The following is a 141,853-nucleotide window of genomic DNA, read 5'->3' as shown; positions in this document are numbered from 1 at the left end:
CCTTTTTTTTTTTTCCTATTGGCTGGGTTCAGTTACATTTGATGGAAGACTAGAAATATCAAAGAGAATTTAGTTCTTCTATTTTTTTCAAAGAGACCAACATCTGGGTAGAACAAGGAGCCAAGTAACCTGACTGAAAGTAGGCTGCCCTGGAGCTTAGGCTTATTAGATTGCAGAGAATTCATATAGAAGACAGACATTTCAACTGGCTTAAGTGTAGAAAATTTTACATCATAATTTACAAAAAATCATGAGACAAATCTATTGGAAATGAAGCTTTGTTATTACTAGGTTGAATGGATGCAAATCATTGTGCATGCTTAGATTCTCTTTTGCCTTCTAATTTGCCTCAGCAGACAAAATTAAAGGAGCTGTTTCTAGGTTCCCTAGTTACATGTAAATTCTTAAATATTGATAGAATATTAATGAGCTTTCTTAAATTAGTTATTTATTCTAAATGTCTTTCATCACACTGTCTCTCCTAGCATCTCGGGATCTGGGCTATGACTTTCACAGGCAGATCCTGACTAGACTAACTAAGCATCTTTCTTACATGAGTAAGATCACTTTCTTGTCCTTTCTCATGACAAATTGATGTGTTGGCATCTTTTTGTATTGTTCCAATACACAGTTTTAGACAGAACGCAATTTGTGGTTTTTTTTTTTTTTTAAAGAAGCCCCCCAAAACAACAACAAGAAAAATTCAAAAGAACAGACTTCCTTTAAATTCTGCCATTATTAATCTCAAAGATACTTTGTAGCAAAGTTGAATGAAGTTATCGTATAAAGGATAGATGTGCATCTAAACAAGAGTTTTCAGAAAAAAAAAATCTGTGACAGTTTAAAGACACTTTATAATAGTAATTTCTTTCTGCATGTATATACACAACCTCACCTGCTCCAGAAAACTATGGTTAGATTGGATTACAACTCATTTGAAAATATGTCTGTATACTTTTCTAATAGGAGGTTTTTAATATGATCATTTTGGTAAATTACAGTGATAGTAATTAACGCTTCGTTAATTTTGGAATATATGGTATATATAGCTTATGCAAGAATAGAGTACTCCTTTTCATTTCTAATTCTCTTATTTTGTGTAGTAAAGTGATGGTTTTATATTTTGTGCAGTGTTGCTTATATATGAGGACAACTCTGTACAAATATTTATGTGGTTGCATTATACATTTGGACTGTTGTGGATATTGTGCAAAAAACCCCCCTAAGAATGCTGAAATTCATAGGAAAATTATCAGATTTGTAAGCATTAACTAGGTGGATTCTTCTATATTTTTTCCAAGAAATTAACGGAACTGCTTTTGAAATAAAATTTTTAAACTAGGATTTTTTTTTTTTTGCCAAGTTCCATTCTGGAATTAATTTTCTCTTATTGCTTGGAAAATGGGGGTTTTGGTAATGGGTATGTAGACATATACAGGGCTGTAATACAGAAAATGGAACTGTACAATATTTTATAGAACACTTCAGACAAAAGATTATTCGTAATGAAAGGTCTGATTTCTGTTCTTGCAGTTTCATGTCAAGACATGGTGACAACTTGTGCTTTTTTAAAATCACACAACAATGAATAGGTGAAGGAAAAATTCTGCAAGTAAATGTTCCTCTAGAAAGTAAGTACTGAAGGCTGTCGTGCAGTGACTTGGGTTGCAAAAGCTGGACAATAAATGAAGGGTACCTAATGAAAAACAGCTATAAGAGTTATCTGTGTACATATATTTTTGTCTGGAATCCTTATAATAACAAAAACATGGCCTGAAGCATATGCTGGACATAACTCTTTTACCTGAATCACCATTAATATAAAATAATATAAACCACTTATATCGTTAATGAAACATGAAAATTTGGCTTCTTAAAGATGACTTTTAGATTTTTTTTTTTTAAATTTAGTGTGACTTTTCAGAGAAATCAATCAAAATGACTAATAACAATACTCTCTAAAACATCTTGAATGAGGTAAAAAATACTGCATAAATAAAGATGAGCAAATATATTATGTTAATACATGATTGCTAAAAGAAATTGTCAATGACTTCCCACTATTCTCCTAAATTTTCATTGCATAATATTGCTTTATGCAGACTGGCTAAAAGGTTGTTAGAAAGAGAACAAGGGACAGAATGTAGTTAAAATGCGTGTGGAAAACATTTTGGAATATTTTGAAAGCGCATAACTTGCCACTTATGTTATTTGTGCATTATAAAAGCTACATTAACATGGGTTTCTTCTATGCTAGACTGGGAATCATTCCCAGCTTCAGATACAGGTGGGTGCTATGGCCACATTCTTGGGAGGCCTGGGGATACGGGCTGCGATCTATGACGTCCCTTGCGCCCCATGGAGCACACCTGCCCGACAATATATATTAAGCATGATATCTGTTACATAGACTAATGCAGCTCAATGAAAAAGTGATTGATACTGCTGAGACAACGAATTTAGGGTATCTCACTCAGCGTGAAAAATGAAGTTGCTTTGCTGTCTTTTGCAGTGCACATTTCACTCTGAAATTTTCACTGTAACATCCATAATAATATAGAAGATCCAGCAGAATCCATTTTTTATGGTCAAAGAAATCATTTTAAAATCCTTTCTAGAAACTTTGATAAAGAAAAATAAGCATGACCATATTTCTATCTTTGTGGTGTTTCTTTTGTTGCTCATGAATGTTTGTAAAAATAGAATTTCAAGTAAGGAGATATGTTTTGTTTTTACAAGTTTGTGTACACCACGAATAGAAGCTACTTTTAGCCTAATGAGAAAGCTGCAACTTAAACCTAGTTGCAGGTAGCAGTTCCACCTAGTTGCTTAGCTTATGTGTTTTTAATAGTACAGTTTCATTTGTGTTAATGCCAAAGATATTATTTTTTAAGTTTTAAGAAAAATACTTTTCTTTATTTTCTTGTATACTTTATTTTAAGCAGATATCACAGAATCACACAGAATCATTGAAGTTGGACACAAATTTTTTTAGCTGACATACCATCTTTTGATAAAAGATTTTTGCAATTGCTAGTTGAAGACACTTGCCAAATGGATTATATCTGCTCTTTCATGAAGTAACAGATGATAAGGTGGACATCAAGAAAAATGTCTTTTAAGATGTGGGCTTAAACAATTGATAGAATACATGAAAACAAAATTTTCATGGGGGCCTCTGTGTTTGGCGGGGGGGGAAGACAACAAAAAACCTAACACTTGACCTCTAGGAATAATTTGTTCCTAGTACTTGGACATTCACAAGGAAATATGTCTGTGATAAGAAGAGGGTTTGGTTACTGATGTGCTATGTTTGAGCTCACAAAAATACCATTTTAAAAAACGTGAATATACTTTTGACTACCTAGTATATACTGATTTGCTCTGTAGCAACTGTCAGATGGAACTGTTCTTCTAGGGTGAGAGAGAGAGAGGGAGAGATTTACAGTGCTGTATGAAATTGAACTTTTTTTATATGATGGAATAGTTTTGATCATGCAAAATTAACTAGGTGTAATTGGCCTATATTTTGAATAAATCAAATATTTTTTACAGAGTTGGTGATACTCTCCCTGGCCCCCTAAGTCCCAATCCACGAACTAACCAAATAACTGCATACTTGGCAGGTAAATGAAACAAAGGCCAAAACTGAGATGAAATCAACTGACTTTTATAATGCTCTCAGCTGCTAAGAGGAAGTTAATAGATTCTAAAGGTACCTGTTTCCATGTAAAATTTTCCATCTGTGTAATTTGGTTTTGCCAAGCTGCTGTTGAGTATGGGATTAAGATCTTTGTTAAACAAGGCTATGTGAATAAGCTAACATAATAGTTGCCCCCCAGACATGAGCCTGCATCTATTTCTTTAATGATTCTTTTAGAGGTGGAGTGAGATGTCAAGCAATGGTTTTTTAGAGAAGCAGTATCAGTTTTCCTACCATTATTCTTCATCTTTTCAAAATCTATGTGTTATTCATATTCAGCACGTAACCCCTGAACCCTTTTCTGAAGAAGTGCTAGTTAGCCAGTTGTTCTCCGTGCTTACTTTTCTCAAACTGTTTCTCCAGTAGCACATCCTTGTAAAACTTCATCCTCTTTTCTTCAAGTCACTTCTCCATTTTTTTGAGACGTTTTTGAATTCTAATCTTGTCTCTTGATGTGCTTGCTGTCCATCTCAGTTTCATATAGTATGAAAATTTGGTAAGAATTTTCTCCGACCCATCATCCAGATAGTTGATGAAATCATTTTAAAGAACTGGACCAAGACCAGGTTCCACTTTGGAATCTGCCCTTCCTGGCCTTCTTCAGCATGTTGTTGCTTTCTGACAGTGCTAAGTACCCCATTTGGGTCTAATGACCCAATGAGTTTTGTCTCTGTTTTAAGACCATTTCAGATAAGTAATGTCAAATTTGCTTCTAAGAATGTATGTCAAACAATATTCGAAGACATGCCAAAGTTAAAATACATTGCTTCTGCTGCTTCCCCTTTAACTCTACAGCTCCCATTGTCCTATCAGAGAAGTTAGATTTGGCTTGCAATAAGTTAGATTTGGTTTGCAATAATTTGTTCTTACCATATTTATATTGTTTGCCATCTAACTCCTATCTGTCTTCCAGGTTCATATAAGTAATCTGATAATTAAGAGCCAGTATTTTTAGGATGAAAGTTTAGCTGACCAGTCCGTAATTCCCTGATTCCTCTCTTTTCCCCTGATTTTTATATCTGATGGTTTTTCATTAAGTCCTACCTTACTGCATTTATCCGTGAGTGTTCAAATGTAGTTGCCAAGGGTACTGAAATCACTTTGAATTGTTTTATAAAATGCTAGATTAAGTTCTTCAGAGTCATCCTTTTTTGAAAACATCTACTTTGCATGAGTACTCTAATTTCTTATTCTCCGGCCTGGGCTAGTCATCTTTGTCCTGGCGATGTCTTTAATAAAGCTTGATGAAGAAATCTAGCCTTTTTGATATCACTGATCTCTCCACAGAGTAGCAGGCAAACTTTCCTTATATGTCTAAGACTACACAACTGTAGACAAATTATTACTTCCTATTGCTGATACTTTTTACTAATGCAGTCTGTTGTGCCTTTTTTTTTATCTGACCTTAAATCTTTATAGTGTTGTTTTGTACTCAACCTTCTTAATTAAACTAAATTTCCACTTTCTGAATGTCGTCTTTTTATGTTTGAAGTCAATCAAAACCACATGATTTGCCTAGTTCAGTCTTTTAGTACTTACTGTTTTTTCTTCAGCCTGTTTAATTTTTTAATGGAACCGCAGATTTGGGTTCCTCCTTGGACTTTTCTCTGAGGTTATTGAGGACTGCAAGGCCATGGCTTTCATTTTATTCTTCTCATTTGTATCTTTTCTGAGGAATGTGAACTCTCTCATGCTGTAGTTGCTCTTTGTCAAAGTGCTTTTCACCTTCTCATTCTCGGTCATTTCCTTTGTATTGGTTGTAGCCAGAATTTGAAGAGCCTTTTACTACTTTCTTCACCATCTAATAATGTGTACCAATGCATTCCAAGAACTTGAGGGACAATCTGGTGCCTTAGTGACTAGTAAAATGCAAAGAGAAAGGAACGAGCATTTATTTGTGCAGTCTGTTACAGGTCTAGGAGCATATGTTCACATTGTGTATTTATCATCTGTGGGAAATTTGCACCAGGTGTTGGTCCTAGGTGTGTACCACATGTCTGTGAGTAATGCAAAGCAGACTTCTCTACAAATTTCTGTGTGTGCACAAGGAGCATACTGCTTGGGGAGCTTGGAGAAGATACACTTTCTTTCTGGTATAGTAGGTACCTTCTGTCTGTCTTGCATGTGCAGTGTCCTGTGCACAACTTCAACTTTGGTTCCACGGGAGGGGAAAAACTTCTGAATGCACCAGTGATGTGCTTCACTGTGTGCTGAGTAACTCCAAGAATGGATGCAGAGCACATTTGCAGCTGAAAGAATCCCTTCAGGAGACCAAGCCACTAACCTAGATGTGTCTCTGTGTCCTGCTGTACTTTTCTCAAGTCCCTAAGAAATTAAAGTTCTGTGCTTTGAATTAGTCTGCTGGCTATTTAGAAAACTGATACAGCTCATTTTTAAGAGTTGTACGAGCCATTTCACCAGCTAATTAAGTCTTAATTATGCATTAGAACATCCATGTCCTCTGGTTTTATCTCCATACTTTGTGTGTTAAGTTGTTTTTTGTGAGGTCTCCAAGTTGTTTTCCTCCTGTAATGTTCCTCTGTGTAGCCATCTCTATCTTATTTCATACAAAGCGTGTTTTGTACATGTTTCAGTGTTTAATCTTTACTGTGGACTTTAGTCACTACTTCCTCTTTTTTTTTTTTTAACAACAGAAATGAGCCAACAATGTGCCCCTGCCACAAAGAAGGTGAATGGTATCCTGAGCTGCATTAGGCAGGGCATTGCCAGCAGGTCAAGGGAGGTGATCCTTCCTCTCAGCACTGATGAGGCCACACCTGGAGTGCTGTCTCCAGTTCTGGGCTCCCCAGTACAAGAGAATAGAATCGTAGAACCATTAAGGTTGGAAAAGACCTCTAAGATCATGGAGTCCAACCATCAACTCAACACCACCATGCCCACTAAACCATGTCCCGAAGCACCTAATCTACACGTCTTTTAAATACTTCCAGGGATGGTGACTCAGCCACTTCCCTGGGCACTTTCTCTGGTTTCCAGAGAAACATGGAGCTACTGGAGAGAGTCCAGTGAAGGGCCACTAAGATGATTAAGGGACTGGAGCATCTCTCCTATGAGGAAAGGCTGAGAGAGCTGAGACTGTTCAGCCTAGAGAAGAGAAGGCTCAGGGGGATTTATCAAAGTATAAATACCTGAAGGGAGGGTGTAAAGAAGTCAGAGCCAGGCTGTTTTCAGTGGTGCCCAGTGCCAGGACCAGAGGCAATGGGCACAAACTGAAACACAGGAGGGTCCATCTGAATATCAGGAAACACTTTTTTATTGTGAGGGTGACCGAGCATTGGCACAGGTTGCCCAGAGGGGTTGTGGACTCTCCCCCCTTGGAGATACTCAAAAGCTGTCTGGACATGATCCTGGGCAGCTGGCTCTAGGTGGCCTGGTGGCCTGGCTTGAGCAGGGGGTTTGGACCAGATGACCTCCAGAGGTTCCTTCCAACCTCAACCATTCTGTGATTTTGTGAAATAAGGTAACAAACAGGAATAGAAAACTATGGCTGCTGCCATTCTAGTGGACTGTGTCAACTGTTGAAGTACAGTCAGACTCCTGGAAATTCAACCATTTTGCCTGGACTCCTGTCCTGAGAATTTCTGGAGTGTTTCAGTGAGTGATTTGTGGCAGGTGTCCACAAGTTTAATGGACTAATTTGATTTATTATCATGGGATCAAAAATGTTTGGACTGGTACTTCCTTGTCTGCTTTGTACTGTGATTTATGCAAAGCTTACAACCTTTTTCTAAATCCTGTCAAAGAGAATTGTCCAAAAAAGAATTCTGGGCCACAATACAGAGAGAGCATGCTGCTATTGTACCCAACACTGCATATTTAGTCAGCTTGCAGAGGACTGGCTCTGTGAATAGTACACTGATACATGGATGAAAAATAACTTCTTCCAGTTTTCAATAGAGTTTTTGAGCTTTCTTGTGATACATGCAATATTTGAAAGTATAATTCTGAAATTATTTTATACCAATTGGAGGTATAGAAAGAATAGTTTATCAAAACAATAAGCTATCTAAAAATAAACTAATACAGTAAATATTCAGCATGTAGTCTTGACTCTCAGTAACTTTAGCAGTTCACCAAAATAAACGTAGCTGAAGGCAATGCCTTTTCTTCTACCTGTGGCTGCACTTCAGTAAACATTTTTAAGTGTTTCTAATGGTTGTATCAGGAAAGTTCTACTTTCTATTAGAAAATTGATTTTACTTATTTATGTTTGCAGATACAATTTTGAATTTTATTAACAGTGTTTCCGGATACATACCTGGGGAAATGATTCACTAAAGACCTAATTTAGTGATTCACTAAAGATCTAATATGCAAGGAAGAATAACAGAGAGGCACAAAAACCATTAAATGTCAGTTACAAAAATATAAACAATCTACTTGTGCATGTTAAGTTGTATCAACATTAAGGAAAGCATTCTCTTCTACAGTTAAAGTTGTGTAATTTCTTTGAATTTAGTCCACGTTAAGGTCGCAGAAATGTAGGTGTCCATTTCCTGAAAAATGAAAAAGGATTTTAAGTTCTGTTCCTCACTTGACATTCCTTCTCTGGTCTCTTGTCCTTTTGTAAATATTCTAGGCAACATTCTCAGTTGTTACAGTCTTACTTTTAGATTCTTTTTCCCCTGCTAGTGTATTTGATATCTATAGTCTGATGTTCACTAAGTTTTGATTGTTTGAGGTTATGTGTGATGTCAAGGATTCCTGAATGGTCAAGTACTAGCCAGGGCTGGGGCTTCCAAGTGCAAATGAGGTCTGGTGCATTCAGCCCAGGAAGGCTCTGGGCAGCAGTTGCATGGAGGAAGATAAATGGTCATTGAAGACTTCCCTGACTAGCTGTGTTACTAAAAGTGAACAGCATATTGGCAACTGTTGTCCATGTTTTTAGGTAATGATGAACTAATAATGTTTGTTAAATACAAGAGGGAAACAAAAAGCCATGAATACATTTATGGAAATAAACCTTCAAGGTTTTTTGGATTTCTTGGTTGAATTTTGGTTAAAAAAAAAAAGTGTGACACATTTGTGGTGATTTTTGTCCCAAGGAAAAAAAAAATATATATATATATATTTGCTCTATGTCTTCAATTATGCGCCAGTTCGTAGTACAGCCAGGTAAGTGAGCCACTATTGCCACAAAGACTAATTTTAGCTAGAAGCTATAGAAACAAGAACATGATTTGGAAGGGGTTATTTGTCTTGGTGGATATTTGTTCTCTTCTGCCAGGGAAAAAAGTAAAAAAGAAAATATCTCTTTCCACCACTTTACCTGTATTTATTGTCACGTTTCTGGTTTTTTGTGTGCAGACTTGCTTATGTCCAGAGTTTCAGACTCCCTTTATCTTCCACCCACTGCTTTCTGAAACTACGTTAATGTGCCTCAGCTGTCTTGGCTTCTGTCAAATCCATAACTAATGACAAAATGGTTCTTTAAAAATTAATCAGACTGTTTCTGGGGGAAAGAAAGAGTGATCTCCATATAATCACTTTATCCAGAGAGGAGAAAAATATTCAAACATGTAAATTCATAGCATGTAAAAAAGCATAAAGCTTAGAAATGTGTACACTGCTATATTTTGTTAAAAGTTCCTATAGCTCCTCAGTTCATTCTCTAACCCATTTTTAAAATGGATTGCGACAACTGAATCAAATGTGACTCATAAGTCTGAAGGCATCTTGGGTGTAGTTACGTTAGAGTATTCAAAAATGTCTTTACATTCATAAAGTTATGTAGCATCATGACTTTCAAAATGAAATTTTCTCATTTTCCATTTCTTTTGGTCCCACTTAAAGATTTGAAAATTGCATATATATTTTCCTTTCTTACCAGCAGGCACCAGCTTGCTACTGGTAGGAAATGAATGAGTAGTTTATCTTGCATTATTTTTACTACTGAATATATGTTACAATTTTTTAAACTGTCACAATGGCCTTGCTGATCCTTTTTCTTAAGAAAAATAAAAAAGCTATATTTCAACCCTAGCTGACCAAGAAGAGAGTCTAAAAAAGTTTAAGAAAAGATGAAGATGATGAATTTTATATTTATGCACCTGAGTTTCCATTACTTGGTTTTACATTATGGATTTGAGTGAAGTTATGGATCATCTGAAACAGTAGGTCATCTTGTCTGGATTATGTGGAAATCAGTTGTGATTCCCTGAAGGATGTCTGTACCTACCTTACCTTAGTGCTTTTTTCACTAAGCTTTGGCAGAATTTTTTGTATATTAACCAAACATGAAAATATGCTATTTTTGCAATGGTGATTTGTACAAACTCTATAAAGAGGTCTTTTTTTAATAGATGAAGGTAATTAGGACTTATCAACAGAAATCCATCCATATATATATATATGTATATAAAAATAAATAAAATTAAAAGGTGATCCTTTCTCCCCAAAATCAAAAAGTGTAAATCAGTTTTACGAACCTGTCAATTTCAGGATTACATGAAGACATTTGAGTGACAACTTTTAATCCATCAATAATATTCTCTGTAGGAACTATGAAGTAAACAGGATGGTTGTGGAACAATGCCTACTCAGGCAACTTGACAACTGCATCCTAAAATTGTCAAATGTGTCTCTTGGTGATTCTAAGTGGTCTCCTTTTTCCTATCAGACAAGATTCAGAAAAGTGCAGCCATGATTTTTGCTTAACTATTTATGAAGTCTCCAAGATGAATAAGGCTTGTTGGCTTAGGTTTAGCAGTAAAGTAGCAGGCGCAGAAATACTGCACATTGGAAGAGATACTGTATTTCAGTTGAAAACTAAGAATTAAATTTTCAGTATTTGTGAGGTTGCTTGTTCAAAGGTTGGAAAATCATTCTCGTTGAAAGCAACAAACTGGAGTGGAATCAGTATCTTCTGATCTAAACTGATTGGCATGTCTAAACATGTGCAGAAAATTGCCATGCTTTAATAGGACAAATTGGTTCATGTTTCAGTATATTGGACACCTTGCGATATAGCAGTAGAATGTAAATTTAAGACTCTGTCATGTTATTTGTGCTTATAATGGTAAGTCTTTTGAACAAAAAACAGATACTCTGAAGTTGTCCTCAACTCTAGCATTTTGTTTTTATGATATTAGTATGCGTGAATGCCTGTGAAAAAGAGCTGCAGCTGAAGGGGTGTGCTTTTGCTCATCATACACTAAACCTAATTTGGTCTTTCTTTTGTCTCGTGAAATGTGGAGGGAATCTGAACTAGGGTTTTAATCATTCCTGATTGCACCCATTTTTTTTCTCTCTCCGATTAAAAAAAGAATTACAATTTGCGTGACCTTCTTGGGGTAATAGTGAAGCAGAAGCTGTGTTGTCATGAAAGAAGAAATCAGTCAGTTGAGTAAGCAGTGACCGATAAAATTGGAACAGGTAACTTAGACGAAAAAGTAGGGATCTGAATGAGGAAAAAAGTAGCTGGGGATGTATTTATGTTTTGGGAATATTTATTTTTACAACTGAGAACAAGGGCAATTTTTTTAACTACAGAAATACAGGTCTAGTTTAGATGTAGAGTTTTGGAGCACATCGGTTTGTCTACATTGTAGTCTTTTTGAAGAAGGGACTGTAGAAGAAAAATTCTGCAACAAGATTAAAGATTCAACTGATTTAATCGGCTTAGGTCAAGAAACCTTTAAAACTCAAGGGGCCTAAAGAAAGGATATCAGTTACATTTTTATTTACAACTCTTTTTGTTAAGAGGATGTAATTTACTCCCATAGACAAGTGTAAATATTAAGTTTTATGGAATGTACAAGATATAATTAAGAGTTAGTATGCTAAAAATGTGCAAGAAAATGCTGCACAGTTTTAGTTCAGAATGTATGTTGTGTTTTAATCTTGACTGCATTTTTCCATAGAGAACAAATTTGGTTTAAGCTGATTTAGAAAATGCTGCACTTCTTCTTTGGTTAGAGTTTGAAGCTAAAAAACTTTTCTGTGGTTTGACTGTAAGCCTTAAGAATATCATTATTTTTAGAACAATTCTTTTACAGATTATAAACAAGCTAACCAACTTCCTTAGTGCCCTTTGTGACTGGCACAGATTTTCTACGTTTCTGTCAGGGGGAGAAGTGGGGAGAGTCTCCTGCATTCCTTAAAATAAGTAACAATAAAATAAATACTTGAGGCCAGATGGAAGTGGTCATTTAGATCAGATCTCCAAGCCTGGAGAAATAGTTGTCTGTGAACTTTTTAATTTGCCACACACTTCCAATGTTAGGCTATTCTGTGTTTGTTTTTCCATCAACTGTATGCTGTGTTTGCACATGCATGCTTCTTGCATAGCTCCCTGAATGTCAGCCAGCACTTGAGGGCACTTCAGATTGTGTCTCCACAAAAGGAATCTGTTCCCTGGGGAACCTGGTGGTTTTGCTTCTTTTACCTTTAGGATTCTTTTCAGGGAAGCCAATAGTTCTTTCAGAGCTGTAGAAATACTTAGACAATCAGTTTTAGGAGACACAATGTGAGTAATGTGAGAGTAAATTTTTACTGGTCAGTGCATGTGCTAGTGTAGCTGCAAGAGACAACCATTGGAAGAAACAAATTTTCAGAGAGCTTGGCTCCATTGCTAATGAAACCTCACCTCTCCTCAGCATTTGATGAGTGACTAGGATTTTTTGAGGGAAACCTAGGGAACAAGAACATAGTGGAATTTACTGACTGAAATCAAGCATGAAGAAGTGTAGGCAAGCCCCCCCCTTTTTTTTATTTTTATAAAAATATCGATTTAATTTTTTTTAACCTGAGGATGAGATGCTCTATAAAATGTACAAACTGAGATTGACCTTTACAAAAGTAGAAAACACAATTAGGGTGGAGCTGTAAAACTGTCAACATCTGGTTCTCTATGCAACCTGTGTATCTGGAACCACTTACATGCTACATCCTAACTTACTTGCAGTAGTAGAGCAGGAAATCATGTTTGTACAGCTCACTGCAGAAATACCTTGAAGTAGTGAAGATCTAGTAGATCTAAAGCGATAGGTCCATGCCAGCTGTTCTGCTGGTAAAGAAAGCATTTCCCATGTCTTTTTTTCTAATGAACAGAAGATGAGCAGAAATGTGTCCAGAAGAAGAGGAATATCACATACCTCCACACTAAACTAAAACAAAACTGGGAATGCACCCAGAGGAATACATGTGTGTTTGAACTTTTGGGCTATAGCTCTGGCATTGAACTGGGACTGAATAGTGACGGAAGCTATTGCCAACATGGAATCATTTTCATTTGTTGCAAATTTTGAAGTGTATGTGGTGAATGAGACGGGGAAAAAAGTGAAAAAGAGAAGGGATAATGGCATAGTTTATAAAGTTGGATGCCATTTTGGGGGATTGTATTTATCCCCATACCTGCTGCTAAATTCCTTTGTGGAGCAAGTCGAGTAACTTTTCACTAATACTGCATCATCATTTTCTGTGTATCTGATCTCAAACCGTGAGACCTGGCTTGCAGAAGCGTAGGAGCTTGCAGCTGTGACCACATGAAGTTCTGAATGAACTGAACACCATGTTAACAAACACAGATTTAGGGAAGGCGCAAAAGGGAGGAAACTCTTGTGGCTTTATCTGTTCGATTACCCTTTATCACTTATAACTCGCAGTGCTGTGAAAAGCCTTTTCTCCCATTGTTCCTGCCATGGCTCCAACCACAGCCCTTCTTTATATTTTGCGACACAGCTGATGTGTCACCTTCATTTCTGAGTTTGCATTATACATATCAGCCACATGTAATGGGAAGTACTTTGGAAAAAAAAAACACCCAGATGCATTTAAGATCAAACTGGGCACAGACAATTACTTTCAGCTTACTCTTCGCTTGACTAAGTTCCTGATAATTCAAACAGACCTAGTCATATTTCTTATTTCACGACTGTTGTCACAGTAATATTTTTGGAAAGATTAAGAGACTATAGCAATGAGTATAATACATAAGTAATTGAGAAAGTTTATTGAACCATTATTTAAAAAAAAATTATCAACATCTTAAAAGAAGTCGCTCCATACTGTATCTGAATAGCAAGGAGAAAACAAACTGTTTAGTCGCAGGCACGGAGTGATGGAGCGGTCAAAAGTAGTATGATTACAGGTGTAACGACTGCCACTATTATGGTCCTGCAAAGCATATGAAGCTTTCATAGACAACCTTAGTATTGGCACTTCTGAGTTTAAAATGTCTGGCTTTGCAAACTTAAAAATATTTTTGTGTATATTCAGGTGTATAATGTACTAGTTCAAAAACACACAAAGGGAGTGGAAATTATCTGTACTGATGTCTGTGTGCTTTATCATTAGGCTTGGAAACCTTAAACCCTTCTTACAGTTCTGCCAATTGACCTAATAAACTAGACAAACATTTTAATGTTTCTGTTTTCATCCTGCAGCTTGTGATCTTATCGCATTCAGTGATGAAAAATTGTATGTTTACATAATATCTGTAAACACTTCACATTTAGAGAAATTCTCAGATAGTAATAATCATATATTTTTGACAAACTGGTTTTGGATAAGTTAGTTCAGGTCATCAAAGTTTCTGTTTCTGTTTTCCTGGGTCATTTGTTGAACAGTATAGCAGAAGAAAATCACTGCCAGGACAAAGACTTTGCTATTAAGTCATATGGTTCTTATAAATTATACTCTTTTTACATTAATCAGATTCATATTCATAAACGGTTCTAATTTGTATTCAGATCCTCTAATTAAAAAATACATTGTATGCATAAGGTTTAAGAGCACTAATATCTTAAATGAATGCACTTTATATATGGGAGCAAGTTATGTATGGTAACTAATGCTAATGAGCAGCCTAGTAAATTGAATTCAACCCCATAATCTCACATCAAGTCCATTCGTCACTCTTCCAATCCAATGATCTGGAACTTCATGGTGCAATTAACTTTACTTCTTCTAGGCAACTAAATGTGTTGTCCCTTCTGCAAATACGTGCAGGACTTGGAAGTGTCTTTTATTTGGATCCCCTGAGGCAAGTACTTTCTGTACAAGGCAGAAAGTTTGAAAAATCACCTGCCTCATGAAGGACATAAATTGTGCATGCATTACTGACATTCTTCTACTTAAAACAAAACACCTGCAGTAGAAATTCTATTTCCTTTCTCCTCAGTTGCCACCACTTGTTTTTGCTTAAGGGAGGAAACGTAGGAAATGGATTGAAATGGCCATAGCATTTGTAGCCCTGGTGGTGAACAATTAAAAGGTTTGGTTTGTTTGTTAAAATTTTGTAACGTGATACTTTATTTTTCTTCTGGTCTCCATACTGCACCAATCTGTGTCTTGGATATAAGGACTTCAGCGCATCAAAAATCTCATAAGCCAGACCAGTTGTTTGTCTAGCCAAGTACTCCTGTCTCCAGCAGTAGTAGTAGGGGAAGCTCTTTAAGGAGGCCTCTCAAGCCTGGCCCCTCTTGTGAGCTTATTTCCCACACCGCCCCCCAACTCCAAAGCGTTGATTAGGGATTTTAGAGGGCACTTCCATTCTTATTTTGGAGTTGTGGTCCATTTATTTGTCTAATGCCTTTTTGATCCTGTTGATGCTTCTGATTTGACAAGATCCCTATATGCGATTTAAAAAAGAGCTTACAAATTTTGTGTGAGTCTGCGTACTCTGTGCCTGAGGGACCTGAGGCAGTTCTTTAGCTAGAGTGCTACTTCCAGTTACAGGGAAAGGGTTTTCTGTACTTGTCAGTTGGAGCATGCTAAGAGCTGTGTGTGTAAATCTCGTTCTGTCATCAGAGATAGTTTTCTCATATCTTCTGGTCACCTTGAGTCTTTTATACTGTATTCTGAGAATACACCAAAAGGTTTTTGAACTATGTGCCTGAATAAAGTGAGTGGTGAATGCGGCCAAGTAAATTGTTCTGGTACATTGTAACTCTGCCTTGCACCCTCTTTCATGAGATCCTTGCAGCTATTGAACTGTCACATGTACAGTTTTCATGTGAGGAAAAATGCAGTCATCCTCTGCCTCGTGATGGACGCTACTGGTGGGATAAGATGATGGTCATATGTATCTGAGTATTAGATACCGCTTACTTTAAGTCTGCTTAGGTTGATTTAGTGTGAGCTAGCTGGAGCGTGGACAGATAATGAAGCATGGTTAAATTATCTCAATCACACTTGATGCTGTAACGATCCTTCAGTGTATTTTTAGTCCATCCCAATTGTAAAGTAAAACATAATGTAAACATCAATCATTTGGTTATCCATCAATCAAAATTCATCATGACTTGGGTTCTTTGGGCCCGAATTGAATATTGCAAGAATAATAGATTTTTCAGAGTTTTTTTCACGAAGCTTGAAAAACTCAATACTTGGAATGCCTCACTGTGATAATGTATATAAAAGCCTCTTGTATATTTACTGCATTTGCTGCTTCTGAACAGAATATGAAAAGCCTCCTCACATTTTTGGCTAACTGGGAGTATCTGTCATAAGGAAAACAACAATTTCCAATTCACTATGTGTAATGACTTTTTTCTGAGATTATTTTAATATATTGAACTCAGTAATAGGTTCTTACTTTCACTTTGTATTTCCTCTGGCTGATTAATAGAAAATGAAATGTTTCTCTAAATTTTGGAGTTTTATTCTGTGTCTCTTGAGCCATCCTAATTCAGAAGAAGAGGAAGAAATAGGTACACCTGAACATAAACGCTAGCAAACATTCTTGCTTTAAAATTATGTTTATTAGTATATGTAAAGAATAGAGACTAAATTGTTCAGGGAAAAAAGTTTCAGGATGCAACAACAATTTGCAGAATTTTTTATATCCTACTATAGTTCAAGTTTGCATCATTTTTCCAACCCAGTTCATCAGCTATCAAAAACAGAGAGTGACTTGGAGAATTGCAGCTGTTTCAGATGAGGAAATAAAGGGAATGTCTACTCTGCAGTAATGTAGGGTTTTGCCTTCTGAAGGCCAGTGAGGATATTGTCTGCTCACAAGGTGGTAGGATGACTGTCCCTGTGGAGTACTTCACTCAAAATGGAACTAGGCAGGCTTTTAGGAAGAGGATTTTTATGCATTTCTCTGTCCCCACCCCCAAAAAAACCACTGATAATCATTGCATCTGTCTGATCAGACTGAATGCTCAGTGACATGTGCTTTACAAATATGGATCCACAGCTGAAAAAGACAATCTGGCAGGTTTTTTTGGTTTTCAGCTGTTTAACTAATTGCTATGTATGTAAAAACCAGTAAGAGGAAATAGAAATAGACCATATGAATTTTCATTATCATGAAATACAAACCCCTACTTAAACCTTGCTTTTAAAAAAGATACTAATGGCTTTATCTACAGATAGAGAGTGGTATTTGTTTTTTCATTGCGTAGATTACATTCTTAGTATATTTTATGTAGAATTAGTGTCATATGATGACCTTTCAACTTTTGAATCGCTGTTTGCTTGAAAAGTAATTGTTCTTAGAAGAAGTTTGGCTATGTAGCAATAAGGCTTTATAATAGGAAGTTATTGTATCCTTTCTTTTGGCTGTTACAGGTTATTAGATAAAAATATATACTATTTTATATTGAATATTTAAAAAATGTTTTGGTTTCTGACTTTTATTTTTTCTCTGCTTAGTATATAAAATAAATATTTTTTTCCAATGTTTTAGGAAACTGCTTAGGAAATTTCCTCAATTGTTTTCTAAAGATTTCATTTTAATGAAGAAGGGAATGTACACACACTTGTTCTATGTGTGTGAGGATAATGTGTTTAAAAGTGTGTAAAACCTGTAAAAATTTTAAACCATAAGCCATTCTCCCATAAGTCTTTGATCTCTGTGTTTTGACACATTGCTGTAGATAGAACTGAACTTATATATGGACTGTGGTGTGAAATGTGGTATGAAAGTGCTGACATTAATTTACTATTACTTTCAATATTTTGTCTCTGTTGTGAAAGTTTTACTCTTTGACACTTTCATGTAAGTGATTGAGTCATTACATCACTCTGTGCCTTTATTTTTTCACCTTTAAAAAGGACAAGTATATTTCACTCTTTCTACAGTTATGTGCTTTGAGATCAGTGGGCCTACGGAACTGTTACTGGTAATAGTAGTAGGATATAACTATTTTAAAACTTTATTTCTATTCAGAGTAAAAATAGGTGACTAATAAAGTACGTAGAAAAAACTAGTGCTATGAGGGCAAAGCTTGTTTGTGGGAAATGCATGTTTTAAAGATGTATTTAATCCTTGTTATAGGAATACAATTAATTTCTTTTATTATGGTGCTTATCAGGAAAAGAAAATTATTTTGAATTTTAGTTCATATCAGTTCCCAAATCATAAAAGGGAAAGACTGCTGCTTTGAACATTTCTATACTATAAAGAAGTAGTGACATTTCTGTTTAGATTTTAGAATGCTAACACGTATCTGTGTGGTACTGTGTCTATTGTCGTTATAGGTTATATACCTGACACTTTGCATTCACACCTCTTTCAGTGACGCACATTTAGTGTTTATGTAAATTCAACTGGGGGCCAATGTCACCATTTCTGCTAGTTTCATATGGTGTATTGCTAAGCAACGTGTACGAACGACAGTGTTTGCTTTCATTTTATCTCTTTCCCGTCCCCCTCCAGCCCCCCTCTTCCCTAAAAAGTGACACAAGTTTGAAAGGTGAGTATTAGCTTGTCAGGCAAAACAGTATTTTTAGTTCATAGCCTATGAACGATGGAAGATGCAGTAGGTAGTGAGGATTTTTGATGTTCTTCAGTTTCATTACTTAAATATTGATAACATTCCCAACAGTTTTTTTTTTCTTGCAAATGCTATTTTTTTTTCTTTTGGAAGCAATGATTCATTAGTATTTTTTTACACTTCCTGGGCCATATTCACCTTGGAAAATAGTTTTGGAATACTGTTTTTCTCATGTACACACCTACTATATTGTACCTATATAATGTATGGGTAAATTATAGATCTGAGTATCCATTTCAGGTATTGCTGAAGACCTGTCATTGGCTATCTAGATTCCTGAAGTGTAAAAGTACAATGATAGAATATTATACAAATGTAAATACATATATATAGAGAGAGAAAGACAGACACAGGATTTCCTGTAACTGGAGTTCATAAAGTGTGTTTTTTACATTCATATACAGCAAGCCAAATTCTGGTGTAAATTCTGGGGAGAAATAGGAAAAGGATAAGGGACCAAGTTCCTTAGAGTCCTGGAGTCCTAGTCTCTTAATGAACTTAAGCAAAGGAATTACTGTGTCAGTACAAGAACTTGTCTGTTGACTTTCTTAAGCTTATACACATGAAATAAATACGACCTTGTCATTTTTATGTCTGGTCGACATGGATCATCCTAGTTCAATGAAGGTGTAGGAACAGCAGGTCTGTTTTTGGGAGGTACATTAATGGGCACACCAAACCTTGAAGAGAACCTCAGTAGTCAACCGAGTTTGTGTGGAAAAATGGAAGTAAAAGGCACGTTTTCTTGCCTGAACTACCACTAATGCCAAAACTCAGGAAGGAGGTATGTATCTATGTTCGAAGACATTTTATCAATTTCAGTTTTATTTTTCAGATAACAGACTTTGGTTTTCAATATTAATTTTACTTGTACAGTGCAAACTTTCCTCTCTATGAAGAGATTTTCCAAGTTGTTTCACTGTTTTTTTTTTTTATGTTGTGGGGACTTCCCAAATCCTGCTTACGTTTTGCTAGTTTTATGTGGTGGTGTGTTGTGGATACCTTGTCTTGTCTTTTCTACTTTTCTAGAAGGAATAGTTTGAGAGATTCAGGATATGAGCGATAATTGCTTGTCCTGCTAGGTCTGGACTAGGAGCAGTTGAGTATACCGTTTACTGATAGGTTGCTTTGTAAATAATACTGCATTTTACATCTGTTATTCAAAATCTGAACTGCTTTCTCAGATTTTACCATAAAAATTAAAGGTATTTTACAGAACTCAAATTTTGTACCTGTTTTATATCATCTGCAAATAACATATAGCTAAAGGTAATCAGTAGTCAATCTATTTCATTTTCTTTTTTTACTTAAATTGGCAGAGTGATGGTAGCCTTATTCCTATGTTGCCTTTCCTTTTTTCCATTTTTGAGGAGAAAAAGAATGTCTTTCCCAGAGTGTTTGATTATGCAAAGGTGAACTCCATTATTTTTCTCGTTTGATATTCATCAATTTGCATATTAATGTTTTCAATGGAAACTAAATATGCTAATTTCACAGCTTCTTAGCAGATACCTCAATCATGAGGATATTTGTATGTTTAAAAAGAAATGAGGTAAACTGCAGCATTGGTTCATAAGATTATACTACAGGTCAACCTGAAAATCACGTCTGTTTCAGGGGCCTCATCTCCATAGCGAATATAACCAGCTGCCACTGAAGTTGAAGTTAACCCATAAATTAAGAGATTTGTGTTTTGGGTTGGTTGATCCCTCTGCCTTTTACCCCTGGTTTATGTAAACAGTCAAGCAAACATTCAATCAGCAAGTCAGTCAGCAGGTCTTCGAATCTTTTTGTATACGTTCTTTAAAAATGTGTTTGTACACATATTAAATATAGGTAGCCTCTTTACCTTCGATTATGATTCGATGGATAAGGACTTCAATGCTTTCGTCTGTTGTAACATGGAGTTTGTGTAATGAAAGCCAAGAACCACTGTTTTAGAATCAAAATACATAGGGAAAAACTGAAAAGGGGTTCCTAAGACTTTCGAAACTATAGCTGCTCTTCTGAGGCTAATTTAATTTTTTTTCTTAGCGTGAAGTTAATTCCTTCCATGTCTGCAGAGATCATATTGTAATGTTAAGTTGAAATAAGCTAAAATATATATAAATGGTAGTACAATTAACAGGTTTTCTACCCCGGTGGAGTAGAAATGTAGCACTGTAAGAGGGTCAGCTGAAGGGTTGGGGGGGTACCGAAGAGAGATACCTAAAATAATTTAGGCTCTTCTGCATGGTGATGGTGGGAAGTAAGTTTAAGAACAATGCAATTTAGAGTACCTAAGTTAGGATTTGCCCTAATGGCCTGCATGACCTCCAAAGTAGTGACCTTCCTGGGCTGGTGATGGTGGTGGGGCTGAGTCCTATCAAATGACTAGGAACTCCTGTAAATATATTGAGAAATTTTTCAATAAATATTACGTCATAGAGCAGTTCAGTTTGTACTTCTTGCAGAGTATTATTTATAGCACTTCCTGGGTGTCATTTGTACCACACTGTCGTCGTATTTAAACTTGATTAATATGTCTTCTCACTTCGTTTTCTTCTACTGTATGGTACATGCTGAATAATTATGTCTGTAAGTTCATGCAGTTTAGATCTTAGTCATTACATTTCATAGTCAAATTTTACAATTGTCATCCAAATGTCCTCATTTAAATGAGATACGCATCTCATGAGGCTGTCCCAGTGAGCAAAATTTAAATAAAATGCATGTCATCTTGTCATTATGAACTTTGTGAAGAGATCTTTTCTTCAGCTGTATTTCAGTGTTAACCCAATTCTTCATGGTAATTTCAGTAACATTGTTGCTTAAAATGAATAAAACATCAAATTATACACTTTTTTCTTAAAAAAGCCCAACAATCTTAAAACAATCTACCCGTAATGTGTTGTTGTTATTACAGTAATAACAGTGCTTTAAACTAGTTGAACCTTGACTATAGGCTAATGTCTGGAAATTAATATTTTTGTGCCCCTCAAATGGCATCTAATTCAAATGTTGCACAAAGACATTATCAAGACAGACTGATGTCATATGATCTCTTGGAGCTAAATTAATATTTAAAAATCACATTTCCTAAGTAGTTTCTTAGCAGGAATAATTTACATTTTCAGTAAGTTAATTTGATGAGGTGAATGTCCTTTTCCAGACCAGATTTCAATTAAGGCTAAGTAAAATCAATACTTTTTAAAAAACATATTCAGCAGAAATAAGTACAGTTTGCAATATATACTGTTTCAAGCCATTTCTATGAACAGATCTAAGACAGGTTTTTATTCTCTAATCATATGTTTAGGGGATTGGCTATTTAGTAGATTTTTAGCATTCCAGATGCTCAAACAATGCACTTCAAGTAGAGTATCCATAGATTATCCCCAGAATGCTGTAGATTAGCTATTTTAAGATTTGAATTGTGAATAAAAGCAGGAGAAAAAGCAACAGCAGTTGCAAATGTGTTGTCTCAATTAGCTCATTTAAAATGTATTTACAAGTGAAAGAGACAAAGTAAGCAATGTCTGCATGTACCACTGTTACTTCATTAATATTTTATATACATATGTGTGTGTCTATAAATAAAAGCTTTATGTGAATTCTGTCAACCACAGAGAGTATCTAAATTAGAGGCCTTTTTTGTTTGTTTGTTTCACTAGGAGGGCAGTACAAGTTGTTATCACCAAGGACTGATTAGCAAATTTTGGACAATAATGAAAGTAGTTAAATTTTAAGTAGAACTTCTTTCTGTTTGTTTAGATACTCAAAATTTTACAGTTTTGGCAGATAGGTTGCTTCACTGCCAGTTGGAACAGTGTTTTTAATTTGCTTTAATTTAGTAATTGTAACTCTTAGAAAAATACTTTTTATTGAGTAATTTATAACATGTAATTACTAGTCTTTAAAAATAAGGATAAAATATGCTTATTTTAATTTCAAATAATTGCCTTAAAATGTTTTTCTTATTAACAAACAGAACTTGTTGGATCTATGTCTTGTTGCGTTACCTGATTAGCTTACTTAAAGCAAACCAAGTTCGAAGCTGTGTGCTTTTCTTCAAATATTTAGGTTGAAGAAATACTTAAGTTTATTAAATGGCTTTTCTGATGACAGGCATTGGCCTCCAACCAAGTAAATAAGTTGCACAGATACTTGAACGAGAAATCAGTAAAGAGTTCTAATAAGTTCTATACACAGGTTAAAGCTAATCCAAACCAGCTTTTTAATGGCTTATGTCTGAGTTGCTAACAGTCCAAAGTGATACAGCCCTTACTTTCATTGTAGGAGCTATCTGTACTGCAGTTGAGTATGTTACAAAATGTTTTTTAAAATCAAGAATGACAGGCCATTCAGTAATTTTTGACTTAGTTTGGTTTAATAAAAATTGTATCTCAGCAAACCTGTCCTCCATCACACATGGTCAAAAGAGTATGCATATCTTATTACAGCCTTGCTGAATACAAGTAGACATTGAGTGGGTTCCTGCAGAACGTGGTGGTTCCAGTACATTTCAAATTGATGGACAACAGCTACAGAGTAGACGTGCAGGCAGAAAAGAACCAGTGTACGTAAACCCAAGAGTCAAGTAACATTGTTATATTAAAATTTTATCCTTCTCTAGTGGCAAAGAAAACATGAAAAATTGCTTTATTTGTTCCTTTGATTTAACTGATCATGTGATTTCAAAATCATTACTGCTTGGTTGTTAGCAGTACTGACAGTATTTTGTGTGTTCTTTTATTTACTTTTTCTGGTGGCCAGATTTTTATATCATAGAACAGCCCAGGTTGGAAGGGACCTTGAAAGATCATCTGGTCCAACCTTTTGTGGGAAAGAGAGCCTAGATGAGATTATCTAGCACACTGTCCAATCACATCTCGATGGGGACTACCACATCCCTGGGGACGTTGTTCCAGTGGTTGATTGCTCTCACTGCAGAGAGCACTTATATTGAGGTGGAACCTCTCCCCGTGCAACTTGTACCTGTTGCCATTTGTCTTCTCCACGTGGCTGCTTGTGAAGAGGGAGCCTCTGTCCTCTTTGTAGCCACCCTTTAAGTACTGGAACACACTTTATGTACTGCAGAGTACTTATACGTGAGTATGAAATGGTTAGTACTGTTAACATTTTTGCCTGTATTGGTTTGGAGAATTTTCCTGTAAGTATCTGGAACACTGCAAAATATTTAAAAAAAAAAAAAAATCTCCAAACAAAAAAAAAAATGGTGACTAAGGTATTTTTCGCACTGCTTCCAGTTTAGGATTATGTAATATCAGCATCCTGAAAACTAAGCTTCACTGTTAGTTGAGCAATCCAGCATTTTCATGGCTGCAGTTATTGGAGCCCATGATACAGATACATCAGATTTGTATTGTTAACCTATAAACCAAGTGTCTTAATAACTTGTAGTAGTGACAGCCTTCTGATGGCTAAAACTTCACATCCAGCACAGACCATGAGTTAAGTGCACAGAGGAATGGGAGGCAATGAAGTGTCAATGGACCACTGATACCCACCTGAAGAATATTTAAAAAAAAAAAAAAAAAAAAAAAAAAAAAAAAAAAAAAAAAAGAATTGATTGTGTTTATTTTTCCCATACCTCACATTTCCCTAATATGAAAACCGTTTTTTTTCTCTCTATTGTTTGCTTAGAATAACACTGTAACCACTGCTGCGTATATACCACCATTCGTGTTGCAGATAACTCACTTAAAATGCACACAGATTGATTAAACTACTGAAGTGCCTTGAGCGCTGACTTCCAACTGTGCGTGTTCTGATTGCTGCTTGCAGTGTACGCTGGGAAGTTCGCTCGTGGAGAACTGGCAGACATTTGGTATTGCACCGCTCGATACTAATTGTGTAACAAAAATGGTAATGGAGAAAAATGTGCTTAATGTTCTCAGGTGCGAATCGGCTTTTGAAGAAAAAGGAAAAACCCGGCATTACTGCGTAGTTAATAGTGCAGATGTTCAATTTTTGTATACTTTCTGTATAAACACTAGCTATATAACTAATAACATAAATTAGACAGTTTATTGAATCCTGTTGTCATGGCTAAATTTTTCCTTGGTTTTGCCTACTGACGGTTATTTTTTGTACGATCTTTTAAGATTTTTGTATCTTTTTTTTTTTTTAACTGGAATGATCTTATTTGCACTCTTACTACTGAAGGATTATCAACATGACAGCAGTTTCTAAAGGAGGAGCACTAGTTATTTTTAAAATTAATTATTACAATGAAATTGGGAATTACAGAAGGAATCCTGTTATAGATTATCATATTTTCCTATTAAGGTGCAAACTACATGGCTGGCATTTAAGTTGGATGGATGACTGTCAATAAATGATACCAGATCACATTCTTAAACTTACAGGGGTTAAAAGACAGTGTTAATAAAGCCACTGTGTTAGTTGTTGAAGTTACTAAATTTGATCTGCTGCTGACTGAGCTCTTCATCTCGAGTGTAATGAATACTTTGCGTTAAACGACTCTGCATTATTTATTCAAATCTTTCATCCAGAAAACTTCGCTTTCTGTGCTGATGGGAGAAAAGTGACTGTGAGTACAGTCCGTGAGCTAGATGCTGGTAGATGTAGAGTCAAGGAATTACCAGTCCTTAAATGTACAAAGAATTGGATTCACTGAGTTGGTTTCAGCACTGGTTCACAGTTACCGATTAGAAGTATGGACATTTTGTATAAACATGGATTATGAAACTTAATTGCTGTGAGTTGTGGGTGAGGAAAACAGAGTATTTCTTTATTCTACAGTATGTTTCTTTATGTTTATAGATGTGGTTTGCTTCCAGTTCAGAATTTTTTGGCTTATTTTTTATAGTACATACATATTTCAGATTTTACACTGCAAAGAGAGAAATTCTATGCGAACTGAATAGACTTTTTTCTTTAAGAAAATCTAGCTATTGGCTAGAGTCACCATTCTGAAATATGAAAGATATCTCACCAACAATGGGTTTGATTTTTCAATTATATAAGGTTCTCAATGTTATTACTGAATGAATAGTAAACTTAAAAAAAAAAACCTAAAATCTGGTAACTATTCCATGACCATTTTTACTTATACATGTATTTAACATTGAAGTTAAAATAATTAAAATTAGTGTTTATGTTCAATGCAAGAATTGTTTTGCCAACCTTCTTGCTAGCAAATGGCTGGCAGTATAGTACAGCTTTCTTTATTAGCTCTTAAGGAAATTAGATTGCAAATGAAGTTACTAATGAGAACAAAACCTCAAACCTCTCCTATCGTATTCACAATGGCTTAAAATTCTTGAACCTAAAAGTGAATTTTGGACTAGCAGGACTTCAATAAAATTGCTTGCAGTTTCCTGATTAGTAGATGAACTTACTGGAGGAGATCAGCGCTTACTATTGTTTCTAGCAGGCCTAAAACTGCATAATGAAAGATGGCTCTGATTTCACTAAAGCTTCGCTATCGTACCTTTCAACTTTTGAGCCTGCCAGTGTGTATGATAGAAGCCATCAAAATGTGTGACAAATGACCCAAAAGCAGAACTGTTATTTGCAGTTATCAATACAAACTGTTATTGTGCCATAATTGACAGATGGTTTTTCACTCTAGTATCTGTTTTTAAGGATATTTTTACACTGATTTAGACAGAGTTGTTCTGTGGGTTGTGGGTTTTTTTGGTGTTTTGGGTTTGTTTTTTTTTCCCCTTAAAGTGAGAACAGAAAGCCAGGAATTAATGGCGCTCAACAAGGAGGAATTGCACTGTAGAAAAACTGTGGGAATATCGTAACAAACTGAAATTTGTTATTTGAGTTGGGGAGCACTAGGGCCAAAACACGGGCTCTCAAACCCCTGACAGAGTGCTGATGAGTAGCTGTTGGCTGTTTTGGTGTGAAATGTACTTTTCTTTCTGTAAAGCTCCGTAAGATCTGAGGTTTATTCTGCTGCAGAGAGAGAGAATATTTCAGAATTCATGCAGCTGGACAGAGTGAAAACTGATTTTTTTTTTTTTTTTTTTTCTAGCTTCATTGGAGAACTCATTTGGCTAGAGCAGTGACAAAGTCTGCTGTTAAAGTGACTTTACCCAGTTCTTCCCTCCTGTCTAGTCATTCGCTTGGAGTGAATTAATGTTGATGGTAATTGTAGCTCTGCCTCAACACTGACATTAAAATTAATGTGTTCTTAGAAAGTTCTTGTTTTCCTACAGGTCACGTCTGGTTTTCCTTAGGTGTACAACTTCAAGACTAGTATCTGGACCAAACATAGATTTCTCTCTAATTTGATATAATTTCCACCTGATTTTTCTCAGAACATTAAGCAGTGTATTTTTAAACTAAACTATATTTTTCGTGATTGAAAATCAACAGGTTACAGTTCCTTGCTTGAGAACAGCAATAGCCAGATATTTGTGATACAGAAAAGAACTGCAGTTAATATGGAGGTGTATGTTAAGGTAGACTGGCCCTGTTATGAAAACTGTTGAGTTTCAGTGGAGAATATTGTTAGTTGGGGAACTGTATAAACTGTACCGTTTGCAATTATGTTACGTTACAAAAAGTTTTGTGACTTTCATTGTGCTCCTTGGATAGACTAAGAGATGATCTCTCCTCTGACTCATGCCTTAGCTGTTGCTGGTTAAGAGGAAAACAAGCGGTAGAACAATGTTTCTGCAATACAATAATATTTCTGTAGATGCTTTTCTTGTGTTAATTACAGCAGGATTCTCCTATGAGAAGAATTTGCGTGGCTGACTTGAAGCATCTTCGATCTAACTATCAGCAAGGCTTCCCTCTGATGATTAGTTCTGCGAAGTGGAGATGCAGGAAGCTGTGTTGGCTGTGGAAGCTGTGGTGGTGCAGCAGCTCTCTTTGGTAAAATGGTGATGGGATTAAAGAACCTAGTGATAGTATGAGGACCTACCTGCATCTGGAGCTTGGCGGTTCCATCTGCCATAGTCGTCTTGTGGAGAACAGGAGAAAATTGATCTCAGGAGACACTAAGTGAGGTAAAATGATAGGAGCCGGGTCAGGGAGGGCAACTGTTTGAAAGAAATCGGAGCAGTAGAAGCAGAAAGGAAGAGAGTTGTGTAAGATGAGAATAAGATGGTAAGAAATGTTAAGCTACTGTACAAACACATGAAGTACAAACAAATGAAGAGCTCTGAAAATAAATGGTTTGGTTTTGTCTGGGAAACAAGCCATATTAGGTGTTGGGGGGGTGGGGAACAGAAGTAGAGGGAGATAAGAGGCATGAAGGCAAACCATTTGGAAATACTGACTTGTCCCCCTTTTCTTCCATACTCCACATACTCACAACTCTCTTTTTTTTTTCCTAATGTGGCCGCCTTGGATAATTGCTGGTCCAAAGTTGTTTATATGTAGATCTCTCCTCAGGCGCTGCTGTGTGCCAGCACAACGATTTCTGGATTTAGAAAGTGTAGGAAACTAATTTCTGAATACATTCATCCATCTATCCATATTTTAAGTCTGGAGATTTGCTTACTTCCAGTGGGTTTTAGGGGATTTCCTCAGTATTTGCTGAAGGTAAATGTTAGAGTGTATTGGTGATAAGTGCATGGAACACATTCATAGCACCCACCTTTAAGCACCAACTTGAAGTTGTTACATCAACTTTGCCTGAAATTAAACAGAAAACTGTCACTAAAGATGTTTAGTGTTTTTATATATACACGTATATACATTTCTTCTCTTTGTATTTTTATTGTCTTTAACCCATTGAAGAGTTAATAGTTGGGGCTGTCACAGGAGGTTGCACTGTCTCCTGTCTGTTGCTATAAATATTTCTGTCATAATCTTAATGACAATCTGAAGTGATATAAAATTTGCCAGTTTGCAAGAGTATTCTCAGAGCTTCAGCTATGGGCTAACAATGAGTTTGGTATTAAAAGAAAGAAGAACGACCCCCAGAATAGCTTGCTTCTGATCCTAGTACCACTTCCTGCTCTTGTATGCATGGATGTTTTCATACTGGCGCTTTTGTATAGGGATTAAAAAAGTAATAAAAGCAAAAGTCAAATATGTCACTGCTTTATGTAAACCAGAGTTTTAATATGATAAGCAGCAACACCTAGCCTTTAGGCATGAATGTTCAGCTGCTGAGAGCTTCAGCATCAAGTACTAATGCAGGCATTTGTCCCCACTGCCCTTTCCTGCAGTGATTCCCTGTAACTTATTTACTTTATTAAAGACACCAACTCTAATCTGACAGCATTTGCAATCTGCCAAAGTGTAAAACTGTCATAAGATACATTTACATTTATAGCAGAATCTGCATAGCTGTACAGGAGGTGAAAACAAGACGATATAAACCTATGTCAGTGAAGATGGGATTTTGTGTACAAAATCTGGCAAAACAGTTTATCAAATTTTGGGCTGTCCTTGGTGCTGGATGAGAAATGGAAAGTTTTATGAGGAAACAAATGACAAAATTTTGAGGCAGTTTATTATAGGACAAAGTACAGGCCGTAAGCTAGCCACTCACATGTTGAAAGCTTACAGTAAATTGTTATTAATCACTGCCTAGAACATGTTGCTAAATTGTCATTCTCTTTCGGAGGCTTGCTATATTTTTTTCATGGTGGACCCTGCTTTCCTTCCAAGCTTTGACTTTATTTTAAAGCTTTGCTGTCTTGATTTAATTGTTGAGACACTCGAAGAAGAAAAAAAAAACAAGCAAGTGAAAAATCCCAAACAATTTTACGAAATATAAAGATCAGATTTGTGGTTTAGGTTTTATTTTTTTAACTTTTGGGTATGTTTAGTTTTGTGGGGTTTTTCTTTTTTCTGATACCTTCACTAAAGGTGAAACCTGGATTTTTGTCACACGCAGTAATAAATGAGTTAAATAATTTTAATACACGTACTTCAAAATAAAGATTAATGCGATAAGCTCTTTAAGAGTATTTTGTAAAATAACGTCTTGGGACAAAAAAGTTGAGGGCATCTTAAACAAGTGCAGTGTTGTGCCCCTTTTTTGCAATGTAGGAGTTAAAGTAAGGGCAACTTCCATGACATGCCAAATCTCAGGCAGTTTATTATATTTCCAACTGTTTGTTATTTGCTCCATGTGGACTTTTGCTGCCTGAGATCAGCAAAGATGGAAGAGCTGTACTCTGGGTTTTAGTGCTTCTTCTCTATGCTTGCATTTGGAAGGATGCTACCCTGCAATATTAGTTTATATCCTCCTGAAATATTCCAGTGATACTCACAATATGGGTTGGTATCATGAAGATAACTGAAATATAAACCTCTGGAAACTAAGAAATAAAATGTAATGGTATATATTGCATGGACGTATATCGTCTTTGGAATATAGTGGAGAAACTGCTTGGTAAAACATTTAGTTGGTCGAGGTACTTAGTAGCAGTAGTCCTGGGGGATCCCAGCAGGGAGGAAGATGTGGGCATGACTCAGTGATATAAGCTATGAAGATGAGGGCTTTTCTGGTAAACCGTATTACAATGGAGCATATGATGCTAAATCAGCACAGAGCAGCTCTGCCTAATTGTTAATTAATTGGTAATGGACTAATAAGAAGAAAAACGTTGGGGAAGGTGGAAGTAGTGGCCTGACGTTGCAGGCTAGAAAATGGAAGATGAGACACAGGTTTCCTCTTGCATACTTAAAATTATTGTCAAAGCTGTGCAATAAAATGCTTCAAATACTAGAATACAGAGCATGTCTGTGAATCCTCCATCTGGTAACATTAGCAAGTATAAACTGAATGTTGCACTGTGGGGCCATAAATCCAAATCCATTGTGGTAAATTATCCTGGATGAGGGAGTAACACGTGGGAATTGCATAGCTTTTAAAATGCAAACTTTGTGAAAATTGCAACTAACAAAATCATAATTAATTGCTAAAATTACTGTTTCTGTTAAAAGATGTTTAATTCACTGGCAATTTTTTGTCAATGTATAGCTGGTTTTGCTAGATAGGATTGTGAGTCTTTGCAGAAGGCACAGTGTCAGGAAACTGGAACTTTGGAAAACAGGAGATAAAGCATTAACCACCATGCTGACACAGAATGGTCAAACCCTTAATTTGCACACAGTTAGCTTTACTTAGAAAGTTGAAATAAATGTGCTTTATATTGTAATGAGAATTTATGTAAATTTGTTCCAGACTCACTAATTAAGTACCACTTGAAATTAATGATTGTTTTATGCTGAAAGCATATTTATGTTTTTTTCTTTTTGTTGTGGCAGGGGATAGTCCAACATGAATATTTATTAAAACTTTTCAAGTTACTTGACATTTTACACAGTGCTTCTTTATTAGTATCTTTTAGCAATTTGTTTTTCTCAGTTTTAGAGCATTTTTTTGCAAGATAAGATTTTTGTTATGATACTAAAACTGTTTGAGCAAAAACTTTAAACCATGGGCCCCTGAGAAAACTGTGGGCTTTTTTTGTTTGTTTGTTTTATTTTTGTTTTGTGTTTGGTTTTGGTTTTTTGTTTTGGGGTTTTTTTTTTTAAGATTTATAGATTACATATGTAATTTTTTTGAGTAGATTTTTGTGGTTTGGGTTTGTTTGTTTTTTTTTTTTTTTTTTTTTTTTTTTCCTCAGAAGCCTCTGATGTCAGACTCCTGGTCTTGAAAACATCTGTGTTTTCTGATACATGGCTAGATAATGTCATTTATTCACACTTTTGAGTTAGCAGTATTTAACCTCTCAATTTGCAATCCTTTTCATTACAAGAGACATTTAATGACATCTGCGTTGCTCATGGGGATTGTGAGTGTACGTTCTTCAGGTGTACTCTGTTCTTTGCATGAAAACACTCAGAAATTGCTGCTGATCTTTCCATAACAAATATCTAAGGAGGAGAATGACTGATGATAAAACATTCCTGTTTAGTATATGGCCACCTTAAATTTAATAAACCTCCTGAAAATTTAGGCAAGTTTTAAATTTGGTAGTGTTGTATACTTATCAAGATAGTGCAGTTTTTTCAAGACTGCTTCAGAGAAAAGATATATTTTAATCTCTGTCCATCACTTTGGAATAAAGATCTTTCTGATATTTTCAATGACTTGATTTTGTTAGAATACTAGGTTAAAATCTGTAAGGAAAGAATACAGTGGGAAATATTACAGGGGAATTAGTAAATGTAATGCATAATTTGTGTTGGAGTGCGCTTTTAAAAACAAAAAAACCCCCACTTTATCATTTTTCAGACCACTGAGAGGGGACTTTGGTAAGTGAAGGAAGTCAGAATTTTTTTTTTTTTCTGTCCAGAGTACAAAGTATTTACATTGTGTTGCCCATGTATTCAGCTTTAAAACCTTGTGTTTTGAAAGTCCATGTTTTCTGCTGTTGGCTAATAGAACTGACTTTATTCTTCCAAGCTATTTCATACTGTTGTGAGACTTAAAATCTTTTTTGCTGCTGAGGTGTATAATCTATATCATTGACACAAAAAAAGGTGTAAGAAATGCATTCCCCAGCTACGAATACAACCAGAAATGTTATAATGGAACAATGACTTAGAGTGAAATCTAATATTATGCAAATATGTCATTGTCTTGTCTTAACAAAATGCTTGTTGAAAAGGTGCTAGATTTTTATTTAAAAATTCTCTGAATGTAGGGTAATAGTGGTTTTACTGCACTGGTTTTGGACCATATGGTCCAACAGGTAATTCCAAGCTCCTCACTTGGAGCAGGAGGTTGGACTAGATGAGCTCCAAAGGTCTCTTCCAACCTGAATGATTCTCTGTCGGTGTGTTCCACGCTTCATGCCATCATCCTTTCTCACTGATTGTTAACACTGTGTTGTAAGTAATTCCCTTAGGAAGGCCAATGGAGAACAGAGTTCAATAGGTAGAGTTTCACCTCTAGATGCAGCATGGACATGATCCTGCCTACATCAGATGCACTCTGAACAGTCCAGCCTTCCCAAGGAGTCCCAGCAAGGCTCACAGCTTAGTGTTCTCTTGTCATATCTCAGTCATGCTGTTAAATGGCTGATAAGTGCCAAGCAGCATAAATTCCTGTGGAAACTTATGTATATTGTAGAAGAATACGATGTGGGGCTGTGGACGCTATAGGCTTGGACCATGCGCTCTTGTATGGCTTTAGATTTGAAAGAATTTCTTGGATGTAATAGTATGAAATACTGATCTAGCTCTGCAAGTATTTAGCATTGTATGGAAAAATAGCTTCAGTTAGTCTCTAGGTGGACACTTGCTTTGGTGGGTGGAACAGGTGAGAAAGGACTAGACTTCCAAGATGTATGTTGACTGATATAGTGGAGTCTTGGGCAGCTGGTAGATGGGTCATCAGCAAAATATGCTAGCTAACACAAGTGCTTTCCCACGAACTTTACCTTTCTCCTTGATATGGCATGAGAGTGGTGGGTTGTACAATGGAAGGGATGCTGTCTCTGGCTTGGTTGCAAAGATGTGGCAAGCAAGAGACAACAGGAAATGCCATTAGTGCGGTGCTTTTACATAGCAGAGGCAGACCAACAGGAGTCGGTCCTTTCCTCCAATATCCTGTGGCTGAAGGACCCTTACCTTTCCTTCTTCTCAAGCCTAAGCTGCAGGTTGCAGTGGAGCTGCACAGCAGGACCCTGCTACTGCTCCCTCCTTCTGCTCTTATGGCAACTTGTTTGAATCTTCTGGATGTAAATTTTTATGTTGTTGTGTGAAGTTACAGACCTAAGCATTGGCATCCCAGAATGATGCAGGTGTCTGAGGGAGGTTGGACTGGGCCAGCCCACTTGACACAGTACATCATGGTCTAGGTTTTACGACACTAATTCAAGGTGACGCGCATGTTCTCCCAGCATAGTTCTGGTTGGGAGTCTCAGTGCTGCCTGCTCGAAGACTGGCCTCTGCATCCCAGGACTCCAAAAGGGAAACTGCTTGCTGTTGCGGGGACTTTGGGAAGGCTTTTGACACAGTCTAGCACAGGTAATGCTGTCTCTAAACTCAGGATATTAGTGTTAATTGGAGCATGTTATTCATGCTTTTGTGATCAGGTTAACCTAATTAAGGTTAACGTTAATTAGCTGCATGATAAGAAGGTGACAAAACTTGCTTTTCCTATTTGAATTTTTCAAATCTACAGAAAGAAAAACTTCCATGAATTACAAGCTAAGAATATGAATGCTATTTCAGTATTAAAGTTTGAAATAAACCTCAGTAAAGATTTTTTTTGCCAGAGTACTGCCTGACTGAACTGTTTCTGCTCATTCTTGTCATCTTGTACTTTTACATAAAATCTTCATAAACTAAATGTGTCTTCCATGTGAATAAAGTTGTTAGAAATGTTCACTGATGTGATTAGGCAGAGAAATGATGGAAATATGTGTATTTGGTAGAAAGTGTAGTTAATACGGGGCTCGGGAAGTAAGTGGATGAAGCTGGGACTATATGGTGAATATTTACACTTGCCATTGTTAAGCTCTTTCATTTAAAGAGAAAAAGTTGAATATCTATTTGGCCACAGACTGTAACATAGCTACCCAGAAAACTGATGTGCGTGGTCATTATTTAGCCTCCTGTATTACTGCAGCTGTGTGTGAAACCAAATAAAAATATTTTCCAGCAGTATTGTAGTACTACTGGTGAATCAGGTCAGTATTGAAACCGTTTTGTGTTTATTAGGGTCTTCAAAGCTCCTAAATATACTGTTTTTCTGTCAGCATAGTGGTTCCAATCACGGTTGGAACAGATTATTAATAAAGACAGTCTGTGGGTACATTTTTTTTTTATGTGGAAAAATATTTCCTTATCACTTGCAGTTGTCCTCACTGGGGTAGCAGATGTAATTTCTTCTTTGCATTACTCCACATTTCAGGTGCAGTAATGAATTAACATTTTGTACAAGTGATGGTTTACCAAAGAAAAATATTAGTCCTGTGACACTGTAATCCCTTTAATTCATCCCTCACTTTATGCTTACAAATATTGAGCATTGGTTTATTTTTGTTCTGTGTATACAAACATACATACAGATGTAAACACATACATATATGTATGTATATGTATATATAACCACACATTTACCTTTTTTCAGCCTCAAGAGAGGGCTGAAGATAGTGATGTTAAAACTTACCGCAGATACTCTGCTGGGAATGTTTGCTGCTGAATAAAGTCAAGACTGACTGTGTGCGGTACACCCACTGGGTATTTAGTTCTGTGAGGCAAAAGCATGTAGTCACTCAGCTAAAGTTCTGATTAAATCGGTTTTACTTTTCCTAAAACTCTTTGTGTTTGCTGATATTTAAATTACTGGTTACAGTGTTGGCGGACTCTGTTCTACAATGGCATGCATTGATCATGTTGACTGCTGTGTAGATGTTCACTTGTTGCTGTGGTAACTTGGTTCTGAGGAGCAGGAGGCAAGAACAGGGAGGATTTTGCATAACAGTTGTTTCCAATTTCCTGGTGATGCCAACTGTGTACCAATACCAATGCAAAATGAATATTCCTTAAACTGCACCACTGGTGTGCTAGAGATCATACTCATTTAAAAGAGAAACGGGAAATTTGACTTTCCAGAAATTCAAACTCTGGATTTTGGTTTTCAGTTTCTTAGACTTAAATGCAACACTACTTTGCCTTTTGCTTGCTTGAAGACTGAAGTTCCCACGGGGAGGAATTTCTGGCAACAAGTGATTAGGTATTGTGTTGGGTAGATTTAGCAGGCAAATACACTGTTCAATCAGAAGGCAATCAAAAGGTTTGTGATGTTACTGCAACCTCTTTAGCTTGAGGTGCTTAAAAAACAAAGTATTAACTGAATTTCCAAAAAGAAACTTAAAAACCCCGAAGATTGATACCCCTTATTGTTGCTCCTCAAGTTGTGACAAAATGCTGCTTACTTCTATGCAGCGGTATTGCTAAACACTTATATTTGCATTCATTGTAGTGTAAATGCAGGATATGTTAGTGCTATTGTAACCTCTTTCTATAAGTTTGGTTTGACTGTTTTCGAAGACCGTGACTAAGATAATATTAATGCAGAAAGCTGCCTTTTCAAAAATGAACACTGCTGGATCATTCTTTAACAATGTGTGCAGTTTTCAAGTATAACCCGTCGGTCCCAATGAAATTGCTTTGTGTTAGTTTACTTTTGAGTCTTTTTAGATTAAAGTTGATAAGCATGTGGAGGGAGTTGTCAGAAGACTTGCTGGAAATGCAAAGATATGCAGTTAAGAAAATAACTACATACGAATAGATTATTTAACAAAGAACAAATAAATGTAAATTATAAAATTACAAAATATTGAAATTATAAAAAATTAAAAATAAACTTAAAATAATTCAAGTTGTCTAAACAGATGAAATCACTCTCATATGAAGAATGCAGAAGAACGAAGAGAACATTAGTCAGAAAGAGTCTTGTAGCACTTGCCTATAGGTATGGGAAATTGCAATATCCAGCCCATTGAAAAAGCCATAAGGCTAAAGTACTGTCAAACTAGAAGAGTATAAAACTTAAAGCAGGAGGTCATGACAATTTGAATGATATTTTGAAGGTATGGGTGCCAGTGGTAGCAATGAAGCTTTGTTGGAAAGAGGTAGTGAGGCCTGGTGAAGGTAGTCTCTGTTGTAGGGTTGGCTGAAGGCAGAATGTAAGAGAGAAAGTGTAATGTTAAATGAAAAGAATTCCGAAGGACGAGGAAAGATTTATATTCAGTTTCATTATAAAATTAAACAACAAGACAGAAAACATTTAAAACCGTGGTCTTTGACTTCTGTGGTAGGAAGAGGTAACATTTTTTTGTGTTAACTGGTATGTTTGGAAAAATCATGCCAGCCCTTCTTTAGGGCTAAAGTAGAAGCAGTGGCTCTACAACTCAGTACAGTTGTGAACAGTTGTTCTGAACTTTTCTTAGTAATGTTAATCCATGTTACAGTTTCAGTGAAAAGGAGGTTAGAACCTGTGCGACAGAGAGAAGTATTAACAAAGGGTGAGGATTGTTTGTATTCCTACATCATCGCAGCAGCAGCGCTTTATTTTTTTTTCCCTTTTTTTTTTTTTTTTTTTTTTTACCTGCAAGCAGGTAGGTCAGTCTAGATTGTAATTCCAGTGTACCTGTGAGACAGCACCTCAGAAGTAAATCTTTCACTTGGACATTTAACATTAGCAGAAATAGCTTGTAAAAAATATCTAAATTAAATTTTCATAATGTATATAGATATTAGAACAGCAAAGAGCCATTACAGTAATACAGATAGGTATATTATATAGGAAAAGGTTACAAAAAATTCTCAGGTCAATAAGGAAAAATTCCTGGGCTGATGAAAATAGAGTCAATGAGTTTGGTTTCATATTTCTATTAATCTTTGAGAACTTTATGGAGGAAAGTTTGCATTATTTGAGTTATCTTATTTATCATATGTATTAAAATATTTACACATTAGTAGAAATTAATGCTTTCTACACTATTTCTTTACCACAAGATAGTATAAAACACTGTGAAAATTTATCTCTGGGAGATTTCAGCAGATTTCAGCTTTAATATTAACTTGGTTCAAAAGATTTTGCATTGCCTCTGCAGCTTATTTATTATGCCTACTTCTAAGAGGATAAAACTGATTAACAGATTAGTAATAACTTAGTATTTTGGTAAGATTAGTAGCAACATGGACATGTTTTTTCCTTTGTGTTCAAATAGGATTCTAGGACTGAAAAGGATTTCCTGTGTTATTGTCTGCTGATGCAGACAATCGTATCATTTAACTTGTGTCATGAAATTATCAAACTTGATTTTTAAAAAGATTTGGCTTTCTGCCCCTGGGGTTTTAGTTGGAAAAGCTATTCAAAAGATAAATTTCTTTGAAACTAAGGAATCCTCTTTCAATATGCATCCTGACTCCTGACTCTCTTCCTAGTCACCTGATAGTCACTTCTGTTAGCCTTTATCTTGGTTTTGCTTGTTCTTTTCCTTCTGTTCTAGATCTTGATATATGTGTAAGCTACTATTATTTTCTCTTTTGGGTTCATTGAGACATATTAACCAAACAAAGCTTAGTCTCATCCCATAAGATACACTACCCATTTCCTTCATCGTATTTATTCTATCTTCTTTGCACCTAATCAATTTGATAATTTATTGATTGATTGACAGTGGAGTGTAGGGGTTATGCATCATACCCACATCAAAATCTTACCAGCGGTTTGTACTATGGCACAGATCCCTCTCTATCGAATATGCCTAGAACCTAAGGTATAGATTTTTTTAGGGGCACACCTCCATTTTCACACTTAGGTTTTATACTTGGTTAAGATTAAATGCAACATTGTACTTCTTGGTAAAAGTCTGTAAAGTTTTAATATCAAACTTAACGTCGGACCTTGTATCCTCACATAACATGTCTTAAAAATGGTGTTTCTATCTGGGCTCTGCTTTGCTATAAATTAGCACAAATCTTTTGATTTCAGTGGAAATCATCTTTGTTAATTGACTTCTAAAATCTAGTTCAAAACATTCTTTTATGATCCAGTTTCTGTTGAATGTGAGGTCAGCCGATCATTGTTTATGATGTAACAGTATGTTTCCGCCGGATATGGTGAGGCAGAGTGTTGATGTCTAATTTAGTAAGTAATTGTGAACACAAGAGTTGTTTCTGAAAGAGTTTATGGTGAGTTCAAAAGAGGGTGAAAGAGGTTGCTCCATTTCTCTGAGTTGCCAGTCTAAATGTATTTGCTGTCAGTATTTTATAAACTTCTGTTTGACCTGATAAAGGGGGCAGGAACATCTCTGAATCGTACTGGTAACGCATGTGAAGTATATGAGATGACAAGAAGAATGTAGTGAAACCTAGTTTTCCACTGCATTTTATAATAATTTTTATAAAAATTAAAAAATCTTAGTGGTAGAAAGAAAACTTGTAGATGGCTTGTATCAGACATCAGGGTGCAGGTGCTGAAAGTCTTTTGGATTTAGTCATATTTGTGCCTGTCCTGTTTTCTAGGCTATCGTTTTCTGTTCTTTTGAGCAATTCTGTAACACCACTAGGTTGTCTTCCACTTTTCTATCTCATCCATTCCTAGGATTTTTGCAGCACCTTGTAGCTGCTAAAAGCCATGTAAAAGGTACCTTTGCCTAGTCAGGTCTAGTATGCTAGGATTTTATGCTATATTAAAAAAAAAAAAAAAAAATTTGTCTCTTGGTGCTGAAGGGATATATTATCTGTTTTACTAGGTAGCAATGTGTAACGGAAGTCACTAATATTTAAAAAAGTGAGTATGACATAGATGAAACAAGTAAATAAAAGTAACAACCTAAGAAGTGTTTGAATTTGAACTGCCATTAGTGGCCCTTGATATACTATAATTGTGGGTATAAATGTGAAGCACGTGCCCCTTTTCACTCTCAGGCCTCGCAAGGAACTGTGGTTGGAAAACAGAGTCTAAAATCCTCCTTTCTGCTCTTTTTTAGGGGTAGGAGAGATTGAAGTGGTTGTTGGGAATGAGACCCGGATCTTCCTTCATTCTGGAAGTAGTTCTGGAATCTGTGTTCAAGGAATTTTGTGCCCTGTTCTCCTCTCATCACACTCGTTCACTGGCATTGGCCAAACTTACTGTTCTTGTTATTTAAATTCATCCTCCATATTACCTCCTTATTCTTCTCCCTCTAATCATAGTTGTGAAGGGTAAACAATTAGAATTAATTAGTAAAAGTAATCTATGTAGCAAGTTTGCTATTTTTGTCATTAGGGAAAAAAGCTCTCCGACTTGATGATCTACGCAAGCCATCTCTGTAAAGAGATGCATTGTATGCTAGTATAAGGACATAAACTCCCCTTTTTCAGTAAAGAAAAAATAATTGTTAAAAGATACAGATTTTAAAATGTTCTCATTTAATTTCAGTGATCACTTTGTTATATACATTTTTATTTATTTCCAAATGTCAAGGGAAGGCATTCGTGTGAAATCATGCTGATACATGGTGAGTTATTTAGCCATTGCGGTCGGCAGGCGTGGGACTCTGTGGTTTAGTGGCTTCTTACATCTTTATGCAGGCACAGACTTTGGAGGAAGGAGAAGGGGGTAGGGAGAGGTGCATTTGTTTCCTGATGATTATGTTTTTATTCAAAATACAGTTGATAAGTTTTTTTTCACTAATTTGCTTTTTGCTATTTTGAAATTTTCTTAAAGACCCTGTTTCAGAGATGGCTGCTGCATTTGAAATACAGGATTGGATGTCTCTTTGAAATGCCATTCTGTTCAGAGAGAACACCTACCATTTAAGTAAAATTATAGTGCTCTGAAAGCAAAAAAGTAGTCTTTTGTCACTCCTGTATATTTATGCATATTTCATTTTAACCAGAAGGATTTTTTCCCAGTTTGGCAGAAGTAATCATTGGCAGAATGATTTTTTTTTTTTTTTTTTTTACTTTTTCAAATACCAGTGTGAAGACTTCTTTCTGTTTAAAAATTCCTCTTAACAGCATAGTTCTTTCTTTTTCTTTTTCTTTTTCTTTTTTTTTTTCTTCTTCCCCTTTCAGCTTTTTCATAAATACAACCAGTTTCATTCAGGATCAGATGATTCAATTGTTTTGGTTGTGTGGGCTTTTGGGTGAAATTAAGTGCTTTTCTCTCAAAGCCAGATGTAGTTCAGGGGGAAGGGAGGAGGAGGCTGCTGTGGTGTGGGAAAGTTGGCATGGGCTCTTTGGTTCTTATAGCCGGTAGGCAGACTAAGCTACTGGTGATTTGTCCTTGCCCAGACTCTTTTTTCTGAGACAACCACTGCAGAGTGGTCATTTTCCTCCACTTTTGTGGTTGTAAAAACTTTAGAGCAAAAAAGGAACTGGCCTGTATTTAAGACGAGAGATTTAACAAAATATAGGCAAGTTTGCAAGTTGGAATGATTTTGAGTGATGTTGAGGAATGATAGATGTATTATCATTGCACTAAAGAGCATTAAACACTTTGTCTTCTTCCGTTTACAAGAAAATAAAAATAAATGGTTGCAAAGAAGATTTCTAGACTGCTTATTTAATTGTCTTTTAAGTGGTTGAAATTAGAAGCCCCACCTTGCATATTTGTATTTTGTGCTGTGTCGTGAGACATGAGCAGTTGTTATGGCTTTTCTGAAATGTAACTTTTTCCAAGTAGTGAATTCTTTGGCTTCCCGAAAGAGGTTATCTGCACAGACTTCGTAGGCTGTATACAGAGGTTCTTGCTACAACCAGGTTTCTGGTTGTGGGTGACGACCATTTGCAGTCTCTAATCAGGTAGGTCCAAAGGAGGACCAGTGAGTGGGAAAGAGGGAATGGTCAGAAACCAATAAACACAATGTAAACTTGCACGTAATTTGAATGTGCACCTGTCTCTGGATATGAAATCCACATCTGTGCATGCAGAATTTTTTTCTGGCCCTAGTAATTTGGTCTATATTCAGATTTGACTCTCCATAATAATACAGACATTTTGTTTCTACTTCATTAAGCTTTTTCTTTGCTGATTTTTGTTGTTGTTGTTGTTGTTCTCGTTTTACTGGATTTTGAGTTTATTTTTAAAAAAAACCTTTCTCTTCTGTGCATAGGTGACAAAATAGTGGAAATGATGTTGCCGGTGAGTCATTTGGTGGGGAAAATATAGTTGATTGTACAGAACAAAACTTCTGCTTGCATGCATCCTCTTAACAGACAGTTATATATTTCATTCTTTCCATTTGACTTTTTTCTTAGCTTTCTGATTACATTGTAGGTTACATGTAGATTACAACTGTGGTGAAGGTTACAAATGGTAAGCACAACAATAAGAAATGAATGTGAACCAAGACAATACAGTTCTTAAAAGTCAATTTTAACTTATCATGCATAAGAGCAATTACTAGATGCTTTTAAATCATGGCCTCTGTCATTTTACCCTGTCATTTTACTTTATCCAAAAAGTCAGATTGATCTGTCAGTTCATCGTATCCAGTTTCAAGTGCATATTTACCTTGTTGGAACATAGCAATTAATGATCAACGTATGCTTCTAATGGTACATTGCTTAAAGTGAATCAAAGGTGACATAACCCATGAAGCGTTCTTCGGTGATTGCTTTAGGCTTCTGAAATGTCATTTGTTGTTGTTGAAGCCATACATGTAGGCAGTTCAAGATAGCATGCTGGATCACTGTACTCAGATGGGTGCTTATTTGAAATGTTTATAGCTTTGTTCTCACGCAGTTGTGTACTCACTGGTTTTAGAGGTAAGAAATAATTGAGGTGAAATTACCTGCTGATAATACATAATTAGTTGAGTAAAAGTATTCATTGCTGTGAGGAAAAAAGAGAAGCCATTTAAGAAGCACAAATATTATCTCTAAAATACTTTCATAAACATTGCAAAGGAAAAAAACCCAAATTTTCTGTAGTTACAGAAGACTGATACAATGAAAGGGGTGTTTGTCATAATCTTAACACATCCATCTATTATTTCATGGCTTAGTGATGCATAGCAAGAACGCTGCCACTTGTAGAGAATCAAAACAGTTGAACATATCGTGGGAAAATGCTTAGATTTATGTTTCTAAATGATCATGAAATGATTTTATGATTGTAGTGACCGCTTCAGTGCTTGAGCAGTGGGTAAAAATGTTGGGAGCTGGGGGGAGCAAAGGTGTTAGGTGGCATGTGGGTAGTGAGCATGTTGCAGTAGATATTTGTGTGTGGAGCACCTTGAACGTTCAAATTGGTCATGGGGAATGCTGGGTGAGTATCACACATAGAGGATGTAGAGCAGAAGCACCCAGCTGCAGCTGGTCTGGCTTGGTTTGGACTCCGGCATATTCTCTGAATCCTGCACTGGCCAGGAGTCTGTTCCTCGTGGTGTGCACTGAGAGTTCGTGGCTTGCTACAGCACTCAAGAAAAATGAATGCGGTCAGAGCTAAATGGATTAACCACCGCTATTTTTAAATGAAAAAATGGAATTACTCTTTTTAGTTACATGTCACTTTACTTGCCTCTTTCTTTTGCTGTGTAAGAAAGATGGGGGGGATGGGGGAAGAGGATTTGAAAGTTCAACCAAGAAAACTCAAAAATTTTTTTTGTCTTGCTAGAAATGATGACTGTCTTAGCTATGAGCAGAAAATTCAAACAGCTTAACTGAGTAACTGGGTTTTAAAATGGTGATGAATGAGGCCGTCCATGTCGTTCCCTCTATTTTCCTTTCATCAGAAGTTAGTCTTAACATTTTTACTTCACATTTGTAGGGTCGTGTAGTTTACGTGACATATAGGTTTCTGCCCCCTTTGGTTATGAACCTTACTGCCTGTCTTCCTGCTTCTGATCTATCGCGAAAGACTAAGAAGGCCCACAAAAGCTGAATTCTGTGTATTCCTTGTTAATATCTGAGATCTTGTTCACTCAGTTGCTGGTAATACAATCTCCTGCTCCCTGCAGATTTCTAGTTGCTAGGATCTTCATGTATTAAGTGTCTGGCGCTTCACTCCCAGCTGGCTGGGTGCCAAATGGCTGAGACTTCAAGCAAATGAGATTATTTTACAATGACTCGTTTGTTATTAGAACTTAGAAGGGTTTCTTTACATGTTAGATGAAGGTCTGAAAAGTTTTCTTAGTTTAATGTGACAGCTGCCTTTCCCCTGGCAGGAACAGAATTTTGACTTTGCTTGTAGCGCTCTTCAAAATATTGTGGTTCATGCCAAAGACTTCAATTTCTCTATAAAAGGCAGGAAGCCATAATTTCTTTGCTGTAAACAATATATTTTTAGTATGGTATTCTATATGAAATTACCCTGTGAACCAGTAGCTTCAAGGAGCTGATTTACCTTTTTGTTCTTGGTGTAAATTTCTTTTCTGCAGCATTTATAACTTAACAGTTCTGACTTTAAGTAAGGAAAAAAAAAATCATAATCTTATATCTATTTTATGGTCTTGTTTAAGGCATTGGTAAGAAGATGACTCTAAAAACTACATTCTCTTAAAATTCCAGCATCAATTGTGGAACAGTTGTGCAACTGAAAATTGTAGCACTGCACAATGAATAAAAAGTACATTAAAAAAGATTTTTTTAAAAAATATATTGAGTGATACTGTTTTTGCAAGAAGGCAGGAACCAGCACTTGAAATTAAATATTCAGAGACATGATTAAGTCAGTATGTATTCACAAAAGCATTTAGAATTTTTTTAGCACCAGGAGAGCTTAAATCCCATCAAAAACAGTAGGGGACCTATGTAAAGCCCAACATCAGAGGGATGGAGCCATGGGAAAAGTTTCAGTCACTTATTGACCCTGAGAACAATACTGTCGAACATCAATCCCATTGTATGAGAAAGAGATGAGATTTAGTGAGTGTGAAATTCTGTACTGGAAAAATTAAACACTTAAGTCTTGGAAGATGAGAGTGGATAGTTGAAGACAGGCAAACCCGTGCAGGAATTCAAGGTTGACAATGTTCATCCGTTAAAGATACGATTTTGAAGATGGACATCCCAGACATATTAAACTCTAAAGCAGCTTTTGTCTTGATGTTTAAAAATATTCTTGAGGCAGATAGGTCTGACTGAATTTAAACTGTCAAATAATCTGTCGGTACTAGTTGGGTGGGGGTGGACATGCATTCACCCACACTGAGATGCAAAAACTTCCCTTGTGAAATGTGGCAGCTATGTAGTGTTGCGGAGGAGCTCTACACAATAGTTCAGGATAAAAAATGGGGAAGTATTTCTCCAGTTGAATTTACAATGGGAATTTTAGATAGTCAGAAAGGAAAGTCACAGGAATGTGACTTACAGAAAGGAACATTAAACTGTAGGAATGTGCCTTATATATTTTATTTTTCTTACTCTGAACCGCAAGTAATTTTTTCTTGTGTCTTTCAGAAGACACTAGATACAGGGATAGAAACACCCAAAAGGCCTTCCTCTCCTCCAAGTCCAGATCAGCTCTATCTGTACCCTTCTTCTCTGTCTAACCTGTTCTGAGAACCTCCAGTGATGGAGATGCCACAGCCTCTCCAAAAAGTCATTGCCAGTTTTTAAACTATCCTTAATTAATATTTAACTTAAATCCCCTTTGTATAAACTCCTTACTGCCTGACTAACAGAACTAAAGACTGTCCAAGACTTCGATCTATTTTCTTTCCCCTAATCATTGCTTAGCTCTTTAAATTATTCCTTTTATATCACATTTTACAGAACTCTTTTTGGTGCTCTCCTTGGACTGTCTCTGGGCACCCAGAACTAGACAGAGTGTTACGTTAGAGGTCTTGTCAATGCCAAAATTGAGTGGCAGGATAATGTCAGATACCTGATGTATTAGATACCTGTTTTGTCATCCTGAAACAAAAAAACCCAACCAACCAAACAAAAAAAACCACAAAAAAAAAGAACAAAAAAAAAGAAAAAAAAAAAAAAGGGGGAGGAGGGAAAAGATGCTCTGAGAAGAGTCCCAAGAAAGCTGTTAGCTTTCTCTGGTTAGCCTGACTCTGAGTGTTGTTGATTAAGAGAGTATGACGTTATGGTAATTTGTTCTAATATTTTTTTGTATAAGAAAGGCCATAGGAGTTGTCTGAATTAATTCCTTTTCAAACAGAGCATCTCTTTTAGAAACAAAAATCCAATAATGTGGAAATAGCACTACCATGTTTGTTTTTCAGTGAGCACTTATAAGCAAAAAAAAAAAAAAAATTAGACCAGCAAAATAATTGTTGTATAGTCTAATTCTACATAGCCTCAGCTGTCAGAAATTGGAACTTGCTGTTTCTTTGTCTGCAAAGCAGATGAATCAATAGATAATCAGATTTCATTTTCTTGTACTGATGCTTATCAAAAATGATCAAATCACATCCTGACCTTCCTTTAGAAATTAAACAGTTTAATCCCCTGCTACCATGTACAGGAGAGCATATTTTGCAGTTCCTTAATTATTCTATCATTCTTCCCTGAATCTTTTCTCCGGTGTCCTAGTTTTTTGAATTTTAAATGCTAGGTATGAGTACAGACTTCCAGTTGCAGTTGCATCAGTGCCAAAAGCAGAGGTAATAAATCCGTATGCTGCTTTGATATTCCCCAGTTTATGGCAAAAGCAATTCAGTAGGAGTGCGTGTTCATCTAATTACCCACTACATTAGCTAAATTTCATCATTGCTTTTCAGAACAGAGTCCCTGTTCCATTGGAGCAGCTTGCATTCCATGTTTCCAGGGGCACAGTCTGACTTTGTGTCACAAGTTGTGCTTGTACAGTCTCCTCATTACATTACCAAGTTATCTAGTTTTTCCATAAGCCAAGGTGGTAGATAAACAGTAGTACTGTCCTTCATGTTTTCATGTGTTGAACTGTGTATCTTTTCTTCCGTTATTTTGAGAAGTCTACAGTTCTGCAGGTAGCTCTGTTTCCCTTTTTAAAAAGCAGCACATTACTTTTCCTCCTCTCGATTGCTCCAGCACCCAACCATTGACTTTACAGCTCTTTCAGTTTTGCTTTAAAGTTTTTTTGGACTTGCCAATGTAAGTATGCAGCTTCAGTGAGTCCTCTTCAAAATCCATTTCAGCTGGTGTTAGAATAGAAAGTGTTTCATCATTAATACCTAATACTGCCTTTTCCCAAAAAGGGGGGGGAAGAAAAGTGATTGATAAATATTTATGAATGGTAGAATTGTTATAGTTCTCCTTGTTCCTAAAGTATTAGCAAAACTTTTAATGTGCTGTAAATATGCTGACAGTAATATTTCTGCATATATTCTGGCTTTCCTTAGTGGTTTTCTACAACTCCTAAGTTTCTATTTATATCTGTTGCTATCAACTTTCTGTCCTGAACATTGTATTTCTGTATGTATGAGACATGCACTCTAAAGCTCCTTTTGCAACCTGGCAATTTCTGTGTTTAGTGCATTTATTTTTTGAAATCAATTAAAAAAAAAAAATTAACCTTAAGGCTTATTCATGTGCTTCTCTTTAAATGGTTTTCCTAGTACTGTGAAAGTGTTCCTAGATTCACAGAAGACTTAAACATATGTTTAATCTTTATGCCTGAGTGTGCCGAGAGATTTTCCTTCAGTGCATACGTGTCACTAAAGGACGTACTGGATGCAAATGGAAACATAGCAGCTACAAGCACTTTTGTTAAGAAACAATATTGCTGACAAGATGTTTGGGGAGGGGGATCTTAGTTTAGGCCTTTGCCTTCAGGAGGATTTTTTGTTTTTAATCTCTTAACTGTCCAGTTTCTGTTGAGTGCCCATTACACAGACAGAAACTTTGTTGTGATCTGTTTGTGATCCCATACATCTTTGTGGTTTCTGTTTCTTTAGTGATCTTGTCCTAGCCTAATGATTAGGACTGTGTTTGAGAAGTTGTACAGTCCAGCTTTGAAACTGTCAGGTAGGAAGGCCTAGAAACCCAAATGGCCTCTTCCCGAGTGACTCACTATCTAGAAGTCGATACATATCTCTAGTAGTATTATATGAAAGCTGCCCCTTTTTTTGTCATGTTAAAAAAACAAACAAACAAACAAACAAACAAACATGCTGTTTTCCTATCCCCAAACAGGTGTTTGGCAAGGAAAATCCTTTTGGGTGTCATGGACAATGAATTTTAAACCTCCCATGCCTTACTCAGATCTACAAAGAGATGCTAAATTTGCATAAAACAAGCGTTTACAGACATTTCTGTCCTAATGTTCTTTATGGCTGTTCTGGACAGTTTCCTCTTAGTATTTTGGCTTTTCTAAGCCACAGTTTGAATGGGGAATTAATGTGTATAACATGATATTATGAGTTCTTATTTTTAAGTTAGCCATCTGACTCCCTGCACGGATCTGGTTCAAGGTATGTGTGCTCATGCTGAACTGGTGTCCAACATAAGCGCCCTCAGCCTTTTCTCCTGCTATAATCTCCTCCTGATTATATTCATTATAGGATTAGGGAGCCCAGTAATCTTGTTATTTGGTATTGTCTCTTTATCCTTTATTAATAAGGATCCTAGTTATTAATAAATGGAAGTAAAATAGACAACTGACCAAGGAGCAAACTAGTTATTAGTACTAAAAGTTGAACTAACATGCTGCTTACACTTTAAAAAAATTCACATTTCTATGAAATTCAGTAGAAAAGAGCTCTTAAGTGTTTTTCACATGGCTCTTACTGTATTGCTGGAATATAGAATCAATGTTGTGAGCGGATGAGAGAGTAAGTAATTTTCAAAATCTCTCTTAACACTTTACTCAAAATGTAAGGAAGTTCTGCTTTTTCAGGAGGAAACCACATATTTGGGAATGCTTTAATTAAAACAGTAGTCTTGATCAGAACTGTTTTGTTTTCTGTTTCTTTGCAAAAAAAAGTTTTAATTTATCTTTAAGCAATTACTTAAACTGACATCTGTCTTGAAGGAAATGAAGTGTATTTTGGAAGCAGAGTAGAGGTATAAACACGTGATAATGATCTCTAGATTTGTTACCTTTATTAGATCTCTGTAGATCTCTTACCTCATACACAGAAACTTTGACTGCATGTAAGTAGTTTACGTGTTGTGCAATCTGTAGAAAGATCAAAGACACTTGTTCTGTGTCTGTGTAGTCTATTGAGTTATATACGTGACCGAGTCTCCTGAATTGATGCAATGCTTGCTCAGAGATAGCTAAAACACATCTGGTGGTAGACTCATAGAAATGCGGGGTTTTGGGTTTTTTGGGTTTCTTTTTTTGTTTCTTAAATAGTGTGTAAAATTGGCTCTTGAATTGGTTTCTTTTAATCTTTCTTAAATTAGGAGTTTGTTTTCCCAGATGTAGTATATGGCACAGAATTAGTAAGACTGCAGCTTCAGAACAGTGAATGCTTGTGGGCAAGGGACTCTTTAGTCACTGTCTTAAATCTTTTTTTAATTAAAGGAACTAGAAAAAAATACTTGATTTTGTTAGTGATTCATCATCCTTTTTCTGCCTGTTCCCTGAAGGGCATGAAAGTTTCTGCTCCAGGTCTCAACCTCCTTGGTGAGAACTGCAATCTGTTCGTGAAGCATCTACATAAATGGATGCCTGTCAACCATCTGACACTGTTCTTCTCCTAGATGTTTCGCAGGAAGCTCCGTAATTCTGTACTGGGGTGGACAGTGTTGTGCTGCACAGAGAACATACACGGAACTGTGGGAGCCTTTCTGCTGAGCTCCCCATGTTGCCTTAGAGAATTGTGGCATTAACGGATCTGTGTTAGTAGAACAGCGCTCCCAAACTCTCAGTGTGAAATAACCGAGAAGACACAAACTGTTAGTGCTCTCCCTCTGTGCTTCTGCCAGTGAAAATTTTCAGGGGAATTAGGCAGCATATGCAGATGTGATATATGTGATGGCTCCAACAGGATGTGAAGACCAGTTTATCTTTTGAGTCTCACTGTTTTGTGTTTATTATTATTACTTTTCTAAATATTTCTGTTGAATTAACCTCTTAATCTACATGGTAGAGAAGTCAGCTACACAAGTGTGTGTTGATTTTCATAGCACATGAACTTTTAGAATTTTTATGTGACAAAATTATTTGAGTGTTTTCTCAATGTCTGAGTTACTGGACTTACTCTTTCTTTACATCTGCTGGACTCTGCGTCATCTTCATTGCACTGGAAGCGGTAATAGAATATTTACAAAATGCTGAGGAAGTAACAGTAAAAAAGCTAACTCTTGGAGAAAATAAATTGTATTTAAGAGTCAGAGGCTGTTTTAAATTAAGGCAGTCTTTACATGGTATTAGTGAAAATCAATTTCCAAGACATAATGAACATATATTTTTGGTAGCCCATTACATGCAGCAAATCAGAATGAAGTACTTCCTTCGACAGAAGTCTCAATGAAAAATAAATCCAATCTTTTTAATGGAAATGGAGAAAGTTATATTACTGTCTCGTGGTAGCACAAATAAAGTTACATCAATTATGCTGAAGTTCTCTTTGTTTGAGAAAGAAGTGTTGTTATTTAAGATTTTTTCATGTTTAATTGCATTGAGCTGCAGTGGGCTGACCCCCACCAGCAGCCACTTGCCAGACTCAAAAAAGGAGCAATGAGACACACACACACACACACTGCCGCCTCCAGTCTTCGGATTTTTTAAAATCACTAAAGCAACATTACTGGGAATCAGGATCTACAATCACCATGATTTTACTGATTTTTTTCAATTGCAACCACACAAGTAAAATTTAACAATCTTTTTGAGCTGTGTTTCTAATATGTCAACTTTACTTTCTGTTTGCTGTTGGGTAAAAGAGTCTAGATTTGAAAAAAATGCTGCGTAGTATTGTTAAGATGTTTTTATTTTGATTCTCTGCGTATATCTCTTGCTGCTTGCCCTGAACTGGGAGTTTTTAAAATCTGCATACAAGTAGCTTGAGTAAGGTGATGTATACTCAATATTTTTGGCAGTGAGCAATTTAAGCGACAGAAGGCAAGCTGACATGCAGTGGCAGGAGGCATAGGTAGCAAGAGAACATGTTTGTTTAAAGATACTATGCAAAGGAAGCAACTCATGCCCTCAATGGCCACAGGGAACAACCTTACTGAAAGAGGCTGACAAAAAGGTTGCTCAGAGGTCAGGCTCTCTCCAAAATAGCCATGTTCCTGTGTTTCACCATGGCCATGTTTCATCTGTTTCATGGATATTTCTGTGAGGGAGCTCAGCTGTATTTTTGCTCTGTGTTCATCATTGTTCCATAGACGGCAGCTGCAGAAAAAGTTGTAGTTTGGTGCTAGTCCAAGTCAGTGTGTGCAGGCAAAGTGCTCTGTTCCTGATCTGAGAGAGATGGAGAAATCTGATTTGTGCAGCAAATCACTGCAGCAAACAGAATGAGTGAAATATTTGTATGTGCGTATTTGTTATCTAAAATATTGTTTACATCATGAACAATAAGTGTGCTCCTTCCTGACAGCCCGCTTGGAAAAGGCTTATTAACTTCTGTGCTGCAGGTATCACGTTGTGCTTTATAGAACAGGTAATTAATCAAGGATTGTAGTAAATAGAAGAATAAATACTGTAAATAGGGAATGATGCCACCCATATTGAAGTGTTAGTGAAGTAGTTTAACTGATGTTAGGAATGTTCCAAATGGTGATGGTTCTCTGGAGTTATATCTACAACTGTATCTTTAAATAAACCAAAACGAGAATACAGGCTTGAGCACTGGCCCAAAATCATGTAAGCTTTTTAGTTGTTTAATTGTGTGCTTCCTGATACAGTTTGAATTGTGCCAAATCACACTATTTCAGATGATGCCCCAGGCATGGTTTGGGTCCTAATGTGTAAGGGACTGTTTAAAATAAGCAGTGGGAATGTCATCTCCCTGCTCCTGGGGAAAGAGGTCAGCTATATGGCAGTGAACCATTTCCTTGCCGCTTAGCCTCGGATCCAGAGAATGGTTCCTGGCTGGTTTAGTGGGTATAATCTTAGAAACTTCTCTGTTTCACTTAGCAATAAGATCAGGAGCAAACCTTCTAATACTTTTTCGGGAACACAAAGGCAAAAAGGAAGCAAGGACCTATACTGCTGTTCCCATTCACTGCTTTAACCCTTGTAAACCTGGCCCCTTGCTGCTAGCCTCAAGGCTCACAAGACTGCAAAGTCTGTCCTATGCTTCTGTTCTACGTGTATTTTCTTTGCTCTGGTCATCTCTCTTCCTAATCTTTCAAGGTTTCTTCTGTTACTTCTTTACCTTTCCAATGCAAGATCTTTGTTCATTGATCATTTGTCTTCCTTTCTGTGCCTGTGACAAATGGGCTTGACCAAAGCCTGTCTTGGGTAGTACGCAGTGCAGGCGGTATCAAGATGGTTAGTACTACTCCTTATATTTTCTGATACTTTTCTTCCCTGTACAACTGAAAGCTGATTGCCAGGGGAAAAGAAACAAGAAAGAAGGGAAGAAAGGGAAGGAAATAGGCAGTTTTGCAGATCCTTGCTGTTTGGCTGCCTGGCAAGTGCAAAGGCAATTGCCGGAAGGTTGAGAGAGAGTCACCATTTCTGAGATGTCTTAAGCGCAGCATGAAACATCCTGGAATGAGGTGGAGATACCACTGCTGCTGAAGCAGGCACCAGCTCCTGTTCTTACTCAGATGTTACTACATATATTCTGTATAGGCATAGTATGAACTTCTATTTAAATTCCAGAGTTTGTGTTAGTTTGTAGTAACTGTAGCGGTGTATGTGAAGAAAGTCTTTGAATACTAACTGATATTGTTACAACAAAACCGTGAAGTCTCGTAGTATTTTCTTTATGCTATGATAGCTTTGTACTTGGTAAATAGAGCCTTTTAAAAATCTCCTGAGTTTTGCAAGTGAGTTAATAGTGACTGCCACAATTAAATGAGAATTTAGGCAGTCCTCTTGGCCAAAAATTCTCTGCTTTTCGGTATCGTGAATTTGCTGTGTTGTAACCTCCGTAGAGAGAGGAAATCCTGACTTCTAAAAATAAAAGGCATTGTTATTTTAAGAATGTAAAGGAAGAATGTTTCAATTTGGTTAATATGATTGTTTCAAAAATTTTTATACATTTATATCTTTATTTTAAAACAGTTGTATCAATGTAAGACTATTTATTTATTTTTAAACAAGTTAGGGTTAGTTCAACAATCTTGTTTAGGTTAGGTCAACCTAACTTGTGTTTTAGCAAGTTAGGTTAGGTAAACAAACATTCAGCGTGACTCAACTTCTCCACATGCTGTGAAGACATTGTTTAGCCCACAGTCCTTATGTGTGCTGGATCGTTATCTTTGTGCTGTGAAAGACTTCCAGGTTTTATCAAGGTTCTTGTTGCTATTACGGTAATTGCTGAGGACTTCTCTAAGAGGAAGGCTTGCAAAAATCTAACTAATTTCAAAGGAAAAAACAGCTACTTTTTAGAAGGAAAAAATAGTTATCACTAAAAAAGACATTGTTCAATTTAATGTTAAGAAAAATGTCAATGAGGACTGAAAAAAAATAAAAAGACAACTCTCATTACTTCCTAGAATAAAGGAACAGAAACTATCCCTTACAGGAAATGTGCAAAATTGTAGTGACATACAAAAAGACAGAAACAAGAAGAGGATTTTTTTTTTTTTTTTGCACCTTTAGCACTGAGAATCTATCTACCTGTTCTGTTACAAAAACATGACAATTTTAGTATGTTGAAAGAAGTATTTTTGCAAAATGATCACAGCAACACATTTCTTCAACTGTTGGATTACATTAATAATTACAGTGAAACCAGTGTAAACCACATCAATGTTTAGACTATGTGTTTTCCAGCTCTTCCAGATAAAGAACTTTTTTCTCGTCAGTTTTTCATTTGAGATATCTACTGTGCTAATCTTCCAAATACATAATTATTAAACCAAACTGGTGAGAGAGTTGTCTCACCTTAGTCAGTCTCACCTTTCCTTTCAATTAATTTCTATTAGAAATTGTGCTTTACTACAGAAAGAGGAAGGCTGAATACTTTCTCCATTTAAATAACTATGTATGTGATTAATTATTATTAATTATTGAAAGCTTCCCAATTCGTATTGGAAATACATTAACATTTAGATATATCAGGTCTTTCAAAATTCTGTTTCTTTAATAATAAAACCATTTAATTGTCACAGTAATGGAATAGAGTTTTGAGAATCACCAGTTCTTTTCAACCGTTTGTCTTTGATCCTTGTATTGAGAATGATCATTAATAAGACAGCACAGTTATGGACGTACGTAGTTCAGCTGGTCTGCATGTGGATGGACATATGCCATTGAAATTATTGACTGATATAACGGATTAAATGAATTATTGAATGCTTATAATTAGAGGTTCTAGTTATTCAAATTTAATATGAGTCTGCAATTTTTTTGTAGTATCACTTGAAGTCTTTTTAAATGAAAACCCAGAATTTGCATAATCATCTGTCTTCTGTACAGTTATTGGTGAAATATTTGGGTGGATTTTCTTGAGATGTTTACAGTTGCTAAGGGTAAAAACACTTCAATGATTGCTGCCGCTTTGGTATCTGCTGAGGAAAGGTTGGTGCCAAGCCTCCTTTTGCCCAGTGTTTTATGGATAATCTGCTGCCATTGTACCCACAAGCTGGGCAATACCAAATTATTACTTGAGATCCTGACCAGCAGTTTTTTCATTTGAAAAAGTGATTTTTTTAAAATTTTTTTTTTTTTCAAGTCTTATGGGGAGATAACGGTTACGTGATATTTTCAGGAAATGAAAGCAGCACACAACTTCAGTCTGTTTACGGGTGACTTCAAATGCTAGTAGTGTTTCCTGTTTTTTACCATAAAAGCTGCTACAATATCATATAAACCATGTTTTATACGACTGTTTAAACAGCAGTTTTTTAAGGCTCAGTGTTTGGAATAAAAATCTGTTATGTTTTTCCCAAATAATACACTTTTATTATGGTAACATTACAGTACATGTAAGGAGAAACTATTGGTGTAATATGAGACAAGCATCGTCGAAAAGGCAAGAGTGGGAATGCTGAAAACTGACATTTAGGTCTTTGTTGTTGAAATTTTTAGAAGTAAACCTTAGGGTAATCACACCTCTTGAGAGGTATGTATATGCATTTTATGTCTTGTGGAGATGTAATTGATTAAAGCAGTACTAAAGTAGTATTCACAGTCTGTGAATGATCGCTGCATCTACATTCAGTAAATATTAATTGTTTAAAAGCTAATAAACTAACAAATTTAAATCACTATTATCCAACAATAAACGCATTGTATTCAGAATTGTAATACATTTGTAATCACTGCAAGCAACAGTAATGAACACTATCTCGTTAACAGAATATTTCATTTTCCTTTTTAAAGTGGACGAGTAAGAAATAGCTTGCAGCTTGATCCAGAAACATCGTCTTGCTAAAACTTCAAACAGTCCCCCTTTGCCATCCATGAAAGCTGATTTTTAAACGGAGATGATCTGTAAATTACAAGTTTTCTTCATCAAGCTGTCTGAAATCAGTTTGACTTTACTGTGACATAATTGTTTGTCTACATGGATGTTATTTTACACTAATGACTGAAACCTTTTATCCTGCAAGCTTAGATGTGTGTGCATTATAAATAGTTACACTGATCAGTAGTAGTCAAATTGTCAGTCAATTCAGTGCAGCCCTGTAAAGCGCACAGAATCCAGATCTTCCTTGAAGTTTTAAGCCTGGTAAACTGTCAGTTTACTGCCAGAATTTTGTTTCTTCATGGGAGTGATGAACTTTTTTAAAATGTCATTGTCGGTATGATGAAAAATAGTGTATTGTATATCCTTTCTTGCAGAAGAGCGTGTTATAGATTAGATAATAGTTTGCTTTGAGAGTAGTATTTGTTTACATGTGATATAACCTTTACAACAGTTTTCCCATAGTGTACTATGAATATGCCTTTGGAACATTACAGGCTGCTTACAGTAATATAGAATGAGGGAACGATACAATGCTGTAAGTCTATTGCACTGATATAAACATAATAATGAACGGCATCTACATAGCGAGGCTGGATAGCATTAACTGCTCTTGCAGCAAAGCTAATACTTGTACATCTTCTTAGGATAGTTTATATTTTAATTTTTCAAAAACTTTTCCTGTATTAAATTACCTTTGATTTAGTAAATTAATGAACAAAACCTGTGGATGTATAATACAGAGTTTTCTCTGTATGGTAATGACAGTTTTATTGAGAACAATTGTGCTAAGGTTAGCGTTTTTTTGACCTAATATCACTGTGGATAGGCGTAAGCAAGATTCAACATTGCTTGTAGACAGGGAGAGTTGTACTTCATAAATAAGTAAATAAATAATATAAAAATTAGTAATACATATTTAGCCATTATTTTGTCCCCATTTATTCTAGATAGCAAATTTTTCAGCATCATGATCGTTAGGTCATATGAGGTTATCTACTTTATCGTTCTATCCCAACATAGAAAGATCAGCAGTCAGATTCCTGACATTTGTTTGATTTTTCTGTTAAAAACCTCCAGTAATAGAGATTCCCTTTTGTAGGCAAACAATAAGATTTTTTTAAAATTCTTATCCTTGCAAAGCTTTCCTTGTCTCCAGTCTAATTCCCTGTATTGTATCCCTTCCTGTGTTTTATATTTGCTAATCCTTAAGGTTCCATGCAGAGGAGAAACAGATTATTCCCTTCCTATTGGCACCAGTCCTTTATGTATTTGAAGACTGTAATCGTTTATGCCCAGATCCCAGACAGGTACTGCATGCGTCTAGGCTAAAGAACCTTCCTTTTCATGGAGAATGTATCTAATATGATGTATCTTCCTAATGGTCTTACATATTTCTCATAAATTGGCCTTAAGTAGCACAGTTGAAAGTACAAGTTTGGAAAGTAGAAATAAGGCTCTTAAAAGGATTCACATTGCACATTGGATATTCTCTTCAATAGTAATTGCATTCCTTCTTATTTGTATTTTCTTTTGATTTTTTTTTTAAGTGGTTTTATTAAAAAATACTCTCAGCTTTTCCAGAACTTCAGTGTTTATGGTGAATGAAATTTTCAACTTATCTTCAGGTGCACTGAACCTTTCATTCTTAGACCAAATAGATTTTGTAGTTTTAAGTGTCTTAGAAGCATGCTGTACAATATTTCTTCTTTTTACACTGGAAAATATGTAATAAATAACAACATCAAGACTGGGGATACATTTATATTAATACAGAAATTTTGCTAAATTGTAAATCTGGAACCCAAATTGTTTGTAAGTGATATAAATCATTTTAGAGAGCTGATTTTTCTCTCTATTAAAAAAAAAAGCGGGGGGGGGGGAGGGGGGGGCCCACACTTGAAATACGCAACTAAAGTGTGGCAGTTTAACAAGTTGTTACGCTGGAAAGGTTATTTATCCTGTTTCAGTTGTAAACTAACGCACCTTAGATTAAACCACACTGAAAGCAGTTTAAAAAGATGCATTTTATTTCACACTTGGAGTAGGTAACCAATGTATGTGGACAGTTGTGATGTCTATGACTATTAAGAATCCAGAAATAGATCCTTTTTCTGAACCTCATATAAACAATTTTCTACTCTCCTGATTCTTACAGAAATATTGCATTTCCTCATTATAGACAAGGGCTTTTATTAGTGTTGGGAATTTAGATCCAATACCATCGGTTTTGGTTAGTTTTTAGTTGTCTTAGCTTTATTTAGCTTTTAGGTAGCTTGACATATATGCATTTCCTATTTTGCCCTGTATTTGGCAAAAATAAACACTGTTTGAAGTTGTAGTACCAAGCAGTGTGGCTGCTTTTTGTTTACTTTTGTTTGTGCGTATCAACATTATTGTTGGCAGGAGTAAGCTTAGCTGAGGGAATATTTTTGTCACTGTTGCAACAGTTGGTCCTTACACAGTGTTTTAGTTGGAGAAGCGCACCATCAAAATGGCTTTCTTGGCATGAGAGTAGTTTATCTGAGGAAGACTAATTGGAACCCAGAAGATAATTCTTGTATATAACTTACCAAAAAATGTTGTGATTGAATTTATTTGTCTCTACAGAATATAATAAATGATACCACAAAATACATATGTTTATACATATACAATACATGTAATATAGCAAATACTTTTATAGGTAGAAAAAATAGAGCTAATTTGAAAAGAGCAAATGGAATGGGAATATAAAGAGAGAACAAACAATTTAAGTCATAATGACTTTAAGAGGGAAATGCCTGTACTCTCTCTGAAATCCAGTGAAATAAGAAAATTCTTTCAGTGTTTGAAAAAGATCAGCCGTGCCTATTTTGAAAGATATTTTTAATTTTTCACTGCTTCTGTAAAAGGAAATTCTCACTCTTATGACATGCCATCAGGCTTGTATACTGTAGCAAGGTAGGAATCTGTTTAATTAAGTTATAATCCCCCTGGGGTTACTCTCTCATGCATGTTCTAAATCTAAAACATGTAGGAGAAGCGTGAATCTGCCCACCGCCAGCTCAAGTGCTGGAGTGAGGGAAGAAGAGCTTCTCCAGCCGTGGAGCACCATGACACAGGCATCTGAGTGGCTCCAGCAGGCTTTTAGGTTCCGCCCAGCGCTGCTAGGTCAGATGCTGAATGGCTCTATAAGACACTTGGGTGTCTCTTAGTGCCTGTGTCATCTGCTTTTCTATTACCTAGGCTATGCTAGCACCTATATGGATGAAGAGAGTAATTGCAGTTCAGATTACATAGCCTTCCAAAAGCTTTGATTCACTCCCACTTACGCTTAATGTAAAGCAAATGTCTTTAAAAGCTAGAGTAACTATTTCACATCTAAGCCGAGAATTTAGTTTGTTCTTGAACTAGAAGAATGCTTTTGGAACTATGTTGAATAATTTATTATTTTAATGAGATTTGGAAACAAAGATACCTTGAGAATTAAGGTCCTTCAGCATTATTTGGCTTATTCTTACAGTTTTAATCCTTAATATTTACTGCAACTTAAGTATGTGATACTTGAAATATTTCGTCTTCACATTTGGGACTGTGGGAGAAAATGTCATCTAGGTTATGTCTTTATGCAAGATTAAGAATGTTCCATGTAAGAGTACTTTTTTAAGATTTTTTGCAGTGTCTCAGAAATTCCTTCCTGAGGTGAAAATTACTGTTGTTACCTTCTTGGTGAACTCTTAAAATAACTTAAAGTTAATATCGTTCCTTAATATTACATCTCTTTCGGTAATTGAGTAAAAATTGAATGTTTTTAATGTGTAGACACCAATAATAATGCCTGTGTGCAGTCAAGAATGGTTCCTGGCTTCCCAGGAAAAGGCACTTTTCTAAGGAGTGTGAAGCAAATAGAAGGTGCCTGCACAGTGGAATCATCCCAATATGGCAGCATTTCATTACTTCCCTGTTATTTCATGACAAAATGTGACTTTTGGCTGGCTAACAACTCCATTAGAAATGTGGCCTATATGGCAATCTTATTTTAAATAAACAAAAATTCAGTATCCATCTTTACTAATTTTATTCCACCTGGTGTTGCTTCTGGAAGTTTTGAATGTGGTAATGCATAGCTTTTACAGAACTAGGTTATTCAGTGTTCATTATTTTACACAGCAATATGAAAATAGAAAATACTATTTTTGCTCCTCTTAACAAGAATAAAACCATAGCATCTTTAGAAGGCAACAGACCAAACTTTTAGAGAGCAAGTTTTTGGTCCACATAGAGGTGGGTAATCATCAGTGAGAAATATTTTGGAAATGTGAATTGAACATTACATAGTAAGCCATTTTCAGCTTTATGAACGTGGTAAAGTACACCTTGCTGTTACTGTGACTATTCATTCAACTGAGATTGTGAATATGAATGGTTAACTGATTACTAGCAAAGTTTTACAAATATGTATCTCTTTTATATATGTAATTGTAATGCCTATTTAGAAGTACATGTGTTGATGTTGGTGCCAGCCTTCTCAAAGTTTGGCAATAGATTGCCAACTCTTTCAGTTCATAATTAGTAGATGATAAAGGTGCTGAAGGAAATGGCCTTGAAATAGCATCTCATATCATATAGATAAGTGATCTATGTAGCATTTTTAATGTGGTGCACAGTGCACATGAACAAAAATTCTGCATCTTTAAATACATGCACTATAGCAGAATTTTGCAGATATTCTGTGAGAATGTTTTATATTTCAGAGTCTGGAAACTGTTTCTGTTCAGTATAAAACCTATATGAATAACTATATACAGCAACATTTTTTTCAGGCAGGTAGTCTGCCCAACCAAGAATTAGCAGTGGGTACTTATGGTATAATCTGGAATAAAACAGACAAAACTTCAGGTATTTAGATGCATGTCATTCAAGCCAGGGATCTGACCATTTTGTCTCTCTTTTCAGTGCATGCTTTAAAACTTAAAAAAAAAAAAAAAAAAAAAGAGTATGACTTTCTTGGGATGCTTGGATAGGTTCCAAAGCTTCCAGTAATCAGTAATGAATAAATTGTTTTAAAGTACTTTTTGTTGGGTTCCTTCTATTCTGCATTCTTTTCAAAGCAATTATAACCTCAAAACCTGCCAGTTTATCTCTCGAGCTATGCTTATCATTGTGTTTCTTTCACTGCATGTTGATAAAACTCCGAAGTAATACATGGAGTAGTTCAGTGATATAAAATTGAATTGAATCTTCTGTGTCAGAAAAAGGGTTTCTTGGCTACGTGTTCAAAACAAAATCTTAGTTCTTTAAGCTGGGAGCGTGAAAAAAAATTAACTCACGTTTTTGTCCTGCAGCAAAAAAACCTGAAGAAAAAATATTGCGTAGATAATAATCTCAAGTTTAGTTTATAACCTCTGAGGTTCTTAAAATCTTTTTTAGTTTAAACAGGATTTAATCTGGTTTCAAAGCTCCAACTTCTTTGCATTGAAATAGATGATTAAGTTTGGAAACATTGTTTTATGTGTCTAGTAACTGAAAGTAGTATGTGTCTAGCAGTCTCAAGAAATAGGTATTTCCTAATGAGCTATCATTTAGGCATTGCACCTTAGGCAGAGCTGAAAAATATTTCTTCGGTCCTCAAGGCATCTCTTTGGCACTAATCTGGGCAGAGATCATAGAATCGTGGAATAATATAGACTGGAAGGAAGCTCTATAGGTTATCAAGTCCAAACACCTGCTCCAGGAGGGTCTAATTAGATCACCTTGCTCAGGAACTTGTTTTTGAAAAAGTTATCAGCAGAGGCTAAGGGATGCGCTTATTTCTCTTCCATTTCCTAGTGGATAGCACATTGCTCACAGAGGAAGAGAAAGGCAAATGAGCTTACTTGCTTGGGGAAAAAGCCATTTTCAGAATATAGTGATAAATATTGTCATATATGAAAAAATATATATCCTGTTTGGTACTAGTCTGAGGAATGGTCTAGTCTGCCCTCAAAACTTAATTATATTAATTGTATTTTACAGTGTAGTAAATTCTCATGGGTTTTTATTTGCAGTTTCCCGAATGTGGTTTCTACGGAATGTACGACAAAATTCTGCTTTTCCGCCATGACCCTACCTCTGAAAACATTCTCCAGTTGGTGAAATCAGCTGCAGATATCCAAGAAGGAGACCTAGTTGAAGTGGTCTTGTCAGGTAACTAAAAAACATGAAAATTACTGTCATGCTTTTGCAACCAAGAACATCCACAGTATTTTTGTCCCAGTTAGGATTCAAGAAAAAGGAAATTTGGTTTGTTTGGAGTTTGACCTATGCTGGGTCAAAATCTTTCTCAGATCTATACAGACATAATATGCCTATTAATTCTTTTTTTTTTCATTGCACTGTATACTTTTTAACAGCCTTATTTTGTCCATATTACTAGTTAAGCAATAGGTTAATTTTAATAAGCAATTTGAAATATGTATATTCTACATTTTTAGAGGAAAAAATCATCCTGTGTGGCAGCACAACCCTTTTCAAAGAAGCACAGTAGAAACAAAATGTAACAAGTAACAACAAAATACAATAGATATTTTAACATTTACTTAATTAACAGAGTAGCTTGAAAATTAGAATTCATCTTCACATATCTTGCATGAAGTATCAACAGTTTAATATTTAATTGGATAGACTATACATTTTTTCTATTAGTTGATGCAGTCAGTTCATAATTACCTGTGGAGAAATTGTCAAGGCCATCCTTGCTAACAGTGACCTGGCTTCTTTTAAAGTAAGGATTCTTAGCTTTTACCTTACACGAAGTGCCATGAAAATGTCCACTGGAAATAGGGTAACTGCTTTCAAAGCCATACATAACGATGCCTGTCAGGGCTGCTCTCACTCCTTACTTGATTTATTTTTAAAATTAGGAAAGGAAGGGAAGAAGAAAATTTAAATTCTAGGTGGGGAAGCAAATAAAATTTATATATATATAAAAATTTATGGTTGGCTGTCCAGGAGGAGTGCTGGATGCTTCTTGTACAGGACTATTGATTGTGTGACAGGTATAAATGGTGGTATGGAAGGTGAAAAGGTGGAACAAAAGAAAGTAACTAATTAGGGCCTAGGAAATACAGAAGTCAGAGAAGACAAGTGGATAATATAAATCCATGCAAAGCCAGAGAATGAAAGTTTTATAGTCTTAAGGTGACTAGCAGGTGAAGGGATGTAAGAAGAGATTTAGTATGAGTGAATCACGAGGTGAAAGGCCAAATTTTGGAGGCAATGAAATGACAAATGGATTTAAGGAGCATGTTTGGCCAGCAAAGTGGCCATAAAGAGCGGATTACTCTAATTGAAGTAGGAAATAAGCACAAATTATGTGTCTGGAATGTAGAGGAAGTCTGGGGATGTCTAGGTGTCAATAGGACTTGTCAAAAGCTTAGGTGTAAGAAAGGATGAGGTATGTGACTAGGAATGGTGCAAAATTTACAAGGGTATGCAGCCGAGTGAATGCTGGAATTGTAAAGATGTAAAAGTGGTATCTGATAAATAAAACTTAGAAGATGGCTGAAGAGCTTTATTTTTGCAGTTAGAGCATCTGGAAAGACACTTGAAAATAGGGAGACACATATGTCATACAAAAGTAGAAACTGAATCTATAGAATAGTGTAGGATTAGTGAAGAGAAAGCCAAAGTCCTAATGGATGCTGAAAAGAGTGGAGGTAAGAGTTAGGTCACATAATCTAAGCCAACTGAGCTTTTAAATATAGTTTTCTTGTATAGGACCTATTCCATACTCTGATTAGAACAGGAAGAAGTACAATAAGGGATAATGCAAGTCATTCCTGTAATCATCATTCATCCTTTCCATATCAGGAAACAAATTTTTCCCTGTTGAAAAGATACTAGTAATCTCTATTTCATATTTCCCACAGAAAATAATTGCTCCAGATCAGTAAATCAGGTACAGTGGAAAAAAATCAGCAGGGATATATGCTTTATTTGATGTATTGTTTATATGCTTTTGAAATAGAGACCACATATCTTCCAGTTCGCCAAAATTAGGCAAAATAGCTGTTTAAATCTTCAAGAGCAGCACTTTATGCAGTACTTGCAAGTGATAAAGGAGAACTATACTGTTTAAGAGCATTAGGGGATTTATGGTGTTATTTTCTAGGTGAAGCATCTCTCCACAAAAGTGGTCAAGCATAAGCAACTCTGCAATATTTAGAGAAAGGCTATTAAACCAGCACTGCGTGAAAGTGTGGGTGGTACCTACAATTGCCCAGGATCCGTATATTTTTTCCTCTCACCCTCCAGCTTAGAGTGTACATTGCTGGCTGAAGGCCTGGAATTTTTAATATCACAAAGTACTGTTGTATTTTGTTCTAGAAATCAAATTTTAGCTAAACGTAAATCCCCAAAGTGCACTGTTATACACTTCTTAATAATTCTGTTATACAGACAGTACTGATCATCAGCTGTATCATTTTATCTGGTTTTATTTATGATGAACTCATGAAAGAAAATTATCTTTGTTTATTACCTTCTTGTTACTGATTTACGTCACTTCTGTAATGGACTGTTTCCCTTTTGCAATTCACTGACTGTATCATCTGTATCAAAAGCTGTGCAACTGTAGCAGTGTGTCATGATGGGTTAAAAAAAGAAAAAAGAAAAAGAAAATAGGGAATTTAGGGGATCCAAATCTTTTAGAAGGTCACTGTAATGGAGGAAATTCATAGATTAAGAAAATTGTTGTATCTTGAATAAAATTACAATGCAAAACACACATATAAGATTATGATGTATTGAGAACTAAGTATATTATAATTTTTTGCCTACTGTTTCATAGGTTTTTTAATAGAGTGTGATCATACCTGCATAGTCATAGCATTTCTGAGTCTTTAGTTCTTGATTTCATTAACTTGTTTTCACTGAAAGCAATTAGTAGTGCTAATCCCTAAGAATAGTTCTTGTTTCAGTTTTATCACCCTATTAGCAGTAGTTAGTAATAGAATTTGTTTCTTTCTGTCTCTTTTTTTTTTGTTTTGTTTTGTTTGTTTTTTGTCTCCCTCCCCCTCCAGTATATCTAAAGCTGCTTCTGGAAAATATGAGGGAGAAGTGTTACTATCTCTTTGACCAACCACTAGTCCAGTGCTAAAAGCTGTTTCACGTGTTATTTTGAGAATACCTAATTTATGTAATCGTAACTACAGCCGTCACTCATGTCCTCACTAAAATGAAGTGGCCTTTTTTACTTACAAGTCAGGGTTGAGGAATCTTAAGACTCTTCCAGTGAGGTATACTGGTTTCATAATTCCATATGGCCCAAAGGCTATGTTTTTGTTTCCATGTTTTTATTGAACAATTGAAGTAATAATTTTTCTCCTCTCTGCCAAAAGATTTGGAAGTCTTCCTTGGGCCTTTCCTTCCTTAGCAATGAAAAATTGTTATCTAGTTCTTATGGGAGTAAATGTGTATTTATAGTATTTTATATTAGCAAAGCTGACAAAGTATTCTTTTTAAAAGCACTTATTTTTAAACTAGCTTCAGAGGCAATAGATTTAGAACAGTACAGAGTACTTTAAAAAAATTATTCCCTAAGTAATGATATTGCTATCAAATAATAAAGTTCGCATAATGTTCATCCAATACGTTTGATGGTGCATACCAGAAATGTACTCTGATCCTATGCAAAAGATGGCAAATTATTTATTTTTAGATTATTATTTAGATTAGGTTATTATTTAAATAAAGTCCATGTCTCTTTTGGACTAGGGAGGCCAGAGCTGAACACAGTGCAGAACTGGACACAGTGCACAGTACTCAAGAGTGGCCATGCAATGACATTGGTCAGCATTTACGGGTGCAGCCTGCCCCATGGATTTATGTATGCCCAGTTTGCTTAAATGTTCCTTAATCTGATTTTCATCTGCTGAGGGTAAGTCTTCCTTGCTCCAGACTTTTCCTCTGGTCTCAGGGGTCTGGGATTCCTGAAGGCCGGTCTTGCCAGGTGTCGAGTACCTTGGCCTTTTCCCTAGCCTTTGTCACCAGGTTGCCTGTCCCATTCAGCAACGGGACCATGTTCTCCCTCCTCTTCCTTTTGCTGCTTTAGTTAAAGAAGGTGAAGCTTACTGTTCCTTCATATTTAATCAAATGGTATTCTCTCTTAATCTTGTGGAAATCATCATAGCACAATATGGTGAAGTGGGACTGAAAAGAGATTACAAGCATGCACCTCAGATGCTTTAAGTAGGTCTGTGCTGTAACATGTATAAATATTAGTTCTCATTTTTTATTGTTCTTCACCTTCTCTTTTCTCTCCTGTTGCCCGAACTCTTGTGTGAGTCAGTGCTCTGCTCTTGAACTATTCTGCTTTGGTGGGCGTGCCCACGTGAGTAAGAAAGCTGATTTATGCAGGGTATCAGTTATGTCTTTCACTCCTGTTATGTTTTAAGAAACAAAACTGAGAAGGAGAATTAATATTCTTTAACAACAGTTCTTCAGCATTTTCATTCCAAAAATTGTTTTTGTAAGGATGATTTCAGTTAATCTTTATCAAGCCATTGTATCACCACAGATCATCAAAATATATCTCTAAGTCCTCTGGCTACTAGTGACTTATGTTCCAGTATTTTTGTTGCGAATAATGACACTTCTTGACAAGAAGGGCTGTGGGTTTTTTTTTAAGTTATTTGTACCACTTTTTAGATTCTTTAACTTTATGCCTACCACTTATGCCATTGATCCTTCAGGAATTTCAGAACATCACTATATAAAATCTTCTACAAGTTATTAGAACTTTGCGTAAAAATGACACTTCTTGCACATGACCTGAACAGATGCAAAGGATTTTACAGCAGGTAGCAGTTTATAAATATTAGAAAGACCATTCAGATAGAATGGACTAAAGCAGTCAGGAAACAATATTTAAATTATTTCATTTTCTTGCCCCAAAACTATTTTAATATTTTAGTATCAGATTAAATAAGTATTTAATAGCAGATCTATCAATCTAAGAGAAAATGTTTTCATTTAAAATATATGCACCTTGAATACTGATAATGGATTTAAGAAATTATTGCAACAGTACGTGCAATCAGAAAATTTTGTTTTCTCTTACTTTCTGACCTTTAGATCCTCAAGAAAAGCATAATGCATTTTTGAACACTATTCTGTAAATCTTAAATATGTGTTTATTTTCAGATACACTGTCTTTTCTGGCATGTAAGATTGTAAGGTTCTTATGTAATACAAACAAAACCCCAAAGAAAATTGTAGGAGTTTTATGATTTTGTTATTTCAAGCAATGAATACATTAAAAGATTATCCAAATTTGAGCTTTGAAGGCAAACAGTTCTATTGCTTATTACTTTACTGGGAAAGAAAATACGAGATGTCACAACTCCTCTTATAGACTAATAAACTTTATTTACAAATCTTCTTCCCTCTTTTTCTCAAAAAAATGGCAAGTGTTTTCTTCTGGTACTACTTTTGATAATCCAAAAATTATATGGGGCTTCATGGATAATCACTGCTTAAGTATCTAGTTCATGTAGTTCTGGAGTTGAGGACTTTTTTTTCCCTCCCCAATTACAATGGTATGAGTTCAGCAAGAAATATCATTTCATTCCTTATACCTCTTCCTGCAACTTGTCGTTGTAGATTACACACACATAAATGCCTTTCTGCTAGTACAGTTGCATGTATAACGTTTTAAAGTGATGTAGTTAATTGATGCAAGCTGCTGCTTAAGCCAAGGGTTGTGTTTTTTTAATAAAACACTGAAATCAGCTTTTAAGAAAAAAAAGACCAAAAAAAAAAAAGCCAAACCAAAAAAACCCAACCAAACAAAAACAGTTGTTACCCACCTAGCTATGTAAAGAGATCTTATTATAAAACCTTGACAACAATAACAACATGAGGTTTGCCAGAGGAGGAGGAGTGGAGACCACTCAGTCATCAATTGGTGATACCTCAAGGAGTTTAACAGTTGAAACCCAAGAAAAGGGGTGGGTCAGTTGTTTGCACCTTTTCAGTTGCATTGTCATACCAGATTCCTCAGTGTGATTTCCTGAAGCTGGAATCCCAGCTTTCATCGACTTGTGTCTGCTTTCAGTCTTCTTCCAGTCCTACTGCAGGAGTTTCCTGTGGCGAGTAATTGCTAAGACATGTTTTCTATATTGACATGCTGTAATACCAGCTCCTAAACACTACAGGAAGAGTAAGTAAAAGATCAGTCACGCAGTACTTGTTCTAATATAGAATTGGGAATGGTTTCCTCCCCCAGTTGCACATGAACTTTAACATTGGAGAAATTGCTGGATTTAGTTAGACTCATCTGCTTAACAGTTCAGTCTTTTTCACTAGACAACACTGTGCTCAGAAGACTTACTTTCTCTCTAAATGCAAAGGACAGCAAATGAAACTTGTAATATGTCATGGCCTGACTGGTGATTACATTATTACAAATGAAAGCCTTCAGTCAGATGTCTCAAGTCAGACAAGAAATTAAATACATTTCCTCCATAAACACTCAAGAGCATCAGTGTCCTCAGAGCCTTAACGAAATGCAGCAATTCATTTCCGCAATGTTGAAATACCTGTGTCATGGAGGGGAGAGAAGTACTCCCAGTTCTGCAACACTGGAGAAGAGAAAGAACCATATAAATGGTCTGTAATGTCAGGGAAGTATTAAAACTAATGCAGGCAGGTTTTTATTGAAATATATTCAGACATACTTTCAAATTATTGTAGATTTTGGTAATAGTGCATCACAAATTAGCTGAAGATGGGTTGTATCTCCTTTTTAATTAAAAAAAATAGAAGTCTACCTAAATACAGAGCCATAAGAATTATTTTCATGATACTTAATAATTTGGATATGACTTGAAAAATTTATTTTGAAGGGTGGGAAAACCTCTCTGAAAATGGGAGAGATTGGCCTTAAGCACTACAGTGGCTGATATTGAGCACTTGAGCAGTGGGAAGGACAAAAGAAATGCAATATATGTTCAGATGTTTATGTTGAACTGGCTGAAGTTTTTTATTTCTAGCCTACATTATAAATATCTAAACAGAATATACATTCTGAAGTTCTGTAAATTCAAGCTGTATTATGGCAATTATTTTTGAATGGCATGTCTGAAAGAGGCAGTAGAACATAGTGTTACTGATACAGCTTTACTGCTGAAAACTCTGTGCGCTGTCGGTAAACATCCCCTGAGGCACTGATACTTGATTTCAAAAGCTATACTGATCCACTGCATTCATTTTTTATTGCACACGTCGATATTGGTTAGGGTGGAGAAAGTTGAACTGTCAGTCCTAATACTATGGGGTTATACAATCAGTTCATGTCCTAATACTGTGCATTTTGTAATTTTCATTGTAGTTTAGGTCTTTTATAAAGGCTGGACAACCTGTGATTAATTTTTTTTTTTCTTATTGTACTTATGTTCTTGGCAGTTTAAGGAATAATAAATATGATCATCTTCTGGTTTAGAGCTTATATTACAGGTTCTTGAAAGATATGAAAATTTATCTAGAAAAATTTGTAGTTGAGAGGATTTGCTCATTGTAGCTGAAGAACTTTAGTCCATTTTAGGGACGAAAATTGTACCTGCAGATGTCATACAGTATAACTGAAACAGTTTGTGGTAGAGCTAGAGGTTTCTGGTGAAACACAAGAAATTTAATGCAGCACCTGCTGTGCTTTTATATTCATAATGAACATTATTACTTGCATTTTGCATTGGTGCATTATGCAGTAGGATTTTAATGGAGTGTAGGAATCGCGTAACTTACTGAACAAATGTTTTGTGTCTGTCTGCTGACTGGTCCAGAGGAGATAAGCACAGGCTATTGCAGTCAGCCAGATGAATTGTCCTTCAGTGCCAATATAGATTCTGGCATTTTGGAAGTGAAAGGTCAGTCATTATTATGAGGGTGGAAGCAGAAGAGTATGTTGAGTTACAGATTCAGTCAACTGCATATTAAAAGAAGAAAAGGGAACTTTCGTTATGAACATTAATACAGTTTTATTTTTACCTTTTATATTGTTTTCTTCCTTTCATTTTATGTATTTTTAAAATATTATCTGTTTTAACGCTTTGTTTCAGTTGACTACATGGGATTCTGATAGTGTTTGTATAGGAGATATGGGGACAGTTCAGAAATGTATTAAAACCACAAATTTGTATTTTGAACCCCTCTGGTTTATTAGGCTGCACTCCTGGGCATTCATTGAACAGTATCACTAACACCATTCTGTCAGTAACATATTGCTTGCCATGTTGCTGTTTTCTTAGCTGTGCATATTCTATTTCATTTCTTCTTCAAAATGTTAGAAAAGTTCGTCTGGTCTCCTGATGCACAAAAGAGGAAAATCCTTTACTAGTGCTGTGGAAATCTCCACTAATGTGATCACTGAATCCAATGTTTACTTTGTTAAATTGCATTTCAGACTGAAAAAGGATCCGAATCTCTGGAGAAAGAATTTTACCATGTTATATTTGTAGGCAAGGCTCCTTTTGATTAGAATACTCTCAAAAATTAGTAGGCAGCCCAAACCAGGAAGCAAGGTACAGAAGTTGCAATCAAAGATGGCTGTAAATGAGTAGTCAGTCATTCATAAACACTGAAAGGAAGAGAAACTGGAAGTTGCATCTTTGAAGGTCTCTCTTTCTAAAATGCAGTCTTACTGTTTGCTCAAGAAAAGGGGTAAATTTATGTAAGGTGAGCTTAAGTTGAAAAGTGTTCTTCAGTCTTGATGTGGTTAAGTAGTGTTTGCTACAAGCTTCAACTGGACCTATGAAAAGGTAACTTTCATGTTCCACTCATGAAATAAAGCATGCAAATGCAAATCACCAAAATAACATAATGTAAAATTCACAATAAATTTGAACACAATGGAATATGCTTGCTCTGATAAACTCGTTTCCTTAAGCTTAACTCCTAGTTTTTGAAGCTGTTCGGTATTCTTTTGACTAGCCTTTAAAAATTATTTATTTCAACTGCCATTTGTTAATGCCAATAAAGAGATATTAATGATTGAGAGGAACAGTCCTTCATACCCTTTCTTTCTGGGGAAGTTAAATAGTTAAGAAGTTTTTACATTGAGTTATTACATGAGATCTGGATTGTAGATGAGTTAACCTCTTTCTAAAACGAAGGATGCATTGAAATTATTATTTCAAGCTGTCTGTAGATGCAACCACCACCACTTCATCTGTGTATTTGTGACCTTTTTCGGATGAACTATATTTGCCGTTTTTCCCTTAAATGGAAGCACAGACTCTATAGAACAAGCTGACAAATGAGAGTTGCTGTGGCTCTGTGCTTCTATACTCTGATTCTTTTTGAGTTCTGTTTTTTGAGGACTTCAACGAAACAATTACTTTAGATGCCTTCAGACTTATGTTCTTGCCAGCATAGTTTATGTCCTATGCTATACCTTGTTCATGAAAGTTTATTAAAAACTGCTGTGTAAATTTGCCAAGTCTTTTCATGTTATATAGAGCAAAAAACAATTTTATATTTGCAGTTTTAATAGGAGTTTGCTTATAAAAATTCTATCTATTTTTACTGGGGCAAAATTACTTTGGGATTTAAGAGACTTTTGCCCGCCACTGGAAGGCAGACCATGAAACATTAGCATCTTGTGTGAATTAGTGGAATGTACTTCATCTGCTTGCTGTGAGCAGTTGTGCTCAACTTGGCAGGATTCCTGAAGCAAGAAAGTCAAATAGCAGCTATTTTATGTTCCCTTGCTGAGCTGATGAGGGCAGGAATTGATCCACTGCTTTTGTTAAGAAGCTGTTTCTGTTTTAATATAGACAGTACACCACCTGATCATTAGATCTGGACATTTTATTTGGATTCGGTACAGTTTATACTGTCTTGTATATGATACCATATATTGAACTGAATAAAAGCTGTGGATAACTATACAATTATAGTAAATACCATATATCAACATATAACTGGATTATAATGTTAGTTTGACTGCCAGCTCCTTGAGATAAACATCATGATGTTATATCTTTGAACATCATTTTATAGTACTTATATAGTTGGTCACAGTTTGCGGTTTTGCTTCGTTGTGATTGAAAAGCGTCCTTCTCTTGGTGTCTTCATGGCTATGTTAACACGCTCTTTTTCTGATGTCTTTGAGAAATACAATTATCTTTTCTCTATCCTGTCTAAGATGATATCTTCTACAATTATTCTTCCTCTATGTCCTTTTAATTGTCTCTAGCTGTCATCTTTTTTCGTATTTCTGTAGAAGTAAGGCTCATTACTGGTTAGGTTAAAGTGGATTGATTTTGTATTCCTCACTGTTCATTAGCCTACATCGTTCTTGGATCATGAATTTCAGATAGATGACCTTGTGTTTGAAGTTCTTAGGACTAAAAGATTCTTTCCTTCTTTGTTCATGTTTTGCTTCATTGTCTTTTCTTCAGCTCATAAGTGTTATAATTATTACCTTCTGGATACAGACTTCAAGATTCGTATTTTTTTCTGCATCAACAGAATCTTTCTGAACTCCCCCTCCCGTCTTGCCTTACCATTCTTTTCTTTCTGCTGCGGGAGGGAGTAGGTAAAAATAGGGTGAAAAAATAGATATCCTATCAACATCACTTCCTTATATTCTCTGGCTGCATCATCGACAGTACACACTGAGTAAAATGACATGCGACAGGCAAAAGTTAATAGGGAAGCAGTTAATGTGTCAACTTTGCTTCTAGTGCTCTTACAGAAATACAGGCCATGCTAGTTATTCTTCCTTGGGTCTTTTTATATGTTTTTAGTATTTAATGATTATTTCAGCAGCAGAAAATCTGAAATAATGGCAAGATTTTGTGAACATGGATTGCAAGAAAGCAAGCAGTGTATTTCTTCATAGGAACAAAATTACCTTTACGTTTTTTAATAAGCTTTTTGAACTCTAGTAATTTCTCACTCATGTCAAGATTTTAGATGCCATTTTTAAAGCTTGATTAGTTGGTAATCATAAGCAATGCCGTTTTGTATTTATAAAAAAAATTAAACTAGATGTTGGAAAAAATACTGTTGGTAGGGAGGATGAATTTTCCCTGAGAGAAGGTGCACAAATCCTTCTGTCAGGATAGGACCTTTTTATGAGAGGTCACTGATGCACTGCAAGCTAATAGATCAGACATCCTACATTGCACACCTTTAATTGTCCAGTTTTCAAAGATAATACATTTTCAATTTATTTGTGTGCTGTTTAATGAAAATATCAAGTTTTCTGTTCAGTTGAGATAGCATGCTTGGTTTTCCAGAAGTCTTAGAAACACTTTCTTTTCCAAAGGCTCATAAAGAAACTATGTTTTCATGAAAGAAGAGGATAAATGCTCAAATGCATAAATAACTATTTATAACTTAGGAAACAAAAGGTAGAAATAGATGCTGGTTTTGTTGTTGGTTTTAAGCCCTCAAAACACACTAACCAAGCATGTTTAGAGAGGAGACATTGCTTTATTCTGCACAGGGTGCAGGATGGATATTTTCTACAAATCAAGCACACCGCCACAAACTCCAGGCTCTCCTTTATAGTACAAAATTAGCAAAACCACGCCTAAAGCCATGCCTAACTAATACGTATTCATGAGATTATGTAAGTGTTACGTCTTCTCTTCCTTGGCATTCTTCCCAGTCCTTCTGCGCTTGTGCGGTGGTCTTTGGTGGTTGTCGACGGTTGTTTGGGGAAGTGTCCCTTCCTCATTTTGAAGCAAAGTTCAGTTTTAGGGCACAGGTTTGCTGCTTTATCAGGGGGATGACCCTGACAACCATTCAAGGCTTATTAAAACAGTCTTTGAAATATAGCCTTTTCTATATGTTCAGGTCATCTTGACACTGCTTATCTCGGGGACTAAGGATGATGTATTCCAGGAAGGTTTGGGAGGAACAGAAGAGCTACATCCTTGATAAGAGAATGACAATTCATTGTTAAGCTTATAATTGTCTTACACATTATTTACATAATGTGCAACTGTCCAAGGCTTCATTTTCACAGTGGAAGCAGATCACTAGCAGAGGTTCTTAGGTCTGTGCTGTTAAATACATTCATATATGATCTGGAAAGCATGACTAGTAAAGTGTCAGTGTCACTCCAGATGAAATTCAGTATAGATCAATACAAAGTGTCAGGGGAATTTCATGATTTTTATCTATGTAACAAGGGGCTTGGAGTTAGCTGATACTACCAAAAATTGAGAAGTTCAAGTTATAATGTGAAAATGTCATCTTAGTGCTCAGTACCAGTCAAGAAAAGCAAATACAAGTCTTGGAATTTTTAGGAAAGGAATAGAGACAAAACAGAAAACGCTTGTAATGTCACTGCCCTTGTGTCAGTCTTTGTGACCTCCTCTCTGCTTCAGAGAATGCTTTTGCTGCAAAGCATAGGCATCTGAGGTGGTGGACTGGGGAAATACCACCAGATGCTGATGCTGCTTTGGGAACTCCTTTTTGAAAGGCAGGATTCCAGGCTTAGTAGATTTTGGTCTGATCCAGTCATTCTTATGCTTTTGTATTCTTATCACAAGATTTCACTGAAAATAAACATTTTTCAAGTTACATCAGTTTAACAGGGGTAACCTCAATGACTATGAATTTTCTGTGTTGTTATGGTTAAGGTAGAATAAGCAATTACATTATTTTTAATTATTATGCATCAATAAGTTGTATAGCCAGCTTTCCAAGAAAGGTGGGTTTGAAGTTGGTTACAGTTTATTACAGTTACATACATTGCAGTTAATGCACTAAAAAAATGCTTATCAGTTTCTAAAGTAAATCTAATTAATTCTTAATGTTCATTTTATGTAATAGAGTAGGTATATATGTTAAAACCTCTGAACTTTAAAAAACTTATTTTCCTTAAAATATTTTATTCTCACTTGGGTGAGGTGATTTTTTTTTTCCTTTCTTATTCATTTTTACTCCATTTTCTTAATATGATGCACGTCACATTTACCCTTCTTTAAAAGGTTTTAGATATTATCATTTTGACTGAGTGTAACACAACCCAGTTAATAACAGTAGCTCAATAGATTATTCAAGTATTAGACTTCAGCAGCCCCCTCTCCAGCTGATCCTTTCTCAAAAGACTTCAGGTGATGAATGAAACTTGGAGTTTGTGGTACATTGTCCTATATTTTAATGGATATTTCTATGCCCATTTGGACTTTTAATGTGATGATATCATCTGATTAGCATTCTGAATCTGTATGAAATGCTTATAATTAAAAAGGCATTGATGGAGAAAACAAAAGTTCATGTTAACAGAAAACATATTTCCATCAAAGGATGAATCAACTCTATTTACTGTTTTACAAATTTATTTAATCTATTGAGTCTTTCCTTACTCTGTGGTGCGTGAAACTTGGACATGGCTATAAATTATTTCAAAGGATGTGTCTTTAATAGCACTTGAGCTTTTCTTAAAGGTAGAGTGGCAAAGTCCTATAGATAGTGGTCTCCAAATTTTTTTATTGTGCACCCCATCACTAAAAATTTTTGAGCATACACCCCCAATATATGTATATTTATTTATTTATAACTCACACGTGTTGCTGAAGTTCTAATATTTTCTTCCTGTACCCTAATGGATTGTCTTATGCACATCCAGGCGTGTGTGCACACCACTTTAGAAACCACTAGTATAGGTTCATTTGAAGTTGTATATTAGAAAAAAAATTGTTCACCTCTAAAAAATGTAAATCGTCTTTTTTGAGTATGTGAGTAAGAAAACTTGGATTAAATTTTCTTTCTCTTTTTCTCAGTTCTTCATATTCTTTCAGTTGTTGCTGCTACTAACACAGATTCTAATCATAAAACTGCCAAAACTTGAAGATTTCTCTTTTCCTCAGCAGGCTCCATTCCCTTCCATCAAATAACTACCTCTCCCACTTCATTTTCACTAGCTACAGCATGTAATGGGGAACAAGCCGTGCCTAGGCTAAGCAGAAAACTCTTTGATATGTCATATAGGTTTTTATTTGATACATTTGTTTGACAGTTTCTTTGACCGATACATGCTTGACCAAACATTTGTATCAGCGTGTTTGTTAATTGATAGTAGTGAGTCTTGAATGGAGAGTAGCTGTAAATGATTCAGAGAGGAGCATAGTGAAAAATAAAAGGTAACCCACCTGGAATAACTTGCCCATCAGAAGAGTTGTACTGTTAACCTGTCAACAGCGTACTCTACACTACTTGGATATATGTCAGGAAAAAAAAAAAATCTACTGTTTGGAGAATCCCTCTACTTTTTCAGTCTCTCTGAATTCATGATCTTAATAACTCACTGCTCCAGTAGGTTTCAAATAAATACGGTTTATGTAAAAATATATATCTTTCAGTATCACTATTAAACTCATTGAATTTACTTTCATTGGCTGACTATTGGGTTTGGTATTTTGAAAGAGCAAATCACAATACACAGTCTCATGGTTGTTTCCAATAAATGATGTTTGCAACCCTTTATAGTAAGATACACATTTTCTTTTAGTAAGTGCTTGAAGTTTGTAGCTAAAGCAGGTCTGAGTACAAACAAGCAAACCTCCTTCCCTTGGGGAATATAACAATTTGAAACGGAAACTAAGGAGGAACAGACTCAGGAACTGCCACAGGTCGCAATCTGCTGGTTTTTATATCTGGATGGTAGTGTGACTCAAGCCTGGAGACATTGTCGTTCCAACTGAAATCTGGCTCACTCCGGCTCTTAAAGAGGCCCCAAGAATGTTTCTCTTAACCTAGTTAAGGTGTAACTTGTTGCCAAAAAGAAGTTTGGAGAGCTTGCCTGCTTCTTAGGACATGAAGACTCCTGTCACTCTAGTTTGTTGCTGCAGAAGGTTGTACTACAGGGGTTATGTTTGTTTCCTGGTTTGGTTTTTTGGCTTCCTCCTCTTCTTGAATCCGGTAAATTCTTACTCATTTCCTCTCCAAATGAAACAATTCCAGTCTTTTAATCTCTCCTTATATGGCAGTCTTTTCCATGCCTCCAGTGGTTTTTCTCATCCGTCTTCTCTCTTACCATACTTTTTTCTGGGTCTGTCTCACAGAAACTGAACACAATGTCAGGTGAGAAATATTAGTATCACCATTTCCCAACATTAATTTCAATCCCATTTATTTATGTGCATGGGTGAAATCCTGAGTAAACCTATTAAGTCAGTAGAACACTTTTGTTATCTTCAGTGGAGCAACGATATATTCTCTAAACATTTTGCTTATCTTTTTGACCTTCAGATCTACCTGGCCAGCCACTGGAGACGTTTCCATGATGAGTCATTCCTGAATTGTTGTAATCCATTTAAAAAAATTAACCACAATTCAGAGCAATAATTAATTTATTTTGTCCAGGTTATGTCATCTTGGGCATTTCATGTGCGAATTGTCCATTTACTTAGAATTGTTAGATTCTCTTGTCCCTTTTCTAGTCTTCTAGAAAGATTAAAGTGGGGGTGAGAAAATGCAATGGTTATATACAGTCATGCTTCTGTTCTTTGTCTCTGATGGTCCCATATCAAAGATCTGAGACCTGAAGAAAGCATTATTAGTCAGGCAGACACTAAAGCATGTGCCAGAAGTGGTTGCGTATTTCCAGGATTAGTTGTTTCATCACCTTCCCAGGGCTCAAGGTGAGGCTGACTGGCCTGTAGTTCCCTGGGTCGTCCTCCTTGCCCTTCTTGAAGATAGAAGTGACATTTGCTTTCCTCCAGTCTTTGGGCACGTCTCCCAATCACCATAGTCATTCAAAGATTGTTGAGAGTGGCCTCGCAATGACATCAGCCAGATCCCTCAGCACTTCTGGGTGCATCCTATCAGGGCTCATGGACATCCAATGACACCATACAAAAAAAACCCCACCTGTGTATATTCTGTGTATAATGATATATATTTATGAATTCTTAGGGTAATTTTAAGAGATATCTAAACTTTTGCAGATCATTCACATTAAAGAGTGTTAAAAATAGTTTAATGTACACAGAGGTTCCTTAGTGAGTTCAGCATAAGATTGTATTTTTAATTCCATTATACTTTTAGCCATCAGCATTTATTCACCATATATATTTTAACCATTAGCATTCATTCACCATGTAAGAAACCATTTTCTTAACCTTTTATGAAAGAAACCTGAAGGAATTAAATAAGTTTTACAACTTATATTATAAGTTATATGAGATGTATAATTCTGACAGTGACCATGTAATCCATCACTCGATTTTTTCAGAAGCCTTAGAAGAGAGCTGTGAAGAACTTAGAAAACAAAGTCAGAGGAAATAAAGATGTAAAAGACTCATAGTGTTTACTGTATGATATTAATTTAGATCAGTGTGAGCACAGAAAAGGAGCGAGAGGCTTTATTTTTAACTTGGAGCTGCTCCTTATTGCCAGTAGTCAGAGTTAATTTTGAACACTGCATCAATAGCCCCAGTAAATTTGCAGAGTATTTAATTTTGTTTTCCTATGCTAAATTAATATCTTTGCAGTGTGATTTTATGATTAACAGGGCCTGAATCCGTGAACTAAGGTATTGCTGTTTTTTCCACTTGGGTGAAAAATGGGTAAACTCATGAAGAAAGAATTCTGTGGTGAGATTTCAAATGAATATAAAACCTGCTGTGCTGTATAGTGTGTAGGTTTGAAACTGTGGAATCATTCTCAAATAAATAGAAGTACATTAAAATTGAACTTTAAAAATTCAGAATGTACAGATGAATCAAGCATGTTGACTCATAAATGTTAATCTTTTATTAAAACGCTCCATAAAAGTCTGAGCTAGCACTGGACAAATGATTGTAAATAGTTTATTATCTCCTACAGTTTATTGCTTAAATCTCACGTCATGGGTGAGACAATCTAAACAACAACCCATAGTGAATCTGTATACTGGGGTTTGTTTAAAAACCAAGGAGATCAGAGCTTTTACCTCCCACAGTGGCTCATTTGCTCCCTTCCCAGCCTTACATTCAGTAGCTCCCCACTGCCCCTCCCAGGAAGGAGGTAGCTGCTGGGCACAAAGTCATGTTTGTTCCTGCTGTGCCGCTGCTTGCAGCCACCAGTCTTGGGTGTCATTGACCAAAATCCGTGGACATCCCCTGGCCTGCATCTCCCTGATCTCTGGGATCTTCTCCCACTTCCAGCACGTTACCTCGAAGCAGGATCTTCACCTTCATCTTTCCAGCCCCCCTTCCTCTTTCTGAGATGACTGCTTGTTTTGGGGGACTTTTCTTTTCCACCCCCTCTTCTTTCTAGACCCCCAAGCTCATGGTGTTTCCAATCTAAATTGTCCATGTGCAGAAGCACAACATGTGGTCAACCTTGTAGTTGGTGGTTCAGTTTCCTGTCTCTCTATCACTGGAGGACTGAGGACATGCCACTTTTGCTTAGTCTGGGTGTTGTAAAAAATTGTAACTAGCCTGTACCCATTGCAGTTAGCAAGTAGCAGGCTTCTGCTTGAGAGTTCAAAATTCAATTCTGAAAATTTATCTCCCCCTCCATCCCTGCCTCCTACAGCCAATTACCTGCCAACTGTTAGCATTCATAATTTAAGCTATTTTTCACCTAAAACTTCGGGATAAAGCAATAATGGGTAAGGAAAACAAAACAAAACTTACTGGATTAGAAAGATTTTCCTGCATATAAAATTTAGAGTGCTGAAGTACTCACATACCTATCTAGAAAGCTCATTAGATCCAAATTTTCCATATCCAAGTTTCCTTATTTCAGAGCAGAACAAATAAAGAAACAGAGTGATTATAAGTCTGTACATGTCTAGATTTTAGGAGGTTATAGTTTCTATTATGTATTAGGGTCCCGATAATCTTAGTTTAATTTTTAAATCAGATTTCAAGATGGATGTCAGAGATCAAATCTTTGGCTTGTATGAACTGCCCTAGCTCTGCTGACTTTGGTGAGACTCCGAAAACTCAGACTGTCTTTGATTGCCAGGATGGAATAGCAAAAAGAATAAAATGCTTTCCTTTCTGTTAGCCCAGTGAAATTGTATATACAGTCATTAATTGTTATGGTTTAATCAATGCTTGAGGTGGAATAGTGTATAATGGTATGTTATATTTATTTTTTAAGTGCCAGCAGTTCTTGTAGGGAAGGACTTGGTTACGAGTGCCTGTGGGAAGTCAACAGGATACATTACTCTTAAAGGCATTCCAAATGGGAGAGGGTAGCAGAAGAATGTCTGCTTTTCATAGCTGCATAATGCTGCTAATCATGTGGTTGATGGTTTCTTATGCTATGAGAGGCGTGGATGCTAGATGACAGCTCCCATTACATAAGCTCTGTTGCTCATAATAGCAGGATCTCACCTCTGCTAATAGCTCAAAGCCCTTTTGGACTTGGAACTCAAAACGATCAGTAAATCATTTGCCTCTTTCTGAAAGCAGGACCTTGCCTCTGTGAGTTGCAATGGCTTCTTGTTCTCATTTCCAGCTGTGCTGAATGATAGATCTGCTCCTGAGCCCAGAACAAGGAGTACTAGCCATTAACAGCCAAGTCATTAACAGACTTGATGAAATAGTCTTGTCAAAACTGTTGTAGTTTCAATGTCTGTGTTTTGGTGATACTAGGAATGCTTAAGTAGACGATGACAAGTTAGCCTGAGAGTTAACAGTGTAACAGTATCATATTAAGAACATAATATTGCAAACTTTTCTGCAGAGTAGTAAATTTTTCAGGATATGGTTGTAGGCATATTTGGAACCCCTTCTTTTTTTACTGCACAATTTTATATACAGCCGGAAAGTTGCTTTCACAACATCAGTGCTCTATCAAAGCAAAAGGATAGCCTGACATTACAGAAGCTTTTTTGTTGATAAGAAAGGTCTCCATTTAGTTTGAAAAAAAATACACATATCTTTCTCTTCATCAACAGGACTTTTATTTTTTCAGTCAATAACACAGGAGTATTCGGAAAATTAGAACTTTGATTGTTATTGGCTATATGAAAGCCTTTCTAGACATGTGATTTTAAAACATAACAAATTACTAGATTATGGAAGAAGTTTAAAAGAAGAACCTGATTCATGTACAACTACTTCCAGAATTGCATGCTCTGAAAATTTAAGCTGTGCTAGGTTTAGCCGTAGAAAGTCAACTACGCCATACAGGTGGCAGAACAAGAAATACAAATTATTGTCCTGGTTTTGGCTGGGATAGAGTTAATTTTCGTCCTAGTAGCTGGTATAGTGCTGTGTTTTGGATTTAGTGTGAGGATAATGTTGATAACACACTGATGTTTTAGTTGTTGCTAAGTAGTGCTTACGCTAGTCAAGGACTTTTCAGCTTCCCATGCTCTGCCAGGTGCACAAGATGCTGGGAGGGAGCATAGCCAGGACAGCTGACCCAAACTGGCCAAGGGGATATTCCATACCATATGACATCATGCTCAGCATATAAGCTGGGGGACTTGGCCGGGGAGCAGTGACTGCTGCTCGGGAGCTGGCTGGGCATCAGTCGGCGGGTGGTGAGCAATTGCATTGTGCATCACTTATTTTGTATATTCTATCATGGTTATTATTATTATTTTCCCTTCCTTTTCTGTTCTATTAAACTGTCTTCATCTCAATCCGTTAATTTTACTTTTTTTTTCTTTTCTCTCCCCTATCCCACTGGGGGAGGGGAGTGAGTGAGTGGTTGTGTGGTGTTTGGCTGCCGGCTGGGGTTAAACCACAACAGTCCTTTTTGGTGCCCAACGTGGGGCATGAAGGGTTGAGATAATGACAGATCTGACCAGAGCGTGTTAAAGCAACTTTGTTATAAGCATTCATTATATTGGTTTAATAGTCGCTGGTCACAATGTTGATTTATTTGCTCTCAAAGTTGTTGGGCTGGCTGTCAATATTGGGTTATGTAATACCTTCCTTGCAGTATATGTTCCCTGTTGTGCTGTTTATCACCCCTTGGAACTGGGTCAAGGTTACCATTTTGCTGCACTGTGTAACACTGTTTTATGATATGATAAAATTATTGGTCGTGAGACTAATCTGATATTTGTACTCAGCATTGTTGTCATCTCTGTACCTCGGGAGTCACCTCTCAGAAACTGTTAATAATTACATTCTTTACCTTTTGTCCTCAGAGAACCAATCTATGGGGGAGACAGGGGGGAACACTTTCCCCCACTCCTTCACCTTCCCTTTCTCTTTCAGGCTATTTGCAACAGCTCTTGAGAATTTTGAATATCCTTGGGATGTTCAAACAAGCACGTTCCTATTGCTATGTCCCCTGAATGTGGTTCGGGTCTTGTTTAGCGTTAAACAACTATTTAAGAATACCATCCAGAGATCAGCCCTGGCGACAGGCACTGTGGCTACTCAAACTCCAGCGACAGTCGCTGCAGCTACTCCAACCCCCACAACAGGCACTGCAGCTACTCCAACCCCCGCGACAATTATCCATGTTTATACAGATTGAAGGCTTGTGTAACTTGCTGGTTAACATAGTTCTTCCAGATCAAGTTCTAATGACACGCTAGTTTCAGTGAATAGTGCTCTGAAATAACATAATTTCATGAGACAAGAAAACAGAATGCTGTCTGCAGAGCCTGGTGAGAACACGTAAATCTGAAGCCTAGAAAAACACTATTTTTACCTTAAAAATTAAAACCCAAAACACTTCCATGCCTTTCAACAGAGTGGAACATTGCCAAATCAGTTTCAAAAGAAGGAGAAAGAATGATGTTTTGTATTCTTCTTATTGCTGTATTCTGCAGTACTTGCCAAATTTAAAGCTTTCTTAAAATAAAATGCATTTATCCTCCCCACCTTTTATTTTTGAATATTTATCATGTCAGTATAAAATATGGCTTTTTTTAATACATCATTGTATAAAATGATATGATAAGTTCCAGTTATTCAGCCAGGAGGGTTGAAATGTAGAATAAGAATGGTATTTATCACTGCTTTTCTTTACCATTGGTATCTTTTTCTGATAATGCTGGAAGCATCCTAGAACTTGTCTCAGTTTCCTTTTCAACCAACAGATTGGTGTTCCTCATCTAGTAGTTTGTTGTTAAGTTCAATTTCTTGCTGACCTTCTCTATGGGTGGTGCCCAAGAGTATCTTTAGAGTAAGTCCTCTGGTAGTGATTTGTTGGGATTCTGGTCTACACTCCTTTGTATTCCAGCCCCAAAACTCGGTACAAATGTAGGATCTGACAATCCTTCACTGTTCCCTGAAACTGTTTCCTCCTTTTTGTGCTTTGTCTTTGGTTTCTGGAGCTTCTAGGCATAACTTTCAGGACCCTTCAGTTCAGGTGGACCCTTCATTACTAGCTCCTGCTCCCTTATCGTCACAGAAATATAGTTCAGGTGTTCTCACAGTTCATGGTAGGTGAACAGTTTTGCCAGTCAGCTCATCCCTGCTGAGTTTTAACTCCAATACATACTTAGTGTTGTAGCGGATACAGGAGGGCGAGTTCACCATGAAAACAACAGCCTAACCTGCTGCAGAGCTATTTAAATCCAGCCTTAATTCAGCACAGACAATTTACTTTTCTGTCAAGGAAAAAAATCCCAATGTTTATTCAGTAATCAATTAAACACTTAGGCAAAATTTAAGCTTCCATTGAAAGGCAATTTTCTTTGAAAATTGATCATCTCTGTTTTGCACTGTGTACCGTACAAGAAATTTTAAGGACATTTAAATTGAAGGACATATTTAAATGAAAAAAACTAAATATGTAATACTGCATGTGTGTTTATAATAACTGGTACAACAACTTCAAGTTCAGTACTTTGGGAGGTTTCTTTACATTTGATTTCTGCCTCCCTAAAATTGTATTAACATTATTACTGCTGAGTGTGGTATTTATTTAATACCACATATATTTGTAACGTGAACTAAACAAAAGATATAATAAAGTCATTTCTAAACTATTTTTTTGCCTTGGGAGTAGAAACATTTTTTATTACAAGAGCATAAGCCATGATAACCCATTAATTAATTTGCAGGGAGACTGGAAGGTTCAGTTCACCTTTAATGGAAAGGATATCAATTATTTCTTCACCATTTGTGAAGGGGTGGGGAGAGACTAGTGCAACAAAAATGGAGTTGAGAGAATGACACTCAACAACAGAATACTTTCCATCCAGTTAACAGCTTCAGATGGAATTCAGGACACAGGAAAAGAGCCAAATGATCAAATCCCTAAGGCAAAACTGCTTGTGAGAGGTTTTAATTTCAGATTTGCTTCTACAGAGATATTCATACTTACTTTTCACAAAACCTAGCATTTTAATATAAAGATACATTAAAATATTTTTAATCCATTATCTAAATTATTAAGCTAAATTGAAGTTACTGCTTTTTCTAAGCCTGGTTGTGTTTTTACTGCACTGTTCATACTGTTTGAAAAACCACCCAGTAAATCCATGTAAAACACCTCTCCAATCTTCTAATTTAGCAAACGTCATTTACTCAAAATAGAATTTAAATACATGCATAACTTTAGGTAGGTATTCAAGGAAACAGGCATAAACTTATATACATACTTAAATCCTTAGCTAGATTGAGACTTCACTATTTTTGTTTTACACATCACTCTTTTTTTAATAGTGCTTTGAGTATTACTTGTATGCTTTTAGAAACAACCTCCAGAAAGTCTGTTTTTATAAACAAAAAGTTTGCATCTCTAAAATTCACATATATGTTATTAAAATTCATGGTTATCATGTCTGAGGGCCTTATAGTAGGGTCTTCCTTATTCTCCTCCCTTGGGGAGAAGTACATGCTCACTGATTATCTTGTTTTAGTAAGTGTTGTGGTTTAACCCCAGTCAGCAACTAAGTACCGCACAGCTGCTCACTCACCCTCTCCTCCAGTGGGATGGGGGAGGGAATTGGAGGGAAAAAAAAAGTAAAACCCATGGGTTGAGATAAAGACAGTTTAATAGGACAGCAAAGGAAGAGAAAATAATAATAATGATAAAAGAATATGCAAAACAAGTGATGCACAATGCAATTGCTCACCACTGACCGATGCCCAGCCCGTCCCCGAGCAGCAATCACTGCCCCCTGGCTAACTCCCTGCAGTTTATATACTGAGCATGACGTCATATGGTGTAGAATACCCCATTGGCCAATTTGGGTCAGCTGTCCTGGCTATGCTCCCTCCCAGCTTCTTGTGCACCTGGCAGAGCATGGGAAGCTGAAAAGCCCTTGACTTAGTATAAGCCCTGCTTAGCAACAACTAAAACATCAGTGTGTTATCAACATTATTCTCATCCTAAATCCAAAACACAGCACTATACCAGCTACTAGGAAGAAAATTAACTTTATCCCCGCCGAAACTGGGACAGTAAGCTTTTTGGTTTTATATTTGTTATGTGTAAATTTAAACTAGAGACACAATGATGAAGAAGTGCACGTTGCAGTTCTGTTGGAATCTGATGGGGCATGGTGTTCTGGTTTTGGTGCTTATCCTTGAGAAAGCTCCCAGATACATAGCTTTTCCATGATCATTTTGTTATGCAAAGAAGTAGAGATGTTAATTGCAATATTCTTCATAAAGCTGTAGGTAGATATGCTCTGCAAAATCCAAAATCAAAAGTCCTGAACAGAAGGGCCGAGGCTTTGAACTTAGATTGAAACTCTGAAGGAAACAAGTAGAGAGATTCGAAGGCTTAGTGATGTGTTTATAGCGGTCTGCGTTGCTGAGGAGGTATGTTGTAGCATGCCGTGTAGCTGGAGTTTCAAAAATGCTGAAGACCATGTGTATATCACAGTTTCATAGACTAGGCAAGAGGAGAGGAGAGGAAGGTGTGAATTACCAAGGCCCAAAATGACTCCTTGGTAGTCTCTAGGAGAACAGATGACACAAGATATCCCCATCAGCTGCTTCTATAGGAGCCAACAGTGGAGAATCCAACCTCCTAACCTTTAGGCTGACCAGCACAGGTGCTAGCATGTATTTTCTATGTAAAGAGCTTACAGCATGGCTGTGAACTCCTGAAAGTATTTTCCTCGCTCCTCCTTCTCAGCGCAAATTTTCTTTAGGTTCAGTATGGTTTTCATCTATAATTTGATCTCATGTAGCTGCTGGGCTGTCGTAGCTCAATAGGTGTCCATATGTGGTAGGACCATAGAGGCATCTGTTGCCTGATTGTGGCACCTTTTCCTCCTGGTGGCTGCATGTGGTGATACAGAGGCCTAGAAAAATGAATCCTTCTCGAACTCCATAAACCAGTGATCTACTGGGGAGGTGTTGTCCTAGTTCCTATGGTAGATCTTCAATATGAATTTAAATAGGGAAGTTAATATGCCTGTATTTTGTTCTGTTTGTATAAGTAAAGAATAAATATGTATTTTTATATTTTAAATAACATCAAAATATATTTTAAAGTTTGAGTGCTTGATCCTTCCAATGTGTTCTTTGATTCGGTTGGAATTGCAGAAAACGTCCGGCTACATGCACAGAAAAGATGTTTGACTTTCAGTCCTAGACAAAGTAAAATCACAAGAATTCTGTTCAACATCTAAAATGTGTTCTGATGAGTTGTGTCTTCTAGTATACCAAGGACAGCATTACCATTACAGAGTGAGCATTGCCTTAACGGTAGTGAACTTGACTACTGTAGTCTGGAAAAAAATAGAAAAATAATATACTTGAACAAATATCCTTATGTGTTTGGAAGCCCTTGAGGCTGAAAAAAATGGCTGGCCTAACATTGTTAAATAAATAGAAAACTATTTTATTTCAGATTTGGGATGTTCTAACATGTTGGACTGTTTTATGAAGTCCTAATTTTATTAATTAAGTAAGCTTTTTAATATGGCTTATTGTGAAAACTAGGAACAGACTGCTCTGCAAGGTTTTTGTCTTTGTTGATGATTGGGTGTATAATTACATGTTTTCTTTTTAAACTCTCATGTATATTTTCAACTTCAGCAATCAGTTCACCGATACCAACACAGGCTGCTGAATAAGATATTCCAAATGGTCAGCTGAAATGGCCCATTTTTGATACATTTTCCTTTACTTGTCTAAAAAAATAATATGTTTCTTTACTGGAAGTATTCAGTTTATCTTATGTATATAGACCTTTACAGTCTGTAAAAGAGTATGTTGAAAAATTTCCAAAGTTTGATTGAACTCTGCCAATTTCTGATGTTTGATATGCTATTATTCTCCTGTGTTTTATTGGAAAAGTATTATCAGAGAAGTTATTGCTGCAAGTTTGTAAAAGCAGCTTTATTCTTTTTCCAGTGATCATTGTATATGATATATGATATACCATTGGTTGATGGTATATCATCAATCCTTTTATCTTCAAAATATAGCGTAACAACCAACACAAAATTCAAAGTTCATCATCACAGTGACCAAAAGGTATTTTGCTTTGTTCTGTGATGAAGTACCACATAGATGAAGCATATTAGTTATGTTACTAATTTTACTCATTTTTGGAATGATCTTGTGTTACAGCTTCTGCTACATTTGAAGACTTTCAAATCCGGCCCCATGCTCTTTTTGTTCATTCGTATCGAGCACCAGCCTTCTGTGACCATTGTGGAGAAATGCTGTGGGGGCTGGTGCGTCAGGGACTCAAATGTGAAGGTAAGCTGCAGTGAGATGTGATTTTCAGTCTCAGGAAGAGATACGACCATTCCACTTACGCATGTTGTCTCCGATGCCGCTTTTAAATTGTTTAGGCATCAAAAAAAAACTTACAGTAGGTAGAGACAGTAAGAACTATCAAAATAATTAACGAACTGATCCTTTTGACTGCTCTGAGGCCTCCTAGATATGGCTCTGTAACCTGCAGTGCAAAAAAATTGGTCTATATGTATTTTTAAGAAAAGGTTTTCTGAGTCTTACGCTTCCCTTATGAGCCTGAGCCTGTGTCTAATTCTGTATCGCATTAATTCAGATCATTTAACTGAAATTGCTGTCAGTCTATATGAGGTTGTAATAGCGATCTTTTCTCATTTTGCCACAACTATTTGACTCCAGGCAGACTGTATCCAATGGAATATACCATTTCCAGTGAAAGACTTCCTTACCTCCCAAGTGTGGATCACAGAAATTTCTTGCGCTTTGAGACCGTATATTTTTGAAAAATCAAAGAAAAAATACTGGTTGTAGATATAACTATTCAGAGCTCTTAACATTATGTCTCTAAAAATTTGTAGAATATAGAAACATCAGAGTAGAGGAAAAAAGTTTAATCAAAAATAAGGGTGGTGGTTTTGAACCCTTGCTGTTTAAAAAAAAAAAAAAAGTTCTTTGCTTTTTCCGGTAATAAACCGTAATCATACGGTCATAAATTTCTCTTTTCAGGATGTGGTCTAAATTACCATAAGAGATGTGCATTTAAAATCCCTAACAACTGCAGTGGTGTACGGAAAAGGCGCCTGTCAAACGTTTCCCTAACAGGACTCAGCACCGTTCGGACAGTTTCTGCAGAACCCTCGCCCAGCATGCCGGATGAAGTCCTTCTGGTATGGGATTGCCTAGCTATAGAGGCCATGGGTGTTGCTGCTAAGAAGCAATGACATTTAGTGCTATTGGATCTGGTTTTGCCTGTTATAGACTACAGAGGAGGGTGGTATGTAAATTATAAAGCGTTGCTGTGAGAAGAGGCATCTTGACCTAAAAGGGAGGTCACCAGCTTAAGGTATGTGGGTTTAAGGTATGTGGCACTTCTGATACTCCCAGTAGTCTCCTCCCTTTGGCAAGAATTAGGTTATTTTGAAGGTCTAAAACTGCCACCCATGCTAATGTGAGTAGTTGCATCTTGGAGGATGTCTTCTCTGGAACTGAAAGTTGAATTTCTTCTGTATCAGACCATTATATCCATTGGTTTGTGATATAGGAAAGATTTGCCTCAGGAGAACACTGTGACCCAAACACCACTGTATCAAACTGAGTATCTGTAACAGTCAAGGCTATAGTTAATTATTGGAGCCTGTGTATTTAGCATATTTCTAAGTGTTCAGAAGTAAGTAGGGGAAATCTCCATTATTTCCTTAAACAGATCTTTGTGGTGAGTGTATGTATATACCTGTATATATGTGTGTAGATGTATATGTAGATGTACAGTATACACACAGACACATGTAAATATATGGTGTATTCTATACGCATTAATATAGTAGTTTTCCATCATGAAAACAACTCTTCTGAGAACAAAATGTAATGACTGAAGTAAATTAGAATGATGTTATTTTTTATCTTTGGCATATTTGCCAAGTGAGGGTGGTGAAACACTGGCACAGGTTGCCCAGAGAGGTCGTAGATGCCCCATCCCTGGAAACATTCAAGGTCGGGTTGGACGGGGCTCTGAGCAACCTGATCTAGTTGAAGATGTCCCTGCCCACAGCAGGAGGGTTGGACTAGATGACCTTTAAAGGTCCCTTCCAATCCAATTGTTCCTTTTAACACTCATGGTCATAATGTACTTGAATAGTTAAGAATTTACACTGTGTGTAAATGAATCCACTCCTAAGTGAAAGTTTTGAAAACCTTAAGGTTTAAAAGAGAGGAAAGAATTTATAAGTACACACAACAATTATCATGTTTTCCTCTCAATTAGAATATTAAACTTATTAAACTTGACATACTAAAAGGACACTATTGCAAACGTTGTAGACCTGGTGTTATGTGCAGTACCATCTAGAACCATAATTATGTACTTATGCTACTGATTATCATTAGCCTGAAGCTACTTGGAAATTAAGGTTAACATTATGAATCTGTATTTTTAATTGAAAAGCTGCATAAATGAGTAAGGTGCTTAAGTTCTGCAAAAACTGCAGAAAGAAATCTTTATAGATTATTCATAATTCTCAGTAGGTTGTGTCAGAAATGCTGACTTATTCATACCAAGACAGAAAATTTTGAGGAACACTGGCCCTAATTCTGAATTGTTTCTAGAATTTTGGTTAAAAAAATTGTATGAGCATCCTGGTGTACTCTCTATAAATATTCATTGCACTCTGCTGTCACAAGATAGCAAAAAATTTCAATTTTAAAACATTTTTAATTATATGACTCTGTGTTTGCTGATACATTATGATATGAAATACCTGTTTTGCAAAGCTACATATTTTAAAACTATTGAAAATATTAAAATTGCCAGTGAAGAAATACAGTAAGTTTCATATATACTGCAGACTATATTCCTCTAAAAACTTGTAATCATGTAATCAAAAACTTGTAATCACCACGCGGATGATTCAGAACATCACATCTGTGTGCGCACACACACATGCATGCACAAAGAAAACATGTTTACAGTAGGTACAGGGATGGGCATTAACCTAGAGAAATGAAATAGCTTTCTGATTTCACCTTTATTTCAGGAAATCATAGAATCATTTACCAGATTTTCAGAAGTGCTCTCACATATGGCTTCTATATGTCTTTTGTTTTGTTTTGGGATTTTTGCATTGAATGTGTTTCACTTTTTTGTCCCTTTTTTTTAAGTGTGCATAAGCTTTGTCAGTTCTCCTGTATCAGATCTGTCCTTTGGACTCCATTCTTCTGCAGTACTTGTGAGATAAGTTTTATGGCAGTTTATACTGTGGTACCAATCAAAGCATGCACTTTGGAATGTGTTTCATTTTTCTACAGTCTGTGTGAATATACTAAGAAACATCATCCTCATTCACATTAGTGTTGGTGTGGCACTTGAATCACTGGTAACAAAATATAACTTCTGTTTGAGACCACTGAATTCAATCAGATATCTGTCAATTCTTTAAATAGGACTAAAATAAATGTTATTTTGCCCCTATTTACTATGTAGAGTCAGAGCAGTTGAGAGAGGAGTTCCTGGAGACCTTTCATAGTTGGAATTATTAACTAAGTTATGATTTCAGAACCTTTTTGTTGATATTGTGTGAACCAGAAAGAAGCCAACTTTAGCTCACAGTGTTAAATTTAGCTTCTAAGTCTGGCTTCTGGGCAAATGCCACTTACGAAGTAAGTGAAGAAGTTATGCCCTAACTTAGGAAATTGTGGCATTTGAAAAATCTTTGAGACAGGATGATGTGGAATCCTGCAAAGGGTACTTTAATTATCCTTTCATAGGGAACCACCACACACAGACACAGTTTCAGTTTGGGTATAAATGTTTTCATTTGCCATAAAGCATTTCATTTGAGCTGAAAATTGACTGGGGGCTACATTTAAGTGCAGCTTTAAGAATCTACCTCCAAAGAATAAATTCTGGGCAACAGCCTTTTTTTTGATTCTTAACTTAGTAGTGTAAAACTCATCAAACAGAAATGCTAAAAACATGTAGGTCTAGGAGGATGGTATGTAATCCAGATTTTTACCTGCCATAGCTCAAATGCAATTCTTTTACATTCTATTCTATAACATAGAATGAAAGTATAAAATAATCACACATTCATGCTTGCTTCTAAAGTAACATTATTTTCTGTCTTTTTTCCCCTCTTATTTCTTTGTTCTGTTTTTTCTTCTTTCCAACCTCCTGTCTCAGTCTCCTGTCAGCCCTGCCTATGAGGTATGTACTGAATTTGCTCTACTTCCTATCATACTATCAGGAGCATCCTCTTATGATTATCAGTGTCAATGTGAAGAAATGCAGGAATTTAATCAGATTAGTATTTTATGATCTTTAAAACTCAAGAGCATTTATTTTTCTTTTAGAAAGAGTATATCCACTGCAGAAGTCCGAAGTCTGGACTCCAAAGTGAAGGTCATAATTCTTATATTGAACAGTGAAATTAGCTAACATTAAGATATTTTGATATAAAAGTGGCATTTTCATTTCTTAGGTATAATAGAGATCATTGGTTGGACTGTAGCCCTCTTTTACTGGTAGTAACACATGGGAGGAAAATTTTAACTTCACTTTCAGAACATTGGGAATTTGCTGGAGTAATGTAGAAAATAAACATTTTATTTTAAGCTGAACAAACCTGATCTTGAAGTGCTCACCAGCAATACATTTCTGATACCATAATGCAGTATAGTAATTTTGTTTCAGAATATGGTTGCATTAAAAAAAAAAACAGTCAGGATTCTGTATTTCTGTGGAAATAAACATCAACAGTGTACAACTAAGTAACAGCTATATATAACAAAAGTGTCAAGTCTATCTTAGTGAGAAAACAATTTTATTTTTTCTAACGGGTACTTCATGTCAAAGGTTGTCCTCTTTGGCTTTCAATATGGATTTTCCAAAGAAGTTTGTTTCATGTTTAAAGGCATCTTTCCCTTGCAGCATGTATTTGAGATGCAGCCAGAGAAGAGCAGGCTTTGCAAATTTTCTTTTTTTTCCTTTTTAGAAGTACTACATAGTTAATCTGGGGAATATTTTGTTATGCTGAAATGAAGATTATCATGGCCAAACATCTATCTGTTTGAAAGAAATAACTTCATTTCTTCCTAAAACACATATATTCGTATTGTAGTATGCCTAAGTATCATAATGTGCCCCAGAAGTATGACTCCACAGAATACCCATAAAACAATACCAACAAGCATATATAGAATAAGATTTTTGTAATATCCAAGATAATTTTATTCTAAGTATGTACTATCTGAAAAATGGTAAATTCATCAATCCAGATGGTGATGGACTACCCTAAATTAACAGTAATTAAAAGTAGTAATGAAAAAAGATAAAGGTATTTGAAGGAAAAACAAAATTGTGTTTCTTTTGTAAAAAGAAAAAGTATGTTAACCATCTATGTTTTTAATTTAAAATACATTTATGCGACATAACAGCATTTTATTTCTATTTATTTTTATATATGTTTCCATTATTTTGGTAAGTTTTATTCTTCTAGATGTGATGAATGTTGATGTGTTAAGGTAATTTTTTAGACACATTGGCAGTGATTTCTCAGAAAAAGCCTAGATAGGAATAGGAATGCTGTGTCTTACGGGGCACAGATAAGTGGAACAGAATAGAATAGAATAGACTATTTCAGTTGGAAGAGACCTACAACAATCATCTAGTCCAACTGCCTGACCAATTCACGGCTGACCAATTTAAAGCATGTTATTAAGGGCATTGTCCAAATGCCTCTTAAACACTGACAGGCTTGAGGCATCAACCACCTCTCTAGGAAGGTGCTTCCTAATGCTTCCTAATGTCGAGTCTAAACCTCCCCTGGCACAGCTTTGAACCATTCCCACGCATCCTATCACTGGATCCCAGGGAGAAGAGACCAGCACCTCCCTCTCCACTTCCCCTCCTCAGGAAGCTGTAGAGAGCAATGAGGTTGCCCCTCAGCCTCCTTTTCTCCAAACTAGATAAGCGCAAAGTCCTTAGCCGCTTCTCATAGGACATGCCTTCCAGCCCTTTCACCAGCTTTGTTGCCCTTCTCTGGACGCATTCAAGGACCTTCACATCCTTCTTAAATTGTGGGGCCCAGAACTGCACACAGTACTCAAGGTGAGGCTGCACCAACACTGAATACAGCGGGATAATCACCCCTTTTGACTGGCTGGTTATGCTCTGTTTGATGCACCCCAGGATGCGGGTTGCCCTCTTGGCTGCCAGGGCATACTGCTGACTCCTGTTGAGCCTGCTGTCAACCAGCACCCCAAGATCCCTTTCTGCAGGGCTGCTCTTCAGCCACTCCTCTCCCAATTTATACTTGTGCGTGGCATTACTCTGTCCTAGGTGCAGAGTCTGGTATTTCAACTTGTTGAATTTCATGCTGTTAATCATAGCCCAATGCTCCAAACTATCTAGATCCCTCTGCAAGGCATCTTGTCCCTCAAGAGAGTCAACAGCACCTCCCAGTTTCGTATCATCAGCAAACTTGCTAATGGTGCATTCAAGTCCTACATCCAGATCGTTGATAAATATGTTGAACAGGGCTAGCCCTAGAATTGAACCCTGAGGAACACCACCGGTGACTGGTCACCAGCCAGATGTAGCCCCATTCCCTACAACCCTTTGAGCCCTGCCGATCAGCCAGTTCTTCAGCCAGTGCACCGTAAACCTGCTCATCCCACACCTGGACAACATGTCCAGAAGGATGCTGTGAGGGACAGTATCAAAAGCCTTAGTAAAATCCAGAAAAACTGCATCCACCACCTTCCTTCATCCACTAGATGGGTGACCTTATCATAGAAAGGTATCAAATCAGTTAAATAGGACTTTCCTTTTGTGAACCAATGTTGACTGTGCCTGATGATTGCATTATTCTTTAAATGCCTTTCAGTAGTACACAGTATAATCTTTTCCATAATTTTTCCAGGAATTGAGGTTAGACTAACAGGTCTGTAGTTCCCTGGGTCTTCCCTCACACCTTTTTTGTAGATTGGAATAACATTGGCTAGCTTGCAGTTGGCAGGGACCTCCCCTGACTCCCAAGACCTTTGGCAGAATATTACAGAGTTGCTTACATATTATCTTTGCTTTTTGAGGGACAATCAGGAGTTATTTTTTACTAAATAATTTACTTCATTTTAGTTTAAAAAGACTATTTACATATCACTCTCAGAATACAAAGCACCAGATGTTGCCTGCCTCTGTAGATTTGTTATAAGCAGAGTTGGCTTGAGGCTTCTCAGCTATATATAAAGAGTGATTTTGCAGAATTAGGACAGTAGAGTCACTGGGAGGGAATTGTCTTGAGTTGTAGATGGCTATTTTCTCTTCTTTCCCTTGTACCCAGCTCTTAATACAGCTGCTCTTTTCTCTTACTCCACTGAAATAAGGAGTCCTTGTTTCCCATGACTCAAAAATTCCCGCTCTACAAAGCCTTCCTTCTCCACACTCAGACAGAAAACACATCTCCTTTTCCCAGTTCCAGTCCCTATAGAGCCTCATATGCCTCCCCAACTCACTGGACTGGAAAAAAGGAGCCCTTGAGGGAAGGGTTAAAGAAGAGCTAGGGCGTTGCAGCTGAGAGCAGCTTCATGCCTTAAGCCAGTTGTAATTAGTAGGAGTCATCTTCTAATGGCTAGAGTAGAGTTCATCAGACCGAAGATCCTCGGAGGCAAAATTAATATTTCCTCTTGAAGAAAGACACTCAATTTAACTCTGAATTAATACCGTTCATAGTTATCTTCTATTCTTGTCACCCCCAAGTTATCCTGCCATGCTGTGGTGATGTACACTGCACATTTCTCTCTGTCTTATAGAAACTTATTTTCAGTGTGCTTGTTTGTTTAATAAAAAACCCTAAGCTATTTCCGGGAGTGCTCCTGGAAATCTTTTGAGGTCCAAAATCTAGATGTTATGTAAAAATAATAAAAGTGTAATATATAGGCTGTGAACTAAACCAATCCTAAGTATAAACATTGATTTAGTGCCAGGTGAATCTAGGATCATGCACTGAACAGAACTGAGAATCAAGAACTCAGTGAATCTGACACTGAAAGTTAAATATTTAAATAGGATTTTAAGTTAATTCCACAATCTTTCAAGTATCATTTTTTAGTCTTCTTGCTTTTGTACAATTATTTAAAATATTAAAACATATTAAAAGTAAAAAAACAACTCAACAAAAACTATTAAAAATGTAGTTCCCTTCTTTCGTAAAGCATTGCATTCAAAGTCCAACTGAATCCTGAATTAAAACATTGTAGGATACAGAAAGTAAATTTGGAATGGCTTACCTCATACACTGCTGTGCCATAAAATAATAGTAGTCCCTGTACTAGCTGCCATGCACTAAAAATACTGTAGGACTGAATTTCTCGTGACTAATTCAGACTACATTAGAGTAGTAGAGCTTTTCTGGCCTAATTTGCCCAAATATGATTGTTTCAGAAGTTCATCACAGCTAGATGAGATCTAAAAGATGATCAAGCCAATTATTTTAAGTTAAAAGAAGTGTATTTAGGAAAGTGTTAAATATTGCATCAGTTTTGCACCTAATATTTTCCAAATATCTAGGAAGATAGGTAGAAGAGAAAATGGTAAACAGCTTAAGACGTACATGTTCTGAAATTTCATATGTGCCATGTCTGCTGATGTTTTTGAGTGCAACTTGTTTGTGATCCCTTGGAGAGGTTTTATGGGTATTTGATTTTTCAGCTTGGACAAGGAGAGAGGTTCAGGTAATTGCCACTTGTTCTTAAATCCCCTATTTTGTTTTTAGGAAAGACATACAATAATAATAGTTGTCCTTATTGGCTTATGATCCTTCATATAAGTCATCATGGCTTAAATTGAGGACTTGTAGACGATCTGCGACTGTGACAGTAGGAATTCTTTAGGAGTGTATGGTACGTCTGAGCAAACATACACTCAGAGCTAAGTTCTTGTAGTTTCTAAGTACTAAGACAAGGGTTTGCACATATTGAAAATACAAAAAAGCGGCAAACTCTGCAGCACACGTTTTACTTTCCTATAGCACCTCTGAAACATCATTCATGTTAGTGCTGGGTCTTCTGAAATGGTACAAGATCCCAAAGTGTGATTTGTATTTTGAGGAATAGAGGCAATCAGCACAACCTTTTATCTCCACTTGCCTGGCCAAACATGTTCAGTGGTGCTTTCCCTTCTACTGCCCCCAAAATTCCTCTCTTTAGACAAGCCTCACCAAGCTGCTTTCTCTAGACCTTCTCTGTCCAATGCCAAAACTTTTTCCAAACCGGTGGCTGTGGTTAAGCCCAAATGCCTGCTGGTTATCCCCTGCTGATTTGGTAAGGATGGCATGGAGACAGTGTCAGATGGGACACAATTTTACATAGACATTGAAGTGGGAAAAAAAAAAAGGCAATATTCATATGTGATAGTGTGAACTAGAATTGTACAAAGATTCCCTGAAGGGTTTTGTCTTGAATTCTAACTTGGCTCTGCCACCTTTGTATCATGGTATGTGCCCTTTTTTTTTCTTTCTTTCTTATTAGTTCCATGCAGTAGACACAACTGAGCTGCTTAGTCTGGCTTATGATGTGGACATTCTAGTAGTGCAAGAGATTTACGTGAAAATAATTTACTTAAAATTATTATACTTTAAATTATGAAGCACATAAATGATCAAACTAAGCCTAATATTTTTGAACGAACTTGCGTCTGTAAGATGCAGGACAAAAGTTTTGTGCTATATAAGCCCTACTTTGCCTGCTGTCACTAGCAAATCCTTTGTCAGCAAAGGGCTTTTGTTTTGGGAAATCCCTGACTCTGGGAAGTTAGTGTAGTCACACAACGACTGCTGAAACCCAGTAATCTTCTCTTGTTACTTTACAAAATAAGGCAGGTTACAGGCAGAGCATTCAAACCACTGGTTGCTGGTATTGATGGCTAAGTGGAGGAACGGGGTACATAATAATTTACATCTGTGGATAGTTTAATATTAACAGCTTGTACTGAACTCAGTTCTTCGATGTGTTTACACGTGTAACACTCAAGTGTTTTTCAGACCATAGCTGTCTAACTGTGGTGCTTGTAGGATTAAATTATACACTTGACTTAAAGAGAAGAGTGCAAGAAGCCTCGAAAGACAACACAGTTGATTGCATTCCAAGTGTGTTATTTCAGTGTATTTAACTGACGATTTGTTTCCTTGAATTCACTTAATTACAGTCACATAGTTTAATTTGTAAAAGAAAGTCAACATTTGCATTGCATTAAAAACATAGTAGTTCCTGTGGTTACACAGATATCTAGCACCTCATTTGACAGTAGCTTCCTGTGAAGAAATTGTATATGAACATATTAAGGCTTTATCCTTTGCCTTCAATATAGGAAGGAAATGCATGTTTCAACAAGTATGTGTGCTTCAACACTGAAAATGAAACTTCATGTGGACAGTTACTGCTGTTTGTTTTTTTTAAATATACATCACTTTTCTCAGTTGTCAAAGTAAATAAATAAAACTAGTTCATGATAGTTTGCTTCTTTTGTTAAGGCAAACATTTCAAAAATGTAGGAATACCTTGTTGTTTTTGATTTAATGTCTCAGTGTAAAGTACAGGAATAATGTCACAATACTTTTTAAATATTGAGCCTGCAAAAGGTTAACACTTCTCTGTGAACAATGTTGACAAATTATATGTTTAGGAGAGTATAGGATGTGTAGCCTGTTCTCTTCTGAGTGGAGTTTACCGACTTGAATGTGTTTCCGCAAGCATGATTTAAAATAAGATGATCAAATGTCAAAATTGAAGTATTTCTTTTCTGGCTCTTCTAGAACATGAAGCTCTTCAGGAAAGTTTTGTCAGAATGCCTCGGACATTTTTAGTGGGATTATTGAAACCTTTTAAAAGAAGTCAGGCAAACAGCCCTCTGTTTCATGTTTTAGGCTAGCCTGTGCAGCTGGATTGCAGGGCTGTTCCTCATCTTTGTTCCCAAGAGGCCAACTCTGCATCCAGGCAGTCAGCTTTTATTGCTTCCCATTAGTGCCTTCAGCATCTCCCTAAAGTTTCTTTGATTTCTCTCCCTGGGAGGGATAAAAGTGGTGTTAGAAGACGGTCAGACTCACCCAGGTGATGAGAACAGCTGAATCCATTGGCAGGGAATCAGTATTTTTTTCAGTTTCTTAACTGTATTTTGCAATGGTTTTGGACAAGGTAAAAACACAGGTGGAGGGATCTCCTGCTGAGGGATTTTACCTTTGGGGCAGCAGTTGTATGGAGGACTGTCCCCTTCCTGCAATGACAGGGTTCTGCACAATGACTTTGTGCTTCTGGCTACTGTAGACAAACTTGTGTTCTTGAATAGCTTTCAACAATGCTCACCAGATAAACCATGAGTAGCTTCAGTATATTCCAAAAATTCAAAGAAATTGAACAAGAAGGAGGGACAAGGCATCAGCTAGTAAGAGTCATGCAGAATGCCCCATGTTGGGGAAAAGCTTGGCCCCTCTCCCTTCTTGGAATTAAAAAAAAAATTTTTTCAAAATAAAAGAGTAAGCAAACACCGGCTTCCATTAGATATTTTCATAGTTTAAGGCATAATTGAAATGAAGTCTCTGGATGTGATCAGTGTCACTGGCTTGGTTGGACATCCGTACAGTTAAATATCTGCACATGTTTCTTCGTGTTTGTTGTCACTTGGAAAATCATATTCTGAGCTGTTAAAGTATAGATTACCTTGCTGGGATGATTGTTCTAAAGGACTGTTTAGTGTTTGGAGCCGCGCAGGCTGTTAGTTTCCATGGTGTAATCCAGTTAAGCAATCATTTCCTGGGAAGTTTCCAGATTTGCTGAGTCAGTAGTCTGGCTGACTACCAGGAAAAATTAATTTATCTTTCTAACAAACCAGGCACACTGGCTGAAGAAGAAGGTGCTTTGTGGAAGAGATTCTTGCTTTTGCAGTGAAAATAGGATAGTTCCTGGTTTCCTTTTCTTTCAGGGGCTTTAAATTGTGGCATCTGTCTGATGCTGGGAGTGCTGGAAGTTAAAGTTGAGGGATATTGACAGGAGTTTTGGAAGGTATTGGGAGGAGAAGCTCATGATTGACAAGAGGGAGGAGGTACTCCTAATCAGTCAGTCCTCAGAGGTGTGTGGAGTGGTGCTCTGGCTGCTGCTGCTGTGAGTTCTCTGTCACCAGCTTCCCTTCCCTTGCTACTTCTGAGCAGGAGCCGAGGGTCGCATTGCCTCCGGCTGGAAGAGGGAAGGAGTGTGAGTCCGTCAGGCCTGGGCATGCAGGAGAGAGACCAGACTCTCTGGTGCCATGACTGCCGATGTCTTTTCTAATATGGGAGAAGGTGAAACTCAGCTTTTCCTCTTACTTGACCTGGAGACACTAAATTAAGAATTGCTGGTGTGTTACATGGTGTGCTATGCTGCTATTGCGTAGCAGCCCAGTGCTTGCAGAATGGCAAAGAAAAGCTGAAATACTTTTGGACTGTAAACAGAAAAAGCTGACAGATATTGCCTACAGAGAATTTGTTAGAGTGAGTTTAGGCCTACCTATTTAGTTTAACTTGTTTTAGGTGAAGGTGGTGAAATTGTTGTGTTCATTTGTTATTGAGCTTGTTATACATTCTCAGTATATTATTTTTAACAGAAATATAAGCAGCAGTTTGAATATTAAAACCATGTTAAAAAACTAAAGTAGGGACCAGTCTTGAAGACTGACATCCTGCAGTAGGTCTTCCAATGTTTTATCTTTTGTTTAGTATCCATTACCGCTTGAACTGTAGAGAACACTTCTAAATTACTAGCAAAAGTGTAGTTATTTGCCTATTCTCTAATATTACTCGGCAGCCATGTGAAGGGAGACTTGAATTAAATCCTTCAAAAATTATAACTGTGCATTGACCGATACAAATTTCAAGAAAGAGGTTTAATAAACAACAGGACAAAAGCTTTATCAATGGTAACTCGGTATTTGATCAAAGCTGATGGTACGATGAGCGACTGTTGCAGAGCTATCTTTCAGAAAGGATTGACTCAGTGTAGAGCATCTAGAATTCACTTTTTGTCCAACCTGACGTTTTCTCAGAACCATCCAGAAGCATATACTAGCACATTAAAACTGAAAAACTTGCCATCAAACTGAAAAAGCAAAAAATATAGCAAATAATTTGTCCCACACTCGTACTGTACCACGCCTGAGATTTGATCAGACATCATCTAGGCAGCACATCTCAGTGGTCAGAGCCAAAGCTGTAGGGAAGCCTGTCTCTCTCTATTAATCATATAAGTGCCTAAGATTAGTCTCGGTACATTTCAGCAACACTACTGAAGTTTCTAAAACCTGCAAGGCATTTGGTGAGAAAAACTGGGCCAAACCAGCTTTCTAAAATCCTTTGAGCATGAGGTTGACTACATATAAGTAATTTGGACTTTTAAAAAGCTTTTAACGGTATTCAGTTGCCAAAATAATTTTTGATTTGGCAATAATTTGGAAAATGAAGGCAAAGAATGATAATAGGAAGTAGGTTTAGTTTAGATTATATTAGAGAAGGTTCTAAAAGAGATCATAACGTTAGGAGATATTTGGATCACTTGTACTTCAGGCAAGAGTAAGATTGTCAAGAAATAACTCCAGTAGTAAGAAGAGTAAACTGAAATATTAGTTTGTTGCAGTGACATAATGAAAGCAAACAATAGAACTCTTTCCTCTTAGAAATTCTTACTCCTTTTCAGTTAAGGTACATTTTAAGAGAATAGTGTCGCTACAGGTGAAAAGTCCACCAAATGTCCATATTCAAGACAAAGACAGCAAAATGTTGTGACTAATGCCTTCCAGGTGGTGATTAGAATTAAGGCAAACCATTAAAGAATTACTTTATTCAAATAAAATACTTATATTAAAATGTAGTATGTCACATGTATAACTGTTCTTGTTGTGAGCACTGAAGAGCAAATTCAGAGCTAGGTATCTACCATAGCATAGGGTTGAGGATATAACTTGTAAGGCACTGCACTAAGGCTGAAGTAGCGTCAGTCTGGGCCAAAACTGTTCCTGTTCTACACACAAGGTTGAGAGGACCGCATCACTATTTCTGACTCCTCTTGTGAGCTTTGTCCTGTCCACAAGTACTGAGGGCCGTCATTTGCAGGTCATTGCACAAGCTGAGCAATGCAGTTTGTGCTGTATATGTGGGCTCATTCTTCCTTCCTGCTGGGCTTGTGCTGGGCTTCTGCCCTCCCTTTCAAAGTCCTGTTCATTTGACTTCATAAGACTTAATGCTATCTGTCTTAGAAATATTAGGCAAAAAATATTGCTAACTAACAAATATTAAATAAATTTAATTGTAAACTGAGATAGTTTGGGGTTTTTTTTCATATGCATAAGTGCTTTACAGAGCATGAAGATCTAAAACTCAGGAAGTAAACACCTAATATCGAAGTATGTACTCATACTTCTTCCACTATTACTTGTAATAAAGAAAAGACAGATGCTTTCTTATACTTATTTCAATCTAGTTTGTTTATGGTGACCATACGTACCTGGCTCATAGAATGTATTTTGCATATTTTTCCTTGATTTGACAGGACTGCACTTATACAATGATAAGCGTGTGATGTTGACATTGTTGTCAGTTAGCAGGGTAGCTCTAGTGTTCAGCAAATCTATCACGTATGCTTCTTTGGAAAGATAGATAGTTCTACAATATAACTAAAAGAATTGATCTTCACAGTAAGAAACGTATCTGAACTTTGGAAGGAAGAAACTTTTTTTTCCCATGGCAAATACACTGTGAAGGCAAAGCTGGAACTCCGTAGGTTCTTCTGCCATCAAAATGACTTTCGAATTCCTCTTTACTCCAAGATTCTCAGACAGAAGTATACAGAAATGTATTTTTATATTTTGGTGACCAGGAAATAATAATCAATCGGCCTTCTCAGGCAAAGAATTTCCTGTAACATTATTAGTTTGAAACAAAACAGTTTTTCAAGTTAGGCCAATCTGAAGTTTCAGCTACTACAACTTTTTGAACAGTGCAGGCTCACTGGGACTGACTTGCTTTCTAGCCTTCAGTTATCAGATTATTTGCAGATGATGGTAAGAAGATGCTGAGTTTTAAATGATCAAGCTGCACCTTGTCACTTTTCTTTTTCCTCCTTTCCATGTTAACTGTGGGTGTAGTTTGGTTGTTTCTCAAGGGCAGTTCTTAGGAGAAGGCAGTTTTCTGGGTCAATTGTTTTCTGGGGTAATTACCATATTTACATCTAAATTAATTTAGTAGAGAAAATAAGGTAACTCATTTCTTTCAGGAATTCTTTTGATTCCATACCTTAGACTGTGTGTATCACTTCATACATATTTATATATAGGCATTTAAATACCTGTTGTGATCTATTGTGCATAATCTAAATGTGGTAAGGTTAGCGACAGCAAAAATTATAAATAAAGGGGATAGAAAATACTAATCTGTTTTCTATCAAAAACCTGCATGCACATAGAATAAGGTAATAATTTTCTTAATGTTTATATGAAAAATACAGTCTTTCAAAGTTACCTTTGATATAAAACAGAAAATAAGAGAGGTAAAAATGGCTTGTGTTTTTATCGGAACACAAAATGCTTGTCTGAGAAATTTTTAGTGGATATTTTAATTTTGATTTTAAAAAAAAATCTTTAAATAAAAACCTGTCAGGTTTTCATGTGAAATGTATGATAGTAGTGTTGGCAAAGGTATTGTTTGATACCACAGAAATTTTTCAAAAGCAGTCTGAGAGGGGTATGTTGCATGTTCTATTAGTGTTTAAAAGCACTTACGTTAGTTTTTTTGACATATGACTTACTGTTCTTGAGGTGAGTGAATAGGTGAATATGATATTCTTTGAAAAACGAATATATCATGATTATTTCAAATGTTCTTTTTATGTATTTCACAGCAAAAGACACCATCAGAATCATTCACTGGGCGAGAGAAGAGGTCAAATTCACAGTCCTACATTGGACGACCTATTCAGCTAGACAAGATCTTATTGTCCAAGGTTAAAGTGCCTCACACTTTTGTCATCCACTCTTACACACGGCCAACAGTTTGCCAGTACTGCAAAAAGCTTCTCAAAGGGCTTTTTAGACAGGGTTTGCAGTGCAAAGGTAAGTAAACGCCCTTTAGGAACATAAAAGCTAGGCATAATAAAATTAGTAAATTAGCATTTGAGTAGTTACTATGTAGCCTTACTCATGATTTCCTGACTAAACTGTCTAGGCGTCGGCACATGTGCAATTACATTAGATTAAGCTGGAGTCAAAATTACAGTAATTGCTGTTTTGCAGGAGCTGGCTGCATGGCTGTTCATTCTTACCCTGCGGTGTATCTGCAGTAGCTCCCGTCTTTTTCATTGAGGTGTAAATTATCTTGTATTTGGCACTAGGTGAGCGTTTGCTCACAGGCAGTTACAGCAGAATAGAATAGTTAACACAAAGGACTGTATTCTTATCTTCGTTGTTTTCAATCTACAAGTCTTATGCTTGAATTGAAGCATGTGCCTGAGTCCCAGCAGCTCAGGGTTTTGGGGGACTTGTAATGGAAATAAAATAAGATGAGCTTATAGGAGAATTTAAAACCACATTTTTTCAATGTGACTAATGTGCTTTCAAGTGTCATGGTGTCGTGCCTTAGTAGGTGCCGAAGTGAATCAAGCCTCTTGGATTGTAGCCTAGATCACCTTAGCCAACTAGAGTCCCCATAAAAACAAAGCATCGTGCATGCTATGGTGTTAGATAACGTTGGCTAACAGATCCTTAAAATCGCCTTCCTTCTATTAAAATAAACAATAATTATTATAGAATTAATTGGTATACTTTGTATTGCTTCTTTGAACTAATACCCTGCAAAAATTCAAAGTTGCGTTCATTTAACTTAAGACGTGATTCTAATGTGATTTAACTAAAGCAAAATCTCTATGAAGGCATCACCTGTTTCAGTTCATTTTGAATCCCAGTGACATAAGCAAATATTAAGCTGGTTTTTAAAAAAAAAAAGTTTACCTACGGTTTGGCACTCCTGTACCTCAGTTGGTTTTTGGATCAATTTGAAGTTAAATAATTACAAGGATATAGACAACCTTAGTATATTTCTTCCTTCCTGACTCTGCTTTTCCAGGCATGTGAATAAGTTACAGCTCTTAGTTTTAAGTAAAATGTGTTCATAAGCCAAAAGGAGACAGTGAAGATGACATCTAATAACATGCTACTTACACATATGAAAAAAGTAAAGGTAGAGTGAAATAAAAATATCTGGAAAATAAGGAAGGTATTGAAGGAACCCTCCACTGAAAGCTGTCTAGAAGTTGCTTTGAGGTGTATAGAACAAATATTTTTTTTGCTTATAGCTGTTGGCTAGCATTCTGCTGTTTCGATTTTCAGTTGTCAGTATTTGATATGTAGTCAATCTCTTAAGCTGCAGTGGATGCTGCAACCTGATCTGCTTCTTTCACTGGGAAAGCAGCTCTGGTTTTGCAGCCAAGCACTCGAGTCTCCCTATCGCTCCCCTAGATGAGTTGAGCACGCGCTTCGGCTGCAGCTAGTGCCTCCACCCAGCTGCCCTAGGTAATGCTTTCCTTTCCCCTCGGGGAAACACACTTCTAGCATCTTCATCCTGCCCCTTCCACTGGCAGGTGGCATGCAGCCAGGCTAATGAATGCTCTCTGGCGATGTTAACTTTGTATCAGTGAAATGGTAGGGATTGAAATTTGTAGGCTGGATAGCAGGAAAAAATATAATTGTGTCACAGAAAGAGAGAAATAATTTTACTGTATCCCTTTTTTTCTTATCAGACTGTAGGTTCAACTGTCACAAACGCTGTGCTCCTAAAGTGCCAAATAACTGCCTGGGGGAAGTTGCCATTAATGGAGGTAAGTTGCCTTAACAATTTTTCCTGTCATTGTTTAAACCATCAGTTAAATAAAAGAGAAATGTAAAACTGTGACGTGTACAAAGACACATTTTTCCATTGCTTGGGAGTGGCCTTTCCTCCGCAGTGCTTCTGTTGTACGTCGAAGTTGAAGTGTGGGAGGAACCCTACGAGTGGCTCATACACCATCAGCTCAGAGCGTGTGTCTTCCAAATAGGTGGCACTGACAGACAGGCTCAGCTGTGCCACAGAGATGGTGTCAGCAGCAAAACGGCTGGGTGATCATGGCCTCTTGAATGCAGAATGCCAAATTAAAGCAAAAAGCCACAGGCATGAGAAGCTGGCATTCACCTGTCAGATACAAGCACAAAACTGCTTTTTAATCTGGGGGAAAAAAAAATGTTTGTTTTAGGATAATCTTCCTGAGAAGGAAAAGTATACCTGGAAGAACTGGGAAGGCCCTCTAGGAAAAAATTCCACCGTTTCCTGTTGGCATAAAACTAATTGTATCAGTTGCCAGAAATAAAGGCTTGAATATCTGCCGATTTTCCCATACATGTGCTGTCGGTTTTGTGTCAAGTATAGGAATGTATGGGTAGGCTTGACAGACGGTACTGGAGAAAAAAAGGGTGGTTGTAGATGAGTTGTTGATTGCCTTGAAAATGTCGCTTTTCTGTGTGATAAGGGAATGAGAAGTGTGGTGAAGTGTTCAGTTCCTGATGCATATTACCTTGTTAAGTTGTCCGCCTAAGCTGCTTCTGAGGTTAATAAAATACTGCCTCATTAGGCATCCTTTTTCAAACTTTAAGTCGGTGATCTACTTTATTGAAGAGATATCAAGAATTTCCAAAATTAGGAATGTTAACTAATATTTTTCATAGTATTTCTCATAATAGCGTGAGTGTATTACTACAAAGTTTTTCTGTTTAATGGCAATTAGTGTAGGCAAAAATATTTCAGATGCTGAGTATCCAACCTGAAACATGATAAGGTGCATGATTTTCTGGAAGGTTAATGTTACATTCCTACTGCACGTCCTCTCTGATGCACCTTAAACTGGACTCTTGGAGTCACTATTATTATTTTTTTTTTTTTAATCTTTACACCATTTATATCTCACTTAATCATTAATCATCCCATAACATAACTGTTTCTTCAGGAGTGCAAGTAACAATGCTTATGGAAGTTTATGGCTTCATTTTCAAATCTAAGAACTAAACATACACCATGATATGTTAATTCCATTGATAACAGTATAGAGTTTTCCCTGAGATTTGCAGTCAGAGAAAGTAACTAAATCTGCTTATAAATGATCAATTTTTTCCTGCATAGGTGCAGTTTTAGAGAGGAGTCCAAAACAGTATTGATCAGAAATGGTAAGAGAAGACAGGAAGGCAAGCTTTGTTTCTGGACAGCTGGACTAAATGAACAAAATTGACATTTGTTTCTGAATTTCTCCTTGAAGTTCTCTCTTTCCATCTGAGGCAGCTGTATTTCATCCCTCCAAGACACCCTCTGTGCCCCCTCCCCACCTTTGCCCCACAAGCAACATGCTACTTTTGTTGACTTGCCTCCTACACGTGAATCTGATGCTGGGCTGAGGGGAAGTGATGGTTTGTCTGAGGAGGAGCTGAGTGAGGAAGGCTCGTGCAAAGCCACCTGGGATGAGAACATGTATTCCAAGCTTACTCCAAGTGTACTCCTTGAAGCTCTCCATCTTAAAATCTATAGTACTTGGCTTTTCCCCACCAAATAATACCCATAGTATTCTATCCGTAGCGTCAAAGTAGAACTCTTAATTGTGTATCCTAAATGACTGATATAGGATCCTTAGGATTATCAAAGGCAATTTCATCCTGGTATCTCGTTTCTATTTTTACAGTAATTTGGTTCACATTATTTTCAAACTTAATAAATAAAATACAGTATCTGTCACTCTGTCCATCTGTTGTGTGATACATCTTCCCCAAAATAGTAAGTGAAGGAAGAGCTGAAGCAATAAAATTCCAAGTATGGTCTCATTAATAAACACATTATATACTAAATGTGGGAGGTTATTTTTAACTGATTGTGGGTTTATTAAAAATAGAGATTAAAAAAGTGTTGTAGGAATAGCAAAGAGAGAGCCTTGCACTGTAAAATGTCATTCATGACTGGATGACTGTTTCTGCTAGAGATGAAGTATAATATGGGTCTTAAATCGCACATTGGTAACTTACATCCAAATATTTTAAGACTGCTGTACATGGAAACAAACCTTTCAGCTGTGCACTTCCAATTTGAGTGAAATGCCATCAATTCAAAACATTTTGCTGTCAGCCAGTTCAGTGTGCTTTTTCTTTTGGGGCATCGTCTACATTGACTGTCAAGAACCTTCCTCCACACAATTAAGCAGAAGTTTCTCAGTGGGAATATTTGGTGTCTTCCACGTGATTTTAACCTTACTTGAAATTTCTGAAACACTGCAAACATCCCAGAAAAACTAATGCTGTCTTTACTGTCTGACAGGACTGATGATTTTGACATGTTAGATCACAGCCTGTATAGCAGCAGGTTGAATTTCAACAAAATGCCTTTTTTTTTGGTAGTGTTTTTTTTTGTTTCTTTGGGGTTTTGTCTGTTTGTTTGTTTTTGTAATGTAAGTCCTTAGGTAAATAAGTTTAAAGTCTTCTCTTTCTTTCAGTCTTCCAGATAAATCCACTCACAAGCAGCAATACAATAAAAAGTTATTTCGATCTTGCTTAGGCATATCTAATCTTGAAACTGGAAAGTTTAACATGGTTTAAATATAAGCTGGAAGATACTATTAATACTATGCCATAGTCAAATAAGTTAAATCCTAAGTCTTTGTATTTTTTCTACGCTATCTTACGTTGGACTTTTTGATATTTATTTAATATTTCTTTCCTAAAGGCAGGGAGCGTTATTTCAATAGTATGGCTTACTGTGCCATATTGTGCAGCCTTCACAGAGAACACTGGTGCAAAGGAAATATCTTTTTTCCCCAAAAATATAGTTCATATTATAAGTAATTGTCTTGGGAGTTATTTCAATAGTTCATCGTCATGTCATCATCATATTACAAAATTCCTAGTTTTGAAATTACTGCTCTCCTAGCATCAGTTTGCAGCTGTAGCCTGCCAACAGCCATCAAGCCAGTACACAACATTCAGGCTGTATAGAGTATCTGCCAGAAGATCTCAGAAATAAAGCTCATGAGTATAGAATGTTTGATAGAAGTCCATGGACAAGAAATTCTGCTTTGACTTTGGCATTTTTTAATAAAAAGTTGTATTTCTGAAAATATTTTGTTTGATGCATTTCCAGTTTTCTGTAGCGATTTTCTAAATGACTGGTTAAAAACCACACTTCACCAGTACACATGGAGTACTGAGTAGAGATAGACCCAGGCAATAGAGTTCCAAAGAGAACCTGGGGTTTTCTGAAGCTCAAAATGTGTCAGGATGTTGTGATTGGAGTATTGTATGTTTTCAGATAATAACTTCAGAAACTATATTCCAGATCTTCTTAGTCCTGGGGCTGAGTCTGATGTGGTCATGGAAGAAGGGAGTGACGACAATGACAGTGAAAGAAACAGTGGGTTTATAGATGACATGGAAGAATCAATAGCTCATGATTCTGAGATGTCAATGACAGGATGCCACAGTGACAACGGGGAAATGCAGGATGCTGATCCGGATCACGATGAGTCTAACAGGATGATCAGGTGAGCTGGGGAGTGAGTCTACCTCCCATCTTCTTTTGTATTTATTTGTAGGCATCATGTCTAAGGCTGAAGGGGGAATCTACATGGACCCTATTCTCACTCACTGAGAATGGAGAGAGCTAGTGATATGTGGTGGTTCTGAAATTGCAATGAGATTGCTTCGCTGAATATATGCATCAGGAATTTAAGAGAAGCTTAAAAATTATTGTCAAGTTAAAGTAACAACTGAAAACTGATGCACAAGTAATTGTTACAGGTCTGTTCTCTTATGAAAATTATGTTGTGAAACTATTTGTGCATGACCAATAGAGAATAATTTTTTTTTTTTACTTACTTATTTTCCCAAGCATTTTTTCCCTGACTAATAGTGTAATGCCGGGTCATATAAATGAAAAGAAAAAAAAAAAAAAAAAAAAAAATTCTGTAAGTGGCTATGGTCTAATCGGCTGTAGATGAATTGTTAGCATTTTTAGATACCTTTAGGAAGAAGGAAAGTTTGACAAACTTGTAGTAGTTTGAAGCAAATTACAAAATAGATTAGTGGTTTGAAATGACTAATCAGGAAGGAAAATGGAAATTGAGTTGTGCAACTTACCTCAGAAATGTCTGAAGAGAAGAAAACATTATTCACTTATTGGAACTGTACAGAATAGTAGGGAAAAAAGTAGGGATTATTCGTTGTCAGGGAACCTAAAATGAATTAAGATCTGTTCAGCTGTAATTTCCTTGATGCAAGGGATCTGTACCTTGAAGAATTATAGAATATTTTTCTTTCACAGGTCCTAGTTTGACCTGTAGTTTCCTCTTCTATTTTGCTTACTAGGAGTCTGTTTCAGCAGGTCTCTGTTACTAACATATACCTGTTGCACTAATAGAAAGCAACCCATTTCAACAACATGCAGTTTTACCTCCTGCGGCAGTGAACTGTTTTTCCTAGTGTCATATTCTTCTGCACAGACACTATATATAGACACCTTGTATCACTGGAATATAAGCCTGTGCTTATATCACAAAATCAGTGTCATAAAACATTTTGAATGTCCAAGTTGTATTAAATGGACAGCGTTGCAGGTTTTCAAAATATAAATACCTAATTATGACTAATAAAAACATTGATAGCCAAGGTACCTATTTTACTTAGTTGAGGGGCATCCCTGTATTTGCAGTAATACCTTCCCCAGTTATTTCTAAGGGTAGTCTCCATATCCATGGATTATTTTTAAGTGATCTCTAAAAGGCAAATAAAAAAGTAAACGTCTTGTCAGTACAGACAAGAATAATTAAATAGAAACTGCAGCTCATTTGATCATTTTTAGGCAAAAAAGAGATGTTAAATGTATGTTACAGTCTTAATGAAACTTTAAGACAGCGCACTTTTTGCATTTTGAGTGGAAACTGCCAATTCATAAAATGTTTATTTCCAGGTTGCATTACAGTGAAGCAGGGCCATCTGCAGACATCCACAGTCACAACAATTGTGGAAACTTAAGATATTGTTCTTTTCCTGGGCAGTTTCTGCCCATTTTTGTTGGAGCTGTTTCACCAATAGCTTTGACAGCAGGGCAGAACACGAGCTCTCTGTGCTGTGTTTTCACGTACAAGGCAGCATCTCCATTTAAAGTTCTGCCAAAAATAACTAAGCATTTAGGTTTAGGATTGAAGCAGATTATGAATCCATATTCCATTATGCAGAATCTGCTTTAGGAATGGTTAACTCTCACAAGAAGGAAAGTGGGTAGATGGGCTTGGTTACTTCTTACACCTCTCCAACTAGATATTCCAGATTTTATCTGATGGTGGTATCAGGCATGCTGTCAGGTTCCCATGCCTTCCCGACTTACTGTGTGTCAGCTGAGTCGTGGAAAGTTTCAGCGTGTGTACCCCAGAGTGCAAGGCAATGGGACTTCGCTTTAGGTCTTTGAGAATAAAATGTATTAGCTTAAACCTCTTTCTCTGAAAGGTTCCAGCAGATGCTCTGCTGTGCCCTGCCAGGGTACGCGCAGCTAGGCAGCTGACGCATTTTCTACTCTGTAAACCGTCATCACTTCATTGTGTGTTTGAACCCAAGAAAGATCACAGGACAGTAATCTGATGGACGATGTTTACTTAGGTTATGAGAGATTCAAGATCAAATACTGGTCTGAATCATGCATAGCACAGGCTTGAGCTGTGGCTCCCACACCCTAGCTGAGGCCTCAGTCATTTTGCCTAGCTCATCTTTAGGAATATTTCGGGGAGAGAGAGAGAGAGAGAGAGAATAAGCCTTCAGAAGGTTTCTGACATCCTCCTGGTGTAGCATTATGATTTTTTTTCTTCATAATCTCAAGATACTTGGAATGACAAAACAAAATAGTGTCCAGTCCAGGTCTGGTAGTGATGGTAAATATAAATGTGGATATAGGAGATATATAAATATATATATATATACTGATTTAAAAGAATTTTTTTCTTTTTGTCCAAAGTTACCTTCTTTTTAAAAGCCTTTATTGATTTATTCTTAAGCCCTTCAACCAGCAACAATATTCCATTAATGAGAGTGGTACAATCTGTGAAGCACACAAAAAGGAGAAGTAGCACAGTAATGAAGGAGGGTTGGATGGTTCACTATACAAGCAAGGACACACTGGTAAGAAATGTTAAGGAAGACCTGTCTTATGTACATACTATATGATAGTACAGAATCAAATCCTAACAATACTTTGATAATTTACAATCACTCATGTAAGGCATTTTTTGCAGTATTTGTGATTCCTGAAGTCCTAATTCTTGTCATAACTGAGGACTGGCACTGCTTGTAAGAAACAGGAGACAGTTAAAACACACAAAAAATACCTGAATGTGTCAGTTGCATTATCACAGGCAGCCAAATGTGAAGACATTCTGAAGGAAGCAAAAAATAATGTTAACACCTTAGGGGTTCTGGAAAGTAGCTTTACCTTCCAGCTGCAATCTCCTAGATATCTTACTGCTAGGTGAATTGAGACTTTTGTAAAGTAGATTTAACGCAGGAAAAAGTTATTTTCATTCCAACCTGCTAAAACAGGAATGAAGACTTCAGTATGTGACCTTCTAAAGTGAGCTGGGGTATTATAACTGATACAAAAAGAAAGTTTGTTTATTTTAGCAGCATACCTGTAGCAACTTGTGCTGAATGTAATGCAGACATTGAAGTGACATTTTAAATTTTTAAAAGTTGGACAATTTGAACAGAGCTAGGTTATTACAGAAACAACAGAGGGTGGCCCTGTAAATCTTAAACTCAAATATAAAGTCGTCACAAAAATCTTGTAAAAGCAAATGAATCTTTATCATTTACAGTTCATCTCTTCAAACTTAAGCAAAACATTTTGGAAGTGATGCTTTTGAGAAATAAACATTTCATTAATTTACTTGGAAAATGCTAGAAAGATTTTTCCCTTGATTTTCATTGCAGAGGAAACGACACTACTGGAGGCTGGACAGCAAATGCATTACACTTTTTCAAAATGATACTGGAAGCAAATATTACAAAGTAAGGAATATTTTTCAATCTCTTTGTACCAGCAGAATATAATGAATAAATTGCTAAGTTAATAGATACTTACTAAAAGTACACTAGTAGTATAACTTTGATCTATGTTTGTTTTCATTATTTAAGATGCATATGTGTGTTTTGCCTTTCACAAACAAGTCTTAGATCAGAAAGGTGTCAGCTAATAAGGACCTGTAGAATACATGTTGTGGAAATGGAAGGTTTTTGTACAGGGGCAGTTCAGTACCGGCGACAAATTCTGCTAAGAAACTCATCTGACATTCTGTCATTCATAATACAAATTCTTTCCAAACAATTAAGTATAGTATATATTATTTTAATTCCGTCCTTTGGACAGTATGTTGTGATTTTGATTGTAAAAGATTGTTTTAATGCTCATATCTTTCTACCTGAGGCAGTTAAACTCCTTAGGCATTACTGCAATAAGTTTTAATAATGGAAAGTTTTTTTTCATATGGCTTCCTCTCAGGGAAATATGTCAGTGAAACGTGCCCTAAGTGTTATTCAAGGTGAAACAATCAAGTTTACGCCTATGTGAAAGGTGGATTTGGAATCTTAATGTTGAATAGATTTATTCTGCAAGTACATTATTGCAGATAAATTTTATTAAATAAGGAGTCAACAGAGTTTAATTTTCTGGTGGAGTTCTGTTGATATATGGATGGTCCTGCTCTTTTCTGATGGCACCTCACTGCTCTCTTTGATAAGTTTAATTAAATAATTAAAGTTCTACTTGGTCTTGGAAAGAAACATTTAGTATTTTACCATCAACAGTCCTCTGTGTCATGGAGTTTCAGGTTACAAGAGCCTTTTTGTTTGTACAAGAAGCATGTGGTTAAAAGCAACAGCTAATATCATAAATTAGTTAAATAAAGTTCGTGCTTTAGTTTTATGTGTTGATAATCTTTACATAGAAAGTAAAACATTTTTACGTTTTAGGAAATCCCGTTGTCTGAAATTTTGTCTCTGGAACCTGCAAAAACTTTCACTTTGCTGCCTCAAGGAGCCAATCCTCATTGTTTTGAAATAAGCACAGCAAATATAGTCTATTATGTTGGAGAAAACATAGAAAACCTTTCAAGTGTTCCACTGAATAACAGTGTTATCACCAGTGGTATTGGCATCGATGTGGCACGAATGTGGGAGATGGCAATACAGCACGCCCTGATGCCCGTCATCCCTAAAGGGGCATCAAGTGGGTCAGGACCCAGCCTGCACAGTAAGTTTATTATTTCCTCCATTTCAGATAAGTACAGTCATATCACAAATGACATTGCTCAATCTTCTGCACATATTGAAAGGAAGTATTGCACAGCTAGTATTCTGTTTGGCTTATCACCTGTTTGCATGTTATTTTAAACACCACAGCTTCTCATCCATGTGTTTCCAGTTTATACTAGGACATCTGTGTTAATATACAAGATGCAGATTTGTTAGCGAGCAAATAGTTGTTATATTAGTAAGGCATCTCATCCACATTTGTGTTGCCGACATGAGTAATAGCCTCCTTGTGCAGAGGCATGAAGTTTTCTGAGCTCCAGTTGGGAATTGATAGATTTTTCCCATTATGACTGTAATTTATGTTTCTAGCTATCTGCAGAAGCAGCTCTTCGCTCTTTAGGGCACTGCAGCATAGATGATATGCTCCCTTTCATCACATTTGGCTGTACAACTGCCACAAACGTTGTCCCATGCTGAGAGGAAATGAGCTCAAGTGTGAAGAACAGCTGTTCTAAGAACAACAAGGCATGGATGTTACCCAGGACCAAAAGGACGGAATATGTCTTTGCCTCCAATTTACATACCTTTGGGTAATTCTCTAGCAAAGACAACAGCTTATGTAAACCAAACATGAAACTCGTTTAAATCTAGTTCAGGTACTGATAACAAAGCAGCACAGAGCGAACAATTCTCCACTACTAGGCATGTGCTGCTGTAGTTGCTCTGCTACTGGTACTCAGCCTAGTCAGTGTAAAGCAAATTTGGGTATGTCTACACAATTTGGATTAGACCTTTTGTTGCAATATACACTCGCTTTAGCACTTGACATCTGGATGCTATTAATGCAGCACAAAATGCTAATGAGACCACAAGCCCTTCAGAAACCAAGTAATGCAACAGGCTGTGGCATTACATCTCCGGGCACAACAGCTCATATATCAGATTAGATCAGTTCTGTCCTTTGCTTTCTCGACTGGGTTCCTGCATAAAAATAGTGTCAAATTCTGGATATGATTTCAGTCAGGCTAGTTGCCTAGTGCCCCTGATTTGAGCCCAATGTAGCTAAACGAATCACCTAAAATGCTGGACTGGGAATGACAGCTGTCTTCTCTCTCTCTCGGGAAGTTTGAAAATTTTCTTTATAAGTTAGTAGTTATCTTTGGGGTTTTTGTGCAAAAATTAAGGTCATCTGAGACCTTTAGAACAAATTCCCATGGGGAGTGAGAATGATAGCAACCTTCTGTCTTCTGCTCAAAGTGTAAGACGCATGTCTTTGTCCATGCTTTTTTTCACGTAAACACAAAGCAGCACAATTTGTTTTGAAAACAAAATCGGCAATGATAAAGAAGCCTCTGTGTAACTGAAACATTTCATTCCAAAAACCGTCTGTTCCTAAGGAAAGGACAAGGGATTAAGTCACACGGGGCAGAAGTTACTCATGCTACTTACTGCAACCAGGAGAGGTGCTGATGGGTAGTAGCGAGTGTCTTCAGTGTGTAATACTGGCTTTGTAGTACAGGACACTGGTTTCCATGAGGCTGAAATCCATACTAAGAAAATGAAAAGTCAGCATGAACAGAATTCTAGGCAGAGGTAGGAGGAGACAGAGGCAGCAATGCTCCAAGGAACCATTCTTTCCTCCCCAAAATGACATCTTTGTGTAATATAGTTAGCAATAGGCATATTCTCAAGTTTTGTTAAATCCCTCAGTAGGTTTGCAGTTCAAAATGGTTATGGCAACATCCTAAGCTCTGAATTTGTAGAGGTTGGATCTGATATTTGTTGTATTAAAGCACAAGTGCAAGTTTTTGTTTCCATTATGTGTTTTAATAATGTCTCTTAACCCAGTTGAAATGTGTGTTACTTTTAACAGTATGCAGACCAATTTGAATGCGTATTGACCTTCATCTGAATAGCATCAAATACATTGTAGGTGACACTATAAATAAGAATTATTATTAAATCCACTAAATAAAACCAGTTTACCCTAGTTGCAGTTATGTTACTTGCGTGAGGTATAAAGCCCCAAAATAGAATGGAAAAAAGCAATAATAAGCTTATAAATGGGAATTATAAGATTCCACTATTAAAAAATTAATAATGAAATGTATAATTTTGTTCTTTTCCACACACTGCAAAACTTTGTTCAAGTCACATATTTGTGGGCTGGTGTAATTTTATATTGGCTGGTAGATGAACAAGCTGACCTAATTGGTCCGATTTCTAGAGCTGTCAGTAGATATTGATGTAATGTAAATGTCATTTCCTATTACTACATGTTTGAACTAAAAGCACGGCAATCTAAAGTATATTTTACTTTCTTCCCCAGGGGATATATCCATCAGTATTTCTGTGTCAAACTGCCAAGTTCAAGAAAATGTGGTGAGTGTTCTCTGGATGCTGGTGCTAGACATGCTATGATTAAGCTTGCAAAGTCATTGATCTGTTTTGCAAAGAGGAATGTTAGAGGAGTTCCCATCAGCCATTTTTCACTTACTTTGTAGAAATTAACAAACAATCAGCTTTGCTAACTTCTGAGAAAAATCATCTTCATGGCACCTTTTTTTGAGACGCAAGAATTACATATGGGTGATTTCACTCAACACAGAATTTAACTATGGATCCTTGCAGGATGTTAATTACCAAAAGCAAAAGCGAGCTGTAGAAGTTATTAGTTCATGGAATTTGTCAGCTGAACTTCGTAAAGCTAATCACAAGCCTCGATGAATATACTGTTTCCTGTCATCACTGAGAGATCAGATATTCTCTGTTGTACGAAGATGAAGCCCTATCTGAAGGAAGAGTTACATATGTTGTTACACATACGTAAAGAATTCTGCGTTTCTTTTACACTAGGATGGTTAGACACAGGGCATGTGGTCAAGGTAAACAGTCACGCCGCTGGTTTTCTGTTTCACGGGCAGAGGAAATAAACAGGACTGCCTGCAGCCGAGTACAGCTTTGGGGCAGCTCTGGTATTTGCCAGGAAAAGATTGCCTGCTAGGGAAGGATGTGTCCGTTTCCTAAGAAAAAGCGAGACAGCCTTTATTATCGACTCCTATCAAGTTCTTTTACTCTTCTTCGTATGTGCTGCTGGTTAATTATCAGGAAAATGAAACTGAGCTCCAAGATCTGAGGTCTGTTTGAGACTCCCAAATGAATCTGCTAACAGCTTGTGCTTTAGCCTGTGTTTAGGCCTTCAGAAGTAGTGGGACATGAGACTCCCTCTCTGGCACGGATGGAATATTTTACCCATCTCAGAGGACAAACAGAAACAGCCAAAGCCCAGAACTGATACTCGCAAAGCTTTCTGTAAATTAAGAATCCACTTGTATTTCCATGGCTGGAGCTGACATAGGAACTTTTTCAAGAAATTTTAAATTCATAATTTCTCCCTTTTCATAAAAAACAGCAGTAATTCCTAGATCTGGGATCCTCGGACTTCAGGGTGGAACGTTGCTAACAAGACCCTCTTTATTGCCATATGTATGTTGGTCTTCAAATTTCACAAAGATAAAGTGTAATGTTGTGTGCTGGGGACTACTTGCCTGGAAGGTGGCAGTGGCTGAAACCTATCGAAGCTGCAGCAGCTTTTACAGCAATTGCAGTTAATGTGGCTTTTAAGAAAACTCGCGTGAATGTTTCTGGCAGATAATGTATTTTTAAATGTACTATAGTAACTGTATGCTACTTCCCATTAGAAAAAACAAATGAAATACAAATTTTGTTTCCATATCTCAGAGCTTAATATTTGTTATGTTTATATAAACAGGATATTAGCACTGTATACCAAATCTTCCCAGATGAGGTGTTGGGATCAGGACAATTTGGAATTGTTTATGGAGGTAAGGCCTTGGTGTGCTGTGAAAGTATTGGACTCTGAAAAACCAATCACTCCGATTGGTGAAAGTATTTGGACTCTAAAACGTTTTGTTACAGAAATTAGCTGTCTGTTGTTTTATAGAAGCAGTATTCATTAAACAATGAAACTGGTTTTTGTTGACAAGTCTTTTTGTAATTTGAAGTTTTCTACCCAGTAATGGGTCACTGTATATTAATAGATTTATATTCTCTATGAGCTCTGGTAAAGAAAACCCAGAAGTGCAGAAAACTGTTCTTTTTGAGAACTATAATGGAAGAGAAAAAATTAGAATTACTTCTTCCTACTGTTTTTCTTAGCATGCTTTTGTGAGCTTTTTTCCCTTTGTTTTTCAGTAGTTTGTTTGAATTGTTTCTTATTTTCATTTTCTTATCCATTTTTCCCCTTTTTTTCAGCAGTTTTTGGGCATGCGTTTAGGTACAGCTGTTGTTTGAGACAGTGTGAAGTGAGAACTAAGAACAAATTTCTCACTGAAGAATCTCTGTGGGTCTCTGATAAACCTGGGACATGCACTCACATGCCTAAAGGCGATCACCTATTTCATTATTTGCTAGTCTGGAACTACTATCGAAGGACTAAGCCTACAACCTGCCAATGGCAGAGAATGCAGCTTAAGTGTATGAACAAGTGTATATATATATCAGAAAGCTAACTTTGCATCTATATTCTTGAGATGCAGAGCTGACTTTCTCATATGGATATGTTTCTTACATGTTTAAACAACTTTGTCAGATAATAATGAGAAAAGTTCTCTTGTCAAAGGGTAGAAAGAAGGAAAATGACAGAAAACTTTTAATGACTTACGTGACTTAATTTGCTGCAAACCTGCTCTGAGAATTATTTGGTTGTGGTCATTTGTACAATCCAGTGAAAGTGGAACATTTTTCAGGATTAATCATGTTAATTGATAGAGGCCTTTTGTTTTATTAATGCAGGAAAACATCGCAAAACAGGAAGAGATGTTGCCATTAAAATAATTGACAAACTAAGGTTTCCAACTAAACAGGAAAGTCAACTTCGTAATGAAGTTGCAATTTTACAGGTATTTTTCTATTCTTTTTTACTCTATTAACTCGATTTATACATTTCTATAAAAACCAGATAATACGATAATTATTTAAATAGATAATCACTAGTATTTTTGCGAAAATATTAGTATTTTTGCTGCTTAATCTGCATAAACAGCCAAGACCAAATGCCTTGGCAATGTCACGGTAGGAATTACAATTTCTGCAGTTTTAAGCACCAGGCACAATAGGGAAAATGTGTTTGTCATACTAATTTGAAGTTCATCCATTCTCCTGTACTGTCCCTACAAATTTCATGCCTGTTGCCTACAGGTTAGGCACACGGTTTAAATTATGAAATACTGAAATGTTGTCTGGTTTAGGGGGGTTTGAAGACTGGCTAGGTAATGATAAAACCTACTGATCATGTTGGGAAATCTAGGGCTGTATTTATCTTTAATAGAATCTTCATCATCCTGGGGTTGTAAATCTGGAGTGTATGTTTGTAAGAGTGTTTGTTGTTATGGAAAAACTCCATGGAGACATGCTGGAGATGATCTTATCAAGTGAAAAGGGCAGATTGCCAGAGAGAATAACAAAGTTTTTAATTACTCAGGTAAGAAATTAATTATAGACCTAGAAAGAGATTTGTGGTCAATTATTATCACTGTTTCTCATGTTTTGCTTTTGGCATAATTAACTGCTTTGATTTACGAAAGCCTGGATTGTAATATCAGGGATGGTAAGACGGCTTTGTGTATGTTATCTGATAGGCAGTAAACCATTAAGAGGACCTAGAACTAGACACATGTGCAGCTCTCTGACTGCTGGATGGAGGGGCCATCAAGCTACAGTTTCTCATATGCTTGAAGAATTAAGCACAAGAAGGGGGTGCAAAGCACTAATAGCAAAGCGTTGAAGACATACATAAAGAAATCGGAGCCTCTTGAACTTCCTCATGCCTAACCATTGTAGTTTGTGCTGTGCACTTTTGTGCATCTTTTCTGTGCTGAGATTGGATCTCGGCACTACCACTGATTAAACGAATCTAGTTTCCTATATGACTTCTGTTAACAATGTGATCTGGGTGGGGGTTTTTTTTGTCCTTCCTGTTGTCATATTATCATATTGCTTCTTCAGCTGCCCATAACACTGGTTTAAATTTAGATACACAATTGAGTAGTGGGCCACCTCAGAGTCAGAGCAGCCTGTGTTTCAGCAGTCAGGAAAAAGAAAGGAGCAGGAACAACAGTGTTATGGGGGAAGTTTATTATTTGCGGTAGAACATAGCAGGTTCCCTAGTTTTCAGGCTTTCATGGGCAAAACTGCCACCAGCTTCAGAATTTGGTTTTCTTGCCTTCCCAGGTTTGTTCAGCCTCCTCACCATTCCCTGCTCTAATATAGTGGGAAATTCTGCCAGCCCCTGACCAGACACAAGGAATGGAGTTAAAGCTACAGGAATAGGATGGATATCTGTTACACTCTGTTGCCGTGTTCCTGTGTGTGTAACGGAATAAAAATACATGCAAGGCTCCTTTTGCTTTCTGTCCTCAAGAAAATACTTAAATTTGATCATGTAATATTTCTGTGAAATTTTTTGAGTGAATTTAGATCTGGAAGGTCATTTTACAAATGTTTCTGCATCCAAAGATTTCACACACAAAAAAGTAAACAAGTACTTAGAACCCAGTTTTTAAAAAATGTTTAGAATATAAAGTCTTCGGAGAGGGAAAAATCATATTCCTTACAGTGAAACATCAAGAAAACTTGAGGCACAGCAAATAATAGCTGACATTTTTGCTTCTTCTTTTTTTTCCATTGTAGACATTCTTATAAAAGGTACATTCTTGTTGGATTGTTTCTCTCTACACCACTCCTTGCTTCTCTGATCACTGATATTGTCTGAACAACGTAAAACAAACAAACAAAAAGTACAACATTTAAAACTGAATTTCTTTCTGATTTGTTTCTTCACAGATCCTTGTTGCTTTAAGACATCTTCATTTCAAAAACATTGTTCACTGTGACCTCAAACCAGAAAATGTGTTATTGGCATCAGCTGATCCTTTCCCACAGGCAAGAAGAAAATGCCCTTTTCTAGGATAAATTGTTCAAATTAATAAGTGTTAGCAATGATTATTTTATGAATGACCAAATAAGTGATTAGTGACCTGTCTGTATCTCCTCCAAGAACTACACAGAATTTTTAGATATGAAAAAAACGATCATTTATTCCAAAAACTTTCCAAAGAAGACATGTTTGCAAATCCTTGCCTTTTGTCAGTTGCCTAAAATATTCAACTTGATTTTCAAGTGTGACATAACTACTTGTGCGATTGTTTCTAATCTGCTCATCATTACAGCACAAATTACTTATCTGGTTGATTTGGTCCAGATAAGTGACAATTTGCAAGCAGTCACTGGAAAGACAGTTATTTTTCTGAAAGTTAGGGTAGAGCTCATGAAGAATAAGAGCTGCTTCTTTAATTTTATGAATTTAAATGCCAGGTAGATTGCAGAATATTTAAATGTACTTTCTGGCTCATTGTTATATTTCTCATTAAAAGGTATTTGTGTCAGCTCTTGTTACCTTTGATCTGCAGAGTTCATCTACAATCTCCTCCAACTGCCCATATTCAAAAGGAGCACTACTGATAATTTGTAGATAATACCAGTATCAATAATTGGAAAGGAAGGATCTATACTGAGGTGTTAAGTGAGAATTTTTAAGCAGCTAAATCTGTCCCTCTGAAGAAATCACACAAAGAATTTTGCAGAGGGGCAGGGTGTAACTAGGTCCACAATAAAATAAAAGTGGAGGTTCAAGAACTGAATTTTGCCAACTTGCTTGATTTAGGAAAAATCCATAGGTAAAACAATTTTTCTGTTTGCTGTGTTTTTATTTTATGAATGAATAAGTATTACTTTGTATTACTACTTTCACCAGGAGCCTGAGCTGTTAGGCCCATCCAAAACTGTATTTCTTTCATTCTAAGCTGTCTGCTGTTACTGCTTTTACCGTGGTTTATTCATGGAGTGAAGGAATAGAGGAGATGCAATGGACTGGTAATCTGGTCTAATGTCTCAGTGGAATAAGGGCATTCCTCTCAAACAAGAGTTTAAAAAAAAATATCCTTGAAGGAACAGTAGAGATGCATCTTGCAACTAAACCACGATAAAAGTTCCTCAACTATGTATTTGATAATAAAAATAATGCCTGTCTTACTATAGCGTTTTTCTTTACACAGGTAAAACTCTGTGATTTTGGCTTTGCCCGAATCATTGGAGAGAAATCATTTAGGCGTTCAGTTGTAGGAACGCCAGCCTACCTTGCTCCAGAAGTGCTGAGAAACAAAGGCTATAACAGATCTCTGGATATGTGGTCTGTGGGTGTCATCATTTATGTAAGCCTCAGTGGTACCTTTCCATTCAATGAAGATGAAGACATACATGACCAAATCCAGAACGCCGCTTTCATGTATCCACCTAATCCATGGAAAGAAATTTCTCATGAAGGTAATATCTACTTGTGGCTCTTTTTATATAAATAGAATAGTTGTATTTTGCTTTTATATTTTTTTCCCCTGTATGTACCAGTGAAAAAAAAAAATCTGACATTTCAAGGTACCATAATGTAGCATAATGTAAAGTCTGTGTTTTGTGCTATCAGCTGCTTTGGACATTTCCTGCAGAGCATGTATAGACTGCCTATGGTGTAATCCTCTAGCATGGGATCTCACCAGGAGGTGTTGAAGGAGGCACGTAGCCACCTACAGATTGGGTTGCTATAGAATCTTGTGGGGAACCTCAGCTGCTGGAGCAGGTGTTGCTTATATTTACTTCTGTACCTCTTCTTTCAGCTCTAGTGCCTCTGCAGTCTTTTTCTCATTCTACTTGTGCCAGTAATTTAGTTTCCATCCAGTAGGATGCTGTACCCTGGTAGTCTTTCTGTGGAGAAGATAAAAAAGATACTGAATAATTCCAAGCAGATGAGGTTTCAAGAACCATGTGAGAAAGTGTCATAAAAGAGACTTTGTGCAGTGGGGGGGAAGACTTGGAGATAGCCAACGAGACTTTTGAAACTAGAGTTCTGGTCAATGGCATCAAAGACTTTTGATAGTAAATGGACAATGAATAATTCACTATGAACATCTGTAAGGAAGGCAAATTAATTCTATTAAAGATGTGTCTAAACACAACTAAGTAGGGCATTTAACAAAAATATATAGTTCTAGTTTCACCAATATTTTTTGTACATAACAAACATTTTCAGGTGACTTGATTTGCTGTGGGTTTTGTTTTATTTTATTTTATAATTGCCTTTATGTCCTTAACTTTTTGCAAAATTGCTTCATAAGTCTTAAAGTGAAGGAAACATTATAAACATCAGATTCTTATCTTTTTTCTGAATTGTAATACATACCAAATCGAACGAAAGTATTACAATTTACTATTTCCATTATTTACAGTACAGTTTTTCTGAGTTTCAGGTTTTAACTTACATGTTAATGGTAGCTTAGAGAAGTGTGCCTACTGCTTACTATAATATATATTATAGCCATGTGAGATTCTGAGCTGAAAAATGCTTTGAGAGCATTGTCTGTTGTTTTGTCTCAGTGGCAGATGATGTTTGATGAGATCTGTTGGGGAAAAAAAAAAAAGCAGCTATAAATCTGCACAATTACACACTGAAGTCCTCCTGAACCTCCACTCACTTCTGATATGTAAGCTGACAGAATCTGTTGGCAGCAATGCTTTATCTGGCACTGGAGATAAGCAAATAGCAATCAACACAGAAGAGGCTGCAAGAAATTGTCTCCCACAAGTTTCTACTGTGGTAGACAGAAGATCAATTTCTACATTCAGAGGTGAAGCTTCAGTAGAGCACCTACAGAAAACTCACCTACTGGGGTGTTATCTCTCCTTTCATAGAATCACAATCTTCATTAAGAGTTAATGGATATCAGGCTGTAAGCATGCAGAAGGGTGAGAAAGAACACACTTTAACAAATTACTAAGTTAAAATCTGCTTATATATTGTCATTTTATTATATATTTTGAATTCCTAACTGATGAGCCACTCAATTGTGCTAAACGAAAACCTGAAAAAAGTCTCAACAGATCCGTTATGTTTAACGCAGGGAGCTGGAATCTAGATCTCTGTCCAAGTATTACTTGATAATGTTGACTTTTAGAGCTCAAAATTGAACTCAAACTCCAGATTAGCTAGGGGAAATAAAGGAACAGTTTTCTCATGTCAGCTACTCTGGGCCACACTCCTGCACAGGTCACAAGAGGGCAGGTGCGTGGACCCTGTACGCTCCTGGCCCCATCCAGTTTCTGTTACCTATGACCATATAGAACGGGTAAAATGCAAATCTGTATCCAGTGTCCTAACACATCTAATCTGGATTACAGTTCTGAACAGTGCCATCATAATTGATGCTATAAATCATTGAAGCATTTGGGGGGGAAACACAGATGATTTTAAAGATTTTATGAAGTTGCTTACTCAATATTGCAAATAAAAACAATTAGAAAAGGTACGTGTATTTAAATGTGAACTATGATAACATGAAGCTCATTTCAAGCTAAAATACACTGGGGCTCATGAATTTCTCTGCACTAAGTGCTATCAATCTACAAAATTCAGACAGAGAATTAGTTTCAGTCTCAAAAGGTTACATTTGTGCACTTGAAAATCTTCCTTTAGCTTGCCATGGGCTCTTGCAGCTTCCCAAACAGATTAAGCTAATAATTGGGTGTTTATCTGCCGTATCTTTTCCATTATTTTTTTTGCCAATTATTCTTAATCACCGAACATTTTTTCAGCAGAAGTTTTAACATGCATGACTATGATTACTTTTAAATTTTTTTTTAATTTTCATATAAAAAGATCCATAATAGATTTCTTTTAAAGGCACAGTAGATTTCTTATTTAACATTTCCTGGAATTTGTATCATAGCAATCATTCTCCCGAGAGGACATTAATTATCATCAACTAGTTCTTCCACTCAGGCTTCTAAGGGAGTTCTATTGCGGTGTGGAATGTGATGCTGCTGCAGAATCCTCAAGGTCTTTGTAAATAAACATGGATCAACCTATCTCTTTCAAGCTGGTATGATTGAGATTGCTGTTTGTCTTGAAGGATCTACACAGATATTTTCTTGCAAGAAGCATTATTCTTTGTTTTAAAATTAAAACAAAATTATTTAACTTATATTTTCATTTGTAAGAAAGAAAAAATGTTAAAGATCCAGCAGTTAGTCCAATTTATTTATTGACATTTAAAAACTTGTGCAAGTATTTAAGAGAACTTTAACACATAATGAACAACCACAGTCTTACAGAAGCCTTCAACCAAAATTTTGCTGCACTGCTATAGCATTAAAAAATTGAAACCAATATTGATTAGACAAGTATCATTGTAGCAGATAAAAGAAATGCAAAATAAATATTATCTTTAATGCAGGTAAGAAAGATATTTTTAAAGTGTTACGCTGTGCAAATTTGAAAAATAGGAGCCATTTGTCCAAAGGTTGCCATAAGTAAAACTAATGTAAATATTCTTCTTTTTCTCCATTACTTACTGCATTCTTCTCATATGTCCAAAAGACAGTGCTGGGTCCCAGCAGTCTTTAACAATGGACTCTATGAATTGTACATTATAGCTACATTTTAAAAGTGATAACTTCATCCAGAGACTATATTACATGCCTCGGTAATAGCAGGCAGAAATTGACAATTCAGGGAACTTAGAAGAGCTTGGCTACCATCTAAAAGAATTAATATTAACTCTGATTTATGTATGCTGATATCCTACCATATAAAATGCAATATGCATGACTGTTTCTTCTTTTTTTTACTGCTGAAATAGGCCAGTACTGGTTGCTATGAATGTTCATAATATGATATTCCTAGAAACACTGTTGTAGAACAGTGAGTAGTAGTAGAAGGAATTACATATCAATTTGAGCTAAAAAAAAAAAAAAAAGAAAAAGAAAAAAATGTTTATTCAAACCTGTTGCTGTCTATATCAACAATCCTGCTTGATGCCCAAAGTAAGTGATGGCAGATAAGACAGACACCCTAAGACAATAGATTGGGGGGGATTTACTTCACAACTGTACCAGGTTAGGATCACAAATATACGCAGCTGATACACCTGAGCTAGCTGCTTCTTAAACCACAGTAACTCAGTTTATTTGAAATTCTGTGTGTGTACTTTTAGTGGAACCATAATTGTTTCAAAAGTTGTGGGGTTTTTATACAGTTTTCAGTTTAGATTAAGGGAAGTGATCATCAACCAAGTGAATTGCCAGTGTCTTTGAAACAACAATTTTATTAAAGAGCATATAATTTGTTGCAGAATGGCTAATGAAGGCAGTGTTAGGAATTTTTGCATGCCTATTGCAAAAATTGACACTGAGGAAAGCAGAACAGCGCTCAACCCTTTTGTTTCTTGCTTATGACTATTACTCTGACTCAGAGAGCCAAATAACATGTAAAACTTCTTGGAACTGTAGTTATTTCAGCACTCTTTTCAGACCATTACTCATGTAAAAGAAGAAGAATAGCTAAACTTAGTTATCACCATGTTTAATTCTATTTTTTCCTCTAATTGAGGAATTAAAAGCTCAGATATTTTACTTTTTAGCAAAATCACGTATTTCTTGGCATTTAATGGATAGTGCACAAATCAGAGTGAATGATGCTGTGTTTATCACCACTTTGGTTTCAGTGCTCAGTAAATATTTTTGAAAGAATACTCCCCAAAAATGGAGTTTGTGTTTGTACGTCTAAATAGAATTGTAAGACATTACTGTAAAGAGGTAATTTCTCTGGTAAACTTTGGGTATTTTGTATAAAATCAGGTTTTGTCACAGCCATTCAACATTCCATTCCCCAGCCTGCTATTTCTGTTCTGTCTTCAGTGATTGTCAAGCCAGCTTACATTTCCAAATTCACTGAACTGCTGTATGACAATTTGACCTTAATTCAGACTGCATTGTGGAATTTTGTTAGATATTAATACAGAAGAATCTACTTGCAGAATTCTCTCCTATTTTATAGCTTTAAATTTCACATCTGTCAACATGGAGCTATTTTCAACAGCATTACTGTTTGTTTCCAACATTGACCTTCCAGTCCGCCAAATTTGCATCATCTCAGATTTATTTTGACTTAGCTACAGCTTACTCCCTGAAGGATTTTGTCCCTCTGCCTGTTAGTGTATTTTACATAGTGTGTCTTCACTATGGTGGCTGTTCTTTTGAACTGCATGGTCCTAAAACATGCTATGTCAAGCTTTGGATTATTCATGGGGTGTTTCGTTCTGTTGTAGAATTTTCATAAATGATTGTATTCATAATTTTTTTTCATCAGCTACCAACACAGCTATTACTACTAGCCTGATGAGCTATGTGATGTGCACACTGTTGATTAGGTGCTTCACATCACTTCATATTATTAAATAATTTGGAAAGAAACACTGCAATTTCTTCCATGCATTAAATTTGATCATGGTGTGCCTATTACACTGCTTTTGAGTCAGAAATAAATACCATAGCTGCCTTCAAGCCAGTATTTATATAGACTTGTTTCAGCATAATGTGAATAGAAACTCTGTTTCACACATTAATGAGAAAGTCACATGAATGAGCATTAAGTACGAGGAGGTCAAATGCATGTTATAGCTCAAAGATGCTCTCTACCTCGGTAAATTTTTAACTAGCTGTTTAAACGCAGGTCTTGGCTCTACTTACACGTTTGCTAGGATAGATTAGTATTAGAAAACCTCTCTTGTAGAGGTACAGCTTATAATTGCCAAGGATTTCTTGAATCCATGTCCCTGAAAATAGTAAGCTCTGCCAGCTAAATATCATTTTTTGCCAAAATAACTGCATGCATACTGCAGCATTTGTAAACAAAGCTGTATTGACCAGCAATAGGAAAGGGGTTTATGTGTATGAAAAAATTATACCACTAATCAACAGAGCTATACTCAGAAGAATCCAGGGCCTAGGAAGTCCTAAGTTTTACATTAATGGCAGCAGCTTAAATTTTTACAAGTGATGGCTGTAAGAGTAGCTGATATTATGGGTATACTTTAAAAATTCTGAACCAAGTATAAATTTATTGTTGGCACTGCTTTTCTTGATATTCTTAAGGTGATTTCTTTTTTATAACTTATGTGAAAAGCTAAAGTCTGTATGGTAGGACTAGATGAATGGTAGGTTCACAATAGGATTTTCAGATGTTTCGTAAACTTCTGTGTTAATGTGTGGGTTACATACTAATTGAGTTAAAGCAGTCATTCCTATGAAAACTGTCATTATCATGTGTTAATTTGATACTTAGGGTGAAAATTTTTACTGTGTCTTTACTACAATTAATTATTTGCCATACTAATAAACTGCCATAAGCACTTTAGAGACATGAACCTCCTGACTCTGGAGGGTCTTTCCAGTAAAATGCAACTAAAGAGCAATCTTTCCTAAAATCAAGGGGACATACAGCTTTTTAAAGCTGCGTTTGAATCTTCCCGTTTGGGATTCTGCTGAATGATCACCTATCTAAATGAGCAGTAGTCATGCTAATGGAGCAGTTAGCTGGTTTATCACCTTTAGCAAAGTCTCCAGCTCCTGGAACTTGATAAGCCCTCAGCTGGCTACTTACGCTATCCTTAAATCACGGGAAGTAAGCAGGTGCCCATAAAAGTGGTAGGAAAAGCAGTACCATAATCCTCTCAGAGCTTGCATACAGATTGCTTCCTTATGATCACCTATTGGATTCCTGTAGAAGATGTGCAGACCATAGGTGGTCTTTCTTAACTCTCTGCATTGAACTCTCTCAATTGAATTATTGATTTTACAGAGGAATATTGTCAAATTTTACAAAGGTCCTAAAATGTCTGACAAGGATTACTTTAAAACCTGATTTTAAGAAAAATAATCAGTCTCTAGTGAAAATTCATAAAATTTAATTTAAAATACAGTGTAGTTACTCCCCTTTCCGAGGGAGTAACTGTTACTTTATCTGCCTAGACAGAAAATTTAATTTCCCAATTTAATTTAATATGGTGTCCCAATTTGGTCCCATGAATCACACTTGAGTTATATGTCTAAACTAAATGTTAATACCTTCCACATTTTTATCTCCAGGGTTTTTAAGCAATACAACTCAAAAAGTAATCATCAAACTATTAACTATATGAATTTTTTTTTAATTCTGAAATTGAGTCAACATGAATCTTACTGTTTGTACATCTTATGTGAACTGTAGCCAGACCAAATTACATTAGATGGTGACTGTCAGGACACTATCAGGACAGGATGGTTTTTTGTAAGCTGAAAGAGAGAGAATAACCAGGATCTTTCCTCACTTCCTTTGAATAGCCCGACAGACCTTATCAGTGTCTGAACCTCTACAATTTGTTTAACACCAGTTAAATTCAGAATTTTCTCATTAACAGACTATTCCAGATCCCTAAGGAAATCCTTTAATCCTTCAGTTCCAGCACTCAGCCTGTCTGTATTGAACTCCCGAGCTTCTGCTTTCCTTTACACAGCAGTGTCCTTTTGTGGCCAGTACGTATTGCTTGCATCTTGACTTCTGATACTCAGAACTCTTATGCTTGAGAAGTGTCTTTTCTTGGATTCCATGATCTCCTGGTAAAAAATAGCAAATCCTTTTTGCTGTTGAAACTCATGTTTGATCTCATTCTTCACCTACATTTGAAAATTTTGAGTATTAAAGCAAGGGAATTGTATCAGATAGTTTGGGCCCTAAATCCTCATAATAGTCAAGTTTGTATTTATGCTTATTGATTGCTAAGAGGCAAGTGATACTCAAAACTTTCCCAGTGAAAAGAACCCTAGATAAGGAACTAAAAACAAACACCAAAACTTGTGACAGAGACAGCAATATTCCAGTTGTGAAACAAGCAGGCTGGCTGTGTAAACTGTTCTCAAGAACAAATGATTGCTCAATACTGACAATCCTAACCATCCTGTGAAGTTGCCTTTTCACTTTCGTCTTTGTGTACCTTCTCTTGTGATTGTTTCTAGACCAATGCCTTTCTGATCTGTTCAACAACCCATTGAGAATTTCCACCAAGAATACAGAGAAAAATGTTATTACATGTACTATGTCATTGTTCTGAAGGAAAAAAAAAGGGGCAAAGGGTTCTTCATTCTGTTGTAACTTGGGGGAGGCTGAATAACTATGTATAATTTCATCATTTGTAAGGCTCACAGTCATACCTGCTTCCAGTGGGTTGGACAAAAGATGCATAGTAGAGACATTATCAATACTCCATGGCAAGAAGAATATTCAGTAGGTACTTGGCAGTTATAGAGCCACATCTTGGGAAACATGCACTTATATCTCAACAGTTGGCTGACTGAAATCAGTTCCCTGGACAATCAACTCTTTCATCAAGTTCTTGACCTATTTGCCAAACTGAGATTCATAGTGAATGAAGAAAAATTATCTCTGAAGATCATATACACCTGAATACCACTGAAGATAATAAATAAATAGGAACCCTATTAAATTCACATTCAGCACTGGCCTTTTTATCAAAAGACAGACTGAAGTCTTACTGTAATTCTGCTGAATTTAAGGGTAAGGTGACAGTGTTGCAGAAGCTGCTGATGTTTGCCGATACCCAGATTTACTGCAGTGGATAAGAACTATGTTCTCCTCTTCCAAGCATCAGATGGCCACTACTTTTTCCCAGGTTATATCAGAAGTCACTCTATAACTGGACCGTGGGGTATGACTGACTTTCCTGTCTCTTCCTTGTAGCTTGGAACTCGAGAACTTCTCTTACCAATAAAGAGGAAAAAGATTAACGCCACTGTTTTGGAAGACAAATAAGTTTGAGAGTGCTGCCATCTATCAGTAGTGGTCCTATTGGCTATCTACTGGCTTTCTAATCCCACATCCACTTCACAGACATTTTGAGAGGGAACAAAATAAATACTAGGGAATTTAGCGTGAACTGTACTGTACGTTAAAGAGACAGTAGCTAAAATCTGTTTGTCCACAACAGAAAAAGTAAAATTAGGATCATCTGCTCCAGGAAAAGCATGGCTAAGAACATCTGGCAATGCTCTGTTGTCAGAAGTCCTGAGATTTGTCTTATTTCATTCCCACAATTGCTTTGATTTCCAAGATAATGTTCAGCACGAGGAAGTCAGGGCTGCTTTAGTGATCGTCCGTTATCGCTAAGAGTAGTTTTGTCTGTCAGACTTACTGCAAACATCCAGATAGGCTCCCGTATACATTCCATTTTCCTGGACATTGTGCTCATTGTGCTCTGCCCCATGGCAGAAACACACAGAAAAGTCTAGTTGGCAGATTGAGCCCGGCGAGGGGAAGCTCCTGGTAAAAAAGAAAAGCTTGTCTGTATTGCTGCACAAAATATAACCTCAGTGATGTACCAGTTTAAAGAAATCTGTCCCATCTCCTGCTCCTAAAACAGGCAAGATGATTATTCAGCTCCTTCAATATCTAGCTGGCATCAACGTCTATCTGACATGTTTCAGAACCAATTCCCCTCGCTGATGCCATGTTTCTCTGTTACTTTCAAGACCATCTTTCCCTGTCACTGAGATATAAACAAAGAAATAAAGATGTAAACCAGCATACTTTGCACAAGCCAAGGGATACTGTGATGAAATGGGAAAGTGGCAGTGATATTATAATTCCTTGTGGTCTGTCAATTACTCTATAACAACAAGCTTCCCCCAGAACACATGCCGAATATTTAGCACCACCTAGAACAGAATTTAACCTTTCATGATACCCTCTTTTTTTGTTTCTTTGTTTGCTTGTTTGTTTTTTAATGGCTTTATTAGGTGTATTCAAAACTCAGCAATCTCATCCCAGAGATTTTTCCAAATGGGTCATTCAGTGCAGTACCATGCACTGGTCATTGACTCATGGGCTTCTTCCCTTCAGGCACCACAGCACACATACCTATAACTTCAGTGAATCATTGACTCCTCCAAAAACATAGAAATTAAGAAATTTGTATAGAAGCCCTCTCGCCTTTGTGAAACACCAGACTGCTGACTAGCAGGTAGAGCAATGCTCAGTTCAAAAGAGTAGTATTGCAAGACTTAGTGACTTACAAAACCTGATTCTTCCACACAGTGCCTGGGAGGGTGCTGCTGTCGGTCATCTAAAAGTGATGCTGAGAGTCTCAGAGAAACATATACATATATATATGTGTTTACTGTGGTACCTGAAGAATACTGTAGTCCTCACTTACATGAGATTTTTTTGACTTGAGCAGGAACTGAGTGAGAGTTATCTTCAGCCTTTGCTGCATGTCTATAAATGAACACACAGAGGTAGACAATATACTAGCTAGCAGGCAACTGTTTAGTAACAGTTGCAATCCCATTAGGAAGGTTGCGTGGGTACTTTCAGGGACATCAACATTGACTGCAGTTTGTAAAAAGCTGGAGTAAGGAGGGATAACTGTTCTCTTTTTAAAACTACCATGTCTGTCTATCTCTGTATGTCCTAGTTGAAACAAATATATATAAACTGATGTTTTCCAATATTATTTCTTTCCAGCTATTGATCTCATAAATAATTTGTTGCAAGTGAAAATGAGAAAGCGCTACAGTGTGGACAAAACGTTAAGCCACCCATGGTTACAGGTATTGCTATGAATTCCATGGTTTTTCCTACCTATTTAGGCTCTAAGTATATAAAAAGTTTCGATCTTTAAGCACAATAGAATCTAAGCAAATCTACAAACCTGAAGATGTTTTCAGATCCTGAGAACCTCATACTCCTTCACCAATCTATGTATATATTCTAATTAATTTTTGAAGTATTAGATTCCAATACTGAACTCTCTCATGTTTTCAAAATACACTACAAAAATATTTTATCTTGTGTATCCACTGAGAACATGATATATATTAAAAAAACCCTTTATAGTCATTTGACTTACATTTTTTCATTGCCTGGAGTCTAACCTGATTCACTTCTTATTAAAACTAATCAATGGGCTGCCACTTCACAGTCATCAGAAGAACTAGTGAAGTTGTATGCTTTCTGGGAAAATACATTAGCCACCTTCAATTGAAATCTTCAGCTGAAAACTGAAATGTTATGAATTTTTGAGATGCTAGCAGCCACTGTCTTCTGCTCCTCATATGTTAATTTATCGTGGCAGCAGCCAAATCACTGCACGTTGAAAGACCTAAAACAGAATCTGCAGTGAGCAGCCAAGGCCCGTCCCACTGCCGCCAGCCAGGGAGCAGGGCAGGCTGGGGAAAACCCCAGGCCAGGGCATTGGGCATCTCCATGGGGATGGGGACAGGCTGAGGCCAGGCCAGGCTGGGACATCAGCTCGTGGGATCTCCCAAGGGATCCACCTTTGCATGTAGGAAAGTAATCATGGCACAGGCATGGCACAGATCAGATGTGTAGTCCACAATCCCAGAGGAATCTTTATCCAAACTGAGAACTGGCTCCTACTCCAGTAACTTGTATTTGCAACTGTTTCTCGAAATAGAGGGTGACCTGCTGGTATAGGAGGAAAAGGGCTGCAGCCTCGCACCCCGCTTTCCCCAGGGACAGTTCTCCTGGACTTGCTTTCTTCCTCCCAGATCTCCTGTCACTCTCCAGTCTTTTCCTCCAAGACTGCTCTTCTCCCTGGCAACCATTGCAGAATGCATTTGTTTGAGCCTTTGGGGACCAGAGAGGTGATCTGGGCTAAGGCCTGCAGCAAGAATGCTGGCTGTCTCACATGATGGGATAGAGTCTTCACCTCCCTACATCCCCTTTTATCGCTTGTGCAATAGTGAGTGGAGGTGAATTAAGGTGAGGCAGTACAGCAGCAGCCCTAGCACCACGGATGAGTCGAGTCCTCTTTCCAGAAGAGCCCAACCTTGTGGGCTAAGGAAAGGTAACAGTGGTACAGGGCAGTGAGACTTAGAGGTGATTTCTGAGAGGATGTCTGTGTAAGAAGTGGGCCAAAGGATGTAGATACTAAGGATGAAGGCTTTCATGCCGTTACAGTGTGTGGGCTTTCTGGTGCTTTGGCTGTTAGGTTGAGACAAGGTGAAGGAGAAAAAAGAAAACTGGATACAGGATCTTGAGCAGAGGTTAGTTTGCATGGGGCTAGGATTGGCTTTACTGCTGCAGTTTCATGTATGCTTTGGGTGGGAATAAGAAAAGAAATTATTAAACTTGAGATATACTTAAGGCAGACCAGAGGCTGCAGAGCATGATAGTCTAAACAACATGAGAACCAAACCAGTTTCCAGCCTTACTGTTGACTGTCAACATGGAATTCCAAAGCACTTTGATGTTTAGATGTATACGTCTCTTTGAGCACACCAGTAATTGCCTGCGTTTGGAAAAGCAGATTTTTTCCAGCCCAAGCTGAATTCATATCCTGCACCATTATACTGAGATGGAGCAACTGTCTTGACTAGCTGACATGGATTGCTAGGATGTACATGTATGATTTAAAGATGTTACTTCTTCCTTTTTCATCTTGTGACTAGTGCGAGGAATTGTTTTACCACCCATGCCTCATTTAGATGTCATGGAAATCTGTAAACTATCGATATGTTCTGCAAAACAACCTGTAACATGTCCATACTATACTTATGACAGAGTTTAATAAAATCAATTTATCAAATAATCCTCTAGAAATGAAACCTATCTCTATAGGCAGATTTCATATTTATTAATTATAAGATTTTTCCATTTTGGAGCAATAAGGATGCGTGACCTTTAGATTGCTGAGTTAACAGCACTTTGCATGCTACTGGTAGTAGAAGGGCATGTAATTTATTTTAGGAATGTTCAAACTAATACTGTTATTTTATTTCAGGACTATCAAACCTGGTTAGATTTAAGGGAACTTGAATGTAAAATGGGGGAACGTTACATCACCCATGAAAGTGATGACTCTCGATGGGAACAGTATTCAGGAGAACATGGATTGCAGTATCCAGCACACCTTATCAGTCCAAGTGCTAACCATAATGAAAACACCAAGCTAGAAGAAACAGAAATGAAAGCCCTTAGTGAGCGTGTCAGCATCCTTTAAGTTTCATCCCCTATAATCTGTCAAAACACTGTGGAATTAATAAATACATACGGTCAGGTTTAACGTTTGCCTTGCAGAACTGCCATTATTTTCTGTCAGATGGGAACAAAGCTGTTATGCTGTTACACTGTTGATGTATCTGAGTTGCCAAGACAAATCAACAGAAACATTTTTGTGTGACCAACTGTGTTGTATTTACAAAAGTTCCCAGAAACACTAAACTTGTTATTGTGAATGATTCGTGTTGTATTTAATGTATTAAAACCTGTCTCCACGGTGCCTTTGCAAACTAGTGTTTTTCTTACTTGAGCCTCATTTTGGTAAGAGAGAACTTTCCCATGAAGATCTGGGGTTTTTTTTGTGCATCGTTAGTATTGTAATTGTAAGCAAACTCTTGAAGAGTAGATTATAACTGCTGTTCTGTGAACAACTACCATTTGGATAAAAGCTTTATTTAGTGTTGAAAAAATAGAAAAAGCAAAAAATAACGAATCGCGTAGCACTGTACAGTTTCAAATCAGATAACCTGTGTGTATGTGTTTGTGTATACAGATACACACACAAACACACACACTATAACTTGCTCTTAAGCCTAAATGCCTTATTAATGTAAACTGCAGCATGTTAGTTGTATTTCCCCTTTTCTTAAAATATTCTTCTCTAATATGAATATTCTCTAATATGTACATTCAGAAGCTAAATAACTTGTGGACTTTGTGTATGTTTTCAATAAAAGTCTTGTTAAAATAGGTTCATTTGATTAATCTTTCTGTTTAAAATATCCCTGGAATGGCATCAGAAGTAGGTGGAGTAAATTAGTTCATCATTAAGAAGCCCATGTGGAGGTAGGTAGGAAAATGCTGCCAGCTAACCTGCATGCCTATAAAACACACCTTGTAAGAACCTACTTGGACCGATTTTATATCATCAGTTCAGTTTTGAAACCTACTGGGGCAGTGGGGAAGTTGAGTACACTGATTTTGTACCAGTGAAATTAATGGGAATTTAGTTTTTGGCGAAATGTGCTGCTTCTGCTTTTCTACTGAGTTCCATTGAACTGACAAGGTAATATGGATCCCTCCTGCCCTCCTTCCCCTGAAAACTTTAAAGATATTAATTTTCATTTCCAGCAATTACTTAGTGTTCCAACACTACCCAGTTTAGCTTTAACTGTGAGAGAGGTTCAGGCTGCACTGTAAAAGACGTGCCAGAGTAACTCAGTGACAAGCCGAAAATTATTCCATGCCAAAGGCTATCTTTGAAAAAAACAGTTGATATACAGGTACTGAAAAGGGAGGTTAAAAAAGAAGCGATACAGGGGATGAGAGGCAGAAGTGTGCCATGGTAAAAGCCACATACAGTAGAACTCTACTGACAAATCTTGGCTTTATGTTACAATCATGAGCTTTTCATCAGATAAATCGATTCTTTCCTCAGAGAAGAGCTTTGTCCAGAGGAAGATTATGCCAGATACATAACATGACCAAAGCCAGCAGAATTTTACTTATTTTGCACCTCTGCTGGACAGATAGTGTATGCTGTAGAAGAAATGAAGAAAAGGCACCTTTATTCGATCAGGAAAAAAAAAACATTTTATAGAAAATTAAAAAGTATTGTGAAAAATGACTTGTAAATCTCTTCTTCCTCCTCCCTGCCTCTTTTCCTCTACTCCCACTGCCAAAGAAGAAATCCTTTTCCACTTCAGCTGGACCCTGAAGGAAGCTCGCTGGTAACACTGGCCTGGTAACGTGGTCTGAAACAACTCTGGTTGGGCAGAGTTTGAACGTGTTGACTTTTCTGCCATGCTGTAATGTCTATATTTTCAGTTGGACTTTCCCACAAGGCTACATTTGGCTAATCGTTGGCCATTGTTTCTTCTTCATTCAGCCTCATTCTTAATTTTAAATTAGCTGTAAAATAAACATAAAAATAGACTCAGGCTGATTATCAAATTTCTGTCAGTAAAAGTGTATACATGTGTGTATATTTAAAAGCAAGTCCACTTAAAGGTGCAGTGGAGGACTCACGGATATATAAAGATTATATTCTGTTCTTTAACAACTCCAGGAGTCAAGCCGAATTAACTAACTTTTCTAAAAGGAAATTGAGGAGAATTACCAGAATCACATAGACTTTGTTCAGATGCTGATATCATGACCATTCATAAGGAGCCATGGCCCCACAGAAGTGTCTTAATTTTGTTGTCTCATTCCTCTATGTTAACCAGTAACAGAGATTTAGAGCTCTGCTTTCTTATTGATCAATTTAGGTGAGTCAGGATTTTATTAGTGGTTTGGTTTTATTTACAGTTAGTGTACCAACCTTGAGTAAAGGTAATTTTCAGCAACACAGTTAAATTCTGAAAAATATCAAATGTGTACTGGCACTCTGTTCTCAAGCATGGACACTAGTCAGGAGATTAAAAGAAAAAGCACACTACTTTGCAGCTTACAACGGCATCTCTAAGGAGCTGGGTGACAAAATTAAAAACAGTGCAACTTTTAGTGAAGGAAGGACGTTGAGTACTTAGACTAAACCCCATCATCTGCTGATTTCTTGCCATAACAATGCTTAGCATGCACAAGGGTTTGCTAAGCACAGACCTATGTTGACAAACATATTTAATCTCATGGAGGACTTTTGATAAACTGTTTGCCAACAGAGCAGAGACAAAAGTATAAATAAATGACTACTCTGAGAAACTTTCTGACTAGCTGCTAAACATGATTTCAAAGGAACTCTTGTTTTATTACTAGGGGCATATTATACTTTTTTCCCTCCCCATGCCTGGTTTTTTTGAGCACTGAAGCTTGCTTCATCGCTTTAAGGAACTTGTTGTGCAAATATTCATTGCTTTTCAGAAAAGAATCTGCCATTAGCCAATATAATAAATTAAAATTTTCCCTGCTGCTGTTCAAAAATGTTGCACTGTGAAATTTGAACTGTTTGCAGTTCAGCCAGACAGATGAATTCACTGATTCCTAACTCAAAGCCTAAACGGAAACTTGTTCTTCCAGACACATCGGCATCAAAGTGTACTGAAACAAATCTGGGATTTTGTTGTCCTACATGATTTTCCTTTGCTCGTTTTACTCAGGAAAAAGGAATGGTAGGCTGCTCTGCAGTAATGTTTCCATGGTCTTTACATTTTCCATTAGGCCAACAGTTCCTGCGCATGCATCACAGAAGCAAAACCAACAATGGTTATGCTGCACGTAAGTATTGACCTGAGGATCTATTGATGGTATTTCCTTTTCTGCTGCGCTACTGCAATCACACGCGTATCAAGCACATGTGTACACATAATCATACATCTGTAGACATGTTTATTCTACCAAAGCTTAGCTGTGGAGCACCGAGAAGTAGCCAACACGTACTTGGAAGCTAGAACTTCCAATTTATGTTAAGTTGCCATTTTCACTTCTACCATCTTCTGTATTCATTCAGATACACTTTCTTTACCCAGTGCCTTGTCCAGGCAGTTTAGCTAACTCAGCAAACAAGGCAAGCAAAACCCATGCACTTGTGCAACCTGTACAGCTCAACTGTTGCGCAGCTGCTTGGCCACGTGTGACCATCCATCCACACCTTCACATCATAGCATGGAAGGGAATTCCTGCCAGTGGGCCATGTCTCCCCTTGTCTCAGATACTACATCAGACCTCCTGGTCCTCAGCTTAGCAGGATCTCTTCAAAACTAGTTGGATATTCTGCTTTCCCCTTTTCTTCCTCCTCCCTTCTCCTTCCCCTCTACACCTCACCACCGAAAAGCCTTCCTAGAATCTCACCTCTCCAGCGGTTAGAAAGTTGTAAATCCTGACCTCAAGGCAATAATCGTCTGGTTTTCGTGTCAACTGTCTTTTTTTGTTTGAGAGTTTAAAGAAACCAGATTATTTATTTTATGTTATTGGATAAATCAACACCTCTTCTGCACACCTGAATTTATCCTGGACAATGAAGTCACAGAGGTGACATGGAAAATGCTAATAAGCTGAAAAAAAACCCAAACCCTTACGGGGCTAATGGGAACAGAACTTGGCATCCTGTGAAATTACAGAGAAAGGAAAAAAAAGAAAACTGCTAGGGAAATTTTAAGAATGAATCACGAGGCAGGTTAACCCCCATATACTACTTCAGTCCATAAGACATAGGGAGAAAGATCAGAGTTGAGTAATTATGGCTTCTGGTGCAGTATTACTCAGATAGGTCTACCAAAATATTGACATCCTGGAAAAGCTCTGCTTCATGCAGATAAACCAGAGCCCTGTCCCTGTAGCTGTTCAGCACCCCAAACTTTGCTCAACTTATCACTTTCCTGGAGATACTTTTTTTCTTTTTTTTCCCCAGAAAGATAGGCTATAATTTATTCTAGCAACAAAGGAAGCCAGCCACATACTGCACTGGCCACCTTCTACCTCATGACCAGGCCTATGTCATCTGAACCAAAAGTCTCATATTCCTGGGCTTTACGGTGCATATGCCAGCTGGGAAAGAGCTCAACCAGGTCAAATGAAAACCAGAGGAACTGTCTTGGTAGATCACATACTTTTCAGCGGTGACAAATTTGACACCTGAATGGGATGCAGAGTTTCACCTTGCTTTTTGCTTAGCTTGTTCCTAGCAACAGGAGCAAGTGAATGCTGAAATCGGGGTCTACTGGGTGAGCTAATATTTATCTGTCTTCTTACTGAATCTTTGCTTTTCTTCGGTGAAGAATAGGGAGCACACATTGTAAGAAGTGTAAACTATTTTGCTGCCTTACTAAGCACATCTACAAACTTGAACATCAGCTGTTCATAAATAAGAATTTAAGAAAAGTCTACTTACGTTTCAGACTGAAAAGTTGCTATTTGGAAAGGTCCCATGAAATGAAATGTTTTGCTTGGGCATCCAAGCACTAAGGTCCTGCACCCGAGGGCATCTAGCTCTGCTGTGAGCCTGGAGGACTTGAGGCCTCACGCTGCAGAAGTCTGCCAGGCAGGGTGCCAACCAGGGGAGCTACAAGGAAAACAGGCACGATGAAAACGTGCCTTTAAGGCAAATACCAAAATCTGTAAGCACGTGTGTGCTGCCAAAGTTTGACAAAAATTGGCAGATCCTGTTGAAGTATTTCTATCCAGACAAACTATTTTCCAATATGAATTTATGAGACATTTGCCAACTATAATTTAAATGGTTTCCGATATAACTTCCAAAATGAACAGTGACTTATTGGTGACAACCTCTTACACTTTTAATGGGGACTGATTTTTCAGAAAGTCCTAATGACTACCCTTTGAAAAGCAAGTAGTTCATTCTGGTTCCTCTGTTGAATTAGGCATACAAAAACACAAGTTACTTTTGAGCAGTTAGGTCACTGAAATTAATAAGTGGAAAGTGTACTGACATATTCTTAAGAAAAAATAAAAATTGACTTGAGGGACCTGGCTCACATTTACCAAGTAAACAGCTGCAGCAGTTCAAGATGATATTGTCTCAGCCCCCAGCTGTTTGTTACTGGCCTTATAACAGAGCGAAAATAGAGCATTTCAACTTTTCTAGTTGACACTCAAAAGCATCTAAGCACAATTTTTATCTTAATGTTTAAGTTAATTTGCCTGATTCTGAATTAGAGCTGTGATACTCCACTCTGCCAGCTCTGCCATGGGGAGACATCTGGAAAAGGGGCAGGAGGGAGAGGGAGGGTACTGCACTGCTGTAGCCAGGTTTGCCAGCAGTCACATGTCAGAGCCCTTAATTGCATTTTTCAAAAGTGAATTATGAGCTTGCAAGCCTGAGTCCCTGAGGATTTTTAGGTGTCTCAGGCTTCCTGATTTCTTCTGAAATAGGATTTAAGGTCCTCGGTGAGTAATTAAGGACTGCTGAGGTTTCTAACCCTGCCACTTTTGCTCATGGCATTGTATCTCTGCATTTGCTCACCCCACATGATCGCTACAGGTGTTATGAATAGGAATCTTAATAAAAACAGTAATTAAGGTGATGTTAAAAACCCATGCTCATGTAAAATGTATATATCCACAGGCCTTATTCTTTAATCTGTCAAAAGGAAGTATGTTCGACAGCATGTACAGTCAAGAATATTCATGGCACAAAGTGGTGAAAAGTTCGAGTAGGCATTTGGCTCACAGCCCCAGGCTGGAAAACCTCTAATAGGCAAAATGAGACCTACTAGTAGAAACATAATGACTGTAGTCTTTCATAGGGAAATAAGGAGCTCTTAATAAGGAGCACTTTTTATGTTCCTGGGCTGAACTCGACTTTACTTTACCTTAATCCTAATGGGAAGTTTTGTACATCAAAGTTCCATCCGGAAAATGGGCCAGTTCAAGATTAACTGCTTTGAGACTGATAATGGCCTTTTCGTATTCATTGTGGCCTGAAAACCACCTAAAAAATGCATATGTATGTATATACATATACCTTAATGGAAAGTTGGAAGAGTTCCTATTAAACAAGGAAAGCATCATCAGAAAGTATTATATATTTAAAATTGAAATACCCCTTCTCATTCTCAGAACTCAGTAAAACGTGAAGGAAAAATTTCACAGACTGTTGGTTTTCAAGGTCACAACGTTTCAGGAAATTCAGAGAAAGTTGTAGGATTAGGATGAGGAATCCATACTTAGAAATTGGAAAGAGCACAAAGCAAAACTGCTAGATATCCAGAATTCTGTTGCCCTTTTTGCAACTATTGAGATGCACAATACTTTCACCTTTTCTAAACATTTATGACTATTAGCCACTTGTCTGTGAGAAACTAGGCAAATACCACTGTTCATGCTTCACAGCGGGGATAGCATAGGTTTAAATACATGAACTAGTTTGCTCAAAACAAGCTCACATTAAAAAAAAATCAGCCTCAAAAGCAGTTTCAAAACAAGACTACCTTCATAGCCAGACATTATCCCGACTTATGTCTTAGTTTTCTTATGGAATTAATGACACTTGGGAAATACAACATTCAAAAATATGCAGGAATGTACAAAATTCTCAGTCAGCCCCTCATTACGTTTCTATATTTAACTCCATTTGTAGATGGCAAACTGACAAAGAAAGTAAATGAATGACTTGGGAGCAGAGAGCAGTAATCTGGAACTCAAAGCCAAGAAAAGGCAGGCATACTAGGTGATATTTTCTCACCTTTCCAGGTCAACTTGGATGCATCCAAACAATAGGCACCCCTAGATGAGATGTTCTGTGGGAGGCAAAGGCTATAGTGTGTGCGTGAAGTGGGAATTACAATCCATTTACAAAGAAACCTTTCTGTCAGAAATTTAAAGAACTTGTAAATATACAGACTTGATGCAACTACAACCACAGTCGCCTGAGAGGTCACAGTGTCCACATGGTAGCTGCTGAGTAAAGGCACAGCCCTTGAAGTCCTCATAACAGGCACTCGCTAGCCATGGCACATCCATGGGTTTCCGACCTTGTTCGACACAAATCTCTTAGCACATTGCTAACAAAGTACTGTGAGAAAGTAGAATATAGTTGCATAGTACATTAGATTAGGCTGCACCTGTGCATCTCCTATCCCTATGCAAAATGTGGAGCACCTCTCAATGAAATCAATCTTGCAGTTCAATGTAATAAAGAATACACACACAAATAGACTAGTGTGTCACCGATGGGTCATAGCACTTAAATCTTTCACAGTGCTATATGAAAAAAAAGCATGGTTGCGTGACATAAATTACTCTTGATTAAGAGGATAGAGGTGTCAGTGACTGTACTAGGACTATCACTTCTTCTGCTTCTTGTTTCCCAGCCTACCAGTCAAAGCTGACCTTGCCTGTCCCTGGAAGCGTCTTGTGGCTGAGGCTCCAGTGCCTGGGGCAAGGGACACTCCCTGCCCTTCCTTTAAAAGCCCTTGCACAAGCCCTTGCATCCACCCTGTTCCTTTTGCATCTCAGAGACCTCCACTATTTCCAGATTTATGGTAGATCTGCTAGATGCTTTTGCTTGAAAGGAGGCTCAGGCAGCTCTTGGACAGAAGGAGGAAGATTGCCTGCCAGCCTTTCCACTGTTACAGCAGACAGCCTATGAAGATAATACCTCCTTGGCTCTGGGGAAGGGGACAACAGAGTGGGAAGGCTAGGTAGTGCAGAGGATGCAGGACTAGTATCATAAATACTGCAGTATTTTTCATGCTTAATAACTTTGCTATCATAGATATTTAAAGTCATGGTCCACATACTCCATGTCTAATTTGTTTTACTCAGACTTATTCATGTATTCATAGCCTTAAGGGTGATGAAATTATTAATTTATTACTCTAATCCTCTCTCAGTATTTGTACTCTTCTGTTGGCTAAGACGGGGCTTTTTACCAGTAAAATTATATGGGCACAGCCTCTAGAGTAGACATATTTATATGAGCACAGAAGTCTCTTATATCTATAGAAGTTAAATCCTTACTCATACAGAAATAGGTATACAAGTGTGACGAGATCCAGACAATAACATCACTTTAGCTAAATCCACATAAGTAGCACAACTTCACTGTTCAGGCAAAGCTTTAGCATCCCTTTTCAAATCACTTTGCCAAGTAGCTGTCATCATTTTATGACGCGGACAGTTGGGTATTTGCCTGAAACCACCAAAGCTATCTCTTTTGAGCCAAGTGGGTAACTACTACCATCCTAGATTGAACTCAAACCAGTGATCAAAGACAAAAATGCCAGAATATTGCCTGTTTTCTGCGCCATCCAGTAACCAGACCTTTTGTTGTCCGATTTGCATGACAACTGTGAAATCCGGGACTGTGTGATTTTACTCCATTCCCAATGCCTTTTCACGCTTTCTTTTTCTGTAGCAGGCACTTATTAACAACTTCTTGTTTCCAACTCAGTGCAGCCTTTATTATTAAACTGTAATATTCAGTAAGGAATCATCCCTAGAGAAAACTGAAAACGCTGAAATTCTATAGGACTTCTCTCAGCAGAGGGGCGGCTTGCGCTGCCAC

General features: G+C 36.7%; 1 protein-coding gene across 2 annotated transcripts; it reads left to right on the top strand.

Moving 5' to 3' along the window:
- The first annotated feature begins 60,307 nt into the window (after positions 1-60,307).
- PRKD1 (protein kinase D1) lies at positions 60,308-133,323 on the top strand. 2 transcript variants are annotated; one of them, XM_009578657.1, is made up of 18 exons: positions 60,308-60,440; positions 85,703-85,834; positions 86,558-86,718; positions 89,727-89,750; positions 101,459-101,669; positions 103,352-103,429; positions 106,951-107,155; positions 109,658-109,781; positions 110,589-110,666; positions 111,627-111,906; positions 114,238-114,290; positions 115,681-115,753; positions 116,724-116,830; positions 117,259-117,411; positions 118,773-118,871; positions 120,044-120,311; positions 130,390-130,475; positions 132,671-133,323. In XM_009578657.1, the coding sequence occupies exons 1-18, from the start codon at positions 60,326-60,328 to the stop codon at positions 132,887-132,889; spliced, it is 2,466 nt and encodes an 821-aa protein (XP_009576952.1). In that variant the 5' UTR covers positions 60,308-60,325; the 3' UTR covers positions 132,890-133,323. The 2 variants fall into 2 exon arrangements, with proteins under 2 accessions (XP_009576952.1, XP_009576953.1); XM_009578658.1 differs by lacking the exon at positions 89,727-89,750.
- The last annotated feature ends 8,530 nt before the right edge of the window (positions 133,324-141,853 follow it).

This window comes from Fulmarus glacialis, unplaced genomic scaffold (assembly GCF_000690835.1).
Source record: "Fulmarus glacialis isolate BGI_N327 unplaced genomic scaffold, ASM69083v1 scaffold2195, whole genome shotgun sequence".
NCBI classification, from domain to species: Eukaryota; Metazoa; Chordata; class Aves; order Procellariiformes; family Procellariidae; genus Fulmarus; species Fulmarus glacialis.
The sequence above is the reverse complement of the archived record's forward strand: the minus strand, read 5'-3'. Positions and strand labels throughout refer to the sequence as shown.

Excerpts from the sequence above, each read along its gene's own strand:
- PRKD1 (XM_009578657.1), top strand. The coding sequence starts at position 60,326 with ATGTACGACAAAATTCTGCTTTTCCGCCATGACCCTACCTCTGAAAAC. Across the intron at positions 116,831-117,258 it reads ATGAAGTTGCAATTTTACAG|AATCTTCATCATCCTGGGGT; the intron begins GTATTTTTCTAT and ends TATCTTTAATAG. Across the intron at positions 130,476-132,670 it reads TAAGCCACCCATGGTTACAG|GACTATCAAACCTGGTTAGA; the intron begins GTATTGCTATGA and ends ATTTTATTTCAG.